Source organism: Helianthus annuus, chromosome 8 (assembly GCF_002127325.2).
Source record: "Helianthus annuus cultivar XRQ/B chromosome 8, HanXRQr2.0-SUNRISE, whole genome shotgun sequence".
In the NCBI taxonomy this organism is placed as follows: Eukaryota; Viridiplantae; Streptophyta; class Magnoliopsida; order Asterales; family Asteraceae; genus Helianthus; species Helianthus annuus.
This window is the reverse complement of record NC_035440.2, coordinates 63,614,690-63,758,868: the sequence shown is the minus strand read 5'-3', so window position 1 is coordinate 63,758,868 and position 144,179 is coordinate 63,614,690. Positions and strand designations below refer to the sequence as shown.

General features: G+C 36.9%; 5 protein-coding genes, 3 long non-coding RNA genes and 2 pseudogenes across 10 annotated transcripts; 7 read left to right on the top strand and 3 right to left on the bottom strand.

Annotated features, from left to right (window-relative positions):
• The first annotated feature begins 29,694 nt into the window (after positions 1-29,694).
• On the top strand, positions 29,695-30,964 carry LOC118481332. The gene is made up of 2 exons (XR_004865513.1): positions 29,695-29,868; positions 30,669-30,964. It is a non-coding gene; the product is annotated as an uncharacterized LOC118481332 (long non-coding RNA).
• Positions 30,965-40,595: 9,631 nt separating this feature from the next.
• On the bottom strand, positions 40,596-42,140 carry LOC110871152. The gene is made up of 5 exons (XM_022120080.2): positions 41,772-42,140; positions 41,651-41,683; positions 41,395-41,544; positions 41,274-41,327; positions 40,596-41,197 (listed from the first exon to the last, which is right to left on the bottom strand). Exons 1-5 carry the CDS (start codon positions 41,902-41,904, stop codon positions 40,692-40,694), a joined length of 876 nt encoding a protein of 291 aa, XP_021975772.1. The 5' UTR covers positions 41,905-42,140; the 3' UTR covers positions 40,596-40,691.
• Positions 42,141-46,393: 4,253 nt separating this feature from the next.
• Positions 46,394-46,918, top strand: LOC118480980 (secreted RxLR effector protein 161-like). The gene has a single exon (XM_035976014.1). The coding sequence runs from the start codon at positions 46,394-46,396 to the stop codon at positions 46,916-46,918; it is 525 nt and encodes a 174-aa protein (XP_035831907.1).
• A 25,577-nt stretch (positions 46,919-72,495) lies between these two features.
• LOC110872954 lies at positions 72,496-72,918 on the top strand. Its single transcript, XR_002554802.2, has 2 exons — positions 72,496-72,682; positions 72,767-72,918. It is a non-coding gene; the product is annotated as an uncharacterized LOC110872954 (long non-coding RNA).
• Positions 72,919-73,472: 554 nt separating this feature from the next.
• On the top strand, positions 73,473-74,837 carry LOC110872953 (annotated as a pseudogene).
• Positions 74,838-84,170: 9,333 nt separating this feature from the next.
• LOC110872952 lies at positions 84,171-84,496 on the top strand. Its single transcript, XR_002554801.2, has 2 exons — positions 84,171-84,260; positions 84,345-84,496. It is a non-coding gene; the product is annotated as an uncharacterized LOC110872952 (long non-coding RNA).
• A 554-nt stretch (positions 84,497-85,050) lies between these two features.
• LOC110872951 lies at positions 85,051-86,415 on the top strand (annotated as a pseudogene).
• A 2,777-nt stretch (positions 86,416-89,192) lies between these two features.
• LOC110870072 lies at positions 89,193-91,110 on the bottom strand. Its single transcript, XM_035976788.1, has 5 exons — positions 90,784-91,110; positions 90,650-90,682; positions 90,020-90,163; positions 89,893-89,946; positions 89,193-89,788 (listed from the first exon to the last, which is right to left on the bottom strand). Exons 1-5 carry the CDS (start codon positions 91,007-91,009, stop codon positions 89,337-89,339), a joined length of 909 nt encoding a protein of 302 aa, XP_035832681.1. The 5' UTR covers positions 91,010-91,110; the 3' UTR covers positions 89,193-89,336.
• Positions 91,111-96,244: 5,134 nt separating this feature from the next.
• Positions 96,245-103,412, bottom strand: LOC110871151. 2 transcript variants are annotated; one of them, XM_022120079.2, is made up of 7 exons: positions 103,061-103,352; positions 98,117-98,582; positions 97,908-98,034; positions 97,494-97,829; positions 97,223-97,408; positions 96,960-97,124; positions 96,245-96,591 (listed from the first exon to the last, which is right to left on the bottom strand). In XM_022120079.2, exons 4-7 carry the CDS (start codon positions 97,827-97,829, stop codon positions 96,409-96,411), a joined length of 870 nt encoding a protein of 289 aa, XP_021975771.1. In that variant the 5' UTR covers positions 97,908-98,034; positions 98,117-98,582; positions 103,061-103,352; the 3' UTR covers positions 96,245-96,408. The 2 variants fall into 2 exon arrangements, 1 of the variants encoding a protein (XP_021975771.1); XR_004865512.1 differs by lacking the exons at positions 96,245-96,591; positions 96,960-97,124; positions 97,223-97,408; positions 97,494-97,829 and adding exons at positions 98,748-99,505; positions 99,584-100,131 and having other exon boundaries at positions 103,061-103,412.
• On the top strand, positions 100,524-102,957 carry LOC110872950 (uncharacterized protein At5g41620). 2 transcript variants are annotated; one of them, XR_002554799.2, is made up of 4 exons: positions 100,524-100,696; positions 100,802-100,962; positions 101,710-102,636; positions 102,729-102,957. XR_002554799.2 is itself a non-coding variant. In XM_022121856.2 (3 exons), exons 2-3 carry the CDS (start codon positions 100,894-100,896, stop codon positions 102,391-102,393), a joined length of 753 nt encoding a protein of 250 aa, XP_021977548.1. In that variant the 5' UTR covers positions 100,524-100,696; positions 100,802-100,893; the 3' UTR covers positions 102,394-102,702. The 2 variants fall into 2 exon arrangements, 1 of the variants encoding a protein (XP_021977548.1); XM_022121856.2 differs by lacking the exon at positions 102,729-102,957 and having other exon boundaries at positions 101,710-102,702.
• Positions 103,413-144,179: the final 40,767 nt, after the last annotated feature.

The following is a 144,179-nucleotide window of genomic DNA, read 5'->3' as shown; positions in this document are numbered from 1 at the left end:
TTTCATAATAGGCCCAAGTGTGTAAGTGTATTCTCCTAAGGCGTTGTGCGGCCCAGTTTAAACCCATGCCCAAAGGAGGTGTATGGCGAGTTGAAGGTGCATGGGTTGATTAGTGCATAAGTTGATTACATTTATACAACCCAACAGTTTGGACCTATAGAGTCATCATCTAATACCCGGTAATCTTCCTAGATCATCAACATAATGAGTCACATAATTCTAGGCCCAATCAAGCTAACCGTATAGCCCACTATTGCATAACTCAACCCAATTCATCAAACAGTTTCATGTTCAGGTAATCAAACGCACGACAATCACTGAAAGGACCTAGTGCAAGACTTTCAAAAGTACGAGTTGTTACATCATCCCCAACTTGAAAGAAATTTCGTCCCGAAATTTGATAAGCAGCTAGGAGAGGAGTGAAGCGATATATCAGGTTGTTGTGGGTTTTCCTCGGGCGCCACATCATCCCCAAGTTGAAAGAAATTTCGTCCCGAAATTCACCAATGATACTAGAAGTTGATACTACCGTTTGAACAACTGAGGATGCTAGTGCTTACTCCAAGCATTGCGTTCCCACGTGAACTCCAGTCCACGTCTTGTGTTCCAACGTACTCTCACGAACCTTACTTCCTCGTCTATGCCTTTGATTGGCTTCTCGACAACTGCAACTTGTCTAATAAAGATATCACAAATGTTTCATCGAACACTACCTTAAATTTGAGACATAAATGACATCGCGTACGTTATCCAATTCGTCGGGTAACTCAAGTTTGTAGGTTACGCTTCCGATTCTTCCCCAACTGTTGGATGGTCCTTCGTGACGTCAGTTAAACTCGCCTGGCTTCCCAAGCATTCCACACCCTCCCAGGGTGAGACTTTCAACACGATACGATCGCCTACAACGATCTTCCAGCGTTTCCCAAGTTTATTAGCTTTCCTGACGATCACGCGTTGCCGCCAATCAGCTCCCGATCCAAACAACCTGCCCCAGAGTTCCGAGTACCAGTCCTGGACCAGTAATTAAGTTGTCAACCATCTCAGTCTAATAAGAAGGTTGGTATAATTGTCTATGTAATGCCTCAATAGAGCTATCCGGTTACCAAATGATAACTGCCGCAGTAGTACTCAACCATAGATAAGAGTCCTTCAAATTTGCACTAAAGCCAGTCGCACACATGCTCGCAACATATCTTCAGGTGCCAGGAGGGTTCGTTCTCTATGATTGTTTGTCCAGCGGCGATAAGCAATGCTCTGGTTCTGACGTGAGCCAAGGGTGTTGTGTATTGCCTGACATAAGTCATGCATAGATCAAATTCAGGGTTAACAGGAGTTGGCACCTCGTGCCCAAATAGTCGCCTCCCTCAAAGGAATGTTCACAAGTTGTGAAGACTTGTCAATTTACAAGGGTGTACTGGTTACATGAGACAGTCACGATCACCCAGATGATATTGCTTCAGTTTCGGGTTGTAAGTAGACTAGCGACAAGATCCATGACAGTCTGTTCTCATTCTCATATGGGTGTTTCTGGTTGCTGATACTCCATCTTGTCTTTCCCACAAGACAAACATCATTCACGCACATTACCAGGTGGGCCTTCACGCTCGATTACCAGTGCAAGATCTATGGATCCTAATATCTCTCATCAAAACTCGAACAACCAGAATATCAAGGCTGGTGTGCCTTGCTCAACACGAGTTCCCTAAAGTTGCCGTATAACGAGACCGACATTCGTTCCATGAGGTAGTGAATATCGTCCGTCCTGCCAACGGTTGCTTCTCCATGCCCCGCATGGGTTTAACTTGAAAATCCTCTTCCTTCAGTTCTCTAGTTTGAACGGAGTGAGTCTGATAAGGTAAGTTAGGGTCGATAGTGAGCTGCAAAGCTCGTGTACGTTCAGGGCTCACAGTCGTAATCATTCAAAAGTTCTATCCAGCGATGCTATTACATGTTTAGCTCTTCCGAAACAAAGGTACAAGGGAGGCCCTTGTGATTGGTCTAGGTAATGCATTTGGTACCGCCCAAGTAATGCCTCCAACGTAAATCCAAAGACCATAGTTTCCATTGCAGGTTGTGATTCGTGCAACTCTTCATGTAATTCCACTACATAAACCATCACTTTCTCGTGTTATATCTGCGTGTAACTGGGACTCTGATTCGAATAATCATGGTATACCACCAGATAACCCGTACCCTCAGGTAAAGACGATGCTCAGTGCATTGTAGAGTTTAAAATTCAGAAACTGAAAAGACGTTCTCTTGTTTCGTCTCCTAAGAGTTCACAGCAACCCGCTGTGCCGAAGAGGTTTAAGCTGCGTATTCTTCGAAAATTCCGCGATGAATCTGCGTTAGCACCTAGTGAAACCAAGAAATTGCTGTATCCCTGAAAGAATCTTTGATGCCAACTGGTTTCTAACAGAATGGATCTTAGTGAGATTCACATGTATCCCACTTCGTTAATTACATGACCAAATATGTACCCCTCAAATCCCGGAGTTACGCTTAACAAGACTTTGCGTGCAGTGGCTCCTCACTCGGGAGCTCTAAGATGAGATACAAATACCGCCCATGGTGTTCCTTTCTCCTAGAAATGATTCAAAGCGTCATCAAAACGCGGTCAATTCATGTGATCCGTAAAGCTGCGGATGTGTTGATTACCCCAAAGGTGATGGAAGACAAAGTCGTATGGCCGTACTGCGTTTGATATGCCGCTTTAGGAATATTATCTCCGTGGACTTCCATCTGATGATAGTTCACTCGTTAGTAATCCCCCTAATAGGAGCTTGACCCTCGCCGTTGGTCGACAGGTTGTCGATACATGGTCGAGGCAAACAGTTCTTGTCTGTCACCTTGTTGAATTCTCGATAATACATATGAGTAGACTTATCTTCATGGATATAACTGGGACTCCCCAAAGAGAAAAGCTAGGTCCAACAAAACTCATGTTTAACAGTTCCTGTAGTTGATTAGACAGCTCTTGCAACCCTCCTGGTGCAAGACGGTAAGAGTACAAGTAATCAGGACTGCCTCTAACGTGAGATCAAACTGAGATTCCACTAAACAGTTGTGGGAGTAAACCTGAAAATTCCTTGGGTAGTACACCGAGAGAAATCTCGAACGATTGGTGGATCCTCGATCCTCTTTTCCTTAGCTTCACGTCAGTAACAGTTGTTAACATAGCAGGGTAATCCCTCCGTAGACACTCCTGGCTTTCATTGCTGAAACGACACTAACTGTTGCGCCACTCTGACGCATTAGAACAGATAACAATCCTCCATTAAGGAGAGGGATACGCAAAATTTTCTCCTTACAAGGCACATCTGCGTGATTCCTGGATAACCAATCCACATACAAGCTACCATGTTGTTGCTATTCCTGGCATCGCCTACGCCAATCCTAAATGTCCTTCCATGAGCACCACTACCAATGTTGTTACGGTCACGCGAATTCCCAATACTGTCATTGTTCCCTTGGTTGTTAACATTTTGACTTAATAACAGTCAATCCTTGTCAAAGTCACCCTTGTTTCCATACGGCAGGCTACGATTTCGAGTACCTTGATGTCGCCGTGACTGTTGCCTCTAATGCCGTGGCTAGAAACGGAGCCCTACGATCTTTCACCAATAGGGTCCATCTTGTCACATTCCGTGCCACATCCGAAAGCGCTTCTCATTGTGCTGGCAGTTACCTATGCCACACTAAGGTTAGTTGTCATGGTCTATGTCCCGATTGATTCGTACAACTTGGCTCCCATAGGTCACTGACTAGGGTTAAAGATCCGATTGGCGTCAAATTGCCGATGTTCGTTGTTGGTAATCAGAGTCATCCAAATACTGAAGTCGGTAAAGTACCCATCCTTTTATCCACCGATGCTGCAAGTTATCCGAGTAAAACACGGTATGTTTCCAGAGTGTTGCAAAAGTGATCGCATTTCAGGGTCTAAGACGTGAATACACTGAGTTCTAGCAGATGGAGAGAAGTGAGAAAGGTATAGATCAACTCAAGGACGTTCGTGCAAGCACCTAACATTCTACACGGTTCGCTAGGCGTTCAGATTTGTGTTCAGGTAATACTCGATAGCATCGAGATTCGAAAGGATCCAGAGAGTAGTAAAAAGATCACGTTCGAGTAAAAGACAATCACTGTTATGGCCCCACATAGGTTTATTACATTTCTCATTGATTAAATAACAGAACAGAACCCCTTTTTCACCTGTTACGGCTCACTGGGACTCGCATGCACCCCACATTATTATTATGTGCGCACCCACAATAATATTGTGATTTGCATGCTCATCTCAGTTCCTCCTAACTCATGTCAAATGGTTCTTCAAACTTAAATGTCAAACGGAGGTTGTCAAGGTAATAAAATCACAGAAATCCAAAGACTATGGCATGATATTGTCCGCTTTGGCAGCCAGCACGCCCTCAGCGTCTGCCCCTCACGGTTTTAAAACGCATCGTGATGTAAGAAAGTAGCTCATGCAATCATACTATAGTGACGAGTGTGTTCGTATGTTGTGTCATAAGCAATTGTGTACTAATCATGTAATGTATGCAACAAGTGAGAAAGATGAACCTTGCAACCTGGAGCTGAGTGTCATGGTCGTATTCGCGTATTCAGAACTGTTCGGTTAAAGTCTGGTTTTATAAAAACGTTTTAAAACCAGTTCACTATAACCAGTGGCTCTGATACCAAACTGTCACACCCTCAAATTACCACCTAGGGAGTGTCCCTGTTAGGCGTGTGACCACTAGCAATGAGCCACTAATTACATTGAATCATAAGTTTAAAATAAAGTTCCTTCAATAATAATAATAAAAATCCCAATCATAAGTTATTCCAAAAACCACATGTTCAGCGGAAGCATCAATGTATCCTAAAGTAAATACTAATTAAACATGATAAATAAGTGTTTAACAAATGATCCCATCAGTATGACCATGACCACTCAAGCCGCTCCAAATAGCAAGTTCCACATCCAATAAATCTAACGACCTGCGAGCATATAACAAGTGTATCAGACAAAGCTGGCGAGTTCACAGTTTTAGAAAACGTTTGTTCCCAGTTGTATGTAAAACAGTTCATTAACCAATGCAAGTAATATTGTTAATATCTCATTTCCGAACAAGACGGCTCCTGAAATACATGACTGCCCTTCCCACGTACTCCTATCTAGTACTGGGCCCCGACTGGGTCATTAGTTCACATCCGTCCTATCTAGGAGCGGTGTGAGGGTGCCAAACCTAAGTAGCGCTACCAACTAATACCCGTTACCCTCCAGGTAACAATATAAGGGACTTACAAGAATGATAGGTGAGAATATTAACCAATATACCCGTTTTTACCCAAAAGACTTATCCCTCCACGGGATCCCCACTGACTGTCCCCAACCACTGGGACGCATGCTCGAATGTAGTGAACTCACCTTTGTTTTGCTCGGTAGAATTAATTACTCGTTTAACAAAGTTGTCGACCAAACCCTATGATAGTTACCAGTAAAAATCAGTTTCATTTGCACATAAAACACGTATTCTCTATACATACCACACTTGTAGCGTACACAAATTTCACATAACATCATACAAGTCACAATAGTAATTCAAGCGACACACTAGTTCATTATCATCATATATCCACAACTGAAGGATTTACTCTCATCCCCAAACCCCACCGTCCCATGTTCTAAACTTACCAATTCACAAAATAGAAATGTGCACCTAACATAATGGATCTTCAAATCAACAAATTGCATGCACACACACATACGGCTGGTAGGCCCGATTTCAAGAGGACTTCGGCCCATCCTTTCCTTGTTCCCTTTGACATCAGAAATTCACCATTTCATAATCCCATAATTCAACGAACTATTCAATTACCTATTTCCACAGTTTAATACCTTATGCTTATATATATACACATCGGCCCACTGAAGGTGCCAGCCAACTTTCATAGCTCAATACTTTTATTCTAATGCATATTAATAACTTGTATAAACTATTTGCCCATTACTTATGCACATGTATTATCAAGCATTAAATATCAAACTTACATGTGCCACTCACAACAGTTTCTCAATTAAAGCATTTGGCTAGTTCTGACACATATTCAGGAGTGCACATGGTCAATTAGATCAAATCACAATCTCATGATAGTTCACATCGTCATTGCTATTAATAAGACTAGTCGACCACTGTTATTATTTTCATGCCATCATTGGACCGATTTTTTTTATAGTGGAATACCAATTCATGCACATGATGCCTACATCTAACACATTTATGACCGATCACAGTTATCATGTGATGTCCAGTTATGTTTCAGTTTGATCAGATACTTATTCATTGATTAACCAGGAGCACTTAACATATTATATCCTAACAATTACTTATTCACTGACAATCACATGCAACTGTTAAACTATATTAACATCATATCCTACCCTCCGAAACAGGTTTGTGAACATCAACCCACCACACCCTATTGTGCAAAACCCTAATTATTAATATTAATATTTCTAACAATTATGAACTTAATGCGTACAAGATCATGAGTGGACCCTCACGTCTTTCTATTGACATGTACCATCAGTTTCATGAATATAATCCATACAAGAAATCAGGCACCTCATCATATCATTTAACACAAAAACCATACAATCAATCATATAAGAAATCCTGAATAATAGCATGGTAACTAACCGAGGAGGGATGAGTGTGCAAGGCGGCTAGAACGAGGGATAGATGGTGTCGTTCAATGGAGGCTGCGTGTGTGACAAGGCTGCCATCAAGGTGATGAAAGGAACTAGGGTTTAGATAATCTCATGTGTTATCCAAGTTATGGTAACACACACACCGAACCTGTATGTGTATGCGTTACCTTGTGAGTCGGGCCCATCACATGGGACTTCGTTTTGGGCCGAAGGTAAAGGCACAAGTGTGTGGATGCTTTGTGTGACCGAGTGACCCTGTTCAGATTGTGCACCCATGACAAGTGTGCAATCGTTCTATATGTGGCCCAGTTTAGTGTAAATGGTCCAACTTTCATAATAGGCCCAAGTGTGTAAGTGTATTCTCCTAAGGCGTTGTGCGGCCCAGTTTAAACCCGTGCCCAAAGGAGGTGTATGGCGAGTTGAAGGTGCATGGGTTGATTAGTGCATAAGTTGATTACATTTATACAACCCAACAGTTTGGACCTATAGAGTCATCATCTAATACCCGGTAATCTTCCTAGATCACCAACATACTGAGTCACATAATTCTAGGCCCAATCAAGTTAACCGTATAGCCCACTATTGCATAACTCAACCCAATTCATCAAACAGTTTCATGTTCAGGTAATCAAACGCACGACAATCACTGAAAGGACCTAGTGCAAGACTTTCAAAAGTACGAGTTGTTACATGTGATGTGTCGCTGCCCAAAGTGGTGGTCGGTCCACCGCCACTGAAGAGGGGTGTGGGTGGTGGTTGTGGCCAGAAAGAGGGGAACGAGGGGTGTTGGGGTTTTGCAGGTTTGTGTCTCTCAAATGAGAGAGATGAAAATGAATATGATTTTGAATTTTTAAGAAGAAAGATGTGTTGGTGCACTACGTCTGTCGACTACGTCTTGTATCGAGTCTAGTGTTGTATAGGATAGAACAGGGCACGAAATCCAAGAAACATGTGATAGGAGAGGGTTTCGCTCATGTGTACCTATAGGGTTTCGCTTATGTGTCAATGCCCTAGGTTCGCTCTTGTGTCAAGTGATAGGTTCGCTTATATGTCAAGAGACAGGTTCGCTCATATGGCATGTATGTAAGAGCGAAACCTGATCTCCAATAAATAGGTTGAATAAGCGAAATCACAGTAATAGTTGTAGGTGTTGTCTTCCGGTGAGCCACGAAGTGTTCTCGAAGTGTTGTCAGAGCTTGTAATTGCATTTGTGATCAATACAACAATAATTAAAGTGAATCCAGCTGAAATCGCACCAAAGCATTAGTTTCCGCCTCTTGTTTTGGATAGGAATTCTTCTGATCGACTCAATCAGGGCTGAAAACGATCCTACAAGTGGTATCAGAGCTCAGGAGGAAGAGTTCTTGCCATTTCAGCTGCATTTATTCTGATTTTCTACACTTTCTTCAAAATTTTAAATTTTTTTCACGGTAAAACCAACTCAAATTCACACACAGCACTCGTAATCATGTATTAAAAACCCTTGAAAGTTTCAAAACTAAAATCATCCTAAAACTTGGTATTTTTGGGGTTTCGCTCGTGTGGACTCGTGCAAAAAGTGACGTCATCAGCCTGATTTCGCTCATCTGATCAAGTTGGTTTCGCTCATTTGTACAACTTGATTTCGCTCATCTGATCACCTAATTTCGCTCATCTGTACAACTTGATTTCGCTCTTGTGACAATCAGGGTTTCGCTTTTAGTGACAATCAGGGTTTCGCTTTTAGTGACATTTAGGGTTTCGCTCCAAGGAACAAGCTTGATTTCGCTTCTGTGGAACTTCAGGATTTCGTTCCAAGGGTCAATTTTGCCTAAGCTTGGAAATTTGTGAACTTTGAACAATGGACACTGAATTCTATAATGCCTTTGCTAGCCCGATCACAATCACGCAAAATGCTTTACTTGAAAACGAATCCGGGACGTCTCAGAAGCCGCCTAAACTCATGGATATTGATGATTATAATGCGTGGTCTGAAAGGTTTGGAAATTGGGTTGAAGCTTATCATTTGGATGCGTGGGAACACACTGAGGAACCATATGTTAGACCCACAACAAATGGTGTGCAGTTAACAATTCAAGAAATGAGTACGGAAGATAAAAAGAAATATCGAGATGAGAAATTGATGGTGAGTCTGCTTCAGCAAGCGATAAAAGAAGATATTTTGATACTGCTTCAACATGATGGAACTGCTTATTCAATTTGGACAGAATTGGAAGCAAAATTTGTTGGAAGTGATGATATGCTCAAAAACAAAATGTCTCTCATGAAGAAAGAATTCGATTTATTCCGTGGTTTGAAATCTGAAAACACCAAGCAAATAATTGATAGATATTGTAACTTGGTGAGAAATATGACAAAACTTGGAATTAAGAAAGATACTGATGAATTGATTGAAAAACTTGCAGATGCGTTACCTCATGAAACTTGGGGAACGTTTCTGATGATGCTGAGATCCAACAGAAAAGATTATAAAAATATGACACTGGGAGACTTCATCAAACACCTGGAAGCTCAAGAGATGGAGCAGAGGAAGATAGCCAGGATGAAGAACTACGATGGATAACAGGATATCAGTTTGTACTACAAGAGTGGTGTTACTGGAACGACAAATCATTCTCCAAAAATTGAAACTGCTTTCAGTGTAAAAGATTCTTCTGAAAAGAAATCATCACAGGGATCAAGCAGCACAAGATTTTCATCTTTCGATCCAAACATTTCAGTAACAAAGAATGGAAGAAAACTTCAGTGCAATATTGTTCTAAGTCTTGAAAATGATCAAGATTATATTGAAGAGGTTGCTAAAAATCAAATGTCTTTGTTGGGAATGATTTTAGAATCCTATAGTAGTTTTGTGGCCGGAAAGATCGGTAATCCAATGCTCACGAAAGAGGATTACGATCAAGGAAATGGAATTGATGGACATTAAATGGTGCATGGCTAGCGTGTTGAGACGAGCTGAGAAGTTTAAACAAATTACGGGAAGAGATGATTTTCGTGATGCAAATGTTTCAACTTTAGGCTTTGATAAATCTAAAGTTACATGTTTTCGTTGCAGGGAAAAGGGGCATTTCAAGAGAGAGTGCAAAAATCGTGAAGCTAGTGGAGCCCAGAATCCTTTTGGTAACAACGATTATCATAAAAAGGCGATTTATCATCAAGTCACACCACCAGCACCGCATCAGGCACAAACTGCACATGTAAGAGATGTGATTGAAGGTTCAAAAAGAGCATGTCTAGTTAATCAGGGCAAATATGATAATTTTACTTGGGATAAATATCTTCCAACAAACAGCAAAGTGTGTTTGGCAGAACAAGATGATGAAAAGTTGGCTGAAGGTTTCTGTTGGGACAATTTTTGCCCAGATCAAGAACTTATGGCCAAAGAGATGTCCAAAAACACTTCAAATGTTAATGCTTTCATTGCAAATGCCTATGATTTGAAATGTGCCGAAAAATGCAGAAAAGTAATGGAAGCTGCTGAAGCAAGACGGAGAAAGCTTGAAGAAGAGGAAGAGAGGTTAAAAGCTGAAGCTGAAGCTGAGAAAAAGAGAAGAGCTGAATTTTTACGATCAAATAGAACAGTCAAGAATGTTCCTGAATTCGAAGTCAAAATTGATGCAGAACCTGTCAAAGTTCCTGAAAAGTGCATGAACTGTGATTCTTTAATCAAGCAGAATAATGAGTTGCTGCATAACATAAACAGATTGAAAGAATCCTATGATACAATGAACAGAGAAATCAACAAGTATACTGATTCAAACGGTGAACAAGTTGTGGCAATGAATACGCTGAAGAGAGCGTACTTAAGACAGCTTAAAGATGTCAACTTTCATATAAAGAAATGTGCTGATCTGGAGTTGAAGTTGGCAACACAAAAGATAGAAACTGAGAGAGTCAACAAGTTATTAGAAAGTTACTCATGTTCTACTTTTGTTGTTGACAGGATCTATCCGATCGTGGAGAAATTGAAGACGTTTGAAGAAGTGAAGACGTCCGAAGAAAAGAAATCCGTGACAAAAAAGGAAGATAAAGTGAAGACTTCTGGTAAGAAACCAAGTGTGGTCTACAATAGATGTCCGCCCCCGGTCGAAAATTGATATTCACCTCGAAATCCAAATTCCGAAAGAGTTGAAAAGGCAATAAACTTACAATGGGAGTCTGGGCCATCGGATAACTTGCCAGAAAATATTGATGTTACGTATACGTCGTCCGACACTGATCATGAGTCAAAGTTGATAAAAAGTGTGGTCGATCAGGTGTTAGAGAAAGATGACATAGAGGAGTCAAACATGGAGTCCAAACCCGAGTCAAAGTCTGAGTCCGATGCGTCAAAGCCAACAATCAAAAAAGACAAACGGGTTTATGACAAACAATTTTTGCTATCAAAATCTAATTTGAATGATGAATCATTCAAAGTGGCATATACTTTGAAAGATTCTGACAAATTATATTCTGATGAAGCTTTTGCAATAAGAAGTGTCAGATTTGAAATGATTCAAAAGGTTTTCAAAATAACAGAAATTAATATTTCTGAAATAAAAGATTTAAATCTTTCTAGAAAACCTAAACAATACACTTCAAGAGAACAACAAAGAATTAACAAGAAAATGGGTTACAATTGTGGTTATAGTTTCCAAAAGAAACCAAACCATAATTGTAATTTCAAAAAGAAAGGATTATGATTTAATCAACCAAAAAACTATAAAAATGAAAAAGTTTATAAACCAAAAACTGTGTTTGTTTCTGGAAAACAACAGAGGCTGAGAAAGAACAAGCATTCAGAAAGCAGACGAATCAGGAATTCCTTGCCAAGAAGCAAGAAGAACTGAAGAAGAATGCTGTTCCAAAGAAGATTGAAAAGAGAACCTGTTTTCAGTGCAAGATTGCTGGTCACATTGCTAAGGATTGCCCGAAGACATTCAAACCAAAACAGGAAGTCTCTGGTAAATTGAAAGAAAAAGTTATTGAGAAAACTGAACTTTCAACCCGAAAGTTTACAGGCTTTGAAAATTCAACCTTTGAGAAGGGAGAATGTTCAAAGAATGTTTTGAAGAGAAAAGAAGATGCGAAAATAAAAAATGGGTTGTGAAAGGTTCAGGTAATAATTCTGGTGATGAATCTGATTCCACAAAATCAGAGGAGCCACGTGTTGAGAAAAAGGTTGAAAAATCTGTTCCAACTATGAACGATGAAAATTTTCCACCGTTGCGTGCTGAAAATTTTATGAAGAAAGTTGGAAAAGTTGAAATTTTTAATCAATTTTATTTTGACAAGAAGAAATTTGATGTGGAAAAGACTTTCAACGGAAATGTGAAACACATTTTTGGCAAAATGGTAAATGGTAAGGCCAAAAGTGTCAAAGATTTTTATGCTTCTAAACGACGTGTTCACAAGTTTGTTGAAAGAAAAGATGAAGAAGAAAATGTTGTTACACCCAAGGAAGGTCAGGCTTGGGTGGATATATTTTTCAAAGAATAAAAACCTGACATGCCGGAGATTCCAAGTTGGTAATCGTGGATCATGAATCGGCATCTTTCTTAAGCTGTGTTTGAGAAGTTTTGCAGGACTTGCCGGAACTCCCAGGTTTGTAAGCGAGGAGTAGGAATCGACACCTTAAGAATTCAACCAAAAGATGGTAATTGGTTGAAAAACAGGTTTGAAATGCTTAATTGTTAAAACCTACAAGTGGTATGTATGATTGTTTTGCAAGTGGTTCAGATTGATCCTACAAGTGGTTAATCAAGGTCATTAAATTGAACTTGAGTTAACTATTATTCATAAAATTGAAAAACAAAGTGATGATTTGATCCCCAAACTTTACAAGTGGTAAAATCAACAAAACTTATTTTCCGGAAAAAAACATTCTGATTAAAACAAACTTGAGTGTTTTGAAATCATTATGGGAAAATAGTTTGTTGTGAGGGGGAGTTCTGATCCTTTAAGCCAAACGGATGGAAAATTGAGGCAATACGATATCAGTTGTCATATTTTGTACAGTTTGTTTTCATTTTCGTTAAATGTTTTTGAATTTTAGGGGGAGTAAGAATTTCAGAAAATCCAAAAACATTAGAAAAATTTGAAAAAGCCAAAAACATGATAAAACTGAAAAATGAGTTTTTGTTGCTTAAAAGAGGAAATGATAGTACATCAGTGGACTATCACAGCACGCTAAAGAATTGAAAAGTCAAAATGTGATAAACAATCTCACTGTGGATGTGTCAGTAGGTTTTTACACATTCAGTAAACTGCAACGAGATATAAACCTAAATTCAAACTTGCTTATTCTGTGGGTTAACAACTTCTTGGATGTATAGGTAACCCCTGAAATCTTGTTTGAAAGGTCCCTTATTCTGAGATACTAGGTCTTTATGCTCAGTGATATCTGGGGTATTATCCCGGGACTTCTGCTGTATGGAAATACTGACCTAGTCCCCGGATAATACTTTCCGCAAATGCTTGAAACATAGCATCGCCCTCAGCAAGCTGATGAAACAATAAAATTGATAGTCGCTGCTGTTGTAATCAAAAGATCCTCTAAAGGGGACACACCGAAAAGTCGATGCCGTCATCTCTCTGCGTATACGGAAGTATCGACCTGAGCTCTCACGGCCCTCGCACATAACCCCTTTACAGATATCATCTGTGGTATACTCACCTGTAAGACTGAATGTTGGGATCTGGATACGGGAGTATATTCAAGTGGCGGGACACACGAATAAGTTTAAGTAATTAAGACACTAATTGCCTATCTCGAAACAATTGAACTTTGTGTGAAAATTTAAGTGGACAAACATACTGACAATCTAGGTGAATTGTTTAGAACTTAAAATGTAATCAAGCTTAACGGTGTTGGTGATATGTTTCATAAACTGATATGATCCTCTTGCACGAACTCGCAAAAACATTGTTTGTAAATACTTCATTTCTGCATTTTCTTGATTCTACAAGTGGTGTCAGTTATTTTCTTTCAGAAAATCCAAAAAAGATTTTTAGTGTGTTTTAGCATAAATTTTTGAAAAATTCAAAAAGATTTTTGACAACTGGTGTTGAAAAGCTGATTTTCGAAGCTCCAAGTGCTAAACATGAAGAACAGGTTTGGGAGAGAGTATGTGAAGTTGTTAAGTTTGCTTGATAAGAGCTAAGGAAAGATCTTGAATGTAAAATCATTTCTGTAGTTTCTTGCAAAAGTTTCTAAAAAAATTTGAAAGTTTAATCTTTAAAAGAAACTTATGTGTGGGTAGAGATTGTGCATGTAAATTTGAGTCAGGTGATGATCCTGAACCAGATAAGAGCCTGATCATGATCTTAGAATGAAGCTGTGTTGGGATTGAACCCTATCAGAGGAACAGATAATGTAAAGCCAAAACCTGATCACAACAGTGGATTCACAGTAAGCAGATGTTTACTCTAAACTCTCCCCTTGATAGTGGTAATCTAACAGCTGATGGATCATTAAGTGCTGCTCAACTACAACAACTGATGAACCAAACTCTGATAATTATCTAACGACTGCTGAAGACAAACACTGTTGCTCTATCTACTGCTGTTTCCTAAGTACTGCTGAAGACTCAAGCACTGCCCTCTCAAAGACTGATCACCTTTGAAGAAAGCACTGAAGATTCAACACCTGTGCTCAGGCTACAACAGTGGAACGTGAAGCAGTAGTTATCCTTAGTTTTGTATTTTACTGATTATCAGATGTTGCATATCAGTAGTTTGTATAGAACAGTATTTATAGTTTGTTAGGTCGTTAGATGTCACTATCATGGTGACGTCAGCTGAGGTACATCAGTAGTTTGGTTTGCCTATAAATATGATAGTACTCTGTACTGTTATATTTTGATCGTCTTGAGTGAGTTCTTCTCCTCAATTCATCTTTTCATCTTGTGCAACCAACTCTGTAGTATCAGGTTGAGGGGGAGTTTAGATTGTAAGCTTGCACTGCAATCTTTTGCTTTTATGTAAATCTTTTGACTCTATGAAAAGCAATTGTTTATCAATCTATATCTTCCTTTGATTGTGTTTACACAATTTGCTACTCATTTCCGCTGCACTTATATCATTTCATATGTTCTGATTATTCATTTTAAGCAAACAAACACAATCATGACAGCCAAAGATCCTAACAATTGGTATTAGAGCCTGGACAGTCAAATTCGATCTAACAATCAATTTGACATAACAGTTCAGCTCAAAATTCATTGATACTAAGGTTGGTTGTATTCAGTTGAAAAACAGAGTAACGAGTGAATCATGGTCAAAATGGTTATTCAGATACTCTGTAAATCAACCAAGATGTCATATGACACACAAATCTCACACAACAAGTGTTATCATGCATATGTCACTCATAGTTTTCAGATCTGTAAAATATCTGATAAATTATGGGATCATTCGATGTTTTCAAAATTGATTTCAATTGTTGTTTTGATATTTGTGATGTTTTTCAAAAGGCACTAAAGTATGTACCTCAGATCAGCAAAACTTGTGTCCATCTAAAAACACTAGTATACTGCTGACAATAGAAAAGAGGGAAATAAAACTTTAGTCAAAATCCCTCATGTGCTCAAAGGCAGGTTGAGTACCTTCAAAAGGACCAAATCAACCTTGTCTGAAACACATTGAGAAAATAAGGTGTCAAAACTGTCCTAATCATAAGTAATGTGAGATCTGTAATAAAACATGCTCAAATATGGTCAGATCTCTCAAAACATTACTTCAAAGTGATTATGGACAAAGAATGTTCAAAATATAATCTCCTAATGAGTATTTCTGAACATATGAATAAAAAGGGTAAAAAGGGAAAAGGAAAATGAACAAATCTCAAAGTGTGGCTATCTCAAATCTTTTGAAATCAAACGAAAAGAGCATTAGCATAAAGCACTTTTGAGGTTAAAGTTAGGTCATCAGTGGTCATTATGCAACTGTGTGCATTCATCAATACAGGAATTGTTCTGGTAGCAATGGCATCTCCAGTGATGGTGCTTAAAAGGAATTTACAATCAATTGACAAGAAAATGACCTCAAACAGTGGTCAAAATAACTTGAGAATGATATGATCATGAATTTACTTGAAAAACTGTCGAATCCTTTTGATTATCTTCAAAACATCCTTTAATTTTTTTAAGGTGTTTTCTTCTTAATAAAAACCAGATATATTTTATTTTTCTAAAAATATATTTTGCTCTTTTACTCATTTTTGATAGTAAAAGTTCATCTCTGGTCAGGATGTAATTACCTTATTTTTGTGTGAAATTACTATCCCTAAATCTGGTCAAAAGGAAATGACACACATATCAAGGTCATGTTAAGCTCAAGTTTGGCAGTAATAGGTCAAAAATTGATTGCAAATTAATTCTGAATTACTGAGACACTCATGTTCTAGTTCAAGTAACTAGACGCAAAATGAGTTGTTTTAGTAGAAAAAGACCTCATCATCTGGGATGCTAAACCACTGTCTGAAGTATTAGACAGATGGCAAAACCTTGAACAAAATTTCTGAAGATAACTGCTGACAATTTAATCTTGATATTATACATCTAAAATGTGTTTTGTTAAGAATAGCATTTATGGTACTCAACAGATGATAGACAAGATATTGTGCTTTCACAAGAACAAATCATTTTCTACATCTGAACAAACAGATGCTAAAATTATTTGTCAAAAGTCAAAACACTGCTGCACAAACAGTTGTTAAACATATCCTCAATTGTTTTTATTCACTGTTGTATCTAAAATGCTGTTGTGCCTCAACATCTGCTCTCTAAAGTCTGTCCACTGCTAAGTGTCAACCTCTGTTCTTCAAAAACACTGATGTTTAAAATCATTGTTCCATCCACTGATGCATCCACTGTTTCATTTTATTACCGTTGTAACTACTGATGCTTGATCCATCAGTAGTTGTTAAAACAACTGTCCTCAATCATTTACCATTCCATCAGATGTTTGACACGTGGTCAGTTTTTAGCCTTCAGATCAAAATAACCGCTGCCACATCAGCAATCACTTTTTCCCTAAATAAAACCCTGATTAAATCCAAACAGAGGATTACACTGTCGAATTGAATTCCAAACATTCTCTTCACAAAGCAGTTTCCCTCTCATAACTCCAAAAATCTTCTTCGATCTTCTTCATCAAAAATGACGAAACCAAAATCGAAAACAAAATCAAAGCCATCATCTTCCTCCAAAACAGCAGAAGCCAATCAAATGGCCGCTGAAACACCGGAGATTCGCTACAAAGCTCCACACAACTATGTAGGTATACTCACAAAACCTACCGATAACCACACCTTCGACTCCATCCTTGACATCCTTTCTGCATTAAAGTACAAAACTTTGATAACCGCAGTCGCTCCCATTTACCTTGATACCCATAGAGAGTTCTGGAAAAATGCCACCCTTGAAAAACAAGGAGACATCATCGCCGCCATCAACTCCTCGATACAGGGTAAGAAGGTACAAATCTCTCCAAAATCCATCTCTAAAATCTTTAAACTCGATGATTTGAACGGAAAAACCTCATTTACTAAAGACGAGTTGATAAAGGATTTCATGAACAGGGGCTATGCAGAACAACCAAATAGGGATACCCTTCAAAAGGGTTACTTTCCTTCTGCACCAAGATTTTTATTCCACACACTACTCATGTGTGTGTCTAATAAAACAACGTCTTTTAATGAGATACCAACAAAAATCCAATGCCTGGGGTATGCAATTTTAAATGATAAAAACTATAATTACTCCCAGGAAATATTTGATGTTTTGGTAAAGAACGTTGATAATAAAGCATTTCTGCTCTTTCCAAGATTTCTAAGCTACTATTTTGAACAAAAATTTGTAGAGAAAGATGCAGAATTGCCCAAACAAGGTGTCTCATTCAAAATAAACTGTTTAACAACTGAAACAATTTCAAGAATGATGGCACCAATAAAATTAAAAACAAAGGAGCCTGAGCAGGTTTTAGAAACTGCCACTGATCCTCAGGTAACCTCTGCTGAGCCCACTGCTCCAGGTGATCAAAGTAGCACACCCACTGCTTTGAAACCAACACCTGCCACCAAAAAGACCAAAAGAAAAACATCCAGAAAACCCACCAAACCCACACCAAAGGCAACTCTGGAAGATGAGATCCCAGAGTCAATGCCAGTGACAACACAAAAGTCACAAGAAACCACTGCTGCTACTTCCTCACAGCACTTGGAAGAAAGATCTCAACCCCAGCCTAAAACTCCTACTGCATCCTCACAAAAGGATCAGGTTGTAAGCACAGGGACACCACAATATGAAGCTCTGGATCCACTCGGATCCATCTTCCACAGTCCTGATCCCAAGGACATGTCTCTTTCAACACCCATACCCTCACCAATCATATTGCCACAATCAATAATACCCCTGTTGCATGCAGTTGATATGGCACAGACACAAACCAGTTCCTCTCTATCACCCATTACTGAGAGTATACCTCCACAAGTGACTTGGTCTGATGCTCATACCTCTGCTACCCCAGCAACAGCTGAGGAGGTTACACCCCCTGAGTTACAAGTAACTCTCGGTGGTAGTTCAAGTGGAGCAGCAACTACAACTGATGGATCAACAGATCTTCAGTTGGACAGTTGTTACATTACTAAGACTCCCTTTGAGGCAATTTCTTCCATGGCAACATCGGTAACCACCAGTGAGTTATCTTTAACTGCTGGTAACATCAAAGGTTTATCGAGTGCTGAAGAAAGAAGTCCCCAGTACCAAGAAAAAGGGGCATCAATGGATGACTTTTGGGCCACAATTCCTAAGTCACACATTGATACAACCACTGCTGGTGGGGATTCAGATGATCCTGTTAATTCAGGTGATGATTCAAAATATAATGAATTGACGGCCAGAGTTGAAAACCTGGAATCTTCTGTTGCAGAGATAAAAGATATGGTGCAACATCTGTTAAAAGCTCAAAAAGCCCAATCATCTGCTCCTCCTGCTCAAGCATCTGCTCCACAAGCATTTGCTGTAAATGAGCTTTGGAATATCTTCCAACCCATGCTTGAAAAACAGCAACAGATGGCTGCCAGAAAGCATGCTATTCAAGTACAAATGCTGACCAACATGGTGGAATCAAGGTTCAAAGACACTCAAGCAGATATCAAGGCTATAAAAGCTAGCATACAAAAGACTGCTCAAAGTGAAAAAGGTCCATCTACCATCTTCTTCATGGATACACCCCTGGCAGATAATGCAAAAAAGGGGGAGAAAATTAAGTTGAGAAAGAAAGGTATAGAAGATGGGATGCACATTGAACCAGAGGAACCCAAAACCTCAAAAACTTCAACTCAAACAGCTGATACATCAGTAGTTACAAAAACTACTGTCAGTAGCCAAACAACTGCCATATCATCAACACACACACCTCCAACACACACCACCTCATCACACACCACCACAACTACTGTTCCACCACCACCACCTGTGTCCACAGCACAAAAACCTCCATCAAAACCAAAAACCACCAAATCATCATCATCTAAAATCATACCACCACTGCCTCCTGCCATAAAGCAGAAGACAGCAGATGTTACAACATCTGCTGTAATGACAACAGTGATTGACACACCAGTTGTTTCAACCACTGTTAGTCAATCACAATCACAAACCACTGCTATCCAATCTCAAACCACTGATCCACCCAAAACATCATCAGCCTCTCCTACATTAAAAAGGAGAAGGGTTTTCATTCCTGATGATGAGTCACCACCACCATCACCACCATCAAATATTATTTCACATTCTCCATCCCCTGCTCAAAAGCAAAAGACATCTGCTGACATATCAGCAGTTGTAATGACAACAGTGGATGAAACACCAGTTGTTTCAACCACTGTTGGTCAAAAATCCACCACTGATCTCATCATTCCAACACCACAACCTTCAAAGCTTCTCAAAAGAAAAAGAGAAACAGCACAGGCTACTAATGAAAGGTATGATCCTGTTGCGGCTAAGTATCCAATGGAATTAGAAGCTGTGAAAAATGAGATGAAACAGTTTTACACTGTAGATGATCCTACAAAAAGGAAATTTCCTTCTCTCATAGGTTTCATAATTCCAGAAAACATGAATGAATATCTTGAAACAAAAGCAAGACAAGCAAGGATAAGAGCCAAAGTTGAATGCAAGGATCAAGGTGATGAAGCCATTCTGGAAAGAAGGGAATTCCTGCTCAACAAAGTCAAACTAATAGCAGAATATGCAAATGAATTGAACAAAGAGGTGTCAAGTTTATTCCCTAAAACAGAACAACGAAATGAATTGAGAAAGGAATATCTTGCATACATAATGAAAGAAAAGTTCTATTCTGCTGAAGAAACAGAATTCAAAGACTGGCCAATCATTGCACTGAAACTGGAAGCTGACAGAATTGAAAAGATTAAACTTGATCCACGGAAGAAAAAGACAGCTCCAAATTGGAACAAATACAACAAATTCATAGCTGATCTTATTTCCGAGCATAAAAGAAAGAAGCAGGAGTTGGTGGATGGAAAAGTGGATACTGCGGATGCCATAGCAAAATGGTCAAAGCAGCAAATTGATGAAGCTTATGAAAGGCTTGAGAAGCAGAGGTTGAAAGCCTCTAACCCTCCTAAAAAGTCTGACTACAAAAAGCTGCAAGAGCAAGTCAAAATCTTTGAAACACAGATCAGCACAACAGAAGCTTTTGTCACTAAATTGAGAAAAGAAAAGAAGGAAATGTTGTCTGCTGGAGAATAAAAGAACAAAGAAGCTGATCAGATTGAAGAAGCTATGAAGAAAATAGCTTCAGATAAAGAAAGATTGGCAAAACTACAAGCCCTTGCCAAAAAGGTCAAAGTAGTAAGCCAAAAGTCATCAGCAGGTGTCACAAACAGTGAGCTGCTTGACAAAGAAGTTGAAGCAGACATAGCTGCAGCCAATAAGATTATTGAACAAGCATTCATATGAGTATCTGAAGCTCATGATGCTCTGCACTTCTTCTCTAGGCCAATCACTTCAAGTTCATCAGTAAATAAACCTCTCCTAAGAAACCCATTTGGTTTTAAAATACTAAAGTGGCTCTCTGATCAAAAGACCCATGTATTGACTCTGATCAGAACCAATGGAGAAGTGAGGCATATATCAAGGAATCAAGCACTAGGCCTAAGTGTTGAAGATCTACAAGATCTCCTTGAGCTTTTACTGTGCAGGGATGAGGATGATTCAAGTTCCAAAGAGTTTGAAGAAGAATTTAAAAGAAAAGCAAAGGAACTTCTGATGAAGAATAAAGATCCTGAATAAAGACAGGTTTTGGCATTATCTGTTCCAGGGGGAGATTGTTGGGATTGAACCCTATCAGAGGAACAAATAATGTAAAGCCAAAACCTGATCACAACAGTGGATTCACAATAAGCAGATGTTTACTCTAAACTCTCCCCTTGACAGTGGTAATCTAACAGCTGATGGATCATTAAGTGCTGCTCAACTACAACAACTGATGAACCAAACTCTGATAATTATCTAACGACTGCTGAAGACAAACACTGTTACTCTATCTACTGCTGTTTCCTAAGTACTGCTGAAGACTCAAGCACTGCCCTCTCAAAGACTGTTCACCTTTGAAGAAAGCACTGAAGATTCAACACCTGTGCTCAGGCTACAACAGTGGAACGTGAAGCAGTAGTTATCCTTAGTTTTGTATTTTACTGATTATCAGATGTTGCATATCACTAGTTTGTATAGAACAGTACTTATAGTTTGTTAGGTCGTTAGATGTCACTATCATGGTGACGTCAGCTGAGGTACATCAGTAGTTTGGTTTGCCTATAAATATGATAGTACTCTGTACTGTTATATTTTGATCGTCTTGAGTGAGTTCTTCTCCTCAATTCATGTTTTCATCTTGTGCAACCAACTCTGTAGTATCAGGCTGAGGGGGAGTTTAGATTGTAAGCTTGCACTGTAATCTTTTGCTTTTATATAAATCTTTTGACTCTATGAAAAGCAATTGTTTATCAATCTATATCTTCCTTTGATTGTGTTTACACAGTTTGCTACCCATTTCCGCTGCACTTATATCATTTCATATGTTCTGATTATTCATTTTAAGCAAACAAACACAATCATGACAGCCAAAGATCCTAACAAGCTGTGAATTCCAGACTACGATCCTAGCAGATTGAGAGGGGGAGTCTGAAGACACCGTGTCAACATCTGAGAGAGAGGAGTTTGTTAATGATGAAGATAGAGATTGAGGATTCTTGCAATGACAAATACTTCAGAGGAAGATCGAAGACTGATAAAGACTGTAGATTGACAATCGAAGACTCGACACTGAAGACTCCGTCAACATCCGAGGGGGAGTTTGTTGGTGCACTACGTCTGTCGACTACGTCTTGTATCGAGTCTAGTGTTGTATAGGATAGAACAGGGCACGAAATCCAAGAAACATGTGATAGGAGAGGGTTTCGCTCATGTGTACCTATAGGGTTTCGCTTTGTGTCAATGCCCTAGGTTCGCTCTTGTGTCAAGTGATAGGTTCGCTTATATGTCAAGAGACAGGTTCGCTCATATGGCATGTATGTATGAGCGAAACCCGATCTCCTATAAATAGGTTGAATAAGCGAAATCACAGTAATAGTTGTAGGTGTTGTCTTCCGGTGAGCCACGAAGTGCTGTCGAAGTGTTGTCAGAGCTTGTAATGGCATTTGTGATCAATACAACAACAATTAAAGTGAATCCAGCTGAAATCGCACCAAAGCATTAGTTTCCGCCTCTTGTTTTGGATAGGAATTCTTCTGATCGACTCAATCAGGGCCGAAAATGATCCTACAAGATGAAAGAGAAGAGAGAGGAGAGGGGAGAGAATCTCTGCTACCATTAATGAAGAGAGAGAGAGAGAGAGAGAGAGAGAAAGAGACTAGACATTTGGGAGTAAATGACCAAAACACCCTTTTTGTTGTTGTAATCTGATTGGTGGAGAGTGGTTCTCATGGTTCTTACAACTGAGGTGGTTTCTATTTTAGCGGTTCCCTATATATATAGTGTGTGTGTGAGGTTTATTGGGAAACACTAAAAAAGTGAGAAACTAGGGAACACTTTTAAAAATTTAACTTAACATGTTAATTTTTTTTTTAAATTCGATGCTTCTCCTTATAAATACTTGTAGAAGAAATTTTAATAAAAAAAGTCAAAAACGAAAAATATAAAAAAAAGTTAAAAAAAGCTATTTTTTTTACAAAAAAATATTTTTTTTTTATTTGGAATAGTTTCTAACCATTTTTATAAGGAAAAGCGCTGAAAATTTTTTCAAAAAAAAGTGATTTTTAACATGTTAATTTTATAAGATATATATTTTTAACTGTTTTTTAAACATTTTTTTATATTTTTTGTTTTTGATTTTTATTAAAAATGTTTCTACATAAATTTATAAGAAAAAAGCGTCGAAAAAAATTTCGAAAAAAATAATTTTTAACATGTTAAATATAATTTTTAAGAGTGTTGCCCGTTTTCTTACTTTTTTAGTGTTCCCAGTGAACTCTCCCATATATGTGTGTGTGTGTATATATAGGGCATGGTTCATGCGAGAACCACATTAATTGCGAGAACCGCAAGAACCTATGTGAACTCAACAAAATAAACCCACTACACCTAAAAAAACCTACCCCCCCCCCCAAAAAAAATACCTATGTCACACCCCAACCAATGGCGGAATCATCGGAGTGGGACGAAGAATGATTGCTCATGACACATAACACTAATTGTGACAATAGAATTAAAATAAATTGATTCATTCATAACAAAATGTTACAATACATGGAACTTGAAATACAACATGTTCAATACAAGAAAACAATACAACAAACAAGTAAGAAAGTTATACAACGTATTATAACCTAAAACGTCTACAGGTGTGTCTAGGCATCATCACTACTTCAGTTTCATAGCATCGTCATCATCAACCTGTAACATGTTAAAAAGTATCGTTCAATACAAATATGTATTGGCGAGTATACAGGTTTTCATACATAGCATAAAAAGATATGTTTTAAACAATTCCACATGACAATGGTATTGATACAAGATAAACAATAAATCGGCATGTGTTCGACTAATCAAACCAATGATGAAGCGTAATAAGCTCTTAACATAACCCAAAGTTTACAGGCGGTGCGTTAATCATATAGCGCTATATATGTCAAGGATAGGCTCGTACGAAGTTAATGATAAGTCTAACACAAAACGTATAACCCCAAGTTTAATGTATCAAGTATGCAAGCATGTATAAGAAATGTTTGTGCATTTATGAATAAAGTTTAAGTGTAAGTTTCATAGATAAACATGTTACACCCCAAAAAGGTGGTAAACGAAAAGGGGGTTCAAGTATACTCACTTGTTGCGAAGAAACGTTCCACGAGAATTACCACACGGGTATAAGAGGTTAATCCAAAAGTAGCAAATCACCCTAAAATAAAATAACCAAAATACTAAATGAATGGAACGATAAAAAAAATGAGACTAGTGATTCGAGTTCTTGATTGGAGGACTTTGGAAAAAATGCAATATTAAATATATAAGGTTGTTCTAATCTACAAGTATATATACTTACAATGATTTATAAATTTTGAAAAAAAAATAATTTTTATTAGTGATGATATTTAAAGTAGAAAGAAAAAAATAACAAAATGGTTATAAACAAACATGTATAATTTGAAATTTATCAATTCATAAGATCCATTTAAGTGGAGTGAATGATAATATTTATAAAATGTTTTTATTATATATAAACATGAACATACAATTTCTTGAATTGCTTGCATAAAGACTGTTCTCAATTTTAAAACATCAGGAAAGTCACGTAAAAGTCTTTCTTCTCCATGGAGCATATACTTTGAAAATTGGTTGATAGTGTTTTGGATACTTTCATTTTTTTAAGACCTTATATAACAACTGGTTTAAATATAAATGAATCATTAGTGCTAAATTAGTTGTATATGAAGAACGTACATAATATCTCCAAACATGCATTTTTTATAATATAAAATAAAAGTTATTGATAACTTTCATTTGTATATACAACTTTTAAAACAAAACTCAGTTTATAGATTTACAAATAAATCAAAATGAAAAGCATGTACTACCTATTCTATAATATATATTAAGGGTGGAGATACAATAGAAAGTTTATTTGGCTAGGAAGGATAGGAAGTGATCTTGACCATCCATTAAGTTAATCAAGGGCTAAGATTAAATCAGGAAAATTGAAAGGAAGAAAAGAGGCGCGTGAGTTTGTTCAAGGGCATTCTAGTCAATCCAAGCCAATAGTTTCTCTCTCCTCCAATTCCCCCCCATTTTTTAAACGCTAATAACTCTTTCATACGACATTATTTTTTTTATAAAAATTGCACAAAAAAACGAGCGTTTTTTTATCTTTAAAACGAGTATACTATTGCTATATTTAAAAAAAAAATTTAAACCCAGTTGCGTAAAACGCAATAGAAAAACCACCAATTACGTAAAACGCAATGAAAAAAAAACCTAAAAAATGACATTTTTCTAAAACGCAATGCACAAAAAACACAAAGAAATGACTTATTTGTAAAACGCAATGGCTAGAAAACACATAGAAATGTCTTATTTGTAAAACGCAATGGCCAGAAAACACATAAAAATGTGTTTTACCTAAAATGCAATGCACCAAAAACACATAGAAATTTCTTATTTGTAAAACGTAATGGCCAGAAAACACATAAAAATGTGTTTTACCTAAAACGCAATGCACCAAAAACACAAAGAAATGACTTATTTGTAAAACGCAATGGCCAGAATACACTTAAAATGTCTATTTTCTAAAACGCAATGGACTGAAAACACATAAAAAGTGTTTTACCTAAAACGCAATGCACCAAAAACACAAAGAAATGTCTTATATGTAAAACGCAATGATCAGAAAACACTTAAAAATGACTCATTTCTAAAACGCAATGGACACATAAAACTGTCTGTCATTGTGAACTGTCTGAATTGTCTACGAATTACTGTCTTCGAAATGAGCCAATTTCTGGAAAATTAATTTTTCTGATGCGTTTCAACCCCAGCCAGGGGCTCTGCCCCTTGGACCCCGCCAGGGGCTGCCGCCCCTGGGACCCCGCTATCGGGGGCTGCCGCCCCCGGACCCCCGCAAAGATCGTAAAACGCAATGACTAAATCAAAAACCCAGATCGTGAAAATGAAATTAAACAATTTCTTAGATAAGCCGATTTCTTCATCAATAGAAACACTTATCAACGCTCGAATCAAACGAATCGAGTGATTATCTCCAAAATCACCAGGAAAAACGAGATTTTTTTATGAAATTAAACTGGGTTTTCTTCAAAAAAAGCTGAAGAACACGTTGATCGGGTTCTGAATCATTGATTGGTGATGAAAATCGCACTATAATGTAGTGATTATTGAGATAGAAAGTGAAGAAATAGTTGAAGATGGTGGGTTTTGAAAATGTGGGTTTTTGAATTTACTGGGTTTTGAAAAAGGAAGAAGAAGTTGGATTGACTAAAATACCCTTTCTCTTTATTTTAAAATTTGCCACATGTCATAATCCTATGGCTTCCTATCCTTCCTAGCGAAAATTAACTTCCTATTTGATCTTTTCCCTATATATTAATTCCATATGTGTTCATCATCTCCATAACATACTTTCAGGTCATTGACAAGAAAACATGATTCATTCTAAGTGATTTGTTTTGGTGTGTTATTTGTGATCACGTCATAAGTATTTAAGAATAAGAAGATTACTAGTAACAACACATTCAAATCAACGGGTTCTAAAAGAAGACAGTAAAACACGGACTTCAGTTATTACTTGAATCGTCGATAGAGAAATCGAGTCAGTAAAGAAGGCTAGTCGACCGCTCACGGACTTTCCAAAACATGATTGCGAGATTGCCGCATGTGGAGACGGTACGAAGCGTATCTATTTAGACATTTCAAGTTTTTTCCAATATTAGTACTGAAAAAGGGTTGATTTTACGCCGTATTTGATATAATTTATATGTTGTATTTTAAGTACATCAATAAGTCGCTGCTGATACTTCCTATATATAAGTGCTCTTATTGTATTACTCATCGTAGTGTTATCCAAATCACTTTAGGATTTTAATTTTTGATGAAGCAAACTACCAATGCCAAATCCTTGTGGGATCTTTCTATATAAATAGCTAGATCCTTAAAGGATACTTAAAGTACTATTATAAATCTTTGATTGGATTTCTAAGGGTACTTCCGCAAGTCATTAATCAAATCTATGCTATGTGTTAAGTGGTGTTATAACATAGAATCTAGAGTGATATAGGATAACGAGATGGGTGTAATACGATAAGGGCATGGTGGATACGTCGCTTGTACTTCCTATATATAAGTGCTCTTGTCATAATACCCTTTGTAACGTTATCAAAAATCACTTGATGGTTCTGTGTTATAACGAGACAAAGTACAAGAGAAACAATGAACAAAATACACTTTTCAATAACATAAAAATTACTTGGTATTAATCATATTGCCATTTACAAAACATTTTTGTCACAAGTTTTATTATCAAAACAATGTATTGAGCTACTAAACTTTTTGCTATATATTGGCTTCAAAAATCTATTTTCATTTGACAACTCATGTAGTTGTCAAAGCATTGCAATATCAAACCTTTTTACCATTAATTTGGCCAACAAAACCTATGTCACTCACCAACTTTATTGTTAACCTTTTATTGTCACATATGTTTCAGGTGTTAACACGTGCGATGATTATTCAAGTATGCTACACATAGGAATGGACTCGGACCTTAGACTTCTTTAAATTAAAAACAATTACTTGTACTTTTTTGTGTTGTAAAACAATGTTAATATAATGAAACTTTAAGTACCATGTGTTGTGAGCAATTTGTAACGTGACTCCCCGACGATTCCGCCACGGATTGTTTTTACGCGGTCGGGGTGTTATAGCCCTGGTGGTTACAGCCTTGGGCTCTAGGGAAGCTTTGGCCCTTGGCCAGCTCCTTCTTGATGGATCGGGGAGAGATCATGCTATCGATATCGTCCAATTCAAATTGGAGGCTGATTTGTTGGCGGATCTTTGAGCACATGTTCCAAGGACAAACATATAAGTATTCTTGTTTCGTAAATTTTATTCAATATAAAATTACATTTTACAAATATACACAAATACTTACTTGACATTGTGTAGGATGTGGAGGTGTTCACTTCAGAATCCTTAATCCTTGGCCTGATGGTCCTAATAGTTGGGTCAATAGCCAAGAAAGCTGTAATCCTCTCTCCGGTTCTAGGAAGTTTGGCGAGACATGCATGCACACACGAAATACATGAGACACACGAAATATATGTGTGAACATGGTCTAGTTCGTGTAACATATAGCCTATATTTCGTGTCTGCTTCGTCTTGTTTCGTGGTGTTTCGAGCAATGTGGTTTTAGTTTCGTGTGTAAACCTTCTGTATCACATATAAATACAGCAGGATAGGATTGATTTACGAAGGGAGAGTGTTATCGGAGTGCATTGTATTAGTCGAATCTTGTACTGAAACTCTGTCTAAATCAATACACAGAATCGTTTAAACAGTGAATCTTATTGTGTATTACATTCTCTCGCTCGGTATGTGTCGTGGCTTGGATTCCGCACTCGTTACGGCATCTGAAAGAAGAAATCATGTTCGTCCGACGATCCGTATCGGGACCTACAATGATATCCATAACGGTTTGTGTTTGTTGTGAACACTGGTTTGGGGGCAATAGTAACATCAAGGTTTGGTTATACGACTCATGTTAGTTATAACCAGGAAACTCACCAACCCTTTTGGTTGACACTATTAAGCATCGTTTTTCAGGTAAGTTATCATGCCAAGAAACGACCCTTAGGAATGCTACTCTTGGGTGAACTATTACTTGTCTTTGTATTTGTTGAACGAAATTCAAACAAATTGATGTAACGGTGACTAGACAATTTTCTTTTGTGTGTGAATGAAATTTCAATGGATGTTCCAAGTTTCTCGTAAATAGTGACTAACTTATCCGAAAGGTCACACCTTTCCACTACAATGTAGGGTGTGATATTACATTTATTTCTGACTAATTAAGAGTTGTTACTTTAAGCCGTGTGGCTCCTTCTGTTATGGAGTTATGAGTTCACAACGTCCCTGGGTACAAGTATGGTACAAAGCTATAAGGAATATCTATGGAGATGGATTTTGGGTAGACCAACCTGTACCATCTCATGTGACTGACTTTGTGGTTGTCACCTCTGTTTAGCTTATGGGTAATTTGTGACACAATACTGTTACTTTTATTATATCTGATACTGTTGTTATTAGTATTGTTACTATTTGAGCTTATTTTTCCATGCTGAGCATTTGAATCATTCTGTAAAATTAATTTTCACACAGGTTCACATGTTACTTTGGGTGGGGTGAAGAGAGAAGAATAAACCATAGGATGCTATCTATGGATCTCCGTCACTTAACTAAAATAATATGTATTTTGGATTTTAGGCCGTGAATTACCTTTTAGTTTATAACCTACAACTTATAATCAAATAAATGTAACTATGCCTTATGTCCTTGTCTATCTTTGATATTGTGACACTTCAGCTTTAATTGGGTTTGGGTGTTACAAATCATCTATCCTATTCTAATAAATAAAGAGCTTGGGTTGCCAGGTGGCACCCATGACAATCCAGAAATTTGGAGGGAACGATTTATGGATTTTTCACATTTATTATTTAAGGAATCTATTGATTCTTTAATTGTAACTACATTTATATTCCGTAAATACATGTATGACTTTTGACTTTTCCTATTATTCATCTATTCACTTTCAGTTATTCACTTTCCGTTTCACAAGGTTTTTTTTGAACGGCCTTTTTAATTAGAGAGTTAGCAATCGTTATATAATACTTAAATTGAATCTCGCTCGCTTATCACTTTCGATTAACGTGTTCCTATTTTTCATGGTTTTGGGTTATAGATAGATTTCATATTTTAAATTCAAATCCCCCTTATTTTGCTTTCAATTCGCGCTAATGGAGCTATATATGTGATCGGTGTTATCTACTGCATACGGCTTCTCTCAATTGTGATTATCGGCTTAAATTTCAGGTTAGTGTTTTTGATTTTATTGTATTAGCCAATTTCAGTTCTTTTTTTAGTGATTTTAGGTTGCGATTGTTAGAATTTTTATTGTTATTTTTATCGTTTTGATCTGGTAGAATTTGAATCTTATGCTGATATGTTATTCTGATTGTATTGATTTATCATGAGGTTAGGGTTTAAATTAATAGCATCTTATTGTTAACTGTGTTATGGTTGTATCAATCTATCATGTTGTGTTTTTGTAAACCAAAACACGCAAACACCTTCAATGTTTTTATATATTTTTCAACTATTTACTACAGCTATATGCTACTAAATCATAAATCATATTGAAGGTGAAGGTTGTAATTATTTTACTACAACTATATTATATAGATATAGTGTTTTAAGTTGTGAGTTATATAGATTTCTCATGTTATTATGAATAATGTTGCGATCTTTATTTAATTAAGGCATGATCCTCGCCTCATAATCAAGTTGAAAATGTTACAGTTTTTTATTAACCGAGGCATGGTCCTGTTGTCATAATCAGGTTGAAAATGGCATTTACATGTTTTAACAAAAAGATTATAATTAAATTAATTCACATCAGCATGTTTACCAAAATTATCGTTAAGTTAATCTATTAACTTACTTTCTTTTAACACTAAATCTTTACGGTAGACTTAAATACATAAAATAGCAATCCGTGATGAAGTATATTCTAATATCAACACAATTGGTAAGTAAATTTGTGCTACTAATATATTTGTTATTTTTGTTCATAGCACTGTTTGACCGAAACAAATTTGTTTTATGTTTTTTAGATGTTATCGGCGAAGTTTTACAGTGTTTTGAAGTGGAGTACCATATGATAAACGGCATCCGAACAAAAAATGAACGTGGAAGTCAAAGATCTAGAGTGAGACATTGATGATTCAATTGAGAGCCGATATATTCTCGTAAAAACTCAAACAGGAAGCATTGGATAAAGATGGTAAAGTTACCAACAAAACAACAAGTGTTATATACAAAGAAGTCTTTCGAGATTTGTGAGTTATAGGTATATACTTTTACATTTCAATCTTATTGGTTTTTTAATAGAAGTTTTTATTTATGCCAATTTTGAGTTGTATCTAATCTCATAATTTTGTTTTACATTCCCATATTTTAATATTTTTAATTTTTTATTGTTATTGGTACGATCGTTTTGAAATTATGTTTGTTATTGGTATGAGTATTCAATTTGCGTTACAATTTTATTAATTTTATCGTTTTTATTGTTTAACCCGTGTAATACACGGGTTACTAACCTAGTGAAATAATATATATTAATGTAGACCAATATGGCAATATCTGTTTGAAAAATACCAGCTTTAAGGGAAAAAACAAATTGAAAACATTACTAAAAAGTTGAACCCTAAACATAGTCCTTAATGGGAGTGGTTTAACCACTTGGCGGTCGTAGGCAAGCTCAAGATTCAGGATACTTTTTCAAATGACACCATTAACCAGCCTTTACCTTCTGATCTTTTGCACCTCTATTCATTTGGAGCTCTCGCCGTTTCTTTGCAAGCTTTGTGAAGAGAAAACAGAAGATCAAAGCTAATGTTGCAGGATTGGTAGAGGAACGGTGTCAATTGATATCAAATTCACTAACAAAGGATGTTAGGTTAATCTTATATTCAAATATAAATGTTTATTGAAATTTATTGCATATTGGTATCAATCGGTCTTAAACAAAACCCACAGGACTAATCAATGAATGCAAAAGGCCAGGAAAGTTTCTTGAGTTTTTACAAAATTTATTGGCACATAAACAAACCTGTGGTAATTCAGAATTTAAGTGAATACTTACTATTAAGTTCATCAAGCCACCGCTTAATACAATCAAAATTAGAACACCGAGTGATGTCAAAAGTGCATCGAAGGCAAAGCGCTCTTTGATCGGTTGGTAGTGTTAATTTTACCGCATTTGGTTTCTCGAGCTTTCCAAATCTTGCCCCTTTTGTCCACTCCGTTGACCCATATTTTATGGACCAAATGGGTAAGGTTTGGAAAGCATGAGGGCTTAAATGCGATATAAAAATTATTTGGACGAAACTCGCAAGAAGACCAAATCATTACTTTATAAGAGGAGGAGGGGTGGTCACTAGTGATAGAAATCTATCACTCACACTATCTAATCAAGTCATGCCATTGTAAGATTAAATATATTACGTATTAATATTTAATCTATAGCCATCATAATCATTTACATTATAGAGATCAAAATATATTAGAACCTATTAAATAATTAGTTGGTAATTGTTGATGGACCATATTACCCTTATTAACTAATTAGGTTTCCTCCTGGGTGCATATATAAGGAGAATTATGTGGAGGTTTAAGGGTTACTCAGTTACACAATTACACCACCCAATTAGCCATAACATCATCACGTTGACCTCCTCTCCTAACCGATACCCTTTTCGGTTTCTAAGTCCCCATCATCAGTTAGCACCCTAAGGAGGAACCAGATCACCCTGACAAAGATGTCGAACTCCATGTCGTCTTCTCTCACTGGATTCTCCACTGCCCTGTCGGCCATAACAGGTATGTTTACTGTTTTCCTTCATGCACAAACAGAACTGAACCAACATGTGGTATCAGAGCATATGTTGATTAGTCAGTTCTGTTTTCGTATCCATAATTCTGGGATTCAAACTTGGAAAACGGATTTTTGTACCTTTAAAACTATCACAGCCGTTTTCGGGTCATGAAGATGGACTCGAAATCATTGTTTTTCGGAAAAAGATTAAGCATATGCTCATTCGAAATTAACTGGGTTTATGTTTTACAACGAAATCTGTTTAGAAGTCTTAAAATTCAGGTTTCGGGTTCCAGAATTCATGTTTAATTATTTAGGGTTCATCATGTTCTTAGTTAAAATTCGAAATATCCTATAAGTTTTGGATTATGATTTGAATTGTTATATGTTTTCCTGATTTTTGATCTATTTTTTCTAATAAGGATTTTCGAAATATGTTAATAAGATAAACAATTATGATTTTCGAAATTTTATGATAAAAATAGATCAATATTATAATAGGAAACTCTATCACAATTCATAAATTTCGAATTTTCAGTTGTTATAATCATAAACAACAACTGGATCGCACAAGATCAGATCACATAAGAGATGATCTGATCGCATAAGATAATCGCACAAGGCCTTACTGATCGCACAAGCTTACTTGGGCCTTACTGATCGCACAAGTTTACTTGGGCCTTACTGATCGCACAAGTTTACTTGGGCCTTACTGATCGCACAAGTTTATTTGGGCCTTACTGATCGCACAAGTTTACTTGGGCCTTATGGATCGCACAAGGCATAATGGATCGCACAAGTTTACTTGGGCCTTATGGATCGCACAAGGCATAATGGATCGCACAAGGCATAACGGATCGCACAAGGCATAACAGATCGCACAAGACTAAAATTTTTTTTCGGCGCTCCCGCCCCGAACCCCGGAGTTCGATCCGCGCTAACGGGTAGTTTGCTATTAAATAAATGGTTTTGTAATTTACTTAGTTAATTAATCAGAATCAGATAATGTTTTGCAAAACCAGAATAGCTTAACTTGAATGAGCTTTTGATATATCATTTCTGCCCAAAGCTGACTTGATACATCTACTTATCATTCAAGTATTACGAAAGCTATGTTAAGTGTGCATCATAAGCATGAATGTTTTAATATCTGGCCAAAGCTGATTTAATTCTTTCATAGATGGCATACTTAACAAGTGCATAACTAAAGTGATTGTTCCAATTTCTGGCCAAAGCTGATTTGTTACAACCATTTTGCACATATGCTTAAATGATTACACTTCTAGCCAAAGCTGTTTTGTTTTCGTTTAAGTAGAATTTTAACTAAGTCTATTATTTTGATGTTAGTAATAGACATTATCACAGCTTCATTATGTAAAATGGTCATTATTTATGCCTGCCTTAGTTTAACGTGCCCTTAGATCACATTAGGACTTCTTCCTTAGTATCATAACTTGCTCATCTTATTTCCACTATCAGCGCCCAATCAAGGGATTCCATCTTTGACTGGTGATAACTTTGCTGCATGGAAGGATGCTCTCATGCTTACGCTTGGGCTGCTGGATTTTGATTATGCTTTAAGGGAGAATAAGCCAGCGGACCTTACCACTTAGAGTACTGCTGCTGAGCAGATACTTCATGAAAAGTGGACTAGGTGTAACCGCATGTGTCTCATGTTTATGAAGCAGTCCATAAGCAACGCTATCAGGGGAGCTATTCCTGATTCTGAAGATGCAAAAACCTACTTGGCTTCTGTGGAGGCGCAGTTCAAGGGAACGTCTAAAGCACACGCTAGTACCCTTATTCTCAAGCTGGTAACTACTAAGTATAATGGGAGGAGCGGCATTCGCGAGCACATCATGATGATGAATGACATGGCCAATAAGCTGAAGGGGCTGGAAATGGAAATCAGTGATGGTTTCCTTGTTCATTTTATCATCACTTCGCTTCCTTCGTCTTTTGAAGCATTTAAGATCAACTACAACACTCAGAAGGAAAAATGGACGATGAGTGAGCTGGTCGCCATGTGTGTACAGGAGGAAGAGCGTATGAGGATGGATCGCCATACTGATGTTGCAAACTTCACTACCTCCAACTCTAAGAAGAGGAAGAACAATTATCAGAGGAAGGATGCTTCAAAAGTCCAAAGGCCTAATCCTAATCATAATACAAGTGCACCTTCCAGCTCTAAGAACTCCTTAGGCAGTATCCGCTGCAAGTTCTGTAAAAAGACAGGACACATGCAGAAGGAATGCCCTGACTTTAAGGAGTGGCTGGCTAAGAAAGGTAACAATTATTTTATGATACTTGAGTCCTATAATTTAAGTGTTCCTGCTAATTCTTGGTGGTTTGATTCTGGTTCTATGGTTCATGTTACCAATTCTACTCAAGGATTCCTTTCAATCCGGAAGCTGGAAAGAAACCAAAGAACGCTTAAGGTTGGGGATGATCGAGAATTAGAAGTGAAGGCCATTGGAACATTACAATTAGTTATGAAAACTGGTTTATGTATTAAACTTTATGATACCTTATATGTTCCTGAGGTAACTCGGAACCTTGTATCAGGACCAAAGTTAGACATGGACGGTTTTATTGTTTCCCATGGTCATCGCAAACTCTCTATCCATTATGATTTTGTTCTTTATGGTACTGGTTTTCTAGATGGTGGTCTCTATAGATTAGAACTAGAAGATAACTTTTCCAAATCTTTGTTGTCATATAATATTAATGAATCACTCACAAAGATGGAAGAGAAACGAGACTTAGAGACTTCATCCATGTTGTGGCATCAGCGTTTAGGCCACATTTCAAAAGAACGATTAAATCGTCTTGTAAAGGATGAAGTCTTACCTCCTCTTGATTTCTCTGATTTTGGAACATGTGTCAAATGTCTTAAAGGTAAAATGACATTAGCGAATAAGAAAGGTGCCACTTGGAGCTCTAATTTATTAGAACTCATTCATACTGACATTAGTGGTCCCTACCAAATCGCTGGCATAACAGGACATACTTCATTTATCACTTTTATTGATGATTATTCTCGTTACATGTATTTGTATCTTATTAAGGAGAAATCTGAATCTCTAACAACTTTTAAAGATTATAAGGCTGAAGTTGAAAAGCAATTAGATCGTCAGATTAAAGTTGTGAGATCAGATAGAGGCGGTGAATATTATGGACGACATACTGATGTGGGTCAAGCTCCTGGTCCATTTTATGAGTTTTGTAAGGGCCAGGGGATTGTCAACCAATACACCATGCCTGGTACACCTCAGCAGAACGGTGTCGCTGAAAGAAGAAACCGTACCCTTATGAACATGGTGCGCAATATGTTAGCCAACACTAATTTGCCATTATTCCTCTGGACTGAAGCGTTAAAAGCAGCTGTTCATATACTCAATAGAGTTCCTTCTAAGTCTGTCCCTAAAACTCCTTATGAACTTTGGATAGGAAGGAAACCGAGTCTTAAATATATGAAAGTATGGGGCTGCATTGCTGAAGCAAAACTTTACAATCCTTTCCTAAGGAAACTTGACCCTAAAACAGTTACCTGTTTCTTTATCGGGTATCCTGAGAACTCTAAGGGTTATCGTTTCTATTGTCCTTCCCTTGTCACCCGTATTGTTGAGACCAAGCATGCCGCGTTCCTGGAGGATTTCAAGGTCAGTGGGAGCAGTACCAACCCTTACGAAGAATTGCAAGAAGTACAAGACGCGGGGGGGAGAGACTCGTCGCTTACCATTACTCCGATTACTCCTCTTGTACCCAATGCAATTATTACACCTGAAGCTACTGCACCAACTCCAAATTCACCTCCACAATCAGAACCCATTATACCTCATGACGAAGGCACATCAAACGCTCATAACCAAGACAACGCTGTACCCGATAATCCACTCAGGAGGTCATCCAGGCAAAGAAGGCCTCCTAATTGGGATGATTATGTTACCTACCTGACTGAAATGGATCCCGGAAAGCTCAATGATCCTATCTCTTACAATGAAGCCATTAGCAGTGATCAGTCTTCTGAATGGAATAAAGCAATGATTGATGAGCTTGAATCCATGAAGAAAAATGACGTTTGGGATTTGGTAGAATTACCCAACGGAGTCAAACCCATAGGATGCAAATGGGTGTTCAAAACAAAACTGGATCCGAATGGGAACGTTGAACGCTACAAAGCGAGATTGGTTGCAAAGGGCTACACTCAGAAAGAGGGAACTGATTATCAAGAGACGTTTTCACCTGTCTCTCGTAAAGATTCATTAAGGATCGTCATGGCCCTAGTAGCTCATTTCGATTTAGAGCTGCATCAGATGGACGTTAAAACCGCTTTCCTTAACGGAGATTTGGACGAAGATGTTTACATGAAACAACCTGAAGGCTTTAAACCTGAGGGTCAGGAGCATCTAGTCTGTAAGTTGAAGAAATCCATTTACGGGTTAAAACAAGCATCACGTCAGGGGTACCTCAAGTTTGATGAAGTCATGAAGAGGCAAGGTTTTACGACGAATCAAGTGGATCAATGCACCTACCTCAAGATGAGTGGGAGTAACTTTACTAGTCCTTTACGTAGATGATATTCTATTGGCAAGTAATAGTTTAGACATGTTGCATGAGTCGAAGCGTTTACTATCGCATAGCTTCGACATGAAGGATCTCGGAGATGCTTCTTACGTCATTGGCATCGAAATTCACCGAGATAGACACAAAGGGATTTTAGGATTGTCCCAAAGGGCCTACATAGATCGTGTCCTTACACGATACAACATGCAACAGTGCAAACCCTCCTTCGCTCCAGTAGTTAAGGGAGATGTTTTCGGTTCATTCCAGTGTCCGACAACAGAGGTTGAGAAGGAGCAAATGAGCCAGATACCTTATGCGTCAGTAGTTGGGAGCTTGATGTATGCTCAAGTCTGTACTCGCCCAGATATCGCTTATATTGCTGGAATGCTAGGCCGTTATCAGACTAATCCTGGCTTAGATCACTGGAAAGCAGCTAAGAAGGTACTTCGATATCTGCAAGGGACGAAAGACTATAAACTGACTTATAGAAGAAGTGATCATTTAGAAGTGGTGGGCTATTCTGATTCTGACTTTGCCAAATGCAAAGATGACAAGAAATCCACTTCGGGCTATATCTTTATGTTAGCAGGCGGCCTTATCTCTTGGAAGAGTCATAAACAACAGTTGACCACAACTTCCACAATGATGGCAGAGTACATTGCTGTTTATAACGCAACCTGTCATGGAATGTTGCTTAGAAATCTGGTCACTGGACTCAAAATCGTTAATTCCATTTCTAGACCATTGAAGCTTTACTGTGATAATTCAGCTGCCGTTAGTTTCTCGAACAGTAACAGTTCGACTGGAGCTGGTTTATATCTCGATACGAAATATCTATTTGTACGTGAACGTGTTGAGGAAAATAATCTTTGTATCGAGTATATTAGTACTAAGGATATGCTTGCGGATCCGATGACTAAAGGTCTCTCTCCTAAGGTTTACGAAGAACATGTTCGGAATATGGGATTTAGTAAAGACCTTATTTGAGTATATTGTACTAGCTTATGTTTTATGATTAATGAAATTTCCTCAAGTTTGATTTTGTATGTCTGTTAGAATATGTTCAACCGGTATAATGGCATATAGACAAATAAAAGTTACAAATCAAACAAAGGGCTTACGTGTATTTTGATCATGACGATTAGGTTTTAAATTAAGGCTATAGTATGATTAATGGGGGTCCTGAGTCGCATAATGATTCAACGACTGTATTTTTCTGCTATATTACTTGTTTAAGGCTAAAATGAGTGTTAACTCCTGATCAGGCTTATCTAATACTCATAGTAAATGATTACTCGGCTAAGTGGGAGAATGTAAGATTAAATATATTACGTATTAATATTTAATCTATAGCCATCATAATCATTTACATTATAGAGATCAAAATATATTAGAACCTATTAAATAATTAGTTGGTAATTGTTGATGGACCATATTACCCTTATTAACTAATTAGGTTTCCTCCTGGGTGCATATATAAGGAGAATTATGTGGAGGTTTAAGGGTTACTCAGTTACACAATTACACCACCCCATTAGCCATAACATCATCACGTTGACCTCCTCTCCTAACCGATACCCTTTTCGGTTTCTAAGTCCCCATCATCAGTTAGCACCCTAAGGAGGAACCAGATCACCCTGACAAAAATGTCGAACTCCATGTCGTCTTCTCTCACTGGATTCTCCACTGCCCTGTCGGCCATAACAGGTATGTTTACTGTTTTCCTTCATGCACAAACAGAACTGAACCAGCAACCATGTCATCACCCAATATTCTATCACTAGTGATAGAAATGTAGGGGGGGTGGTATCACTAGTGATGGAATTCTATCACTCCCAAATTTTTTTAATTTTCATTTTAAATTTATTTTAGTGGGCTGACACACTTCAGTAATTGGACCGATACACTATCTTTGACTGAAATGAATTTCTAATAGAGTAAACTGCCATTTTAGTCCCTGAGTTTTGTCTAAATTTGTCATTTTAGTCCAAACAGTTTTTTTTTTGCCTCTGGGTCCCTAACTTTTCCCTTTTGTTGCCATTTTGATCACATACACTAACTCTATCCAAAAACTCCATCTTTAACCAGGGGTATTTTGGGGATTTTCGTTTTAAATGTTTTCAATTGCCATTTTGATCCAATTTCAAAAAATCAAAAAAATTCCAAAAAATTCCAAAAAATTCTAAAAAATAATAAGAATTCTAAAAAATCATAAAAATTCAAAAAAATTCTAAAAAAAAATACAAAAAATCCGTTTCGGCGCGAACCGTTTCGAACCCGAACCGTTTCGAGCTGAACCGTTTCGACCCGTACCATTTCGACCCGAACCGTTTCGACCCGTACCGTTTCGATCCGAACCGTTTCGAGCCGAACCGTTTCGACCCGTACCGTTTCGATGCGAACCGTTTCGAGCTGAACCGTTTCGAACCGAACCGTTTCGAGCTGAACCGTTTTGACGCGAACCGTTTCGACTCATACCGTTTCGAACCGAACCTTTTCGAGCCGAACCGTTTCGAGCCGAACCGTTTCGACCCGTACCGTTTCGAGGCATGGTTCGACCCGTACCGTTTCGACCCGTACCGTTTCGAGGCACGGTTCGCGTCGAAACGATTCAGCTCGAAACGGTTCGGGTCGAAACGGTACGGGTCGAAACGGTTCGCGTCGAAACGGTTCGGGTCGAAACGGTCCGCGTCAAAACGGTTCGGCTCGAAACGGTTCGGCTCGAAACGGTTCGGCTCGAAACGGTTTGCGTCGAAACGGTACGGGTCGAAACGGTTCGGGTCGAAACGGTTCGGGTCGAAACGGTACGGGTCGAAACGGTTCGGGTCGAAACGGTACGGGTCGAAACGGTTCCGCTCGAAACGGTTCGGGTTCGAAACGGTTCAGTTCGAAACGGTTCGGGTTCGAAACGGTTCGCGCCGAAACGGATTTTTTGTATTTTTTTTAGACTTTTTTAGAATTTTTATGATTTTTTAGAATTTTTATTATTTTTTAGATTTTTTTGGAATTTTTTTTGATTTTTTGGAATTTTTTTGATTTTTTGGAATTGGATCAAAATGGCAAATTGAAAATATTTAAAACGAAAATCCCCAAAATACCCCTGGTTAAAGATGGAGTTTTTGGATGGAGTTAGTGTATGTGATTAAAATGGCAACAAAAGGGAAAAGTCAGGGACCCAGAGGCAAAAAAAAAAACTATTTGGACTAAAATGGCAAATTTGAAAAAAACTCAGGGACTAAAATGGCAATTTACTCTTTCTAATATTATACTAGCCGACAACAATTTTGATATTAAAATGTGATTGGACCAAAACAAATAATGGGCTGACAACAATTTTGATATTAAAATGTGATTGGACCAAAACAAATAATGGGCTGACACAAGATGCTTTGATGAAATAATATGATTGGGCCGATCAATTGAATGAATCAACAACCGTCCAATTTTTCAAACTTTCAACGCGTGATGGATTCAACGCGTTGAAATTATAACGCGTTATATCATGGGCGGCGACGGTGTTCGTGACGGGATCACGCGTTATGGGTAGTCCATAACGGACCACCCCGCCTGCTCTAAGTAGGGTTAGAAGGTGTTTGAGTTGGCGTGGAAAATAGAAGGTATAAAAAATTATTACTATGGACATAGACAGAGAAATCACTACTATAGACGTAGAAACATAAAGGAGTCTGTTGAATCAATCATAAATCCGATTAAGTTTCACTTGCATACAACTTGGTCTCTCAACCTCTTCATGTACTTCCGGATATGAGATTCTCAGTTCACCACTCTCGATGATTTCAGCAGTCGCCTGCTTAAGATCATATTCTTCATAGTACAGCCTTGTTCTAGCTACGACGTCACCAATCGCCTGCTGAACACCAATTTTTTTATATAGCCGCCTTATCATATCCTTTTCCTCTTTCTCCATTTCTTCACCATATATAGGTGCAGATGTCAGTTTACCGGTTACCATCAGCATATTACCCACAATAATAACCACCAGGGTTTCTTTTTCCATATCAGACACATTCACAAACACATGAAACAAGCCTGGTTCCGACTTAAATCTGAATCTGCTATACTTATACTCCCACTCAGCCATACATTCATCAGCAATGGTGTTTATCATCTTAGGAAATGTAATTTGTAACTTTGTCTTTGAAATGGTCTCACAAGAGTTCGCGTCTCCCACAAAGAGAACTGATAAACACTCAGAACAAACCACATTAACCACAACACAACCAACAAAAACAAAATAAAATGTTTATGTGCGAACCTTTTAAAACTTCAGGATTATTGGCTAAATAGCATAAGAGCAAGTCCATCAGATCTGCAAAAAACAAACAGGTAAATTAATTAAAAAAAAAGGAAACAAGAAAAATCATAAGAAACGGTACCTTTCCGGCTGAAATTCTCTAACAATTTTAACAAACAATTTCTAGCCGATTGAGATTCAGCTGACTTTTCAGGTTTTGATGGTAACTGAGACTCCAGTTCTGGACCAGAAACACAAAGCCTCGCTAATAGACTCGTATATCTAGAATAGGCTAAAACGGAAAAAAAAAAAAAAAAAAAAAAAAAAAGAAGGATAAGTAACCATATTATAACTAGGTCAGAATACATCGACCACACTGATCAACTGAATCTCATTACCATGGACATCAGCAGCGACCCAAGCAAACAGATCTGGATGTTTTGACAACAAAACAAAACTAAAATTACTACCTATCATGGGTACACAAATGGTTGAATGAAACACGGAAATCGAACGAACCTTCATAAGCTTTATTAGCTGAGGATGAAATGGTTTTCTTAAGGGTGAAATATACTGGAGATTTAGGCAATAACGATTGAGATTTTGAGGATGTCAAAATAATTTGTTTTCCAGCTTTCAGTAAAAACGCCATTTATGATGGTTTCTTTGAGAAAGAGACTGCTACGAAGAAGACGACCAGAGTTTCATCTTTCGAAGCGCAAATTGCGTAGTAAGATAGGCTTCCATGACGCAAGGTTAGTTAACACATTTGATCTATGTATAATTTATGTAAAACGAGGTTTATCATCCAAACGAAATTCAAAATTCAAATAAAACCTTATAAATTTGTTATGAGTTGATATAATGTTCTTCCACTTAATTGTGTACACCGATAGGAAATACCCCATAAAAAATATAATAACTAAGGGTGTACGGGGCACTATGCGGGGTGGGATGCGGTGACTCAAGTCCCCGAGCGGGAACATCGCCGCCATCACCGCGGGGACCGAAATCGGTGAGCAAGATCGGTGTGTATTCACCGATGAGGGGATCGAGGTTAAACGGCTATATAGCCGTTATACATTAAAAAAAAATTCTAACCCCTATAAATACTACCTCTTTAATCATTTTATTTTTCAAACCCAAAACAACTCTCACCCATTCATATCATCTAATTTTTTAACCAAACTTTAAAAAAAATGGATTCCAAGTTCCCGTTTTTTCTCCCCTACCCGACTTTCCCGACGATGAAGATTCATCGTCAAGCGATGGTAGTTTAATTTTCTTCCAAAATCTCATCCAAAGCGGAGCTACTAGACACGACATCGTCTGGTAAAAAAAACATTGTCCGCCGAGATCGTGTGGGAGGCCACGAAACACTCATGGCCGATTATTTTGTCGAAAATCCAAAATTTAATGCCGCTATTTTTCGTCAGAGGTTCCGTATGTCCAAGTCTTTGTTCCTAAAAATTGTTAGTGACGTGGAAGTGAACAACGAGTGGTTTCAAGAGGGCTTGGACGGGATAATGAAGAAAAGTTTCACGCCGTTGCAAAAGGTTACTTCTGCGATTAAACAACTTGCAACCGGTAACCCACCAGACGAAAACGACGAGTATTTGAATATGGCTGAAAGGACCTCTCGTGAGTGCCTTGAATATTTCTGCGAGACGGTCTGTAAAATGTATGGCGGTGAATTTTACGTAGACCAACGAGCCACGACGTTGCGCTATTGTATCAGGCTCATGAGTAGAGACATCACCTACCTGGTATGTTGGGTAGTCTGGATTGTACACACTTCGTCTGGAGAATGTGCCCCACAGAATTGTGTGGACAATATATGAGAGGCGATCATCAATACCCGACAATTATGTTAGAGGTGGTGGCGTCTCATGATTTGTGGGTTTGGCATGCTTTTTGTGGCCCGGCGGGTTCACAAAACGACATCAACGTGCTCCAACAATCTCCGTTATTTCTTACTCAACGAAACGGAACGACGCCAAATTGTCCATTTCAGGTGAACGACCACTTATAATTAAAATTATATAAATAAATATTTAAACTGAAATTTTAATGATTTTTGTTAGTTTTGGTTAGTTAAACTAACTCAGTTAGTGAAAACGCAGTTGAATCAGCTAACTGGGTTAATTTTATCAAAGGGCAGCACTAACTGAGTTAGAAAACTCAGTTAGTGACTAACCCAGTTAGTCAGACTAACTGTTAGTAAAAAAGGGGGTCTCCTGGGTGAGAACCGGCCCTTGTGCGGTTCGAACCCGGGTCTCTCGCCTCACAAACACACGCACTAACCACTCGGCCGGGCATGCCACATCCGACCTATATCCGAATTAAATTGTATTTAACATCACATTAAATACGCGGAATTTGAATTTAACCGCCCAAACCATCCGTCTTCTCCGACTGTTGACATGGTGACCGGAAAAGTCGACCCTTCGTGTCTGAAACCGATGTCTTGCTTCTTTATAATCACGACCAAGCCTCAACAATCGGTTCTTTCACCCCCGATCCCCGAAGCAAGCCGTAACCGACTCGCGTCTTCGTCCACGTCTTCGCCGGAATCCTACACCACCACCGGAGCCACCACGTGTTCGTCGACCAACTGTCGATTCCGGTACCAAATCTCGTTCTTTTTCTGATTCGTTGATATTTTCAGTTTTTCTGCAATTATTATTATTATTATTATTATTATTATTATTATTATTATTATTAATATCATGTTTATTATTATTAAATTTAATTACTAATCTAAATTATTGATAATCAGGTTTATTTATTAATATTAATCAAATATATAAAATAATTCCGAATAATTATTAATTGTATAAATCAGATTTATTTATATAAAAAAATCAGAATTTTTCTTTAACTAATCAGGAATATTATTAATATTATTAATCAGATATATCAATAATATTATTATTATTGTTAATAATCAGGATTTTATTTAATATTATTATCAGAATTGTTTATATAAATATCAGAATTTTTATTTTATAATCAGGATTATTATACTTATTAATCAGAAATATTATTAATATTAATAATCAGATTTATAAATAATTTTAAACCAGATGTTTATAACAGGAAATTTATTTCCTATTTCTTTTTAATAACCAGAATTCTACAACAAAATAATCAGATTAATTTTTTTTTATTTTCAGAATTTTTATAAAATCAGAATTAATTGACAGAATTATTATTTAAATTATTATTTAAATCCGAATTATTATTCTTTATTTATTCAGATTTATTATTTTATATAATCAGATTTATTATTTTATCTAAATCAAAATTATCATATAATAAACAGATTTTCTATTTTATGTAGATTAGAATTATTATTATTTATATATAATAATCAGATTTATTGTTTTAAATCAGAATTATTAATCTATATTATTAATATTAATAATAATCAGAATTATTACTTTATATATATCAGAATTATTATTTTTAAATACATAATAATCAGGAATTTTTATTTATATAATCCAGAATTTTAATAATAATATTTATAATACTTTGGTAAAATCAGAAATATTATTTTAATAGTATATAAAAATCAGTATTTATTTTTACTCACTTATTTATAAATAAATTGACATGTATTTCATTAAATACAAAATATAAAAAAATGAGACATATGATTATTATTTTAGAAATGTTAATATTATTTTATAAGTGCCTTGTTATTTAAATAATCTCTAAATTCCCAATATTTAACAATCCTCAAAATTAATAAGGTAAATCTCTTGTGCACATTCTCTTGGGCAATCCCTTGATTCTTAATCTTTTCCAAGAAAAACGCAACGCAACCTAAGGTGAGTATACATGACCCATTTTCTATTTTATCACATTTTGGGTGCTGTATGCATTTCTATATCAAACACACTATGTTAAACATTTTTGCACTATCAATCCACATTTCATGTGAATCTATTTGACTCATGTTAATCACGTTATGCTACTGTTAAACATTTATGACTGTGTGTTCATTAACTTTGCAAGCCTCCCCTAACAATGGCAGCGCTGTAGGTTGAGAAACGCCCCTCCCATAATATTATGGGTATTGTTAGGTTTATTCTATGTTACTCATTTACCACCCTTCTAGGGTTAGGCTATGTTAATTGCGTTAAACTTTGGTTTGAACACATAGATATCATCGTTACGAGTATAACTGTTAATATGAAATCATGTAGTCACGTGGATTTGAGCATGTTAAACTATTTCAAACATATTATACTATATTCAAACTTGTATACTCGCCAACATGTTTTGTTGACTTTATTTTAAATGCATACTGCAGGATGAGGAAGTCAAGATTTGAAGAAATGAATAGGATGGCCTAGAAACCCACTTTTGAAATAAACTATGTTTAATGTTTGTTATTTCCTTTTATGACAATGTATGAAACTTTGCAATTTTAATAAATGAAATTTAATTATATTGTCACATGTAGTGTTATGATGTTTTGAGCAATTTGTTCGTCTCATCCCGATGTTTCCGCCATCGGTTGGGATGTGACAGTCTGACACTTTCTCTCCTCATTAATTGTAATTCGCAATTACAATTAATGCGCCTGTAGTACTTTGGGCATGCCCCCGTGGTGAGCAATAGAAGCTTCTACAGGTTTGTCTTTTCTGCTGCTTCTTGGTCATGGCCCCGTGCTCGCTGAGCACGGGGCGTGTTCAGTCTTCTGCCTTCTCTGTTTTGCTTGGGAGGATGCTGTCGAGGGGTCGGGCAATCCACTTTTGTTCCTTTTCTTGTATTTATGTTAGATTTAGCTGCCTTTTTGCTTCTTTTGTTAATTTGAGCTCATTTAATCCTGAAAATACAAAAGGAAGACAAAAACACACTTTTTCCAACATTAGTACTTAAAAAGGGTTAGTTTTATGCCTCATTTAATGTAATTTATATGATGCATTTTACACACATCACTTATCATTCGGAGTGATGATAATATGATCAAATCAACTCAAGACATGTTGAAAGCGAGGTTTGACATGAAAGACATGGGCCTAGCGGATGTGATTCTTGGAGTAAAAATCACTAGAACCCAAAATGGTCTTGTATTGAGTCAATCTCACTCCGTAGACAAGATCCTTGGGAAATTCAAGTCTGACGATATGACTATAGCTCAAACTCCAACTGATAACACCCAACGTCTACGGAAAAATCGAGGCGAGAGTGTTGCTCAGTTAGAGTACTCAAGGATCATTGGTAGTCTCATGTATCTAAGTACATGTCCTAGACCTGACTTAGCATATGCTGTGAGTAGGCTAAGTAGATACACCAGTAATCCAAGTTCGGATCATTGGAAAGCTATCACAAGAGTGCTTAGATACATAAGATACATAAGAGATTACGGATTACACTATAACCGTGATCCAGCGGTGATCGAAGGATACACTGATGCGAACTGGATATCGGATATAAAAGATCACAGATCGACAAGTGGATATGTGTTTACACTTGCGGGAGCGGCTATAGCTTGGAAGTCATCTAAGCAAACTGTTATAGCTAGATCCACGATGGAATCTGAGTTTGTCGCTTTGGATAAAAGCGGGGAAGAGGCAGAATGGTTACGTCAATTTGTGGAAGATAGTCAAAGATGGCCAAAGCCTTTTGTCGGCGCTTTGCATACATTGTGACAATCAATCGGTGATTGTTAGAGCTCAAAGCTCAATGTACATTGGCAGATCAAGGCACATTCGATGTAGACACAACACGGTACGACAACTAATCTCAACGAGTGTTATCTCAATTGACTATGTTAGGTCAAAGGAGAACATTGCAGACCCGTTAACAAAAGGCTTAAGCAGAGATTTAGTTTATAAGTCGTCAAGAGGAATGGGAGTAAAGCCCATAGAAAAAGGGAATATGAGGGAAACCTAACCTAGTTGACTGGAGACCCCAAGATCTAGGTCCAATAGGACAACTTAATCTTAAACCCAAAGGGAGACACTGTGGGGGGTGCCCCAAAATTAATAAAGGGAGTTATATACTTCCTAGTCCATTCCAATCAGTGACATGGAGGAAGGTTAAGTATGTTGAGGTTAAGGATCTGAGTAAATCTAAATTAACCATGAAGCTTTTAATGATTCAAAGGAATCACCTATGTTAGAGAGAAGTAGGGTTGCTTCGAATGGATTTATGGGGATGCGCAAATCCTAGAGCTCTCGCAGAACCAAGAAAGTGTTCCGTGACCTTAAATGGACACAACCATGAGGACTTGACTAAACCAGGGAGAGTATTGTGTGAATGTATATGGTACAAAAATGGAGGATTGTTCAAAGACACGGCGTCTACAAGACCCTAGGAGGCTAAGTATACTTCACAAAAAAAGGTTCAAAGGCTACACCTACATATCTTGTAATACTTAACTGTTGAATGTGTATCGTTGAAACTTGATAGATCGATTTCTATTCATGTAGGGGATTGTTAGATATTTTGTGAAAATAGCAACTTTCACATATAGAAAATGTATTTTTCCTATTTTCGGACTAGAAATAAATATAAGAAACTGAGGGGTTTTATATATTTATTTGTGGGTTTGTGTTCTATGTTGGAAGAGCTTCGCAATGAACTCAACCGCATCCAAAACGGAGCTAAGATGAATGAGATATCGATGCTCAAAGTTTGGTGTTTGAAACATTGAATGTTGAAATAATGGGAAAGTGGCACCTTGTCCCACATAGGAGGAGAGATCAAACTTAAATTGGTATTTAAGTGGGAACACTCCATGCTTATTGTTTCATGGAAGCACACACTAGTGTACTCGTGAAGGGTACGGAGCACCCTAACTTGCACACGTGCACGCGCGTGGCGTGGGCGATGGGCGCACTTTGTACTTTGCACTCTGCATGCTCGCGGCTCGCAACGCCGCGGGCCGGTTAAGAGTCACCTTTGTATTTTTGACCGCATGGGTGTGGGGAAGCACAGGGGGTGCAAGGACCAAGGGGCAGGTTAACCTTGGCTGATGACCCAGGTGGGTCTGCGCTAGGGCTGGCATAACAGGTTAACCCAATTTGTTAAGACACGAACACGATAAGACACGAATCCGAAACACGTAAACACGAAACGACACGAAATCTTACCTAGCCAGATTTTTGAAACACGAACACGAACCTGTTAAATAACAGGTTACACGAAACAACCTGTTAAGAAACGAAAAAATTACCAACATATAATACGACATGTTTAAGACACGAACACGACCTGTTAAGACACGAACACGACCTGTTTAAGACACGAACACGACCGAATTGGGGAAGCTATGAACCGGATTGGGAATGGTGGTGTTTGTGGGAGAGATTTTAAAATTAGGGTTTGGATTGTTGAAAAAGAACCACGTGTGTTTGTGTATAATTCATCCTAGGTCCCACAACTAATTACCCCATGTCCACACCCACATATAATATTTTTTTAATTTTTAACTATTAACATGTACTTAACGCGTCTTAACAGGTTAACGGGTTATAACCTGTTTAGACATGAAACCTGTTAAGGTCTTATCGTGTCGACCTGTTTTAGACACGAAACATGTTAAGGTCAAACATGAAACATGATAACTTTATGTAGGTTCTTGTTGATTTATCGTGTTCATGTCAGAATTGCCAGCCCTAGTTTGCGCGCAGTGGCGCATGACGTGGTAGGCGAGCGCACCGGTGCATGGAGCATGACCAGACTGGTCTATGCACTGGTGCGTGGACGCAGCGCACCAAAGTGAGCCAATATGGCGCGACTGTGTGGCGTGATCGTATAGGTTCACTAGTGACGTGGTGCACGCACGCATGAGTGCTGCAGACCTGTGTGCGCATGAAAGTGAGCCAAAATGGCGCACGTGCAACAAAGTGCCTATCTCGCACGCGCGTGCTCTGAAGCTTCCAGACTTTAATGACAGAGCATTTTCATTTCAACTTTTGAAACATACGAGTCAACGATTTTGACTGAGCATTAAATGATGAATTAAAGTGCATTGAAGACGTTTGATGCAATTAAATTCTTCCTTTTAATTCATTTTTCGGTTTCATCCAAACTTGTAGTATAAATATGGAGAAAGCCATCTACAGAAGACACACCGATAACACCAACAACGAATGCTATCAATTCTCTGCAGATTTCTGTTCTTGTTCTTTCTAGTTTCGGGGTACACCTTCGGGTTTTTCGTCAGATTTAGGACCTAGATTTAAGTCCAACACCAATGTTATACTAAATCCCAAGTGGGAAAACAAGGATATTCATTAATGTCTTCCGGAAAAAATACTAGCTCTAAAAGTGTCCGATTTGGACCATAACTAACACTTTGTCCGCAAAATTCAACACTTACTAGTTTATACAATATTTAGAAATGATATTTAACGTCATAAAAACCATAAAAAGTATCGGGAATATTATCAAAGTACATAAGCACTTCATACCATACAAACTTCATAACTTAACATCTTAATGACCCGTTAACGAATCTACGACCGACCAAGTATCCGAACTACAACTAGACATATTATATGAACTACTTGACATTATTTCGGTGTCATGACGCTAGTTGAGGCCGTTAAACATCTCGAAACACTTAGAAGCCCCTATATACAATTACCACCTGACTAAATCACTTGATTCCTAACTAAATTCTTAACTACCATTCAACCCTAGCTAATACCCCCCCCCCTCCCTCAATTGACGGTCAAAACATGGGGCCCGCATGTCCCCATGTTGTCTCATGTTAAGAATAATGGCATGGTGGTTATTAGGAATATTTAGTGGATGAAAGATTTGCAAGGAGTTGTAACACCACCTTATCCCCAACATTTCTCACAACTTCCCAACACTAGATTCAAAACACCATCTTCCTCCTCTCTTCTCTCTACCTACGTCCACAACCACCTCCATATTTTGTTCACCTTACAACCATTTCAAGCTTACACAAAGGTGTCTCAAAGCAATCTAAGAAGGTGTCAAACACTAGAAGATCAAGGACCTCACTAATGAGCTTTTATCCATCACTTTTCTTCTTCATCTTCATACTTGTTGATACCTAGCCTTGTGCTAGTTGTAAGTCTCCTAAATCACTCATTTTACTTCTTGTAGTATGTAGATTTCATATGTACAAGTTAGACCATCAAGAACCTTCACTTTAAAAAGATGAACAAAGTAATATAATCTAAAGAAAGTAAATATTTTTTAGAGTTAATTGCTCGGATGGTCCCTGTGGTTTCAAGTTTTTTCACGTTTAGTCCCCACCTTTTGAAAATAGCAGGTATGCTCCCTATGATTTATCATTTTGTTACTCGGATAGTCCCTGAGTAAATGTCAGTTCGTTTGGAAATAACATGTACGCTCCCTATGGTTTGTCATTTTGTTACTTGGATAGTCCCCAGAGTAAATGTTGGGGGACTATCCGAGTAACAAAATAACAAACCATAGGGAGCATACATGTTATTTTCAAAAGGTAGGGACTAAACGTGAAAAAACTTGAAACCACAGGGACCATCCGAGCAATTAACTCTATTTTTTATGTTGTTTTGAAGTTGTCTAGTTGCTAGATTGTGTTGATGATGAAATGTGTTACATGTACACTTGGTAGATTATGTTTAAAGAAAAATCTAGCAAGTATACAAACGAATCTTAAAAATATTATTTTTAAGAAATATAATTTTGGGAGACATAAAAATCATAAGAAATGATTTTAGTCGCCAAATACAAAATAACATGGGTATTTATACGTAAATACATGTATACTTATCTAAGTATACACTTAGTGAAAATATAATATATTCAAAGTATTCATACAAGTATATTTATACTAAAATAATATTGGAAATATTATTTAACATAATTATACATCTACTTTGACTTGGTCAAAGCTACACAAAGACAAGAATACATAAAATATTATAAGTATACATATACAAGAACAAGTTAAAAATATATTATTTTTAACATCCATCGAACTTGGATTATTTATATATTTACTTGGATATATATATATATATATATATATATATAGGTAGAGGATCCTGTAAAAAGTGCTCAAAGTGTGAGAAGTGTAAGAAGTGTATTATAACACTATATATAATACTATATAACACCATATAAACACCGTATAACAATATGTAACAACATATAATACTATATAACACTATGTAACACTATATATCATTATATAACAAATATAACACTATACATCTATCATAGACATGTTATCAGACAACCTATAGTGTTATATTTGTTATATAATGATATATAGTGTTACATAGTGTTATATGGTATTATATGGTGTTACATATTGTTATACGGTGTTTATATGGTGTTATATAGTATTATATATAGTGTTATAATACACTTCTTACACTTCTCACACTTTAGGCCCTTTTTACACTATCCTTACCCTATATATATATATATATATATATATACATACACTTGGAAGGTGATCCAAGATCATATTAAACAAGAAAATATATTCTAAGAAGATATAATATATCCAATAACGTCGTTAACGAGACAAACGTGTGAGACCCAACTACAAGGGGCTCGGCCATACACATGTCGTGGACACGTATATAACACTCGTGCGAGGCACGAGGTCACAAGAGGGCTATGCACGTTCATACAGCTCACAAATATACAAAAATATATATTTTGGGAAATATATATTAAGAATGTAGAAATTTATCCATCTAAAACATAGTTCAATAAACAATAATCCCATACAACTTCATACAAGTCCTAATACACATTCAAGATGGATGACTTATACATAGTTATCAAAAGCCTAAGCGGCTAACGAATTTAGGATAGTTGTAGGTTGTCTCACAAACGAGGAAAACGCATTTGATTTCTAGCAGCTTACGCACGGACGCATTCAGTGAGTTCATGTCCCCCGTTTTATACACTTTCTAGTTTTTTTTTTAACTTTCGGGGGAGATACATGTACAAGTGGTATGATAATCTAGGAAATGAAAAAACTTAGATCATGTACGAATAGGGTTGTTCTTAAGCACCATTAATCACATTTAGACCGAGGAACGGAAGGGGTGTAGATCTACTGGGTTTTGGCATGCCCCACTGATGGTCCATGGGACCCACATGGAAGAGTGCTTTTGTGTCCCAGTTGAAGGTAATCGACACCAAATTCGTCAAGGGTTGGATTGCTTCCTATGTCGTCACACATATTAATGTCTTAGCTAAACTTTAATGATCAACAATTTTGTTGGTGCACTTACGTCTGTCGACTACGTCTTACATCGAGTCTTAGAGTTAGATAGTTTAGATATGGCACGAAATCCTAGAAACTTGAGATTGTATAGGTTCGCTTATGTGTCACAAGTTAGGTTCGCTTATGTGTTAAAGTTAAATTAGGTTCGCTTATATGTCAGGTTGTAGATCCGCTTATATGGCACTGATATAGGTTCGCTTATACGGTCATGTCCGTATAAGCGGAACCTGGTGGCTATATATAGTGGACATTCAAGCGAACCTAAACACATAGTTGAGGTGTTTTCTTCCGGTGAGCCACGAAGTGCTGCCGAAGTGCTGTCAAAACGTGTACTCGTGTTATTGATTAATACAACAGCAATATTAAAGTGAATGTGACTGAAATAGCACCAAATCATTAGTTTCCGCCTCTTGATTTGGATAGGAATTCTTCTGATCGACTCAAACAGGGCCGAACACGATCCTACAATTGGTATCAGAGCTCAGGAGGAGGAGTTCTTGCCATTTTAGCTGCATTTCATCTATTTTTCTTCACTTTCTTCAAATTTTAAAATTTTTTCACGGTAAAATCAGCTCAAAATCACACACTACACTCGGAATCATGTATTAGTAAACCCTTGAAGTTTTCAGATCTAAAATCGACCTAGAAAGTAGGATTTTAAGGGGTTCGCTTATTCGAACTTGTGTAAAAGGTGACATCAGCAAACTCGTTCGCTTCAAAGTACAGGGTTGGTTCGCTTTTGTGGACATCATTTGAGTAGGTTCGCTCGAAATTATCAGACTGGTCCGCTTCAGTTTTACCAAATTTGTAGTTCCGCTTGAAAGATCCGCTTCAAGGGACAATAAGTTCGCTTCAGTGACATCTAAGTCTGATAGTTCCGCTTCAAGGTTCCTGTAACACTCTGGTTACTATTTAACGGTTTTTTTTATATATAAATACCAACAATTAGATGTGTAATTAAGTTTACACATACTATGAAAATACGAGTTTATTAAAACTTTTACAAATCATAAGTTATTCAACATAAGTGATCGAATTTGTCGTTTAAAAATTTACGACGAGGAAATGTGCGGAAGCATGTATCTTTATCGTGTTCGGTCCTTCGATGAGCTTGATCGTCTTCCGGCATCCAAAAAGAACCTACATTTCATCAACATGAAATGCTTTAGTCATACGGGAATTGTAATAGGTCTAAACAAATCCGGTAATAATAATGGAAGGAAAAAGAATCCCAACGTTAAACTTTTGATCTCAAAACATGAATTTCCAACTAGCCTCCACCGTAACTTACGGTGGCACCGTAAGTTACGGTGGCCCCTGGTGTGACATGCCCCTACCGTAAATCAGTAGGGGGCTGCCGTAAAGCCTTCAGCTCCACCGTAACTTACGGTGGCACCGTAAGTTACGGTGGCCCCTGCATTCCAGCTTTCCTATTTTGCCGTTTATTTGCACAAAAACTTTCGTATCTTTCAAACCGCTTATCCCATCTTCACCTACGGTCAAAACCATGTAAATAATTAGTTTTGACACTTTAATAATCGAGTATAAACAAGTTCCGTGCTTAACGTAACAAAACAAGAAATCATTTTTGTTTTGTTTTCAGCCCTTCACCCGGCCGTGTCAAAAAGTCACCCGGCCGTGTCAGTTAACATATATTTTTCACAGCCCAGCCACCCGGCCGTGTCAAAAAGTCACCCGCCCGTGTCAACTCTGCACGTCTATTTTTCATTAGTTCTTACGGAAATGGACATAACTCTCTCGTTTTTAATCCGTTTTACACGATTCTTTTTTCCTACGCGTCCGTAATTTAATTCTCCATCATATGGAGTTAAAATCCGACATCCGGATTAACAAAAATTTAAGACTTTTAAGTCTTCGGCTTATTACCATTTTTACCAAATTTTGACCCGTTCGCGATTTTATCACACAAACATGTTTACTTGATCCATAAACTCATGGAATCATAATTTCAATATTTCCTATCAAATAATTCATAGATCATGGGTTTCTTACTTAGTTAGAACCCGTTTACGTTCAAGTGCTTATTTTGACCCGTTAAGGTATTTAAGCACTTTAAAGCTTAAAGTCGCTTTCATTCATTCCTAGCGTTATATACAACATTCTTATCAAGTAATCTTCCACCACAACTATAATTGTGGTGGACTTAAAAAGATGATCTATATAATCCGAGTTTTTCTCGTCCGATTGCTAATTTATGGCAAAGACTCATATAGAGTTATTTGACCGAAAGTTTACCTCTTTCGCTTCTTGCACTTATCTCAATTATTTATTTGATCATAAAACTCGTTTCAAAACTACCTTTAAAGGTTGTTTATTCGAATTAGCCAAGTAGGGCGTTTTAGTCAATTTTAGTCATTCTTTTACGACAAAGGACTATTAGTGCTTGTTTGAACCCCAAATCCGACCTTTTAACCATATTCTTGTTTAGAAACCAATATGTTTCTAAAACACCTTAATCATAACTCAACTTATTCGGTTTACCTAAAGGATAACCGGATATCTTATTTTAACCTCGTCTAACTATTATAAAACTCCAAGCTCTACATGATGAGTTGTATTATTATACATACCTGGCTCGGATCAATATATTGACCCGTTTCAATACATTTCCTTAGTGGCTGCTAAGCGATAGCGATGGAAGCATCCATGTGCTATTTATTTCCTAAAATCATGCATCTTGACAACCCATTAGTCGATATTGTCAAAGGGTGATAATTTCACCTTTTGACCCGTTTGGCCGAATTGACCGATTATATTAGCGAGATGATATTTATTACCACCTCGTAAATATATATATGACTCGCTCCGATTTACATCGTGCGGTCACTTGCTTATAATTCCATTTCTTAACACTTTTTAGCCTACTATGGCTTACGTCATAAATTATCTTTTTCGTAATACGACAAAAGGATATTATGAAATATATGACTAGTGTAAGATATACTTACCTCGTGTCCGAACTATGCTTTTTCCTTTCCTTCTTGATTCGTTTGACCCGCTCCCTCATCAAGCTTCCACCTAGCTTGTTACGCGTCAAACTATCATCATTGTTTTCAAGGTGGTTAGTTTAATCACAATTTAATACGATTATTCCACCTTACGCATTTCATACCAAAGATTACCATTTATCGCATTATGGGTCAGTTTGACTTTTCGAAAGTCAAACATCCCTTAATATGCACATTCATGTTCCTTAGCTAGTTTAGGCATTTTCAATTTACCCGGTGGGCGTTCCTTTAAGCTATCGTTCTAACGAGTCTTTTAACTCGAGTTCATGCTATTGTTAACACTAAGTTAGCCTAGTTCTTGATTATCGAAGACACTATATTTCTTTATCTCATAAAATCCACGGGTTTTCCCTCTATAAGTGAAACCCGTTTTGTCATGTTATCAGGCATTTATCCAAACCAAGTTCTATCTATAAACTAGTAGATACCCAATTTCACTTAGGCATTACATCGAACACCTTATGGGTATATTCTATAAATAATTCATTGACAAGCTCATGACTTGTCATATAACCCGAATTTTTTTTCATCATTCAAACTATTTAACACATATATTTGCCTTTAAAGTTCTGAAATAACTTTGCATATGTCAAATTACACTAGAACAACCCAAAATTTCCTAGTGTTTATCAATTCTACTTAACCCACTAGTCACCTACAATGGTGACCATGGTTTTTACTAGAATTTAGCACATGAATTCAGTTTTCACTAGAATAGTATTCACAATTCTAGTGTTTATCTAGTCTCTACAAACTCAATAATCATCTACTATGGTGATCAAAATTGCTAGAATCATCACACTAAATTTCAACAAGAATTCATCTAGGGTTTTATCCCTAAACATCATATTACTTCTAATTTCATCCATGCATCAAGAAATCAAGCTGAAATTTTCATTTTTCACATTTAACCTAGAATTCAATATGCAACAAAATACCACAATTTTGCATACCTTTTGATCCCCGCAACGAGATGATCACTAATTCATGCTTGAAACTTGATTTGGAGCAGATTAGAGGCTTCAATTTGTGAATTTTGGGAGATTTGGGGTTTGATGGAGAAACCTGGTCGCCCCCTGTGTTTAACATCGACCAGACACACACTAAGTGTGTGTTTGGTGTGGTTTATTTTTGTTTTAATCATACAACTTTCACAATTGCCCCTTTTTAGTCCCTCATGTTTTTATTTTGATCAAATGAAACTATAATTCATTATTTATTTAGTCACATGTTACTAACTAGGTTAATTACTCCTAGTTACTTTAACGGGTTCGGGAAGTTATAACCCGTTATGTTTTAAGTCCAGTTAATTTGGCCTTTTTATATACTTTGTTTTCTCAAAGTATTTATTCTTCTTTTTAACTAATATTAGGTTTATTTATTTGAGTCCTAATATTTACCGGGTTAGTATTTACCACTAACGGTATTTTACCCGTTTTTACTATTAACGTGGTTTGATTACCAAACCCGTTTTCGGGATGTTACAGTTCCGCTTTTACAAACAAATTGTAGGTCCGCTCATCTGGTCCGCTTCAGTAAACTTAATAGTTCCGCTTGAACGAACAATTTTAGTTCCGCTTGTCTGGTCTGCTTTTGTGACAACATTGGAGTTTCGTTTTAGTAACATTGAAGGTTCGCTTATAGTGACTGCTAAGTGTTTCGCTTATTTGAACAGTTTGCCTAATCTTGAAAATTTTTGTGAACTTTAGACAATTGAACAATGGACACTGAATTCTATAACGCTTTTGCTAGCCCGATCTCAATTACTCAGAATGCTTTGATTGACAATGAAACCGGAACGTCTCAGAAACCGCCTAAACTCATGGATATTGATGATTATAACGTGTGGTCTGAACGTTTTGGAAATTGGGTCGAGGCTTATCACCTAGATGCGTGGGAACACACTGAGGAACAATATGTTAGGCCCACAAGAAACAACGTTACAAATGGTGTGTCGTTAACACTTAGAGAAATGAGTTCGGAAGACAAAAAGAAATATCGAGATGAGAAACTCATGGTGAGTCTGCTTCAGCAAGCTATAAAAGAAGATATCTTGATACTGCTTCAACATGATGGAACTGCGTATTCAATTTGGACAGAATTGGAAGCAAAGTTTATTGGAAGTGATGATATGCTCAAGAATAAGATGTCTCTCATGAAAAAAGAATTTGACTTAATCGATATTGTAACTTGGTGAGAAATATGTCAAAACTTGGAATTAAGAAAGATACTGACGAATTGGTTGAAAAACTTGCAGATGCGCTACCACATGAAACATGGGGAACGTTTCTGATGATGCTGAGATCCAACCGAAAAGATTACAAGAATATGACACTAGGAGATTTCATCAAACACCTGGAAGCTCAAGAGATGGAGCAGAGGAAGATTGCTAGGATGAAGAATTACGATGGAGAACAGGATATCAGCTTGTACTACAAGAGTGGTGCTACTGGATCAACAAATTATTCTCCAAAAGTTGAAACTGCCTACAGCGCAAAAGATTTTTCTGAAAAGAAATCATCCCAGGGATCAAGCAGCACAAGATTTTCAACATTCGATCCAAACATTTCTGTAACAAAGAATGGAAGAAAACTTCAGTGCAATATTGTTCTTAGTATTGAAAATGATCAAGATTACACTGAAGAGATTGCTAAAAATCAAATGTCTTTGTTGGGAATGGTTCTTGAGTCTTATAGTAGTTTTGTGGCCAGAAAGATCGGTAATCCAATGCTCACGAAAGAGGATTACGATCAAATTGATGCCGAAGAGATGGAATTAATGGACATCAAATGGTGCATGGCTAGTGTGATGCGACGAGCTGAAAAGTTTAAACAAATTACGGGAAGAGATGATTTCCGTGATGCAAATGTTTCAACTTTAGGCTTTGATAAATCTAAAGTTACGTGTTTTCGTTGCAGGGAAAAGGGGCATTTTAAGAGAGAGTGCAAAAACCGTGAAGCTACTGGCGCCCAAAATCCTTTTGGAAACAACGATTATCACAAAAAGGCGATTTATCATCAAGTCACGTCACCAGCATAGCATCAGGCACAAACTGCTCACGGGAGAGATGTTATTGATAAAAGAGCATGTCTAAGCAAATATGAAAATTTCTCATGGGATAAATATATTCCAAAAGACAGTAAAGTGTGTTTGGCAGAGCAAGATGATGAAAAGTTGGCTGAAGGTTTCAATTGGGATGATTTTTGCCCAGATAAAGATGTCATGGCCAAAGAGATGCCCAACAACCTTTTCAATGCTCATGCTTTCATTGCTAATGCTTATGATTTGAAATGTGCAGAAAGAAACAGAAGAGTCATAGAAGCTGCTGAAGCAAGACGGAGAAAGCTTGAAGAAGAGGAAGAAGAGGAAGAGCGATTAAAAGCTGAAGCTAAAGCCAGAAAAAGAGAAGAGCTGAGTTTTTGCAACCAAACAGAAATGTCAAAGAGGTTCCAGAATTTGAAGTTAAAGTGGATGCTGAACAAGTCAAAGTTCCAGAAAAGTGCATGAACTGTGACTCGTTAATCAAACAGAACAATGAGCTGTTGCACAACATAAACAATTTGAAAGAATCGTATGATACAATGAACAGAGAAATCAACAAGTATACTGATTCGAATGGTGAACAAGCTGTGGCTATGAATACGTTGAAGATAGCGTACCTGAGACAGCTTGATGATGCAAATTTCCATATAAAGAAATGTGCCGATCTGGAGTTGGAGTTAGCTATACAAAAGATAGAAACTGAGAAAGTTAAAAAGCTATTAGAAAGCTACTCATGTTCTTCTTTTGTTGTTGACAGGATTTATCCAGTGGTGGAGAACTTGAAGACGTTTGAAGAAATGAAGACGTCAGAAGAAGAGAAATCTGTGACAAAAGATGAAGTTAAAATGAAGACTTCTGGTAAGAAATCAAGTGTGGTCTACAACAGATGTCCGCCCCCGGTCGAAAATGGATTTTCACCTCGAAATCCAAATTCCGAAAGAGTCAATAAAGCAATCAATTTACAATGGGAGTCTGGGCCGTCGGATAACTTGCCAGAAAGTATTGATGTCAGGTACACGTCATCTGACACTGATCATGAGTCAAAGTTGATAAAAAGTGTGGTCGATCAAGTGTTGGATAAAGATGACAGTGAGGAGTCAAATCCGGAGTCCAAACCAGAGTTAAAGTTTGTGTCTGATTCGTCAAAGCCGACAAATAAAAAGGACAAATGGGTTTATGATAAAGAGTTTTTACTTTCAAAATCTAATTTGAATGATGAATCGGTCAAAGTGGCATATACTTTGAAAGGTTCTGACAAATTATATTCTGATGAGAGTTTTCCAATAAGAAGTGTCAGATTTGAAATGATTCAAAAGGTTTTCAAAATAACAGAAATTAGTATTTCTGAAATAAAAGATTTAAATCTTTTCGGAAAACCTAAACAATACACTTCAAGAGATCAACAAAGAATCAACAAGAAAATGGGTTACAATTATGGTTATAGTTTCCAAAAGAAACCAAACCATAATCTTAATTTCAGAAAGAAAGGAGTAGGTTTTGTTCCACCGAAAAACTATAAAATGAAAAATTTCAAAAACCAAAAACGATATTTGTTTCAGGGAAAACGACAGAAGCTGAGAAAGAAAATTCATTCAGAAACCAGACAAATCAGGAATTCCTTGCTAAAAAGAAAGATGAGCTGAAGAAGAATGATGTTCCAGAGAAGATTGAAAAGAGAATCTGTTTTCAATGCAAGACTGTTGGTCATGTTGCTAGGAATTGTCCGAAGACATTCAAACCAAAATAGGAAGTCTCTGATAAAATGAAAGAGAAAGTTGTTGAGATTACTGAACTGAAAACCCGAAAGTTTACAGGCTTTGAAAATTCAACTTTTGAAAAAGGAGAATGTTCAAAGAATGTTTTAAAAAGAAAAGAAAATTTGAAAAATCAAAAATGGGTTGTGAAAGGTTTAGGTAACAGTTCTGGTGATGAATCTGATTCCACAAAATCAGAGGAGCCACGTGTTGAGAAAAAGATTGAAAGAAAAGTTCCAACTATGAACGATGAAAATTTTCCACCGTTGCGTGCTGAAAATTTTATGAAGAAAGTTGGAAAAGTTGATATTTCAAATTAATTTTATTCTGAAAAGAAGAAATTTGATGTTGAAAAGACTTTTAACGGAAATGTGAAACATATTTTTGGCAAAATGGTCAATGGTAAGGCCAAAGGTGTTCAAGAATTTTATGCTGCCAAAAGAGGGGTTCACAATTCCGTTAAAAGTAAAGATGAAGAAGTTGTTACACCCAAGGAAGGTCAGGCTTGGGTGGATATATTTTTCAAGGAGTAAAAACCTGACTTGCCGGAGATCCCAAGTTGGTAATCGTGGATCATGAATCGGCATCCTTCTTAATCTATGTTTGAGGTTTTGCAGGACTTGCCGGAACTCCCAAGTTTGTAAGTGTGGAGTAGGAATCGGCACCTTGAGAATTCAACCAATAGATGGTAATTGGTTAGAAAACAGGTTTGAAATGCTTAACGATTCATTCTACAAGTAGTTAATCAAGGTCATTAAATTGAACTTGAGTTAACTATTATTCACAAGATTGGTAAACAATGTGATGATTTGAACCCCAAGTTTACAAGTGGTAAAAACAACTAAACTTATTTTCCGGAAAAACCATTTTGATTAATACAAACTTGAGTGTTTTCAAATCATTATGGGAAAATAGTTTGTTGTGAGGGGGAGTTCTGATTGTTTAAGCCAAACGGATGGAAAATTGACGCGTTTCGATTTCAGTTGTCATGTTCTGTACAGTTGTGTTTTCAATTTTCATTAGATGTGTTTGAATTTTAGGGGGAGTAAGTTTTTTTTTTAGAAAATCCAAAAACATCAGAAAATTTGAAAAAGTAAAAAACATGATAAAATTTAAAATGAGGTTTGTTGCGAAAAAGAGGAAATGATAGTACATGAGTGGACTATCACAACATGCTAAAGAATTGGAAAGTTTAAAAGTGATAAACAATCTTACTGCGGATGTGTCAGTAGGTTTTTGTACACTTAGTAAATTGAAACAACATATAAACCTAAGCAAGTTAGAATGAAGCTTAATTCGTGGGTAACTATTCTTGGATATATGGGTAACCCCCGAAATCTTGTTTGAAAGGTCCCATATTCTGAGATACTAGGTCTTTATGCTCAGTGATATCTGGGGTATTATTCCGGGAAGTACTGACCTAGTCCCCGCATAATACTTTCTGCAAAAAGCTTTGAAATATAAGCTCACCCTCAGCATTTGATTAAACAATAAAATTGATAATCTTTGCTGTTGTAACAAAAGATCCTCTAAAGGGGACCCACCAAAAGTCGAAGCCGTCGTCTCTCTGCATATACGGAAGTATCGACCTGAGCTCTCACGGCCCTCGCACATAACCCCTTAACAGATATCATTTGTGGTATACTCACCTGTAAGATTGAATATTTGGGATCTGGATACGGGAGTATATTCAAGTGGAGTGATACACAATTAAGTTTTAGTTTCTAAAACATTAATATCGTATCTCGAATCAATTGAAGTCTGTGTGAAAATTTAAGTGGACAAACATACTGACAATCTAGGTAAATTGTTTAGAGCTTAGAATGTTTAAAGCTTAACGGTGTTGGTGATATGTTTCATATAACTGATATGATCCTCTTTGCACGAACTCACAAAAATATTGTTTGTAAATAGTTCATTTCTGCATTTACTTTCTTTCAGAAAATCCAAAAAGATTTTTGGTGTGTTTTAGCATAAATTTTAAAAAAAATCAAAAGGATTTTCGACGACTGGTATTGAAAAGCAGATTTTCGAAGTTCTAAGTGCTAAACATGAAGAACAGGTTTGGGAGAGAGTATGTGATGTTGTTAAGTTTGCTTGAAAAGAGCCAGTAATCGATCCTGAATGCAAAATCATTATTTCTGTAGCTTATCAACAAAGTTTCTAAAATTGTTGAAAAGATTTAATCTTTAAAGAAACTTATGTTTGGGTAGAGATTGTGTAGGTGAACATTTGCCAGGTAATGATTCTGAGAGAGAATGGAGTCAGGTATCTTGAACCTGATGAAAGCCTGTGCTCGATCTGAGAATGAAGCTGTGAATTCCAGACTACGATCCCAGCTGATTGAGAGGGGGAGTCTGAAGACACCGTATCAACATCCGAGAGAGAGGAGTTTATTGATGATGAAGAACAAGAACGAGGATTCTTGTAGTGACAAATACTTCAAAGAAAGATTGAAGACTGATAAAGACTGTATATTGGCATTTGAGAAGACTCGAAGACTTCGTCAATATCCGAGGGGGAGTTTGTTGGTGCACTTACGTCTGTCGACTACGTCTTACATCGAGTCGTAGAGTTGGATAGTTTAGATATGGCACGAAATCCTAGAAACTTGAGATTGTATAGGTTCGCTTATGTGTCACAAGTTAGGTTCGCTTATATGTCAAAGTTAAATTAGGTTCGCTTATATGTCAGGTTGTAGATCCGCTTATATGGCACTGATATAGGTTCGCTTATACGGTCATGTCCGTATAAGCAGAACCTGGTGGCTATATATGGTGGACATTCAAGCGAACCTAAACACATAGTTGAGGTGTTTTCTTCCGGTGAGCCACGAAGTGCTGCCGAAGTGCTGTCAAAACGTGTACTCATGTTATTGATTAATACAACAGCAATATTAAAGTGAATGTGACTGAAATAGCACCAAATCATTAGTTTCCGCCTCTTGATTTGGATAGGAATTCTTCTGATCGACTCAAACAGGGCCGAACACGATCCTACAAATTTCATTAACGCTTTAACATACCGGATTTTTATACAAATGCATCTCACGTTTTTAAGATTCATCTGATACAACTAAAACACATGAATTCACCAACTTTTGTTGACATTTTTAAACTTGCATGTATTTCAGGCATTTAGTGGACTATGCGGGGATTTCATGTCAAGAAAGAAAGAGTCGTAACTCCATACCAACTTTTGGAGGATTTGCTCATTATATACCGCCTCCTTGGGGTGATATAGTGATCAAAACTTTAAACTTTAAAACTTGCATTTTGATGTATAACATTTTGGAAACTTATTTTCATTTGAAGGGTTGTAGCAATATACTTAACCTTATGTTGAGATTTAAAACTATTCTGAGGTTTAACCACCTGATTTGTACTTCTTAGAAGTGATGTTATAATAGGAGAATATATATAAAAAGCAAGGTGCATAACTAACATTAGAATATCAAGATAAATATTGTTACACATAGACAGATTCAACAAAACTCGAAGATGAAGTGAACCGGATTCGTAGGTTTAGAGAGAGAATGGTGATCTCAAATCAACTTGGATCTTTGTATATGGATCTCAAAATCAAGCGTTTATTGACATCAAAACCTAGACTTTTTAACCATCCAAGGATAGACAAATAAAGAGGAGATGGAAATGAGGTCTAGAGCTTTTGATGTTGAAGCTAAACCATCTATCATTTTGATCGGAGGAGTTATATTCGGAAAACGTCCATCTTATTGAACACAGATAGAATGAAATGGAAGTAGATTAGTTTTCAAATACAATGGGGGGAATTCAAAATTTGAAAAGAGGATACCAAGGTTTTTGAAAATTTGAATTTGTAGTTGCCTAAATCCCGCTCATTTGAAATGTCGAGAAACCCTAATAAGACATTGTACCAATGAAACTTTCAATATTTTTGTGCATTGTACAACATGCTTCAGAGTCTTGCACCTTTTAAAAAGTTACAAATGACCAATCCTGCATCTCCAATATGCACATTATATATAATATAAATTTATAGGGTAAAGCATTATACGTTTTAAATTTTAAAAATTGTTTCTCACTTAATTTTTTGCCACCATTTTTCGTAGAAGATTTGCTGTAAATCTATATCAACATGTGACGGAAAACTAATTCTAAAGTGAGTTAAACTCATGTTAATAAATAGTATATATATCTAGTCATTTTTAGTTTGTCAAATAATATTTGTACAAAATTGAAATATTCACATAGGTTTTGTAGTTTTATAATATAATTAATATTTAGTCATTGAATCTATGCTATAATACATTTTATAGTTTCTACACTATGATACATTTTATAGTTTATAGTATATAATCAAATACAAATATGATAGGATTATTCGATATAAGTAGAACCAGTAAATTTATTCTTAAAAGGATTACATAAGTTTATTGATTTACTTATTCTACTTCTTTGCAATGATCACTTGTACACTAAGGTATCATCTACTTGTATATTTTAATTCGCACATTAATATTGAACACGACAAACATCGAAACGTCGACAAAAATGAGCAAGTCATCATGGTACCTTCCAATGTTTTTATAACGTCATAGTTTAAAAGATATGACGATAATACATAAAAGAATTATAGTGCAGGAGGGAAGGTGTAAGCATTACCTAATTATCCATAATTTTGTTAAAATTCAAGGATTTAAGTGTAATAAGATGGGGGGATAAAATATAATTAGTGTTTAAAAGACCAATTTACCCTCATTAGGGGTATATCTTTAAATTAAAAGGCAAAAAGTTCTTATTTTTTCATATCTTTAAATGCCCTTCACTCATAGTTTATAATATAGTATAGGACAAAACTTGTTATCAACATAAAAGACAAAACTTGTAATTTACTATAAATTATAATTTAACAATAATAAGTTAATATTTTGATGAAAATTATATTTTTTAAGTAAAAAATAATATGAGCAATCATTTTTTTACACCTGATAATACAATGATTAAATAATTTTAGTAAGGAGAACACTAAATAATACAATAACTAATGTTATGATTAATCAAACACGTTTATGTACTCGTTATGTGACTTTTGTTATTTGCCATTAACGTCTTACCTTGTTGAATACGAGGTGCGTATAGTGTCTCCCATTCTTTAGATTCGGGAGTTCCGTATAGACTCCAAAGTCCATTCGGTGGAGGCATTGGACAATCACTGGTTAACTTAAGGAGGATGAAGTGGTTCGTTTTGACAAAAGCAATCGACATGGTGGTATGGTCATGGTAAATCGTTGGACCATCAAACATGGGGAAGTATGTTTGATTACAACCATTACTGAAATGTTGGATTAACACACTGAATTTTTTAGCAGCCAACAATCCAGCATACGACAGTTGCATCCACATTCGATATGGTGCAAGTGCCACTTCCAGATGATCTATTGAGTTATATATTTCATTGTAATGTTTTTATAAAAGCGGAGTTAGTTCAGGATATGTAAACCACGACTATCAATCGTATGCCCGTAGATGAGTTGATTGCCTGGTGGCCCACCATCGGTGACGGTCCATACACCAGGGTCGAGGAGGTCCGATCCTTGGAGATTCGTGACTCGTTATGTATGTAATGGGTATTTTGTTTAAGTTCTTATAGGCTTCTGACCCGTCCTATACTTAGCCCGACCTTTCCATGCCGCAATTTTCTCAGTCGGTTCCTCTGTTCGACCTTTCCATGCAGGTTTTATTTTATTTTCTACGAGAAATTTAATGTTATGTAATGAGTATTTGGTTAATTTTTTTATTCGCTCCCGGCATGTCCTGTACGCGTCACAACCCGTCACCCTTTACTAGGCGTGAACTTTACGGAGGAGTAGCTCGCGGAGTCTGACGAGGATTGATTACGATAGTGGTTCTTGTTGTTTTTATGTGATGCAGTACTGTGCGAACAATTTATTTTTATGTTTTGATGTATGAACAATTTACCATTTATGCTTTTATGTATGAACAATTTAATTTTCAATATTTGTAACATTTTTTTTAGTTTGGATATGTTTGTTTTGATAAGTTATAATGTATGGATATGTTTAGTTTGTTTGGATTGCTTAATTTCAATACGTTTTTTTATAAAATATATAACAAAAAAAAACCAAGATCATTTTATAACAAAAAACCTACTTAATTTAAAAAAACCTCCAAAAAGATGCTAAGAACTATATGTTGCTCTTTAAAAAACTCCTCTAGGGAGCGTATGGCCTTATACGATTCCTCTAGTCTCTCAATCATTGGCCGATTAATGTCTAAAAAGTCTCTACTTGAACTACACCTATAGGAAACGTATAGCTCAATAAGCTTGGACCTAGAGGAACCGTATTGCCCTATACGATTTCTATAGGGTTTCGGGATGTACAGACAAAATTGGGGGGGGGGTGTGGATAACCAAAGCCTAGTAATTTTAAGTAGAACAAGGTTTTTTTTCAGTCGCGCGTTGCGGCCAAACAGAGCAAACGATAATGTAAAACAAACGTTATTTGAAAAATGTAGAATGTTGTTTAGAAAGCCAAACCGTTAAAATCTGTTCAGTTTATCATCGTATCATTTTACGATAGAAAATAAATACTTTATTTTTGAATATAACAAAACTTATATTAATCGAGGGTAAAAAGTAAGCTCAAGTATACTTCAGTTTTTTTTTTTAAAAATTAACGAACATAATTTATTAAAGGAATATCAAATTAATTGATAACGTAAAGGTAAATTTAAAAAAAGAAGAAAATATTATGGAAAACAAAATAAATTATAAAGAAAATATGGTTTTAGAAAAGAAAAAATAAAAATACGTTAAAAGCTAAAAGTAAATAGAAAAAATTAAAATATATTAAAAGTTAAAAATAAATATTAAAAAATATATTAATATAATAAAATATTAAAAAATTATATATTATTTTAAAATTTGAAATTACTATTATTATCCTTGGAAAACTATATATACTAGTTATAGTAGGCCACAAACAAAATAAGTCTGCAAATTCCTACAGATGCTCCCCATTGTGAAGTATTTACATTCTTTTCAACATGAAATACCAAGTATAATAAGCTTTGGATAGGAAATGACAAATAACTAGGCCACAAACAAAATAACTTTGCAAATTCCTACAGATGCTCCCCATTGTGAAGTATTTACATTCTTTTCAACATGAAATACCAAGTATAATAAGCTTTGGATAGGAAATGACAAAGGCAATTAGAAGGAGGGACTAAACTGGGAAATGCCACCGACATTTCATAATAAGATAGACGAGATTTTAGCCCATGTTGCGCGTTGCGGCGACAACATCACGTTTGTTACTTCGTTACATGTGATACAATGATGATATTAACATGTGGTGCTCACACGTGATGTGATGTGTTTTTTACTTTGTTATACACGTTACATAGTAACACTAACTTGGTTAGAAATAAATAAAAAAATATATATAAATTCTGCAATTTAATTTTGTTTTGTTTTAGTTAAAGCAATGGTAGGTAACTAATTAAATAAAAAGTAATTGGTAAAGGAGCAAATGCTTTATTTTTTTACAGTTTATTAATTAATGTCATAAGTGGAATATTTCTAAAAAAATTAATTTGTTTTGTTTTAGTTAAAGCAATGTTAAGTAACTAATTAGATAAAACGTAATTCCCTCTGTATTAATTTACAACTAGATTATTAGACCCGTGTACTATACGGGTTTAAGAATATAACTTTATAAATTATTTAAATTTATATTCTCTTCAAAAATTTACATAAGTGATTTTTTTACCATAGATGACGCAATAATTTGTCATGTGTAAAAACCGATTCTTTGACAAACACACCAACTTTACTTAGAAATTGTTCTATACTTTTATTTATCGTCATGACAAAACATAAAGCGAGAGAAAACTTTCTTCTTTTCAATTTAAATGGAATCCTTCTATTTCGCGGTATTAAACGAAATCTAGGGATAAACGTTCAAGTGCAAGTATTAGTTCCGGATAATATGAGCGTCTCAATAACCTGGTCACCCAGTGATAGAATCTGTAGTCGAGTTCCATTACATAAACCATTCTTTCGATCAATATTTCTTGATAACGTCACTGGAACACTAGACTTTGGTAATTATCAATGGTTTGGCAAGCCTATAAATGTAACTTCATTTAAGACATCTGGTGAGTATAGACTTGCTTCAAAATTATTATGAAGATATTCTATCCTTAAACCCGTTTATTACACGAGTCTAATAACATTAAAAATGTTTTCAAAGTACGGAAGTAAACCGGTTTTCAAATATCGGATTAACCCATTCTTTACCATTTTTATTATTATAATATAAAATTATAATTTATTTAATAGATGTTTTAAACATATAGTATAAGAATCATTTTAAAGAATAAGAAGATATTATCACATTGACATTATTTGAAATTGTTTATTATAAGCAGAGTTACTAATAATTGACTATATATTTTAGATAAGTCAAAAGTAAATAATCATTATCTAAGTATTTGTTAGTATTAAGTTGTTAAGGATTTTTTTTATTGTTTTGTATTAATTAATTAATTAATAATAATAGTAGTAGTAAATTGAATGAAAGAATGCCATATGACATTAAGTTGCTCTTGTTTTAGTATAAGAATGCCATGTGGCATTAATCATACTTTTTTTATTAGTATTAGATTTTTCTTTCCTTCACTACACTACTGTTCAATTTTGTACAATATTTTATTGCACAAGTTCACTTTTGTACAATCTAATATTGCACAAATATTACCATATTCATTGCACTTACTTTTTTCTCACTCAACAGATTTCCTATCACTATGCTTTCTTCTCTCTCCACTATTAGAAAACTAGGTAATTGCGACCAAAATTTGCGACCTACATAAAGTGGTCGCAAAATTAGCGACCGGTTTGCGATCAAAATCAAAATAGTCGCAAAATTAAAGACCAACTCAGATTTGGTCGCAAAACGATCGCAAATTTTGCAAGAAAATAAAAACGCAAAAGTTCCAACCGTTTAAAGCGATCGCAAATACGAGAAATATATAGAAAGACAAAAGTTGCGACCTTCTAAAGCAGTCGCAAATAGAGAGAACAAAAAAAAAAGTTGCGACCTATTAAAGCGGTCGCAGATACGAGAAATATAAAAAAATTGCGACAAGTTTAGACGGTCGCAAATACTAGAAATATATCAAAAGTTGCAACCGTGTAAAGCGGTCGCAAATATGAAAATTAATTTTGTGTTTAACATGTTAAATTTGGATTTCATCACAAGTAAGAAGGGGTCTCGGGGGCAATATGGGAATTTTTTGTCTCAGGGACAAATAAGAAGGACCCCACCCCAACTCCTTTATCAGCATCTCTAACAACCGCTCCACCACCGCCTCTTCCGTTCTAGCCATCAACAACTGCTCCACCACTAGGGCTGTAAACGAACCGAACGAACACGAACGAGGCCTTGTTCGTGTTCGTTCGTTAAGGAAATAAATGTGTTCACGAACGGTTCATGAACACTTACCGAACGAGATTTTATGTTCGTGTTCGTTCATTAAGGAAATGAGCATGTTCACGAACGGTTCACGAACACAAGCGAACACAAATAAATTTGGCGAACGCGATGAAGGATAAAGGTGGATGGCCCAGAGAGTAGCACTAGAGCTTGAATCCCTTATTGTGGAACGGAGGTAGATCATATTCGTCGGAGAAAAAAAAAGGGAAATGGTGCATAAACAAGGTCAAAGAGGGTTTACTAGTTTAATGTTAAGGTAAGGATATAAATAAAAGTTTAATAGTATAAAAAGTATAGATAAAATATATGAAAGTATAAAAATATTTAATTAAAACATGAACATACGAACATAAACGAACGCGAATGAACGAATGTTCACGAACACCTTACCGAACGTTCACGAACACAATTGAACGAACGAGACCTTTGTTCATGTTCGTTCATTTAACTAATCGATAACGGATTTTATTGTTCATGTTCCTTTGTTTATTAAACGAACGAACATAAACGAACTTCCTGCCGAACGATTCACAAACTGTTCGCTGAACGTTCGGTTTGTGTACAGCCCTATCGACCACCACTTGATTTAATGGCATCTCCTTCAACTTTTCTTAGAACACACTCTAGCGAGACGCCTCTCTCTCTCTCTCCTCTTTCTCTCTCTTCATGCTACTAAAAAAAGGCACTTGCCACCAAATTCTGCTACCAAAATGAACGGTAAGAAATTAAGTAATAATTTCTCACGTGAATCGTATATGGTTATTTTTGGTGGCAAATTGATGGCAAAAGTACTAAATCATGAAAAGTAAAAAGGTATTAATCGAATAGCTGATTAAACCCTCACACTCAGAACTCCACCAGACTCCCCATCCTCGTCCCCTCACACCGCTTTCTCCACCGGCAATGATCAACCTCATCTCCACCGGACGCGACATCTCCACCGCTCTCTCCACCGGCAATGATCAATGATCGGAAAATGTTGAAGCTTTCGAGCTCGAACATCTCCACCGGAAAACGATTTTGCAAATGAAACATACTGATCGGAAAACAGTGACGCAGAACTCCGACGGTTTCCACAAGGTCTGACTTGATTCTATTAATTTCAAGGTATGATTCTCGATTCTATCAATTTCATCTTCTCTTGTACCAGTCAAGGTCGAATTCGACCTCGGTTCTTGTTAATTTGATTACTGATTCGATCAATTAGGGTTTGCTAAAATTAATTCTCTAAAAAACTATTTATGTGTGCAATTTGGAAGCAATTGTTTCTATCTCACTGATAATTTCAACTATTTGTCTCCAACTATCACTGTTTAGGTTCTTCTTAAACCCTAGTTAATTCATATTTCCATTCAGTTTGAATTCCATGAGCAGCAACTTTACTTAATTGTTTGTTTTTTGGTTTTTAGATATTGAATGTCAATTTATTTCAAAAGAAATCAACAGGAGACAACAAGGTAATTTGTTATTTGTCTTTCTAGGGCTAGTGTTTGGGGATTTTGAAGGAATCGATTTGAAATCTGATCTATTGGGAGTTTGATGAACTTTTGTACTGGAACGTGTTGATTTTGATTAGTGATGAATTTTGAAACATTTGGAGTTTACAATCATATTCTTAGTGAATTAGCCATTAGGAAGATATTTTCAATCATATGATTGAAAGTTGAAATATGAAGTTTCTGGCTTCTAAGAGTATTTGGTCAACTAGGAGATAGTAAATCACTGTTAGTCAACTCATGGAAGTATATGCAACTGGTATCATTCACTATAGTCTATAGGTTTATGCAAAATCTATATATGAAGTTTTGAAATGTGAAAAATGTAGATTTAGATTATAGATTGCTAGAATTATTACTTTGTTGTTAGTTTTGATGACTGAGGAATGCAAGGTCAATGACCAGAAGTGCTCTCATGCTGAAGTTAGCTAGTTTAGTCAAAGGCTTGAAGCAGTTTTAGGGGGAAACTTGCTTGTTAAATCCAAAGGTTTTGTTTGTGTACATATACGAGTCATAAAAGTTGAAATGCTTTGATACAACTACTGTACAGTTGTGACCCAAGCTGGACTGTTTGTGTACAATCATTTACATGAAGATCCATCCAGAGAATACTTGATTTCAATGGATTATGAGTGGCATATGAGCTCATGATTGTCATCTGTCAATGGATTGGATTGGCCTTGCAATGGCACATGCCTCAAAAGGGAAGCTTTTCTATGCTTTTCTTTTTCTTTTTTTAACAACCTATAGATTGTTGAAGATTGCTCAAGTTATTATAACTGCTTGGCTGTTTGCTTTTAGTTTTGTTAGAATTCTTTTCATGGTTATGACATTTGGTGTATCACCTGCACTATTTCATGATCCGCTAATGGATCTTATGGTGGGTCGAACCCACCATTCTCTTTTTCTGTTTAGACAATGATCAAATTCCTAGAATTATATGTGTACATTTGTATGAATTTTAGCATTCAGCGTGGTTTTAAAAAGCAAAACGGGGTTTCAGTTTCTGCGGGTTCGATCGAGGTGGATGCGGTGACGGGCGGAGCTGAAGGAGAACGGGTTCAGGAGCACGCGGGGGACGAAGCTGGTGTGCACGATCGGACCAGCAGATATTGTTTCACTTTTTTTAAAGTTAATAAACCAAACACATCTACCACACTTTTTACTATGCATTGATCGGGCGATGATCGGAGCTAAAAACGATGTCGTTTATGTATGATATGTTTGTTTTGCAGTCGTTTCCGAGGGCCGTCTGGTTGGACGGAAGTGGGAGGCAGCTGATCCAATGGCCTGTGGAGGAGATTTGATGATAATTTATTTTCATCCATCTGGAACATGCAGGAGAGTATCTTGCTTCTGGTGCTGTTGGTACGAGTTATTAAGTTGATTTGGTGATAATTTATTTTCATTAATAGAGAGACAAATACACGGTTTAAACTCTTATAGATGTAGGTGGTGAGCTGATAATATGGAAGCAGAACAAAATACTGACTCTGGTCAAGTATGGAAGGTCCTCAAGACACTATCGTACGGCCTTTCGTTTCTAACATATAACATATATGTTGATATTGATATGTAAGCAATATACTATCAGATAAGCACTATGTTCAATTGGAAATGAGAATATTTTAGGTTAGTGATTGAATCTTATGGTCAGTGGGGGTGCCCCGAGAGTGCTCGGGATTGATTTTGTGTGATGCTTAGCTGGTGAGCCAATCCTGACTAACAAGACTTGTGCTGCTGCCGAGATCTTCAGCAATCAGAAGTCGAAGAGGTTCCATGGCTAAGTTATGCCCGGTCAGGTTATTTAGTCCCGTTTTGATCCGAACCCTACTCTCCTTTTCCCATTTGTAACCATATAAAACTCCACTTTGTTGGTACACAGTGGGAATTTCAAGTTGGGCCCTGTTATAGCCTGTAGGCATCTTCGTATGTGATGAACTATGTGGCTTGTTACATTCTTGTGGTATTTGCAGGCGATGAACTGTTTGTTTTTGTTTTCTCGATACATACTGTGGTTAAGAATCTTGAAATTCTAACATCGAGCTTTTGTTTTGTTCTGAGGATTACCTAGGTTGCTGGAGTGGTAGTTTCATGTGACCTTAAGCTGATCCCGGTCAGTTATGTTTTAATTTTTTTAGTTTTAATCATGTTAACTATGTATGTATCGCGTATTAAAGATGAAATCTTGAACAGGGCGACTCGAACGGGGCTGGTGCTCAATGTTACTGGGGCTGGTGCTCATTGTAACTACAGGTAAATGCTCAAAAAATCGTCATCTTTCTACACAATTATATTGACAATTTTGTTACTTCTTTTTTCTTTAAATAAACAAAAGGACTATTTGTCAAATCTTTTAAATAAATCTAACACTTTGGGGATAAAGCTACCACTTTAAAAGAGCATGCCACTTTAGTTTTGTATCAACATTCAACAACGCCAACATTCCACATATCATGCAACCAACTATTTGGGTTCGGGTCAAATTCGGGTCCATATACTATGAGATCAATATTAGTTCTCAAGCTACATTTGGTAATTAATTTATTCTTTTTTGAATATGGATTTTTTATGTTTTTTTTTTTAATTTTGGTTTTGTGTGATGCAGGGGAATTGAAGAAGATGTTATCGGGGCCGACAGGACTACACCATGAGGATCAGAAACTGATGTACAAAGATAAAGAAAGGGGCTCCAAAACGTATCTGGATGTTGTCGGTGTGAAGGATCGGTTGAAAATGGTGTTGGTGGAAGACCCGATTAGCCAAGAAAAGAGGTATATCGAGATGCGAAAGAATGCGCAGATGGAGAAAGCCACTAAATTAATATCCGATTAGCTTGGAAGTCGATAAACTTGCTGGCCAGGTACATCGTTACAAGAATCATAATTCTTATTCTTAGAAGAGTTTATTATCATTGTGTGTCTCTGATTTGAATATTAGGATAGTTATTAATGTTTTATCATTGTTATTAGTTGGTTAGCTTTATCTTTTTCGTTGCAATATGCCTTTATAAAAAGATCTAGTTTTCGCCTTTTTTGTATTGTCATTTTGTTCTCCCTTCCATTTTTTTGGTTATCAGTTAAGACACTAATGTTTGTGAATTTAAATGCGGGTAGGTATCTGCGCTTGAATCGGTTATCTCAAAAGGAGGGAAAGTAGCGGAGAAGACATTGTTAAATCTGATCGAGTTATTGATGAACCAACTACTTAAATTGGATGGAATTACCGCGGATGGAGATGTAAAACTACAGAGAAAAATGCAGGTATGTTTGTCACTTAAAGTTTTAGCATACTTAGTAACATGATTATGTTAACGTTGTTCTATCGATATTTTTAGGTGAAAAGGGTTCAGAAGTACGTGGAAACGCTTGATGTGTTAAAGATTAAGAACTCAACCGCAGGGACCAATGAGAATGGGGATGCGAAACAAGTCCAGGAGCCGCCGGCTTCACAGCGCCAAGAGCATATAATTTCAAACGAACATATGAATGCCGTCTCACCAAATCAACATGACCAGTTATGAAAAAAAAAAGAATATAGAGATGGAGAATCAGATGTGTTTTTTTTTTTTTTTTGCTGCTGACCTGTTGTTAATTAGAATTGGAATAAAATTAAAATTCAATCTCTTTGATGAATGGGATGCTTAGTTCAGATTTTAATGACTCTATTACGCTGTAATGTTATATAGAATATGTTTGCTGCTGTTAAAATAGAAAATGGCTTATAATTAATAAAAGTTGCGACCGCAAAAACGGTCGCAGTTTTTCAAAAAGGCAAGCAGTTGCAAAATGGTCGCAATTTGTAAAAGGCATGCGGTCGGAAAACGATCGCAGCTTGTAAAAGGTAGGCGGTCGGAATACGGTCGCATCAAGACCGTCACAACCAAAGTCCCACAAAACCAAGAGCAGTCGCAATATTTGTGACCATTATCAAAGTCGCAAAACCCGAGTCGCAAAAGATAGCAGCAGTCGCAAGTTAGTCGGAGTAGAGCAATTGCGACGGGTGATTTTCCGATCGCAGTTCCGGTCGGAAAACAGTCGCAGCAGGGCAATTGCGACTGGTTTGCGACCAAAATTGCCGTCGGAAAAACCTAGTTTCTAGTAGTGCTCCCTCTGCCTCTATGTCTTCAATCTTCTCTACACCTGTAACCGAATCCAACGATAGTGTGGCTGTACATTGTGTTGACTGTCCATACATCTCCCCTAATAGCGATGGTGGTACATTGTGGTGACTGTTGGTTTTCAGGCACCGCCCTCCCTCTCGAGTCACAACCTAAATCTTGATTTGAGAAAAGGAGACGCGCTAGGGTTTAGGCGGGAGGCGGTGCTTCCGATCTAGCGAAGGTGGAACAAGACCAGATAGCTCTTCCATTAGCTGTGGCGGACGACGAGTGGTTGTCGATAGTCAGATCAGTGTTGCACTGTTGTGGTAGTGGTGGCTTGGTGCTGATGGCGTGGTTGTCAGCCGATGGTGGTGGCGGAGAGTGGTGGTTGTGTTGTGTGGCTGTGATGACTAGATGACTTTATTGGTTGGAATAGAATTTCCATTGGCCATTCAACCAAAAAACAGTAAAGAGTTACTTTCAAATTTCAAGTCTCATCTTCCTTTTTCTCAATACTACTTTACTTTCAAATTTCAAGTCTCATCTTCCTTTTTCTCAATACTACTTTTCTTTTGTTATAGGAAGTAAATAAATAATATTTTTATACTGAGTATGTGGTAATTCAAATCTGTGGGTGTAAATGTCAAGAAACTATTAATAATGAAATGCAGGTACATAAAGTTCTTCATGAATGATAATCATGAGAGAGTTTGATGTTGAATACAACAAAATGTAGTTATTCGCAGTTAAAAAACACATTTACTTCCAAGATTCACCATACTTGAATCTTTAATATTTTTAAAATTCCATTTTTGCGTTTGCAAGTGAAAACGTCGCAAAGCGTGTGTGCGGCTCAACGTTTTTACATATTCTTTTGTTCGGTTTACCGGTACTGCCGCAACGCGCGGGTCTTAAACACTCGTTGGTAAAGGAGCACATGCTTTATTTTTTTTACATAATAAGATAGATATAATATATAATATAATGGCTGTTTTAGGAAAGGACCCAAGATAGAAAGGTTGCAATCATAAAGATCGAGAGAAACCTAAAAGACTAAAAATAGCTTAATTTATGAATAAGGTTAACATTCAGAGAAGTGATTTAATTCGTTTATTTTTGGTCTCTATCCCTTCAAAGTGTTTCAAGGTCAATGTGTTCAAATTGAAAACAAAAAATATCACCGCTTACATCTCACTCCCGTTCTTCGTCAAGATTTAACCTGCAACGATAATTTTTCTCAAAATAGTTTTCAGGTTTATAGTTGATTAAAAATGTAAATAATAATTAGAATAAGGGAAAATTCCACTAAAATGTAATAAAGTTTGTCAAGTGTCTCAATTAAGTTATCCAAACTTTTTGTTGTCTCTCTAAAGTCATTAAACTTTAATTTTGTATTCTAATACTGTGTAATTACCATGTCATCATCAGGTTACCTGTTTTTCTTTTATTTCTTATTTCTGGAAAGTTTGTCAAGTGTCTCAATTAAGTCATCCAAACTTTTTTTTTTGTCTCTCTAAAGTCATTATTAAACTTTAATTTTGTATTCTAATACTGTGTAATTAGTAGGTCATCATCAGGTTACTTTTATGTTTTTCTTTTATTTCTTATTTTCTTTTTAATGCTTATGTGGATATTATTTATATTAGCTGGAATTTATAAAATAAAGGAAAATTGGTATTTAATAAACCAACCTTTAACCAGTTGGTAAATAATAATCCAGCCTACAGAATTGGTATATAATAATCCTACCTATCAACATGTTGGTACTCAATGAACTTCCGTTAATTTTTTTTAACTGAAGTTAGTTTTTAAGTTTTATTTATTACACAAACAGTCCCTGTAGTTGTAATATACTAGTTTTAACTATTTTATAAACAAAAAAACCTCAACCTTATCCATTTTACACCTATTATAACCTACCGATGTTTCATTCCTCCCAAAACCCTAGAGGATATGAACAGCGGCAACGACGACCTTCAACCTTTGATGATCAGATTCGCGATTCGTCGGGTACGATTGCTTCTTTCGTTTTTGTTTCATAGCAATGATGTATATTGTTTCGACGACGATCCGGAGACGACCTATATCGATTCGTTTTCGTTTCATAGCTTCTTTCGTTTTTGTTTCGTAGCTTCTTTCGTTTTTCTTTAATAGCAATGATATATACTGTTTTGATCAAATTTAATTCTAAAATATTAATATGCTAAATAACAACAGCTAAACATTTTGACAGGGTTGGAACTCTTAACACAAGTTCGCTGCGAAATTTTAGAGCACGAATGAAGCACCATGCAGTCTTTGAAATAAATTATTACACATGACAAAGGAATCAATCATCCATCTGCTTAAGTTTCAGCTGCATACACATGGGTCTCTTCACTGCTTCTCCATATACAATAGGATAAGAGATCCTCAATTCACCTTCCTCCGTGATCTCAGCAGTCGCCTGATTAAAATCATAATTTCTATCGCACAGCTTTATTATATCCTTTTCCACTTGGCCATATCTAGATGGAGTTATATTAATGTATGGATATGTTTAGTTTATTTGGATTGCTTAATTTCAATACGTTTTTTTATAAAATATATAACAAAAAAAAACCAAGATCATTTTATAACAAAAAACCTACTTAATTTAAAAAAACCTCCAAAAAGATGCTAAGAACTATATGTTGCTCTTTAAAAAACTCCTCTAGGGAGCGTATGGCCTTATACGATTCCTCTAGTCTCTCAATCATTGGCCGATTAATGTCTAAAAAGTCTCTACTTGAACTACACCTATAGGAAACGTATAGCTCAATAAGCTTGGACCTAGAGGAACCGTATTGCCCTATACGATTTCTATAGGGTTTCGGGATGTACAGACAAAATTGGGGGGGGGGGTGGATAACCAAAGCCTAGTAATTTTAAGTAGAACAAGGTTTTTTTTCGGTCGCGCGTTGCGGCCAAACAGAGCAAACGATAATGTAAAACAAACGTTATTTGAAAAATGTAGAATGTTGTTTAGAAAGCCAAACCGTTAAAATCTGTTCAGTTTATCATCGTATCATTTTACGATAGAAAATAAATACTTTATTTTTGAATATAACAAAACTTATATTAATCGAGGGTAAAAAGTAAGCTCAAGTATACTTCAGTTTTTTTTTAAAAAATTAACGAACATAATTTATTAAAGAAATATCAAATTAATTGATAACGTAAAGGTAAATTTAAAAAAAGAAGAAAATATTATGGAAAACAAAATAAATTATAAAGAAAATATGGTTTTAGAAAAGAAAAAATAAAAATACGTTAAAAGCTAAAAGTAAATAGAAAAAATTAAAATATATTAAAAGTTAAAAATAAATATTAAAAAATATATTAATATAATAAAATATTAAAAAATTATATATTATTTTAAAATTGAAATTACTATTATTATCCTTGGAAAACTATATATACTAGTTATAGTAGGCCACAAACAAAATAAGTCTGCAAATTCCTACAGATGCTCCCCATTGTGAAGTATTTACATTCTTTTCAACATGAAATACCAAGTATAATAAGCTTTGGATAGGAAATGACAAATAACTAGGCCACAAACAAAATAACTCTGCAAATTCCTACAGATGCTCCCCATTGTGAAGTATTTACATTCTTTTCAACATGAAATACCAAGTATAATAAGCTTTGGATAGGAAATGACAAAGGCAATTAGAAGGAGGGACTAAACTGGGAAATGCCACCGACATTTCATAATAAGATAGACGAGATTTTAGCCCATGTTGCGCGTTGCGGCGACAACATCACGTTTGTTACTTCGTTACATGTGATACAATGATGATATTAACATGTGGTGCTCACACGTGATGTGATGTGTTTTTTACTTTGTTATACACGTTACATAGTAACACTAACTTGGTTAGAAATAAATAAAAAAATATATATAAATTCTGCAATTTAATTTTGTTTTGTTTTAGTTAAAGCAATGGTAGGTAACTAATTAAATAAAAAATAATTGGTAAAGGAGCAAATGCTTTATTTTTTTACAGTTTATTAATTAATGTCATGAGTGGAATATTTCTAAAAAAATTAATTTGTTTTGTTTTAGTTAAAGCAATGTTAAGTAACTAATTAGATAAAACGTAATTCCCTCTATATTAATTTACAACTAGATTATTAGACCCGTGTACTATACGGGTTTAAGAATATAACTTTATAAATTATTTAAATTTATATTCTCTTCAAAAATTTACATAAGTGATTTTTTTACCATAGATGACGCAATAATTTGTCATGTGTAAAAACCGATTCTTTGACAAACACACCAACTTTACTTAGAAATTGTTCTATACTTTTATTTATCGTCATGACAAAACATAAAGCGAGAGAAAACTTTCTTCTTTTCAATTTAAATGGAATCCTTCTATTTCGCGGTATTAAACGAAATCTAGGGATAAACGTTCAAGTGCAAGTATTAGTTCCGGATAATATGAGCGTCTCAATAACCTGGTCACCCAGTGATAGAATCTGTAGTCGAGTTCCATTACATAAACCATTCTTTCGATCAATATTTCTTGATAACGTCACTGGAACACTAGACTTTGGTAATTATCAATGGTTTGGCAAGCCTATAAATGTAACTTCATTTAAGACATCTGGTTAGTATAGACTTGCTTCAAAATTATTATGAAGATATTCTATCCTTAAACCCGTTTATTACACGAGTCTAATAACATTAAAAATGTTTTCAAAGTACGGAAGTAAACCGGTTTTCAAATATCGGATTAACCCATTCTTTACCATTTTTATTATTATAATATAAAATTATAATTTATTTAATAGATGTTTTAAACATATAGTATAAGAATCATTTTAAAGAATAAGAAGATATTATCACATTGACATTATTTGAAATTGTTTATTATAAGCAGAGTTACTAATAATTGACTATATATTTTAGATAAGTCAAAAGTAAATAATCATTATCTAAGTATTTGTTAGTATTAAGTTGTTAAGGATTTTTTTTATTGTTTTGTATTAATTAATTAATTAATAATAATAGTAGTAGTAAATTGAATGAAAGAATGCCATATGACATTAAGTTGCTCTTGTTTTAGTATAAGAATGCCATGTGGCATTAATCATACTTTTTTTATTAGTATTAGATTTTTCTTTCCTTCACTACACTACTGTTCAATTTTGTACAATATTTTATTGCACAAGTTCACTTTTGTACAATCTAATATTGCACAAATATTACCATATTCATTGCACTTACTTTTTTCTCACTCAACAGATTTCCTATCACTATGCTTTCTTCTCTCTCCACTATTAGAAAACTAGGTAATTGCGACCAAAATTTGCGACCTACATAAAGTGGTCGCAAAATTAGCGACCGGTTTGCGATCAAAATCAAAATAGTCGCAAAATTAAAGACCAACTCAGATTTGGTCGCAAAACGATCGCAAATTTTGCAAGAAAATAAAAACGTAAAAGTTCCAACCGTTTAAAGCGATCGCAAATACGAGAAATATATAGAAAGACAAAAGTTGCGACCTTCTAAAGCAGTCGCAAATAGAGAGAACAAAAAAAAAAGTTGCGACCTATTAAAGCGGTCGCAGATACGAGAAATATAAAAAAATTGCGACAAGTTTAGACGGTCGCAAATACTAGAAATATATCAAAAGTTGCAACCGTGTAAAGCGGTCGCAAATATGAAAATTAATTTTGTGTTTAACATGTTAAATTTGGATTTCATCACAAGTAAGAAGGGGTCTCGGGGGCAATATGGGAATTTTTTGTCTCAGGGACAAATAAGAAGGACCCCACCCCAACTCCTTTATCAGCATCTCTAACAACCGTTCCACCACCGCCTCTTCCGTTCTAGCCATCAACAACTGCTCCACCACTAGGGCTGTAAATGAACCGAACGAACACGAACGAGGCCTTGTTCGTGTTCGTTCGTTAAGGAAATAAATGTGTTCACGAACGGTTCATGAACACTTACCGAACGAGATTTTATGTTCGTGTTCGTTCATTAAGGAAATGAGCATGTTCACGAACGGTTCACGAACACAAGCGAACACAAATAAATTTGGCGAACGCGATGAAGGATAAAGGTGGATGGCCCAGAGAGTAGCACTAGAGCTTGAATCCCTTATTGTGGAACGGAGGTAGATCATATTCGTCGGAGAAAAAAAAAGGGAAATGGTGCATAAACAAGGTCAAAGAGGGTTTACTAGTTTAATGTTAAGGTAAGGATATAAATAAAAGTTTAATAGTATAAAAAGTATAGATAAAATATATGAAAGTATAAAAATATTTAATTAAAACACGAACATACGAACATAAACGAACGCAAATGAACGAATGTTCACGAACACCTTACCGAACGTTCACGAACACAATTGAACGAACGAGACCTTTGTTCATGTTCGTTCATTTAACTAATCGATAACGGATTTTATTGTTCATGTTCCTTTGTTTATTAAACGAACGAACATAAACGAACTTCCTGCCGAACGATTCACAAACTGTTCGCTGAACGTTCGGTTTGTTTACAGCCCTATCCACCACCACTTGATTTAATGGCATCTCCTTCAACTTTTCTTAGAACACACTCTAGCGAGACGCCTCTCTCTCTCTCTCCTCTTTCTCTCTCTTCATGCTACTAAAAAAAGGCACTTGCCACCAAATTCTGCTACCAAAATGAACGGTAAGAAATTAAGTAATAATTTCTCACGTGAATCGTATATGGTTATTTTTGGTGGCAAATTGATGGCAAAAGTACTAAATCATGAAAAGTAAAAAGGTATTAATCGAATAGCTGATTAAACCCTCACACTCAGAACTCCACCAGACTCCCCATCCTCGTCCCCTCACACCGCTTTCTCCACCGGCAATGATCAACCTCATCTCCACCGGACGCGACATCTCCACCGCTCTCTCCACCGGCAATGATCAATGATCGGAAAATGTTGAAGCTTTCGAGCTCGAACATCTCCACCGGAAAACGATTTTGCAAATGAAACATACTGATCGGAAAACAGTGACGCAGAACTCTGACGGTTTCCACAAGGTCTGACTCGATTCTATTAATTTCAAGGTATGATTCTCGATTCTATCAATTTCATCTTCTCTTGTACCAGTCAAGGTCGAATTCGACCTCGGTTCTTGTTAATTTGATTACTGATTCGATCAATTAGGGTTTGCTAAAATTAATTCTCTAAAAAACTATTTATGTGTGCAATTTGGAAGCAATTGTTTCTATCTCACTGATAATTTCAACTATTTGTCTCCAACTATCACTGTTTAGGTTCTTCCTAAACCCTAGTTAATTCATATTTCCATTCAGTTTGAATTCCATGAGCAGCAACTTTACTTAATTGTTTGTTTTTTGGTTTTTAGATATTGAATGTCAATTTATTTCAAAAGAAATCAACAGGAGACAACAAGGTAATTTGTTATTTGTCTTTCTAGGGCTAGTGTTTGGGGATTTTGAAGGAATCGATTTGAAATCTGATCTGTTGGGAGTTTGATGAACTTTTGTACTGGAACGTGTTGATTTTGATTAGTGATGAATTTTGAAACATTTGGAGTTTACAATCATATTCTTAGTGAATTAGCCATTAGGAAGATATTTTCAATCATATGATTGAAAGTTGAAATATGAAGTTTCTGGCTTCTAAGAGTATTTGGTCAACTAGGAGATAGTAAATCACTGTTAGTCAACTCATGGAAGTATATGCAACTGGTATCATTCACTATAGTCTATAGGTTTATGCAAAATCTATATATGAAGTTTTGAAATGTGAAAAATGTAGATTTAGATTATAGATTGCTAGAATTATTACTTTGTTGTTAGTTTTGATGACTGAGGAATGCAAGGTCAATGACCAGAAGTGCTCTCATGCTGAAGTTAGCTAGTTTAGTCAAAGGCTTGAAGCAGTTTTAGGGGGAAACTTGCTTGTTAAATCCAAAGGTTTTGTTTGTGTACATATACGAGTCATAAAAGTTGAAATGCTTTGATACAACTACTGTACAGTTGTGACCCAAGCTGGACTGTTTGTGTACAATCATTTACATGAAGATCCATCCAGAGAATACTTGATTTCAATGGATTATGAGTGGCATATGAGCTCATGATTGTCATCTGTCAATGGATTGGATTGGCCTTGCAATGGCACATGCCTCAAAAGGGAAGCTTTTCTATGCTTTTCTTTTTCTTTTTTTAACAACCTATAGATTGTTGAAGATTGCTCAAGTTATTATAACTGCTTGGCTGTTTGCTTTTAGTTTTGTTAGAATTCTTTTCATGGTTATGACATTTGGTGTATCACCTGCACTATTTCATGATCCGCTAATGGATCTTATGGTGGGTCGAACCCACCATTCTCTTTTTCTGTTTAGACAATGATCAAATTCCTAGAATTATATGTGTACATTTGTATGAATTTTAGCATTCAGCGTGGTTTTAAAAAGCAAAACGGGGTTTCAGTTTCTGCGGGTTCGATCGAGGTGGATGCGGTGACGGGCGGAGCTGAAGGAGAACGGGTTCAGGAGCACGCGGGGGACGAAGCTGGTGTGCACGATCGGACCAGCAGATATTGTTTCACTTTTTTTAAAGTTAATAAACCAAACACATCTACCACACTTTTTACTATGCATTGATCGGGCGATGATCGGAGCTAAAAACGATGTCGTTTATGTATGATATGTTTGTTTTGCAGTCGTTTCCGAGGGCCGTCTGGTTGGACGGAAGTGGGAGGCAGATGATCCAATGGCCTGTGGAGGAGATTTGATGATAATTTATTTTCATCCATCTGGAACATGCAGGAGAGTATCTTGCTTCTGGTGCTGTTGGTACGAGTTATTAAGTTGATTTGGTGATAATTTATTTTCATTAATAGAGAGACAAATACACGGTTTAAACTCTTATAAATGTAGGTGGTGAGCTGATAATATGGAAGCAGAACAAAATACTGACTCTGGTCAAGTATGGAAGGTCCTCAAGACACTATCGTACGGCCTTTCGTTTCTAACATATAACATATATGTTGATATTGATATGTAAGCAATATACTATCAGATAAGCACTATGTTCAATTGGAAATGAGAATATTTTAGGTTAGTGATTGAATCTTATGGTCAGTGGGGGTGCCCCGAGAGTGCTCGGGATTGATTTTGTGTGATGCTTAGCTGGTGAGCCATTCCTGACTAACAAGACTTGTGCTGCTGCCGAGATCTTCAGCAATCAGAAGTCGAAGAGGTTCCATGGCTAAGTTATGCCCGGTCAGGTTATTTAGTCCCGTTTTGATCCGAACCCGACTCTCCTTTTCCCATTTGTAACCATATAAAACTCCACTTTGTTGGTACACAGTGGGAATTTCAAGTTGGGCCCTGTTATAGCCTGTAGGCATCTTCGTATGTGATGAACTATGTGGCTTGTTACATTCTTGTGGTATTTGCAGGCGATGAACTGTTTGTTTTTGTTTTCTCGATACATACTGTGGTTAAGAATCTTGAAATTCTAACATCGAGCTTTTGTTTTGTTCTGAGGATTACCTAGGTTGCTGGAGTGGTAGTTTCATGTGACCTTAAGCTGATCCCGGTCAGTTATGTTTTAATTTTTTTAGTTTTAATCATGTTAACTATGTATGTATCGCGTATTAAAGATGAAATCTTGAACAGGGCGACTCGAACGGGGCTGGTGCTCAATGTTACTGGGGCTGGTGCTCATTGTAACTACAGGTAAATGCTCAAAAAATCGTCATCTTTCTACACAATTATATTGACAATTTTGTTACTTCTTTTTTCTTTAAATAAACAAAAGGACTATTTGTCAAATCTTTTAAATAAATCTAACACTTTGGGGATAAAGCTACCACTTTAAAAGAGCATGCCACTTTAGTTTTGTATCAACATTCAACAACGCCAACATTCCACATATCATGCAACCAACTATTTGGGTTCGGGTCAAATTCGGGTCCATATACTATGAGATCAATATTAGTTCTCAAGCTACATTTGGTAATTAATTTATTCTTTTTTGAATATGGATTTTTTATGTTTTTTTTTTTAATTTTGGTTTTGTGTGATGCAGGGGAATTGAAGAAGATGTTATCGGGGCCGACAGGACTACACCATGAGGATCAGAAACTGATGTACAAAGATAAAGAAAGGGGCTCCAAAACGTATCTGGATGTTGTCGGTGTGAAGGATCGGTTGAAAATGGTGTTGGTGGAAGACCCGATTAGCCAAGAAAAGAGGTATATCGAGATGCGAAAGAATGCGCAGATGGAGAAAGCCGCTAAATTAATATCCGATTAGCTTGGAAGTCGATAAACTTGCTGGCCAGGTACATCGTTACAAGAATCATAATTCTTATTCTTAGAAGAGTTTATTATCATTGTGTGTCTCTGATTTGAATATTAGGATAGTTATTAATGTTTTATCATTGTTATTAGTTGGTTAGCTTTATCTTTTTCGTTGCAATATGCCTTTATAAAAAGATCTAGTTTTCGCCTTTTTTGTATTGTCATTTTGTTCTCCCTTCCATTTTTTTGGTTATCAGTTAAGACACTAATGTTTGTGAATTTAAATGCGGGTAGGTATCTGCGCTTGAATCGGTTATCTCAAAAGGAGGGAAAGTAGCGGAGAAGACATTGTTAAATCTGATCGAGTTATTGATGAACCAACTACTTAAATTGGATGGAATTACCGCGGATGGAGATGTAAAACTACAGAGAAAAATGCAGGTATGTTTGTCACTTAAAGTTTTAGCATACTTAGTAACATGATTATGTTAACGTTGTTCTATCGATATTTTTAGGTGAAAAGGGTTCAGAAGTACGTGGAAACGCTTGATGTGTTAAAGATTAAGAACTCAACCGCAGGGACCAATGAGAATGGGGATGCGAAACAAGTCCAGGAGCCGCCGGCTTCACAGCGCCAAGAGCATATAATTTCAAACGGACATATGAATGCCGTCTCACCAAATCAACATGACCAGTTATGAAAAAAAAAAAAGAATATAGAGATGGAGAATCAGATGTGTTTTTTTTTTTTTTTTTTTTTTTTTGCTGCTGACCTGTTGTTAATTAGAATTGGAATAAAATTAAAATTCAATCTCTTTGATGAATGGGATGCTTAGTTCAGATTTTAATGACTCTATTACGCTGTAATGTTATATAGAATATGTTTGCTGCTGTTAAAATAGAAAATGGCTTATAATTAATAAAAGTTGCGACCGCAAAAACGGTCGCAGTTTTTCAAAAAGGCAAGCAGTTGCAAAATTGTCGCAATTTGTAAAAGGCATGCGGTCGGAAAACGATCGCAGCTTGTAAAAGGTAGGCGGTCGGAATACGGTCGCATCAAGACCGTCACAACCAAAGTCCCACAAAACCAAGAGCAGTCGCAATATTTGTGACCATTATCAAAGTCGCAAAACCCGAGTCGCAAAAGATAGCAGCAGTCGCAAGTTAGTCGGAGTAGAGCAATTGCGACGGGTGATTTTCCGATCGCAGTTCCGGTCGGAAAACAGTCGCAGCAGGGCAATTGCGACTGGTTTGCGACCAAAATTGCCGTCGGAAAAACCTAGTTTTCTAGTAGTGCTCCCTCTGCCTCTATGTCTTCAATCTTCTCTACACCTGTAACCGAATCCAACGATAGTGTGGCTGTACATTGTGTTGACTGTCCATACATCTCCCCTAATAGCGATGGTGGTACATTGTGGTGACTGTTGGTTTTCAGGCACCGCCCTCCCTCTCGAGTCACAACCTAAATCTTGATTTGAGAAAAGGAGACGCGCTAGGGTTTAGGCGGGAGGCGGTGCTTCCGATCTAGCGAAGGTGGAACAAGACCAGATAGCTCTTCCATTAGCTGTGGCGGACGACGAGTGGTTGTCGATAGTCAGATCAGTGTTGCACTGTTGTGGTAGTGGTGGCTTGGTGCTGATGGCGTGGTTGTCAGCCGATGGTGGTGGCGGAGAGTGGTGGTTGTGTTGTGTGGCTGTGATGACTAGATGACTTTATTGGTTGGAATAGAATTTCCATTGGCCATTCAACCAAAAAACAGTAAAGAGTTACTTTCAAATTTCAAGTCTCATCTTCCTTTTTCTCAATACTACTTTACTTTCAAATTTCAAGTCTCATCTTCCTTTTTCTGAATACTACTTTTCTTTTGTTATAGGAAGTAAATAAATAATATTTTTATACTGAGTATGTGGTAATTCAAATCTGTGGGTGTAAATGTCAAGAAACTATTAATAATGAAATGCAGGTACATAAAGTTCTTCATGAATCATAATCATGAGAGAGTTTGATGTTGAATACAACAAAATGTAGTTATTCGCAGTTAAAAAACACATTTACTTCCAAGATTCACCATACTTGAATCTTTAATATTTTTAAAATTCCATTTTTGCGTTTGCAAGTGAAAACGTCGCAAAGCGTGTGTGCGGCTCAACGTTTTTACATATTCTTTTGTTCGGTTTACCGGTACTGCCGCAACGCGCGGGTCTTAAACACTCGTTGGTAAAGGAGCACATGCTTTATTTTTTTTACATAATAAGATAGATATAATATATAATATAATGGCTGTTTTAGGAAAGGACCCAAGATAGAAAGGTTGCAATCATAAAGATCGAGAGAAACCTAAAAGACTAAAAATAGCTTAATTTATGAATAAGGTTAACATTCAGAGAAGTGATTTAATTCGTTTATTTTTGGTCTCTATCCCTTCAAAGTGTTTCAAGGTCAATGTGTTCAAATTGAAAACAAAAAATATCACCGCTTACATCTCACTCCCGTTCTTCGTCAAGATTTAACCTGCAACGATAATTTTTCTCAAAATAGTTTTCAGGTTTATAGTTGATTAAAAATGTAAATAATAATTAGAATAAGGGAAAATTCCACTAAAATGTAATAAAGTTTGTCAAGTGTCTCAATTAAGTCATCCAAACTTTTTGTTGTCTCTCTAAAGTCATTAAACTTTAATTTTGTATTCTAATACTGTGTAATTACCATGTCATCATCAGGTTACCTGTTTTTCTTTTATTTCTTATTTCTGGAAAGTTTGTCAAGTGTCTCAATTAAGTCATCCAAACTTTTTTTTTTTGTCTCTCTAAAGTCATTATTAAACTTTAATTTTGTATTCTAATACTGTGTAATTAGTAGGTCATCATCAGGTTACTTTTATGTTTTTCTTTTATTTCTTATTTTCTTTTTAATGCTTATGTGGATATTATTTATATTAGCTGGAATTTATAAAATAAAGGAAAATTGGTATTTAATAAACCAATCTTTAACCAGTTGGTAAATAATAATCCAGCCTACAGAATTGGTATATAATAATCCTACCTATCAACATGTTGGTACTCAATGAACTTCCGTTAATTTTTTTTAACTGAAGTTAGTTTTTAAGTTTTATTTATTACACAAACAGTCCCTGTAGTTGTAATATACTAGTTTTAACTATTTTATAAACAAAAAAACCTCAACCTTATCCATTTTACACCTATTATAACCTACCGATGTTTCATTCCTCCCAAAACCCTAGAGGATATGAACAGCGGCAACGACGACCTTCAACCTTTGATGATCAGATTCGCGATTCGTCGGGTACGATTGCTTCTTTCGTTTTTGTTTCATAGCAATGATGTATATTGTTTCGACGACGATCCGGAGACGACCTATATCGATTCGTTTTCGTTTCATAGCTTCTTTCGTTTTTGTTTCGTAGCTTCTTTCGTTTTTCTTTAATAGCAATGATATATACTGTTTTGATCAAATTTAATTCTAAAATATTAATATGCTAAATAACAACAGCTAAACATTTTGACAGGGTTGGAACTCTTAACACAAGTTCGCTGCGAAATTTTAGAGCACGAATGAAGCACCATGTGGTCTTTGAAATAAATTATTACACATGACAAAGGAATCAATCATCCATCTGCTTAAGTTTCAGCTGCATACACATGGGTCTCTTCACTGCTTCTCCATATACAATAGGATAAGAGATCCTCAATTCACCTTCCTCCGTGATCTCAGCAGTCGCCTGATTAAAATCATAATTTCTATCGCACAGCTTTATTATATCCTTTTCCACTTGGCCATATCTAGATGGAGTTACCACCTTACCGATTACCACCACTGAATTATCACAAATGAAAACCTTCAGGGTTTCTTTTCCCAGATCAGACACATTCACAAGAAGACCTGCGTGACTGAAGTCTGAATTTATCTTAAGCGCGATCAATCTATTTTGTTTTTTCTCTGCATAATGTTGAGCTTCATATTCATCCGCAATGGTGGCAATCATCTTAGGAAATGAAATATGTATGTTCTCCATCGTAATGCGCTCAATGGAGTTGGGTCCTCCCCGAAAGAGAACTGATACACAAAGAGAACAACCCTTTAAGAGAGCATTAACAACAACTACTATTACATTACATTACATTACAACAACAACAAAGAACAACTGGTTATGTACAAACCCTTTAGAATTTCAGGATTATTCTCCAAAAAACATGAAAGCATGTTCTTCAGATCTGCAAAATCAAACAAAATACCTAAGCAAATTACTTAAAAAGACGAGAGAAGAATAATCTTATCGTACAAAACCTTTTTTGTCCAGATTCTCCAACATACTCAACATACAGTCCCTTGCTAATTGGGATTCAGCTGAGCTTTGAGTTTCTGATGCTAACCGGGACTCCAGCTTGGGATCCTTACTCAATAGCGCCCTCGCTACATACCAAGACTTGGCTGAAACAATAAGAATAACTAAGGTACCATAAACGGAATTTCAATCACCAACCTTTTAAACTAATAATTGCAGGTTAACAATCGGAAATTTTTGGAAGTCGGTTGTTTATCGCAAAAAATATTAATTTTTTTTCACTCTGGTTTCGATCCGGTTGGGTCACATAATAATCTAATAATTATTCTATCAGATAATTAACTAATAAAGTAAAAGTTTTAACAACAAATTTCATAGCTGAAAATTGCTGTACAAATATTTTGAATTTCTAAGTGGCTGAAAATTGTAGTACTTGTAAGCATTTTCTGAACAATGTTCTACATATATCCACTTCGCTACATCTTTGAATGAACTCAAGGAGAATCTGACAAAGTTTTATTTCAGTTCGCTAACGAGGCAAGGGAAGCCAAGTAACTCTTGATTGAGTTCACTCCTTTGACAGTAAAAAAAATAGAGCGTACTAAACGATAATATCACATTGATGACCATACCATTAACATCAGTGGCGGCCCAAGCAAACAGAGCTGAAGATTTTGAAAACAAAACAAATATACTATTACTACATATCATAAGTAGAAAAAAAATAATGCGTAGACAATTAAATGATAAAGGGAATTAAGAGAACCGTCATAAGTTTTCTTCACGGAAGACGAAAAGATTTTCTCCATACGAGGAGAGAAATGATCCATACTAGCAGAAGACCTCGTATTGATGTTGGCAAAATAGGCGTACATAAGTTCACGATGGTATGACACCGGGTCCCAAATTTGTTTAAGACGATTAAAAAAACCGGAATATTTTGATAACAGTTTAGATTTTGATAGTTTCCCGAGAATTTCATACAGACCCATTATCAATGTCTCTTTGAGGAACAGAATAACAGCCACGAAGAAGACAAACAAGTGACTATTTCGAGATAGCAATCGGGCCAGGGCTGGTAGATAAAAGTGGCTTCAACTTTCGAATTGGTTAGTTTGAATATAAAAGCGGCTTCAACTCTTATAGATAAAAGAGGCTCAACTTTCGAAATAAATCTTAAAGATCAATTAGCACCTTAAATTACTCATGGTCAGTTTGCATATGAACCGAACCCTAAATTTGATGAATGAACATGATTCTATGGATACCTATATATTATTAGTAGGTTATAACCTTGTGTATTACACGGGTTAAATAAATAAATTTTATATACTAAATAATAAAACAATATATCTTTAAAAACCTCATTTATTGGACGGGTTGAATAAATATGATTTTTTATGTTAAATAATAAAAGGTTATATCTATAAGAACCATATTGTACGGGTTGAATAAATGTAGTTTTATACACCAAATAAAAAGTTATATCTTTAAATTAAAACCACGTGTATTACACGGGTTGAATAAATGTAATACTGTTTACCAAATAATAAAAAAATACATCTTTATAAATATGCGCATTACACGGTTTGAATAAGTGTAATTTTCTGTACTAAATAATAAAAAAATATATATATCCTTAAAAAACCCGTGTATTGTACGAATTCAATAAATCTACTTTTATATATCAAATAATAAAAAGTTATATCTAAAAAACCTCATGTATTACATGGGTCGAGTAAATGTAATTTTGTATAGTAAAAATAAAAATATTTAATATATTAATACAAAGTTTGGTTTTCGTGATAAAAATAGATTATTCTATTATTGCAAAATTTGTTAACGAAGTCTCAATAAATTTAACCTTTTATTTAAAACTCTGTATATGTATAAATGATAAATAATATTAGGTGTTCGTCTAATCGATAGTTCAAATGCTTTCATGTTTGTAAACTTGACAAACATCACACGTTTTGTTCATACATGACAAAAAAAAAAAGAAAAAATTGGATATCAGACACGCGTCTTAAAAATATCATTTCTAATTGTAAATCTTAGTTATTAACTATTTGATTTTTTATTTACTTAACCTGTGTAATACACGAAGTTATTATAAAATAATAAAAGAAAGGTATTCTATTAATAATTAATAACTTTAAGAGAAACACGTCTCTTAATGTATTTGTAACAAATATGTGACACAAAATAAAATAACGCACCCAAGTTCTAAACATATATTTAGCACATTAATTTTGTTATAAAAAAACTAAATAATAATTATCCATAAGATATTAAACTAATAATATTTACTAGATGGGTTATCTATGATTATTTATAAGAGATTAAATTAAATTAATAATTATCTATAAGAGATGGCCTAATATGATGACAAGTGTCTCAAAAGTGGTTTCTTTTATTATATAGTATAGATTATTACTAGATTAGAACCTCGTGTAATACACGGGTTGAATAAATGTAATTTTATATACCAAATAAAAAAAATTAAAATCTCGTTTATTACACGGATTTAATAAATTTAATTTTATATACCAAATAATAAAACAATATATCTTTAAAAATCTCGTTCATTATATGGGTTGAATAAATGTAACTTTAGATATAAAATAATAAAAAAGTTGAGTAAATTACAAGTTTTGTCCTTTATGTTTGTACCAAATTGAAGACGGTGTCCTTTACCTTTAAATTTGACGAGTTTTGTCCTTAACGTTTCAAAATCCTACACGTTATATCCTTTAGCACTAACCTAGTTAGATTTTTTTGGTTAAATCAGATAACATAAGGGTATTTTAGTCTTTTTACCTAATTATTTAAAAATGTTAAATAAAATATATCAAAATTAAACATTAAAAGTTAATCTCTCTTTCCACGTTCACTCCACCCCCCTCTCTCATCAGTCCACCGGTCTCTCCCACATCAGTCCTCCACCGCCACCATCAACCACCACCCCCACCATCAACCACTACCACCAACCCCACCTGCTCCCACCAACCACCACCTCCTGTTCACCATCTGCTCTCATCTAGATCCACCACCACCTGCACCTACTAACCCCACATCCTGGTCACTTAATAACCAAATTCTCACGAACAAAACGGAGATCATGACTAATAAATAACAAGCTAAAACTAATTAAGTCAAAATGTCAAATTGTGATAAAAATGAGCATGGTTGTAAAACAAGGTTTCCAAGGCCGAGTACTCCCCGAGTAGTCGCTACAAGCCAGGCTGCCGAGGCGACTTTCTTTGACTCCGCCTAATTACTCGGAGTCGGTCAAACACGGTCAACCTCAGCCAGAATTGGATCTAGTAGGTTAACTCGGGCCTAGTTTGACTTAAATAATAATATAACATAATTTCTATACCTATCATATTAAAGAATGAATATCATTTTCACGTATTTTGTTATAAATATTAGTAAATTTGTGTTATCTGACATATATTTAATCTCCAAAAAGTAATTTCTTTATAATTTAACATGTCCGAGTACTCCCCGAGTACTCTCCGCGTATACCGAGTACTCTCAACTCCCCGGTCGACCGACTAGGGAGCGCCTAACGACTTTTGCAACCATGAAAATGAGTAATGAAAACAATAATCAAATTTACTGTATCATGTGGCCAAGGTCAAACAAATCTATGAAGAATTACATAACCACAAACCGTCAATCTGTATCTAGAATACTAAATTTTAACATCAACAACAACATATGAATCTATAAGCATCATATTAATACACTTCATCACAAACCAAAACCTAACAACTATACGGTAACTTAATAACCTAACAACCACCTTTAGCAGCAGTGGAAGTAGCGGAATTTGAGTAACGACAGGACGAGTAGAGTTAAGCAACAGTACCGCGGCGGCGAGTCTGATCGCTGACGGATGGATCGGTGGTCCAATCTTGGACAACATCGGCGGTGGCGGAGGAGAAGGAAGTGGCTTCACGGCGGAGAAGTGGTGGCGATTTTTCAGAATTTGAGGCCATCGATGAGGTTATGGTTCTCGCTGTAACCGTCGTAGTTGGTCAGTACTGTGATGAAAGCAAAGGATGAATCTGTGATGAATTGGGGGTGTTATTAAGGTTTGGGGAGGGGAAATGACTATTCTACCCTCGTGTGCTACGCATGTGACATAACTTAATAGAAAATTCTAACTAGGTTAGTGCTAAAGAACATAACGTGCAAGATTTTGAAACATTAAGGACAAAACTCGTCAAATTTAAAGGTAAAGGACACCGCTTGCAATTTGGTACAAACATAAAGGACAAAACTTGTAATTTACTCAAAAAGTTATATCTTTAAGAACAACGTGTATTGTATGGGTTAAGTAAATTTAATTTTATATATTAAATAATGTTGATGCATAATGTCTATCGCCTATGTCATCAGTCCATGTCGTGTCAAATATATGTAATAGATTGAAAAGATAAGGTTAATATGTGTTATGGTCCAGTTCGCACGAACTGATGCTGAATGGTCAGGTCGCACGAACTGGAGGTGCCAGTTCATGCGAAGTGGTGTTGTTATCCCGTGCGAACTGGACAGCCTATAAATAGGCATGTTATGTTTTTCATTTGTAACTTTCCAGAGAATCTTGCCACGAAGTGCTGACGAATTCTCTCCGTACGAAAACGTTTATAATCAATGGAAAACATGTTTAAAGTGACTTTCTACTCTTCTACTCCTATGGATACCTATATATATTATTAGTAGGTTATATCCTCGTGTATTACACGGGTTAAATAAATAAATTTTATATACTAAATAATAAAACAATATATCTTTAAAAACCTTATTTATTGGACGGGTTGAATAAATATGATTTTTATGTTAAATAATAAAAGGTTATATCTATAAGAACCATATTGTGCGGGTTGAATAAATGTAGTTTTATATACCAAATAAAAAGTTATATCTTTAAAACCACGTGTATTACCCGGGTTGAATAAATATAATATTGTTTACCAAATAATAAAAAAATACATCTTTATAAATATGCGCATTACACGGTTTGAATAAGTGTAATTTTCTGTACTAAATAATAAAAAAATATATATATCCTTAAAAAACCCGTGTATTGTACGAATTCAATAAATCTACTTTTATATATCAAATAATAAAAAGTTATATCTAAAAAACCTCATGTATTACATGGGTCGAGTAAATGTAATTTTGTATAGTGAAAATAAAAATATTTAATATATTAATAGAAAGTTTGGTTTTGGTGATAAAAATAGATTATTCTATTATTGCAAAATTTGTTAACGAAGCCTCAATAAATTTTAACCTTTTATTTAAAACTCTGTATATGTATAAATGATAAATAATATTAGGTGGTCTTCTAATCGATAGTTCAAATGCTTTCATATTTGTAAACTTGACAAACATCACACGTTTTGTCACTACTAGAAAAAAGGGTATTTGCTATGAAATATTCGGTCACAAAACGGTAGCAATTTCCTTGTTGTCACCATTTTGCCACCGAAAATGCGGTGACAAAAACATCCGTGTCAATTGCCCTAATGCCACCAAATAGTGACCATTTTAATATTTTGCTACCAAATTTTTGCCACCACAAAACTGGTCAAAATTATTTGCCACCGCTACATGTTTGTTACGCTCCACCTTGTTTTGCTACCGTGTTGTGACGAGTTTTTTGCCACCGCTTTGATACCATTTAGCCACCGTTATTGCCACCATTTCTACCATGTTGTGACGAGTTTTTTGCCACCGCTTTGATACCATTTAGCCACCGATATTGCCACCATTTTTGCCACCTATGTTGTGACGAGTTTTTTTGCCACCGCTTTGATACCATTTAGCCACTGATATTCCCACCATTTTGCCACCGTTTTTTTGTACCAGATACCATTTAGCTACCATTTAGCCACCGGTATTCCCACCATTTTGCCACCGTTTTTTTGTACCAGATACCATTTAGCTACCATTTAGCCACCGGTATTTCCACCATTTTGCCAGAGTTTTTTAGATAATAGCTACCATTTAACCACCATTTAATACCATTTAGTCACCATTTTTGACACCATGCACCATTTAGCGACACGATTTAGCCACCATTTAATACCATTTAGCCACCATTTTTTGACACCACCATTTATTTGCTACGGAGTTGTTTGGTGGATTTTGATTCAGATTTCTCCCTGCTATTTCATCCAAATTACATATCAATAAAACTCCAAAATATATATAAAAAGTCTAATAAAATAACAAAATCCCAAAGTTATATAAAACATCTCTGTTTCAAAAGCATATAAAACATTCTAATAAAAATACCAACTAAAACATAAAACAACCAAAAGTATCCTAATATGATAAAACATCATAACATTCGAAACCAAGTGTTTATAGCCTATTTTCGAACTGTAGCCGTTAACATAGCTTCAATTTGTGACATCCTCTCGAGCAGAGCATCTTTATCCGCTTTATCTTTCTCTTTTTCAGCCAACAACGTTGCAATAATTCCATCTAACCTTTCTTTTTCTTCATCATTAGTCTTAACGAGCTCCTTGATAACTAAGTTCAACTTTTCAATCTACAAAACAACCAACGAATAGAATCAAGAAGTCAGAACTAACAAAAGTAATAACGGGTCAAGTTGGTTGCAAAGAAAACATAATACAATTGTGAGCTACATTTTAAATGTTTACATATTTAGAAGGAAATTATACCTAATTTCACAAGCAAATTTTTGTATGAAACAACCCGTATAGAAAGTGTAATCAAACCAATATGAAATTCCTCAATATGAATGTCAACCCCAACGATAAAAAAACAAACATCGCAAACCAAACAAACAGAAATGCACAAAAATTACTAATGTATGTGATTCCACTTATGCCAAAGAGCAAACAATTTTATTTATATTTCGAAAAACTATTAGTCTAAAAGGATTAAACATACCTCAGGGTCTTCTCTGTTATGTACACACGGGTCACTAACATTGCCTAACCCGTACACTTTTCCTTTATTCATGCCCGCAGCTCGTGACCATAAGTCTTCATCAAATTTTGGATGTTTAATGCGTTCTTTCCCGTACTTTTCCACAAGAAAACCATCATATTTAACCTAACGGGATAAACACATAATTATATTATTCAAATCTCATTTTAATAAACTTCTGTTTTTGAAATATGTTGTTTGGATTTACTAATCAATCAACTTACCCAAGTCTCCTCTGCCCTATCATCAACCCATACAATATTTTCTTCTTGAGTGTTCCCTTCCGAATCAACATCCAAAAGTAGTGAACTACTACAACTTAGATCTTTATCCAATGGTCGACTTCCTTTCCTGCAGCGTGATTGCTTCCACGCTTCATGAACTGACAGTTCACGCCCAAGTATCTTAGCCTATAAATGTGGAATTTAGAAGTTAATAAAAATGATATTTACATGATATATATATATATATAAGAGGGAAATTAACAATTTTTACCGCTTTTCTTTTCATGCTCGCATAGGATTCAGATCCTAGTGTATGTTTGCCTCCAGTTGCCCTACCTCTAATTTCTTTGTTTCTTATAGACTTTGCTTTCCACTTAGGTGTGTTCCAGTGGTCAAGCATTTGTTTCCATATCTCAGATCTTATCCATGCTGGTTTAAAGTCAATAAGATCGGTCATATCCTCTCCAACATTTTTACCTTTTTCTTTCGCTGTAGCTTTAGCATCATTTCGTACGTTCCGCAACAAATTAGGGAATTTACCAGCAATGCACTTCTCCCAGCACCTATGAATTCGTGCATTCCATTTATCCTCCCACTGGAAATGCATCTATGAAGAAAAAACTTTAAATAAACGTACAAAAAGTTCCAACCAGTTAAATAATAAGAATGGTCTAAGTACACACACCTGGAATCGCTCAAATAACCGTGTCTTGTGCTCATTAGGAACATGTCTCCAGCTCTCTCATGGACCGGACCACAAACTTATTAAATTTGATAAAATAACCCGGGTAGCAGTCCCTTGATTACTAAATCTACAAAATGAAAGCAATGAATACAAAACCATATTAGTAACATTTTTTTATGTACATAAAGAAACAATATATGTGTACTTACTCTCCATCTACAACCCAAATCCATTCGCGATTGATTGGTTCAGGTACTTGGACGTGGGAAGCGCTTCCCCGCCTCGTGGTAGCAACATGAATAGCAGAGTCATCATCATCAGCACTACTCTCAGTGGGGGAATTCATCACATGAAAATCAGACTCGTCATCAGCGTCACCAACACCTCGAACACCATATTGAACACCACCTTGCCCAACACCTCGATCACCCACTTGACCACTACTTTGACTGTTACCTATACCACTACGTCGCCCAACAACTCGATTATTCGTTTGACCACCACCTCGCATATAAACTCGACCACCACAACGCCAAGTCCCTTGATTACCAGCTACACCGCTACCTTGACTACTACCTCGTCCAACACCTCGTCCACCAGCTTGACCATCATCTTGACCAAAACCTCGACCACCAGCTGGAACACTACCTCGACCCATAGTGCGTGCCATGATATCTACAACAAAAGAAACCATAAATATTTAGACTAAAGTTAACACAAACTAGTTACAATCACTTTTAATGTAGACAACTAATTAGCAACAAAAACATTATTTTTAAAAGAAAATGAATTATGCATAATTCTAAATAAAAACCTAACCCTTATATATAATAATCGAACCTGACACTTGATTCTTCATTTTCAAAAATTTCATTGTTAAATTGAACTTCTTCATCATTATCGTTAAAACCCTCGTCAACTAAATGTGGGGCTTCAAACTCAACTTCATCATCATTATCATCGTTGACATCTTCCACTTCTTCTAACCTTCCATTCTCATGTACATAAGAAATGGGGAAAAGATCCTCCGTAACCGTGCATTCTACCCTTTCATTCTCTTGAAAGAAATGTTCCACGTCCGCATCATCATCGTCCTCCACTTCGCTAACATCTTGGTCGAGTTGGTAAACTCCCCTTGGGGTCGTCTTTACAACAGTTAACCAGCCATTTAGTACTTTTGCTTTTGAAGGATATGATGTATAATACACTTGTTGCGCTTGTGATGCTAAGATAAAGGGGTCGTCAATGCATCCTATTGCCGTGGGTTTAACATCAACCATATGAGTTTTGGGGTCTACCCTTACCCCCTTTACAGGATCAAACCAAGTACATCTAAACAAAACAACCACACAACGCCCAATGGTGCTATGATATTCCAACTCTAGGATCTCATCTAATAATCCATAGTAGTCATTTTCATTTTCGTTGTACGTGGCTCCTTTGACACAAACACCACAATTTTGTGTGACTCGGCCATCATAAGCTGTTTGTGTGTGAAACTTATAACCATTGACAAAATAACCCTTGTGAGATTTGACATATGTAAGTGGCCCTTGGGCTATGTCTCTTAGATGTTCCTTATTTGGAACATTCATAACCTACATTTATAAAACTGTGTTATTAGGGTCTTTAATGCTATAACATTAATATAACAAAAGGTTAGTCAAAATGCTTACATGCTCTTGCAACCACTTAGCAAATTCCTTCTCTTTCATTTTATCAAGGGTTGCTTCATCATAGTGTGGGAATGCATTAACCATTGAAATGTTATAGTTATAAGCTGCAATGGACACATTAAAAAGTGATTTCCATGTCAAGAAACTCGTGGCAGCTTGTAACTTTGAACAATTTGTAGCCTTCTCCCCCTCCCACAGAGGTTCGTCAGCGGCTTGTAACATGTCATAAAAGCTTTTTGCTTCTGGATTTGGTACATCTCCTTCCAAAGTATTTGAAGTATAACCGCATGCATACATGTTATCTAACACCATGCGTCTGTAGGCATCATCATTATCATCAACTTCCATTGTAGTAGAAAATTGTCCAACGTCGCAGATGGAACTTTCGCCATGTTCACTCCATTTTTCGTAACGTAGCATGAAACCTTCCTTATATAGGTGTTTTTGAACAGTGGCTCTGTCTCTATAACTTATATTTTGACATTTATAACAAGGACATTTTATCTCAAGTATTGTCTCACCATGCATATTGACCATCTTATCAACAACTGCATCATGAGAAAACGCAAAGTCCAAAAACAAATCCACATTGTCACAATATTCAGGATTAAGATATCCGTCACTATCAGTCTTTTCATACATCCACTTTCGATAGCTAAACCAGGCCATTACTAATCAAATAAGTGCACCTAAAATTCAAAGTCATCATAAACATGTAATCAAATAACCTGGTTGGATGGGTAAACTTAAAACTAGTTAACATGTGTATATCAATATGTGTGTATGACTCTAATGAAACAATAAATTTTTTTATGTTAATAAAAGTGTAAGCTAGTGGGTTTGTTTATTTAATGACAATTTATGAAGGTTGAGGGGCTAAATAGACACTTTAGAAACTTGTTTTTGTTGGAAAAATTCCATTTGAGCCACGTAGCTTTTACTCAAATCTATAGACTAAAGAAAAAAGCACACACAGTATGTGTTCTTCGATAAGAGAAGCTAAGGAAAGGCTCAATGAAGATCATCAAATTATAGCCCTAGATTTAAAGAAAACAACCTCTTCTCATCTTATTATCTTCGTTAGTGACAGGAATTCCTAAATCTTCATTTTTGGTAAGCATCACTTAGCCTAACTTTATGTTTTGTATAATCCCCAATTTCCTAGTTGTCTTTAAAATGAGTAATTAATTTTTTATTACTGTTAATCATTATCAAAAGTGGGAGATCTGATAAGGAGCATAAACGATTTGGGCATTTCAGTGGTTCAGAAATCGGATTTTTCATCTTCCTTCCCTTCTGCACACTTATAAATGCCAATTCTCCTTATTTTTGGATTTTTCATCTTCCTTCCCTTCCACACACTTTGCATCAATCCTCAGGTAATCACTTCGCTTCCTCTCAATTTTAGTCGTTTGATATCATCTTTCTTTTCAAATTTAGGTGCTATGTTTATAGTTGTTAAAAGTAAATGGATTCACCTAAATTTAGGTGTTATGCTTAATTTCGTCCTTTGAGATAACTGCTTCAGGTGTCATAAACCAAAATAAGAGGTCACAAAACACAATTGATTCAAATAAATTTATGTTGGTTGGGTATTATTATTAATTTAGAAGTTGATTTTACAAAAATCAACGCACTCTCTTTATATGTGATGTTCAAGTATTTACAAAAAATGCAAAGAGTTAAATGCCATTTTAGTCCCTGTGGTTTGGGTCATTTTGCAAGTTTAGTCTAAAGGTTTCATTTTTAACCTGTGGGTCCAAAAAGGTTTCACAGTTGCCATTTTAGTCCACTGGGTTAACTTCATCCATTTTTTCTGTTAACGAGAAGGCCAATTCGGTCATTTTATATGGCTGAATTGCCCTTTTAGTTAACAAAATTACATACAAATGACCAAATTGGCCTTCTCGTTAACAGAAAAAATGGATGAAGTTAACCCAGTGGACTAAAATGGCAACTGTAAAACCTTTTTGGACCCACAGGTTAAAAATGAAACCTTTGGACTAAACTTGCAAAATGGCTCAAACCACAGGGACTAAAATGGCATTTAACTCAAATGCAAATAAAAACCTTTTGAATTGTATTTGAACTATCATTTGTTTGAAAATTGGATAATTTTATCATAGGTAGCACCTTACAACCCTGCTGTTACTCCTACAAGTTCTATCGAGTTTAGAGGAGGAAACGATGAGACGGGCTATAGTCTCAAAACATCAATTGAGCTGCTCAAAGTTTTGAACAGAATCTGGAGCCTCGAAGAATTACACGCAGCTAACATAACCCTGGTTCGGGATTTGAAACGCGAACTAGAACTGGCCCGTTCAAAGATCAAAGAACTGGCCCGTGACCGCCACGAGATGGAACACTTGATGAGGCAACTAACCAAAGATAAACAAGGTCATGCCACTGCCGCTATTCAATCTGTCCGGGACGAGCTTGAAGACGAAAGGAAATTACGAAAATGGTCAGAGGCACTTCACCGGAAACCGGCGCAGGAGCTTTACGAGACGAAAACGAACCTCGTGAATCCTATAAAAGACTTGGAAAAAGAGTGGAGATCCAGGGTACTTTTGGAAGATCTATGTGACGAGTTTGCATGGGGGATAAAAAACTATGAACACGAATTGCACTCGTTGAAGCATGTAAATCCTGATAAAGGTAACGGTTCAAGCTATAGATCGACCCGAGATGGAATGATTCTTCATATATCAGAATCTTGGCTAGACGAACGAATGCAAATGAAACAAGACACGACATCAACAAAGGAATCCATAGTTGAAAAGTTAAGCTCGGAACTTTTGTCGGGTTGAAACGGTTCCGGGTTGGTTCGGGTTGAGTATGGGTCAAAGGTGTACGAACCGATCACCGAGTTGCTTTCAAAGGATAATCCCGCCAAATACAGACGCACAAGAGTGAAAGATGTCATATAAGATGTGTTTTAGGAATGATAGACGTTTGTAAAACCGAAACTATAGTTCACTACAGCGTACACAATAGTTATATCATGTTTCATATGGCACATGCTGAAAAAAGATGGTTGTATTGTTATCCAGGTATGAGCAGTTTGTACAGGATGATGGGAAGCTTTTGGAGGTAATCAAAATGCTTATCTTTTCTTGTTTTTGTTGTTTTTTTTTTCTTTCAGGAAGGCAGCAACGATTACAAACCGCTAGACATAAACCGCTAGACACGGAAAGATGCACTCATTCCACAAAAAGTACATATTAATTAGAGACAAAGAGGGGCGTTCTAAAACTCACCACAACACCACGTAAAACCAAAGACAAAGTAAAGAGATGCATAGATATGTTCCTAGACAACGAATACTACTAGGTATTCCATGTTTATTATTGGAATAATAACTTTATTATTTTCTTCAAGCCTCCCATATCATTGATAACAACAATCGAAAACATAAGAACAAATTAAAGTGATGAAATTGCTAAAGAAGGAAATTAAGTCAAGAATCAAACGTACCTTTCGTCCGTCCGTCACCGGCGAACGATTAATCAGAACTTCAACTTAGAGATGATTCTTCACCGGGCGAATGATTAATTAGAACTTTGGGAGATGATAATGGACAAGTAATGGTGTAGTGGAGGGATTCTGTAATTGTGAGGAATACCTCAATTCTGTAATACGGCAATTGCTATCTGTACTCCAAAAATTATGGAAACATAAACCCTAAATGATCTGCCTATTTTTTTCCTTTTAGCCCGCCTATTTTTTTCCTTTTAGCCCGCTAATATTTTTTATCAATATTGTGACTGCAAAATACGGTGGCAAAGATAGCGGTCCCAAATCAATCGTAAACCCACCAACGTTTTCATTTTTTTATTTATTTGCCACCATTTTGTGACCTTACCATATCATTAGACATTTTTTTTATTTCAATTGGGGATTTCCCATTGAATAGCGACCGTAATTATAGTCAATAACAGATTTTGCTACTAATAAGAGATCGGTCAAAAAATGGTCACAAATTTTGAAACCAATTTTTTTGGTCACAAATTCTGGTGGCAATTGCTCAATTTTCTAGTAGTGTGTTCATACATGACAAAAAAAAAAATTGGATATCAGAAACGCGTCTTAAAAATATCATTTCTAATTGTAAATCTTAGTTATTAACTATTTGATTTTTTATTTACTTAACCTGTGTAATACACGAAGTTATTATAAAATAATAAAAGAAAGGTATTCTATTAATAATTAATAACTTTAAGAGAAACACGTCTCTTAATGTATTTGTAACAAATATGTGACAAAAAATAAAATAACGCACCCAAGTTCTAAACATATATTTAGCACATTAATTTTGTTATAAAAAAACTAAATAATAATTATCCATAAGATATTAAACTAATAATATTTAGTAGATGAGTTATCTATGATATAAGATATTAACTAAAAATAATAATTATTTATAAGAGATTAAATTAAATTAATAATTATCTATAAGAGATGGCCTAATATGATGACAATTGTCCCAAAAGTGTTTTCTTTTATTATAAAGTATAGATTATTACTAGGTTAGAATCTCGTGTAATACACGGGTTGAATAAATGTAATTTTATATACCAAATAAAAAAAATTAAAATCTCGTTTATTACACGGATTTAATAAATTTCATTTTATATACCAAATAATAAAACAATATATCTTTAAAAATCTCGTTCATTATATGGGTTGAATAAATGTAACTTTAGATATAAAATAATAAAAAAGTTGAGTAAATAACAAGTTTTGTCCTTTATGTTTGTACCAAATTGAAGACGGTGTCCTTTACCTTTAAATTTGACGAGTTTTGTCCTTAACGTTTCAAAATCCTACACGTTATATCCTTTAGCACTAACCTAGTTAGATTTTTTTGGTTAAATCAGATAACATAAGGGTATTTTAGTCTTTTTACCTAATTATTTAAAAATGTTAAATAAAATATATCAAAATTAAATATTAAAAGTTAATCTCTCTTTCCACGTTCACTCCACCCCCCTCTCTCATCAGTCCATCGGTCTCTCCCACATCAGTCCTCCACCGCCACCATCAACCACCACCCCCACCATCAACCACTATCACCAACCCCACCTGCTCCCACCAACCACCACCTCCTGTTCACCATCTGCTCTCATCTAGATCCACCACCACCTGCACCTGCTAACCCCACATTCTGGTCACTTAATAACCAAATTCGCACGAACAAAACGGAGATCATGACTAATAAATAACAAGCTAAAACTAATTAAGTCAAAATGTTAAATTGTGATAAAAATGAGTAATGAAAACAATAATCAAATTTACTGTATCATGTGGTCAAGGTCAAACAAATCTATGAAGAATTACATAACCACAAACCGTCAATCTGTATCTAGAATACTAAATTTTAACATCAACAACAGCATATGAATCTATAAGCATCATATTAATACACTTCAACACAAATCAAAACCTAACAACTATACAGTAACTTAATAACCTAACAACCACCTTTAGCAGCAGTGGAAGCAGCGGAATTTGAGTAACGACAGGACGAGTAGAGTTAAGCAACAGTACCGCGGCGGCGAGTCTGATCGCTGACGGACGGATCGGTGGTCCAATCTTGGACAACATCGGTGGTGGCGGAGGAGAAGGAAGTGGCTTCACGGCGGAGAAGTGGTGGCGATTTTTCAGAATTTGAGGCCATCGATGAGGTTATGGTTCTCGCTGTAACCGCCGTAGTTGGTCAGTACTGTGATGAAAGCAAAGGATGAATCTGTGATGAATTGGGGGTGTTATTAAGGTTTGGGGAGGGGAAATGACTATTCTACCCTCGTGTGCTACGCATGTGACATAACTTAATAGAAAATTCTAACTAGGTTAGTGCTAAAGAACATAACGTGCAAGATTTTGAAACGTTAAGGACAAAACTCGTCAAATTTAAAGGTAAAGGACACCGCTTGCAATTTGGTACAAACATAAAGGACAAAACTTGTAATTTACTCAAAACGTTATATCTTTAAGAACAACGTGTATTGTATGGGTTAAGTAAATTTAATTTTATATATTAAATAATGTTGATGCATAATGTCTATCGCCTATGTCATCAGTCCATGTCGTGTCAAATATATGTAATAGATTGAAAAGATAAGGTTTATATGTGTTATGGTCCAATTCGCACGAACTGATGCTGAATGGTCAGGTCGCACGAACTGGAGGTGCCAGTTCATGCGAAGTGGTGTTGTTATCCCGTGCGAACTGGACAGCCTATAAATAGGCATGTTATGTTTTTCATTTGTAACTTTCCAGAGAATCTTGCCACGAAGTGCTGACGAATTCTCTCCGTACGAAAACGTTTATAATCAGTGGAAAACATGTTTAAAGTGACTTTCTACTCTTCTACTCCTATTCTAACACTGATTGACGGTTTCTAGTCTGCTTCCGCCTTTCTAGAGACCAGATTTGACTCAGATTGACTCGTATTGGCCGAATCCTCGATCCTACAAGTGGTTTCAGAGCCCAGGATGAGTCAAATCAGTTGATCTCAATTTTGTTTTGAATGGTTTAGAACCTCATACTTCTACTCTTTCTTGGATTTTCAGACGAATTCACAGACAAAACAGACTGAATTTTGGATATTGTGTGTAAAACATCATTTTAAACAACCGTACAAAGTTTCAGACCATAAATCGAACTAAAACTGATCCAAAATTGTCAAAAATATCAGATCGTGTGAATTTGTGTCAGATCGTTTGAAATTTGTGTTCAGTTCGCACGAATTGAACCAAGTCATTTGAAAATCTTGTCCAGCTCGCACGAATTGGACCAGATCGCGTGAAAAGTTCAAACAGTCTGACCAGCTCGCACGAATTGAGTATTCAGATCGTGTGAGTTCATCAGCTCGCACGAACTGAGAATTTGATTAACTGATTTTTGTCACTTCACACGAGTTAGAATGTCCAGGTCGTTTGAAACTGTCTAGTTCGTTTGAGATCCAGTTCGTTTGAAAGTCCAGATCATTTGGAAGTACTAGGTCGCTTGAAAGTATAATTTTTCAAAACATTTTTCAAAGTATAAAATGGACAACCAAGAGTTTTATAATGCGTTTTTCGGAGGAGGTATGACGGTTCAAACTCCAGCAAGTATAGCCGAGAATGTGAATATCGAGAACGAACTAGGAACCATGCAAAAACCACCGAAACTGTCACACCCCGATATTTCCACGTATTACCGGTGGGCCTGGTGGGGAGTATCGTGACGTAGTTGATATCATCATAGTCAAACAACACAATGTAATGCACAGCGGAAGTAAAAGATAATTATATTACAAACCGAATGAAAATATCAAAGTATTACAACCGGTATGTAAAGGATCCACAGGCGGATCAATTAAAAGAAAAAAAAACTGTTCAACAGACTTTAGGCATCTAGAACTAGCAAGATTCCCTATTAACGCCCTGAGCTCCCAGCCAATTATGTACAGTACCTGTCGCTTAACCTTTTTGGAAAATACGTCAGTTTACACTAGTAAATACAATTTAACTGACTCATTTTGAAAATGTTTAGGAAAATTGATTTGAATGCACAAGGCACAAAAATTCGTTTATAACTTGGGACAATTTTATTAATAAAAATCCTGTATCCGATTTACATGTTTGTCCAACATTTAGGGCCGGTGATTATACAAACCGATCGAGATTAATAGACACACCACAAATATAATCTCACAAGAAGACACCCTTACGAGTGAGTATATCTTTTACATACGCAACAGGAGGTGTTCTGCCTACACCATGTGCTTACGTTGTGGCCATTCACTTTTTAAATGAGCCAAGGACATCCAGGACACGGTCATTAACCCCCAATGTTATTTGTTATCAAGCAATATAGATTAAAACGAGATTATGCAATTTAATCATCTCCGATTAAAAGGTTTCTACACCCGACCAAGCGGTATTTTTATAATACCGTGTCCCAAGCCCGTATAAGGGAAAATAAGTTAAAAGTATTTACCTAAGCTAGCAATGCAATTTATACTCAGCCGTATATTCTAATCAGCAAGCACAAATACTTCTATTGGGGCTCTCAATCTGGAACGAAGGTTTTATTAACCTATTAGATTCCTAACGGGTCTTATTTAAGTTGAAACTTAGACCGGTTAGTTTTAAGGAAGGGTTTACGGTTCAAAACGCAAGATTAAGCGCAGACCAGATTAGAATGTGATTTAGACCCAAAAAGTTTGGATACTTGTATAATATGGGCAAAATAAACACATTCTGGATTTTGAAGTGAAAATGATAAGGTTTGACCTGTTTCGGTTATTTTATGCAAACTAGTTACATAAACCGATCCGAACGCGAAACATGCGTAACGGGTAACCATAAGAGTCATGAACATGTTCCACAAGTTAATATGCCTTAATTATGTTGTGATATCAGTAGGATATCTTCCATTATGGCCAAAACGAATTCAAAACCAATTTATGCCCCGTAGGGGTATTTTGGTCATTTTTAATATTATAAAAGAGATTAAATAGTAATCTGAGGTTCTGGTCTAAAATAATCAGTGAAAGTATTTATTTTATCAAGTTACATCAGTAAGATATATCACATATGTGAAATTTATCATTTATGGCCAAACTATGCACCGTAGGGGCATTTTGGTTATTTCACATATGCTTTAAGGGTAAATTTTTGAAATCTGAGTTAAAAAATTTTATTTACTTTTAAAGTATAAAAATTTATTCATAACATCAGTAGGTATCAAGCTTTAGGTGCCCAATATGGTTTTAAACCATACTTATGCGCCTAAATCGCATAAAAGTCGGTATTTGACTATATTTGGGTTAATTAAAGAAATCTGAGATTTTGATCAGCCTTTACCGTTTAAAATAACTTATTTAACATATAAAATCAGTAGAAAAAGGTTTGGTATGTAAAGGATGTGTAAAACTCATTTTATTAGCAAAAAGGGCATTATCGTCAATTACCGAGTCTATGCGATAACTCTATGTTATGATCAGATTAAAATTTTATAAAATTTCCAAAAATCCCTAAATATTATATTATATCAGTAGGTAAAAGGTTTGATGACAAAATTTGAGTTTAAATAGGCTTTATGCCGAAAATGTCATTTTATTAATAAAAACTTTCAATTTACGCTAATGTGCATAACTCCCATTTTAGACGACGAACTGATGTGAAATTTTATGGACATGTTTATAAATTAGTAATAAAGGTTTTAGTCCTTTCACATTTTCAAAAATCTTGTTTTAATATCAAAAGGGCATAATAGTCAACTTTAAGCATATAACGGAAACACGCAATGAGCTAGGATTACTATGGAACCAAGTTGTATAACCTCAGAGGGTTATACTAACCTATAACATGGTCCTAAAGGAATCCTAAAACATATCTAAACTAAGCTAATTCGGGTCAGAACTGAAAGTCAAAGAAAAAGTCAACTTTTTAGACTTTCGGTTCCAAACCGAGTCTAAACTCAGAATTTGTCGGATTGAACATGCTTAGACATGTTCTTGCATTAATTACCGAGTTATATAAATGTTAAAACAGGTTTCATAGTTTCTATGTTGCTAATTATGAATTTTATTGGTAAAATAGCTTCCTGTTGACTTTTTAATATCAAGTTTGACCCGACATTTGACCAAGTTAGGTTGCTAATCAGTAGGTGCCCTCTTAGGGGTTTATTACCTACATAATGACCAACTTATAGCTACTTCTAATTAGACTAACTACTAGACCAATAGTGATTAATCACTAAGTCAAACCTTAATTACGATAAGGTTGACTTTTGGTCATTAAACTAATTAAACTGAAATTAGGAGGTTAAGGACACTTACAAATAGGGCTGTAAACGAACCGAATGAACACGAACAAGGCTTTGTTCGTGTTCGTTCGTTAAGGAAATAAATGTGTTCACGAACGGTTCATGAACACTTACCGAACGAGATTTTATGTTCGTGTTCTTCATTAAGGAAATGAGCGTGTTCGCGAACGGTTCACGAACACAAACGAACACAAATAAATTTGGCGAACACGGCGAAAGATAAAGATAGATGGCCTAGAGAGTAGCACTCGAACTTGAATCCCTTATTGTGGAACGAAGGTCGATCGTATCCGCCAATGTAAATAATGAGAAATGAAAGAGAAATGATGCATAACAAGGTGAAAGTGGGTTTCCTAGTTTAATTGTTAGGGTAATAAAATAAATAAAAGTTTAATAATATTAAAAGTACAAATAAAATATAAGAAAGTACAAAGATCTTCAATTAAAACACAAACATACGAACATAAACGAACGCAAATCAACGAATGTTCACGAACACGTTCACGAACACCTTACGAACGTTCACGAACACAATCTAACGAACGAGACCTCTGTTCATGTTCGTTCATTTAACTAACCGAACAAAATTTCTTGTTCATGTTCGTTCGTTTATTAAACGAACGAACATAAACGAACTTCCCGCCGAACGGTTCACGAACTGTTCGCTGAACGTTCAGTTCGTTTACAGCCCTACTTACAAATGGTCCTTAGTACTGAAAAGAACTCCAACGAAGTTCCAAAAGCTGAGGATTCCTCCAGAAATGAGAAGATAGCAAGATGGGATAAAATGAGCCATTTTTGAATGAAGAGAGCACTCCTATTTATAGGTTTTGGATGTGAATTAGATCATGACAAGTGTTAGGAGAGACATCTAGGATCATTACAGGTGTAATACCATTTTTAGAAACCATCAAATGATCCATAGGATTGAATATGTGAGACAAAAGGCAAAACCAAGGCTGTTTTTCTGATTTCTGGAGCTGGCACTTGTATACGGACCGTAAAGGTCAGGGTATACGGTCCGTAAGGACCAATACAACACACACATACTTTCATTTGTTGACAGTTTTGGCCCCTGTACTTCCAAATGCCATTTCCGACACATCTAAGGCCCGTGAAACCATTTTTAAGGCTCCACAATGATTCCTAAGCATAGGGAACATGAAAAATGCTCAAAAATATGCCGGATGTCGGTTCATTTGGTCGTACGGTCACGTTGTTCGGCTAATTACGACGAAACACGGACGAACGCGAAAAACGAACCGAATTACGCGACGAATGGAATTTTATCAAGCCATTCACTAAAATAAAATATTTTAATGATTAAATAAATTTTTGGATGTCCGGATATATTCAGAACGTAAGATATGCGCGGAAATGCAAACTTGTGCACTTTTTGACGCTTTTAGTCCCTGTTGATCAAATAAGTTTATTTTTGCGCATCAAACACCTCAAAGCCTATTTATAAGCTATGTAAAGGATATTTGGGGCATGTTTAACTTATGATCATATTCCGGAAGGTTCGATACTACACGAATCGATCGACTTTTGTAGTTTGACGCAAATAGTCCCTCTAATGCGCAAACTTGCGCATATCATCGTTTAATAGTATTGATGCCTTATCTAATCCATATTAGGTATTTATGAGAGTATTATAAAGCATCATAATGCTTCGGGTTCGATAAAAGGTCATTCAGAGGTATAATTAAACATATTGACACTTTTAACCCCTTATATTTACAAAGTTGCGCGTAACGTCACTTAAAGGCATAAAAGCCTTGGACAGCCAACGATTAGCATTCCCGAGAGTATAATCAAATATCATGAAGCTCTCGGTTTGTTAAAAGGTCACTCAGAGGTAAGAATTAACATGTTGACGCTTTTAACCCTTTATTGCGCAAACTTTCAATTAATTACGCAAACGTCTACACTCGATCAACAAGAGGCTCATTTGTGAATACAAAACCATAAAAGGTTATTTAGAAGCTTATTTTAGGTATGTTAATACTTCCAGTTCTTTCATAATCAGTGTTTTTTTTTCGATTTTTTGAAAAATTAGTCCCTTAAATTTCAAGGTTTGACTTTATTAGGGTTTATTACACCTGTCAATACATTATTGGACGTGATTTTAGGAGGTGTTACATCCTCACCCCCTTAAAAGAAATCTTGACCTCGAGATTTGCTAAAGTAAAGGAAGTACTTTCTGTCTTATATTGGACTGAATCTTCCCCAGTACATTTGGGCCTCTAAGGCACCCCAGTTGACCTCTATAATAGGTACATGTATCCTTTTGGAGCTTCTTAACCTGCCGATCCTTAATCGATACGGGTTTCTTGTCCAATCATAAAGTTTCATTAATCTGCCTATCATTACGTGATAATGTGTTTCGACTTATTGGCGAAACATATCCTTAAATCATTAGTGTGGGTCACATTGCGAGCTCCACTAAGCTCCTTATATAGGTTTTAGCTTATAGGCTATTGACCTTTGTTGCATTCGATTTCTGAATGTTCCTATATATCCAGGACTTAACTTACCCTGAGAAATTTAAAATTTAGCACACCCTTCTTAGGGCGATACTTTCGATTGAACCTTATTCCTTATTAAGGACTTAAGAAGGTTGCGACTTTTATCAATCCTCAATTTTCTGCCGATTACTGGTAATTTTTTAGATGATTTTGAATTCGAATGATCTTATTTGTTGTTTCCAATACAATTTTCAGATTCTGATAATTGGACTTACCAATCTATTGTTCTAACAATAGTTGTTTAACATTCCATCTATACAAGGTCCCCAAAGGAGCAGCCTTGATACTTACATAATAATTGTTATAGCGAAACTTATTTTATGGAGAGATGGTTATTCCAACCACTGCGTAAAACTAATCTTAAGGAATAGCTAATCCTTACAGTTAATCGAACAAATCGACGATCCTGGGCAGTTGATGGCGATTCTTAATCGTTGCCTAAATAGGGTTGTGGTAATCAATGCATAAGCAAATGAACCGTCTTTCTTATTTAACAATATCAAACTCTCAGAATATTGAGTTAGGCTATATGAACCTATATTTTAAAACTTACTTAATCAGGGTTTCGATGATTCCATAATCAACATGGAGTTTTTACAACAATCCAGCCCAAAGCGGGATGTTAATCTTAACTCTACTTGACTCTAAGGAGGTATACAGGGTAATCTGTGGAGAAGATGATCAAGACACACGGAGATTACAGAGATTTTCCAAATCTCATGCTCTAGTTCATTTATCTGTGCCTGAGTCAGATAAGTGGCACATTTATATTACGAGTCTACAGATTTCTTAATCAGAGACACTTACTTGGACAATTCCATTCTGGATATCTTCTTTGAATACCATTAGTTGACTTTAGTACCATATGATCGTTGGAATATCTTTGTGGTTCCATGCATTAAACCTCCATACTGATCAGGCATAGAAGTAATCTATGGAACGTATTAAGATATACCAGCCATCATATGGCGCTTTTTGTCATACCATCTGGTATTCTTAATCGATAGAGATCAAAAGATATCAATTACATATTCTGACGTACTTCATCTGGAGAGAGGGTGTATCAGAATTTTATGACTGAAGATTTCTGACAGGAACAGAAGAAATGGTTCCTATGATTTTTGTTTGTAAGTTTTACCTTACACTTAATATCTATGGTTCTTATGGAAGATTTTAAAAGCTTGTTATACTTATAGTTTATGAAGGATTTATTTGTGCCCGAACCAAAACAAAACTCTTAGCATTTACATTACTGATAAATGTTAAGGAATGTACCTGATGCCTTTTTTTATGAACTAGCTCAGGCATTTTAGGCACTTTCATTCTTAGGCTTTCTATTCTGAGCCGCCTTTCCTTAAACAGATTTAGGGCATGTAGTCTTGATGTGGCCTTTCTCATTACAGTCGAACGTTTTATGTCCTTGCAGTCCAACGTTTTATGTCCCTTAGACTTGCAGATCCCACAATGTAGAGGTTGAGACTCAAATCTGCATTTCCCGTAATGGCGCTTCTTGCAGGTCTTACATACAGGTTTCTGGTTGGATTCATGCTTACCCTTTTTTCTTAGAATTCTGAGAATTATCTTCCTTCTTTTTCCTTTTTAGTTCATCCTTTGCATTAGAGGCATGAACGAGATCCTTCTCGTGAGTAAGGATGTGTGGTTTCTGATGGGATTTGGAGCCAGTAGCGTTACGCTCTTTGAACTTTTTCACAGCCTTCTTCATAGCTTTTCCAACAGCTGCGTCAATCATAGCTTGGAGAATATCCTTGTCAATTTTGAGGTTCACAATTGTAGCATCCCTAGCATGCGTCGCATCATCAATGGCGCGATTGACTGTTGTCTTATCCGCATTTGTCATACTCAAGATTTGGTTCTTATCACCAAATGAATCAATTTCTTAGTTGCAACCCAACAACTGCTATTCATCACCCTGATGGCCTTAGCATATACTAACCATGGTATCATTAAACCATGCAGGCCAATATAGTACTAACATTCTTAATGAACGTTATTTAAAAATATACATCAATATTACTTAGCCTAGGTCACAAAAGACCATCAATGGCATTTAAGGTTTAGACGTAGTCCATCACCTTTTTGACAGGGGATCAAAATATCACATTTGTCTTTATTATAATGATGAATTTGGATAGCTTGAAAGCTTGCCATAAGGATATCAGAAAAGAGTGATTCCTAGTAGATATAAAATATCTATCTAAGATTTGTTGGAGCATTCTCTAAAGTATCATCGGCCAATTTCTATCTCGCGTTATATGACCGGAGTCCAAATCAGGCGGAGACAACAGTTTACAACACTTATTGCTCATTATAGACTTATCTGTGCCATTATCAAATAAATTTCTACATAAACCTCTTAATAAGGAAATGTACGTGCTATAATGTCATCAGTCTGCACCATCTCCTGGGCGTTCCTCTGAAAGACTCACGCATTTGTTTTCCTGGCCTCTCCAGGCTTCTTTATAAGTTTTGGGCAGTTGGTTTTGATGTGCCCTTCCTCGTTACAATTGTAACATGTCGCGTTCTTCAACTCCTTGCAATCTAAAGTCTTGTGACCCTTGGTCTTGCAAATTCCACATAATTTAGCACGTGGGTCAATTGTACATTTCCCAGAATGTTGCTTCCTGCAGTTACTGCATGTGGGTCTGTTATTAGACTGACTCGAGTTTTTCCTAAACTCAGAATCTTTCTTGTTCTTAAAATTTCCCTTTTTCTTCTTGTCAGATCGATGAGAGTTCTCCTCTTTTCTTTCCCTTTTTCCCTCGCTAGAAGCCTTAACAGACTTATTTCAGATTGCATCTAAGGTGAGAGATAAGGATAAGTCCACCACGGACCTATATGTGGTAGGCCTAGATGCTTTAACATTTCCCTTTATCTCTGGTGCTAGGCCTCCAATAAAACGCGTTATGCATTTAGGTTCAGGGGTGACTAAATAAGGAACTAGGCGGGACATAGTGACCAACTTATAGCTACTTCTAATTAGACTAACTACTAGACCATTAGTGATTAATCACTAAGTCAAACCTTAATTACGATAAGGTTGACTTTTGGTCATTAAACTAATTAAACTGAAATTAGGAGGTTAAGGACACTTACAAATGGTCCTTACTACTGAAAAGAACTCCAAGGAAGTTCCAAAAGCTCAGGATTCATCCAAAAATGAGAAGATAGCAAGATGGGATGAAATGAGCCATTTTTGAATAAAGAGAACACTTCTATTTATAGGTTTTGGATGTGAATTAGATCATGACAAGTGTTAGGAGAGACATCTAGGATCATTACATGTGTAATACCATTTGTAGAAACCATCAAATGATCCATAGGATTGAATATGTGAGTCAAAAGGCAAAACCAAGGCTGGTAATAATACTGAAGTCGAAAAGGATTATATCTTTAATAAGCAAGCAATTGAGGATTTTATTGCGGCTAAAAAGATAAGAGACGAGACCAACATATCCACTTTTTTTGAATGATAAAAGAATATGTTATCGATGCAATGAAATTGGTCATATGGCCAAACAATGTGTCAAAAAGATGATAAAACCAGTTTTCAATATACCAAAACCAAAAATTTCAAAAGATGTTAAGGGAAAATCACCTATGGTATCCCCCGTGCGTATTCTTAAACGCGGTGAATCATTGAAGTCAGAGGACAAACCAAAATCAACTTTTGAGATTGGTGAATCTCCAAAATCACAAAAGTCTTCAAAGGTTTATCCTAAAACGAAGACTTTTCAAAGTCAAACATGGGTGGAGAAACCTAAACATTCTTGTGAGGAAAAGAAAATGGAAGAGGTTTTAAAAACTGAACCAAAAATCTGTGCAACCACTGATGAGAAAATTGAATTTGAGTTGGATAAGTTGATTAAAGAATTCCCACCTATCAAGGAAGGATCTCTAAAATAAAACACCAGAATCCGATGTTCCAATTGTTGTTTTTAACATTCCGAAAGTTGACAAAGTAGCTCATGATATTGTCTTTGGTGTACCAAATGTTGAAAAATCTTGGGCATCATTGTTTAAGTAAATGTCTTTTGATGTGTGCAGGGGCTTCCAAGGTTTATCATTTCTAAATGGATAATGGATAGCGGCGCCTCTCGGCACATGACAGGAATGTTAGCACTGCTATACAACGTCAAATCAATCAATGGAGGTTATGTCGGGTTTGCTGGAACTCAAGGTGGAAGAATTGTCGGTGAAGGAATACTTACTAACGGAGTCATATCTTTCGATAAAGTGAACTACATTGCTGAGTTAGAAAACAATCTATTGAGCATCTCTCAGATTTGTGACAAGTCGTTTACTGTGCATTTTACAAAAAATGAATGTCTGATTCTTAAACGAGGGTTTAAGATACCTGAAGAAATGGTGTTGATACGTGCTCCTCGTGAAAACGATCTCTACATACTAGACATGAGTGTTGCATCAACAAATAATAAAAAGGTACAATGTTTTGTGAGTAAGACGAAGGCGACTGAAAAAGAATCCATCATGTGGCATCGTAAAATGGGGCATATTCGTGTGAGGAAGATGAACTTTAGTTCATAATGATCTTGTTGAAGGTGTTAATTTGAAAAGCTTCCATCTTAACGATGACTGTATTGAATGCAAGAAAGGGAAGCTGATGAAGAAATCACACCCGAAAAAGCTATTGAACTCTATCAGATTACCACTCGAAAGACTCCATATGGATCTTTTCGGACCGGTAAATGTGAAAAGCATAAGTGGAAATCTATATTGTTTAGTTTTTACTGACGACTTTACAAGATTTTCCTGGGTGATGTTTCTAGAGAGAAAAGACGAAACGTTTGATTCTTTGATGAGACTATTAAAAAAGATGGAGAATGTTTACAAACTGCCGATCAGACGTATTGGAAGCGATAATGGCACATAATTCAAGAACAACCGTATGCTTGAATTCTGCAACGATAAAGGAATTCTTCATGAGTTTAGCGCACCGTATACTCCTCAACAAAACGGTGTCGCAGAACGGAAAAATCGTACGTTGATCGAAACAGCTCGTACCATGTTAGCAGATTCGAAATTACCGGTATATTTTTGGAGTGAAGCGGTTGCCACGACATGTTACACGCTCAATCGGGTTTTTACAGTGAAGAAGTACAAGAAAACTTGTTTTGAATTACTTCATCTTTACAAACCGAATCTGAAATTCTTAGAACCATTTGGATCACCATGCACTTTCATTGATCCAGACGGTAAATTTGGTGCAAAAGATAATGAAGGTTTTTTTGAAGGATATGCTAGTCCGTTGAAGAGAGTTGTTGTTCCGAGTTTGGGGAAGATCACACAAGTTCAACATGTTGACTGTCAAAAGTTATTGCTCCGAATCAACTTCCCGGAAACAGGTTGCTATTTGATTACGATAATCTCTGGGAGTCATTCCATTTTCCGACAGAGCCGAATGAGGAGGAATTGGCATTCTTATACCAACAACAGCGGTCTTTTTCACAAGAACAAGAGCCGAGACCGTTGGTAGTTTCCTCGCCCACCGTAGGTTCAAATGATCATGAGGCTGGTCCAAGTGAAACTGCACATGATCCCCCAGAAGAAACAGCTCCAATATTTGACCAATTTGATGACTCAGAATCGGAAACCGAACCGATTTATGACGAGGAACCAAATATTGCGACTTCAAATGCTGTTGATCACACGGGTGATCAGAATATAACAAATTTGCAATCAGAAGTGAGTGTACCGGATACAGTCATGCCAAGAACGTTATCTTACCATCCGTCAGAACAAATCATTGGTGACCTTCAAAGCAGCGTGAAAACCCGCGAACAAATAAACAAACGGCTTATATGTTTTTATTCTTCTGTAGCACCTTTACAAGTAGACTTCTCATTAAAATGTTTTATCTCGCAGGTAGAGCCAAGAACATATAAAGAAGCATTGATTGAAGAGAGTTGGGTTGTTGGTGCACTACATCTGTTGATTTCGTCTAGGATCATGTCTTTTATTATATTGTATAGATTAGGGCACAAAATACGAGAAAACATGAGTTTGTATGAGATTTATGGCCTAGGTTCGCTTTTAGGGTCAAAGGAAGGGAGGTTCGCTTATATGGTCATATGAGAGGTTCGCTCATATGAACATATGCCTCATAAGTGAACCCACAGCCCTATAAATAGGTGTCTTTTGAGCGATTCTGTAACGATTATCTTGAATTCCACGCCGAAGCTCTGCCGGTGTGACGTTTGAACTGTAATCTTTGTCAAATCAATAGAACAATCAGTTAGAGTAAAGGACAAGCTATTTCTACCTTTGCTTCTTATAATTCCGCATCTGAAACACAGGAGATTACCTCTGAATGACTCGTTTGGGTCAGTATTCGATCTTACAATTAGTATCAGAGCCTAGGAGGAGGTTCTCTACAGAATATAGCTGTATTTCGACATTTCTTCTTACTTCTACACCTTCTTTTCTTGATTCGGAGAGATTTCACGGTCAAAATTGGTTCAAACTTTCTCAGATTGTGCACAATAGGTTTAAGACAAACCCTGGAAAGTTTCATGCAAAAATATGGACTAAAAATGGATCAAACTGTCTTCGAAATGAGATCCGCTTATTTGATCACCTGAGAGATTCGCTTATCTGGTTGTTTCTGGTTCGCTCATCTGAACAAACTTGTAGCTGGTTCGCTCCAAAATCTTTCATAGATCCGCTCAAAAGTATCATCAGGTTCGCTCATTAGTCAGTTGTCAGGAGATCCGCACATCAGATCCGCTCCAAAGGTATTTTGTAGATTCGCTCAAAGGAAAAAGTCTGGTCCGCTTATTAGTTCACTCAGATCCACTCCAAAGAGATTGTGAGGTCCGCTCCATTGTTCATCAAACAGATTCGCTTTTAAGACAGCTGGTGGTTCGCTTATTTGATCTGTTTGGTTCGCTTATTTGTGATATTTCTTGAAAAACGTGTTAAGTCATTATGGATTCCGAGTTTTACAACGCTTTTGCAACACCGTCTACTCCAGCCGCGATTGCTCAGGCAATGAACTCAGAAAATGAGACGGGAACTACTCAAAAGCCCCCGAGATTGATGAGTATAGAGGAATATTATGGGTGGAAAGATCGGTTTGAAAACTGGGTTCAGGCAAATCACCTCAGATCGTGGGAGTGTATATTGAAGAAGTATACGTTGCCTCGAACAGATTTGCAAGTTATCAAAGAGATATCTGAATTCACTGATCAAGAACGAGCGATGTACAAAGCGGAAAAGATGATGATTAGTTTGTTGTAGCAGGCGATCAAAGAAGATATATTCATTCTACTTCAGCATGACAAAACTGCAAAATCAATCTGGGATGCACTTAAAGTCAAGTTTGAAGGTAGTGAGAATATGGTTAAAAGCAAGAAGGCGTTGCTAAAGAAAGAATTTGATATGTTTAGCAGCTTACCGGGAGAGGATACAAAGAAGCTAACTGAGAGATATTGTCACTTAGTACGATCGATGTCAATGTTGAGCATTAAGAAAGATCGTGAGGAGTGGGTGGATAAGTTGGCTGATGCGTTACCTCAGAAAGAGTGGGGAACTTATTTGATGATTTTGAAGAATACGGGTGTGTACGAGGGCTGACAATTTCACAGTTTATTGAGAAAATTGAAAGTCAGGATCTTGAACAACAAAAAATCGCAAGGATGAATAATCCCAGTGGTCAACAGGATGTGAAGATGTACTATAAAGGTAGTATTCCAGTTACTGAATCAGAGAGAAGTCCGAAAATCCAGACGGCATTTAGTGCTGGTGATTCATCTGATAAAGCTGATCAGAGTTCAAACAATAGTAGCAGCGGGTTTTCATCATTTCCGAGTGTGAATCCGATAGAGACTAACACAAGTTTTCAGTCTCAGAATACAAAAACAGGAAATGGATATGTGATTCAATGCAACATAGCTCTCAACCTTCCAGAAGGTCAAAGCTTCTCTGAAGACACTGCGAAAGATCACATGGCACTTCTGGGTTCTGTTCTATTATCCTATGAAGGTTTGGTTGCTGGTCGGATTGGAAATCCTATGCTAACCAAAGAGGATTACGATCAAATAGACGCGAAGAAATGGAACTTATGGATATCAAATGGTGTCTTGCAAGTGTTCTTCGACGGGCTGAAAAGTTCAAAACCATTACCGGGAGAAATGACTTTCTTGATGCTCATGTATCTACTTTAGGTTTTGATAAATCTAAAGTTACTTGTTTTCGATGCAGGGAGAAAGGCCATTTCAAGCGGGAGTGCAAGGGAAGAGAAGCTAGCAGAGCGCAGAATCCATTTGGGAAAGATGATTACTACCGCAAAGCTATCTATCAACAAGTTGGTCAATCTCAAGAACCACAGACAGCTCATGGGAGGAAGATTGAAGATCCCAAGAGAGCATGTTTGGTAGATTTCAGCTGGAGTGATTACATATCATCTGAAGGCAAAGCACCACGCATTATCGATCAAGATGATTGTTGGTGCACTACATCTGCTGATTACGTCTTGTATCGAGTCAATGTCTTAGAACGTTAGATCTGGGCTTGAAATACGAGAAATAGTCAAAATGTATAGGTTTTAGGTTAGTGGATCGCTCATTAGGCCCATTAGGGTTTGGACCGCTCGAGTGGACATGTTTGGACCGCTCGAACGGCAAAGCAGTTTCTGGGCCGCTGATATGACATGGTTGGACCGCTTTTGTGTCATCATGTTGGACCGCTTATTGGAACAGCCCAATAAGCGGTTCCAGAAGCCCAATTGGCGGTTCCAGATGTCTATAAATAGTCCGATGAGCGATCTCAATTGGAACGAAGGGTAGAAATCGTGCCGAGGTTCTGCTGGTGCGAGATTTGATCTGTAAACGTTTGAAATCAATAAACAAGTAGTTAAAAGTGATTTGCCTGCTGTTTCTACCTTAGTTTCTTGTTATTCCGCACCTGAAACCAAGGAGAAAGCCTCTGAACGACTTGTTCGGGTCATCACACGATCCTACAATTGGTATCAGAGCTCAGGAGGAGGTTCTCTGCAGAAATCAGCTGGTTTTCGTCATTTTTTCTTACTTCTACACCTTTCTTTTTCTGATTCGGGAAGATTTCACGGTCGAAATTCGTTCAAAATCTCAGGGATTGTGCAAAATAGTACCGTGACAAATCCTGGAAAGTTTCAGATCAAAATTAAAAGTTTAACTGGGTGAAATGTGGATTTGATTATGGACCGCTCGATCGGACTACTCTGAAATCGCTTATCCGGACCAAATCAAGGATCACTCTTCTGGTCGGACCGCTTATTTGACGTATTTGGATCGCTTATTCGGACCACTTGAACCGCTTATTAGACATTGTTCTGGATCGCTTTTTAGATCAATCCTGAACCGCTTATTTGTACGTATTCAGGGTCGCTTATTTGGTCGATTGCATCGCTCATCTGGACAACTTCTCGAACCGCTCATCTGGACGAACTTGGTTCGCTTATTCGTCACAGTGTTTGAAAAACGTGTTATCGAATCATGGATTTAAATCTCGTTAACAGGACTCAAGAAACACTTGATAGAATAATAATATTAAAGAATGATTTTGATTCATTTTCAGGTTTTCTAGGAGAGAGTACAAGAAGTGTCATTGAGAGATACAAACATCTTGTTCGTTCAATGTCTAATTTGAATCTTACAAAAGAACCAAAGGAGTGGGTTGAAAAATTTATCAGTGCGTTACCGAAAGAAGAATGGGAAGATTATGTCCTGAACTTGAAAAGTTCTAGAGAATTTTCTCAACTGACAATTACTCCACTCATTAAAAGAATTGAAGAACAGATGGAGATCAAAGATAAGAAAAAGAAAGAAAAGATTGTAAAAGTCAAAGAATCTGGGAAGAATGAATCGTCAAGGTCTGCTTCAGTATGTTCAGAGTGTCATAACTTCAAGACAGTCAATGACAAACTTGTGAAGGATGCAGAAAGTTTGACATCTGAAGTCAAAAAGTTGAAACACGAGAAGCATACTGCTGAAAAACAGATTCTTATAGTTCAGAGTATTTGTGAGAAGCTGAAAGCTGAAAATGTTAAACTGTTGGATAGTGTGAACAGTTTGACATTAGAGAACAAAGGTTTGAAAGAAAATGAAAAGGTTTTTAAAAACAAACAGAAATCATCTGAAAATGAAGATTTCTGGATAAAATTGGAAAACAAAAACCTAAAAGCGAATGAATCAAAATTTCAGGAACAGATAAAAGTTTTGATGGATGAAAAATCTGTTCTTGAAAATTTGAAGATTGAGAATGAGAAAACTATCAAGTCTCATTTTGGGAGAATATCTCAGCTTGAAAATGAAGCTGAGAATTCGAGGAACAAAATTGATGAACTTGAGAAGAAATTGAAAGGTTTTGTGACTAAATCTGACAGTTTGAATTTTCCCTGTCCAAAACCAATCAATTCTATACCGATAAGTGAAGAGATTGAAGATTGTGATGAAAAAACTGATGATGAAAATGAAGAATTTTATTCAGCAGATGAATCTGAGAAAAAATCTGATGCTGAAATTAAGAAAAAAGAGAAATTTTTGAAATTAAAAGAAAAATTTCAGAAAACTGTTTTACAATCGACTGAAAAGGGAGAATGCTCTAAGCAGAGACCTGTAAAGAAGATTGTAAAACAGAAACAAAAGATTAAAAATGAAGAAAAAATCTCATCAGTTCAATCATCCAATCACAATCAAAAATCAATAGATTTAAGAATTAAAAATTCAAAAATTGCTGGGTGCAGGACAGATCATAGTGCTTCAAAGTCAAATTCAGCAAAGATGAGGAAGGAATATCACCAAGCCAAACAATGCTTTGATCTGAGCATTTGGACTAAAAATGGTGATAGGTACGATAACAGAATGTGTTATAGTTGTGGATATCACGGACACATTGCTGTTAACTGCCGATATTGGAGATATGAGACCAGGAAGTGCTATAACTGCAACATCAAAGGTCATATTGCCCGAGATTGCCCGAGGAGATCAATGGGAAGATCAAGGGTTATGTCTCAGAAAGTGGCAAGAATTCCAGTCAAGGTCAAGCCCGAAGAACTAAAAGTTCGAGAACCAAAAGTTCAACAACCGAAAGTTCTAGAGACGAAAGTTAAACTTTCTCAGGGGCAGAAAGACCGACTGAGGAAGAAGAGGAAGAAAGCGAGAGAATATCTCGAGAAGATTTTGTCCTCGGGTTCACCGGACACAATGAATAAAAGTTCTGATGAATCAACTCCCTCAGTTGCAACAACAAGCAAAAAGAATTCATCAGATACAAATCTGAGGACAAAAGAGGAAAAGAAGAAGAAGGAAAAGGTCGGCGATGAATCTGACAGATCAAAGTCGGACAAGCCACCTTCAGGCAATGATTCTGGTATGGTAAAACCAGAGGAGCCATTGGTTGAGGTAAAAGTTGAGAATTCTAGTTTAGCAATGGATGATGCAAATTTTCCACCATTGTTGAGCAAGAATTCAAAATCACCCAAGGTCAGTCAGGCTTGGGTGAAATTGTTTAAATAGAAAAACCTGACTTGCCGGAGATCCCAAGATGGTATCGTGGATCATGAATCGGCACATTTCTTGAGAAATTTCACTTTGGTGATTTTTCGCCTCATAAGTGGTAAATCAGGGACATTAATTTGTACTTGATTTTCTACTGATGGTTTATGATCAAACTGGAAATGTTAAATCTTTAAAAGGTTTGAAGAAAACAAGATGATGAGATAACCCCGAACCTACAAATAGTTGGAACACAAACTAATTTTCCGGAAAAACCATTTTGATTGAAACAAACTTAAGTGTTTTGAAATCATTATGGGAAAATAGTTTGTTGTGAGGGGGAGTTCTGATTGTTTTTGCACGAGAATGGTGAATTGAGGTGATTCACATAATGTTGTCATATTTTTGTATAGTTTGTTTTTCAATTTTTCTTCAGAAAATCAAAATTGAAACATATTTTGATTTTAGGGGGAGTATTAAAATTTTGAAAAAATTTAAAAAAATTGAAAAATGAAAATGAGTTTTGTTGCAAAAAGAGGAGATGATAGTACATCGGTGGACTATCACAGCGTGCTAGAGATTTGTAAAGACAAAATTGTTTTTAAACAAGTCTTACTAATGATGTGTCAGTAGGCTTCACACAGTTAGTAAATTGTATTCGAGATATAAACATAAAATCAAAACTTACTTATTTTGTGGGGAACACTACTTGGATATATAGGTAACCCCTGAAATCTCGTTTGAAAGGTTTCTTATTCTGGAATACTAGGTTCTTGTACTCAAATGATGTCTGGGGTATTATTCCGAGACTTCTGCTGAACGGTGGTTCTGACCTAGTCCCTGGCTAATACTTTCTTCATATGCTTGAAACATAGCATAAAGCCCTCATCTGATTAGACAATAAAATTGATGATCAGTTGTTGTAGCTGAAAAGATCCTCTAAAGGGGACCCACTGCTAAGTCGAAGCTGATATCTCTCTGCTGAACGGAAGTTCTGACCTGAGATCCCTCAGTTCTCGCATTTTTCCCCTAATTTATATACAGATATCATTTGTAGTTATACTTACCTGTAGATCAGAATATTGGGATCTGGATACGGGAGTATATTCAAGAGGTGGGACACTCAAATAAGTTTAAGTTCTAAAACATTAAATACGTATCTTGAATCAATTGAAAATTTGTGTAGAGGTTTAAGTGGACAACAATACTGACAATCAGAAGTAAATTTGTTTTTAACATTTGCTGATTAATCAAGATCAACGGTGTTGGTGATATGTCTCAAAAACCGATATGATCCTCTTGCACAATCTCTCAAAAATAGTGTTCATTTCTGTATTGTTCAAAATTCAAAAATCCAAAAATATTGTTTGTTTGTTAGATATTTGAAAACTACAAAAAGATTTTCGACAACAGAGTGTGAAGAACTGATATTTGACATTTCAAGTGCTAAACATGTTGAACTTGTGGTTTGAGAGAGAGTGTTAAATTGTGAAGATTTGAAATGCAAAATTGGTTCATTAACTTGATGACTAAGTTGTATGGTAACCTACAGTTTGATCTTCATAATTTTTCTTATATGATTTGCTGATTCATTAAGTTGAATTGCAAATTGTATTAGTTTGTAATAGTATGGTTGAGTTTTGCAGGTTTCTGATCCTGTTGCTACGAATAGCCAGGAGACACATCAGAACCAGAGGTGAGCTTAAACAGAGAAAGCCAGGAGTTGATTTCAAAGGTGATAACGATTTCCAGACAGAGATCTCAGCATGATGATAGGGGGAGTCTGATGAAAGTTAGAGCCAGAGAATGATCCAGGCATATGATTCCAGGAAGGAATTCCTGAAGAAGATATTATTCCAGGCTGAGTTCCTGAAGAATGACCAAGAGAGAGTAAAGCCCGAAGACTGATCAAGACTGAAGAATTGAAGACAGCATTGTTGTGACTCGATAGTCGACTCCATCAACATCTGAGGGGGAGTCTGTTGGTGCACTACATCTGCTGATTACGTCTTGTATCGAGTCAATGTCTTAGAACGTTAGATCTGGGCTTGAAATACGAGAAATAGTCAAAATGTATAGGTTTTAGGTTAGTGGATCGCTCATTAGGCCCATTAGGGTTTGGACCGCTCGAGTGGACATGTTTGGACCGCTCGAACGGCAAAGCAGTTTCTGGGCCGCTGATATGACATGGTTGGACCGCTTTTGTGTCATCATGTTGGACCGCTTATTGGAACATCCCAATAAGCGGTTCCAGAAGCCCAATTGGCGGTTCCAGATGTCTATAAATAGTCCGATGAGCGATCTCAATTGGAACGAAGGGTAGAAATCGTGCCGAGGTTCTGCTGGTGCGAGATTTGATCTGTAAACGTTTGAAATCAATAAACAAGTAGTTAAAAGTGATTTGCCTGCTGTTTCTACCTTAGTTTCTTGTTATTCCGCACCTGAAACCAAGGAGAAAGCCTCTGAACGACTTGTTCGGGTCATCACACGATCCTACAATGATGAGAAACTACCAGAAGGTTTTAGTTGGGATATGTTTGTGGATGAGAAGGGAGAGTTTAAAGCTTTCATTGCCAAGATCGTCCGAGAGCCAGATCTGTTTGCTACTTGGATGAAATCGATTGGGGTGAATGTGTCTAGTGAGGATAAAAAGTTTGTTGCGTCTGATGGAAATTCAGAAAGTACCGATGAACTTTCAGAAAGATCTGGAGAAATTTCAGAGGGTTCAGATGAGAGTTTATCGAGTTCTGATGAGAGTGTACATAATGAGGTTGTTTCAGAAAAGGCAGTTGTATTTGATAAAACACCGTCTGATTCTGGTGTATCAGATGATGATTCTGAAAAATCGGTTCAATTTGATCAATCACCAGATCACAGTAGCAGTGATGAGGAGGAGGAGAAACATATAAATGTTGCTAGATCTCATCTTTCTCCTGAAAGTTTTCATTTCTATTTTGCAGATCGCATGGAGAAACTGAAGGAGAAAAGAGCTGCTAAAGAACAAGAAAAGAAATCTGAAGGTGATGTTCAAAATGATGAAAATGTTGCTGAGAAGATTACAGAGGTTAAGGAAGAAGAAGAAAAAGTGATTGAAGCTGAAAAGGTGATTCATGTTGTTAAGACAATCGAAGTTGAGAAGATTGTCGAAGTCGTCAAGCCTTGTGAAAAGTGCTTGGAAGCCTGCAAGGGTTGTACAACAAAAGACAACATTATTGCTGAGTACGAGAAGAAGAAGGAGCAGTTACTGTTCAACCTCAACTACGTGAAAGAATCGTACGATGTCTTGAACAAAACAGTAACTGGTCTTCAAAAGACAAACTCAGAAAGAGAACAAGCACTGACGATGATGAATGCGGTCATGATGTCTAAGCAGAAAGCGATAAACTTCTACATTGAAGAGAGTGCTAAGTGGAAGAAAGAGTTGGAAATGGAAATGATTGAGAATGAGAGAATTAGATGTTTGTTACAAAGTTATTCTAGTTCTGATTATCTCATTGATCGTATTTACCCAACTGTTGCAGGTATGGAAGCTTTTCAGGATGAGAAGCCGAAAGAAAAGAAAGACTGTGGTAAGAAATCGACTGTTAGTTATAACAAGTGTCCGCCTCCGATTTGGGATGGGTATTCTCCTAGGAAACCAAACGAGGAGCAACTTGAGAAAGCAGTCAATATAAAGCTTAAAACCGACACAACTGACGTTTTACCAGACAACATTGATGTCACGTTTACCTCGTTCGATACTGATCATGAGTCTGAGTTAATCAAAAAGGTGGTCGATCAGGTGTTGGATACTGATGTGGAGTCTGAGTCGAAATCTAAGTTTGGAAAATCAAACTCGTCAGTCAACAGGGAAAATTCGTCGGTCAAACGGTCTTATAGTAAAGAATTTTTGTTATCAAAGGCTTATTTGAATGATGAAACATTCGAAGTTGTTTATACTTTGAATGGTTCTGACAAATTATATTACAACAAAGAGTTTCCCATAATGAGTATTAAAATAGAATTGGTTAACAAAACTTTCAAACTAATAGAAATTAATATTCCTGAATTAAAAGTGTTGAAAAGTTTTGAAAAACCTAAAAAATATACTTCTAGATTTCAACAACGTTTAAATAAGAAAAAATGTTACAATTCTGGTTCTGGTTTTCAAAAGAAACCTAACCAAAATCGTAGCTACAAAAAGAAAGATTCAGGTTATGTTCCACCAGAAAATCATAAAAATGAGAAAAATTCTAAAACAAAAACTGAATTTGTGTCAGGTGGAAGCTCTGAAGATGAACAGAAGAAACCATTCTGGAGACAATCAAATCAAGAGTTTCTTGCTTAGAGAAGAAGGAATGGTACTGGAGTATTTCATCCGAGAGAAACTCGAACCTGTTTCAAATGCAATGAAGCTGGTCACATTGCATGGAATTGCCCCAAAAATATCAAAACAAAACAGGGAGTTTCTCAGAAATTGAAAAAAAAAGTTGTTGATATTGAACCACCAACTGAAAAACTTAAAGTTTTTGAAAATTCAACTTTTGAGGTTGGTGAGTGTTCAACAAAGAAGAGGTATGAAAAGAAAGGAAAAGAAAATCAAATGTGGATTGCTAAGAAGGGTGATGTGAACGTTGATGATGAATCTGGTTCCACAAAGCCAGATGAGCCACATGTTGAGGAGAAAATTTTAGTAAATGATGATGATTTTCCATAGCTGAAATTTGAGGAAATTAAAAAGAAAGTTGGTAAAACAGAAATTTCAAATCAGTTTTACAATGAAGAAAAGGATTTTGATGTCGAGAAAACATTCAACGGGAATGTTAAAAAGATTTTTGGAAAAATGTTGAGTGGGAGAGCTAAGGGGGTAAAAGATTTTTACGCACCTAAAAAGGCAACATACAACCCTACTGCTCAAGAGCTGAAAGCCATCAAGTCTGAGAAGAGTTGGATGGAAGTTTGCTTCCCATGATAGTCGAAGGACTATGCCGGAGATCCCAAGTTTATATTGTGGATCAGGAATCGGCATCATTCTAGTGTTTGAAAAGTTTGTTTGAAATATTTTGAATAGTGTTTGAATGTTTACAGGTGAAAGGACTATGCCGGAGCTCCCAGGTTGGTAAGAGTGGAGCATGAATCGGCATCTTTTTTTAAGTTTTATTCGGTAACGTCAATCATACAAACGGTAAAGTGATTGGTGTATTTCCTACAATTGGTACAGAAGTTTCTGAACTAAAAATGGTAAATCAAGGACATTAAGTTGTACTTGTATTTTCCTACATCTGATTGGAAGATAAGATGATGAACCACATCCCTGAACATTTGTTTAATAAATCTACAAGTGGTAAAATCAATCAAACTCATTTTCCGGAAAAACCATTTTGATTAAAACAAACTTAAGTGTTTTGAAATCTAAATGGGAAAATGGTTTGTGATAGGGGGAGTTCTGATTGTTTATGCCGAGTGAATTGAGAATTGATGTGATTTGATGTCAGTTGTCAAGTTTCTGTACAATTTGTTTTACTTTTCATGTTTCTAGTTGGTCAAGAGTCTAGAAGTTTTCAAATTTTCTTTGAAATGTTTTTGCATTTTTGGGGGAGTAGGGAAATTTCAGAAAATCCAAAAACATTTGAAAAATTTGAAAAGGCCAAAAACATGATAAAAATAAAAACTGAGTTTCATTGTGAAAAGAGGAAATGATAGTACATCAGTGGACTATCACAGCACACTAAAGAATTGGAAAGTTTAAAAGTGATAAACAATCTTACTGCGGGTGTGTCAGTAGTTTTTCGCACATCTAGTAAATTGAAACGAGATATAAACCTAATTCAAACTTGCTTGATTCGTGGGTAACTATTCTTGGATATATGGGTAACCCCCGAAATCTTGTTTGAAAGGTCCCGTATTCTGAGATACTAGGTCTTTATACTCAGTGATATCTGGGGTATTATCCCGGGACTTCTGCTGAATGGAAGTTCTGACCTAGTCCCCGGATAATACTTTCTGCAAATGCTTGAAAAAGCGTAGCCCTCAGCAAATCGATGAAACAATAAAATTGATAGTCATTGCTGTTGTAAAAAAGATCCTCTAAAGGGGACCCACCGAAAGTCGAGCCGTCATCTCTCTGCTGAACGGAAGTTCTGACCTGAGCTCTCACGGTTTCGCATTTACCCCTTTACAGATATCAGCTGTGGTATACTCACCTGTAAGACTGAATATTTGGGATCTGGATACGGGAGTATATTCGAGTGGAGTGATACACAATTAAGTTTAAGCTTCTAAAACATTAATATCGTATCTCGAATCGATTGAAATATGTGTGAAAATTTCAGTGGACCGATATACTGACAATCTAGGCGAATTGTTTAAAACTTAAAATGCAATCAAGCTTAACGGTGTTTGTGACATGTCTCATAAACTGATATGATCCTCTTACACGACTTCACAAAAATATTGTATGTAAATATTGTCTTTACTGCATTTCATGTCTCTTTATTATAGAAAAATACAAAAAGATTTTCAATGTGTTTTAGCATAATTTTTTTTGAAAAACTCAAAAAGATTTTCGACAACTGATATTGAAAAGCTGATTTTCAAAATTCCGTGTAATAAACATGATGAGCAATATTTGAGGGGGAGTGTTTGAGTGAGATTAAATGTTTTTCTTAATCTAATCTTCCTAAGTGGTTCATCACAGAGAAAGAGAATTAAGGGAGAGTGTTAGTTGGTGCATATGAGAGGGAGTCAAGTGTTGGTACATATCAAATTGATAGAATTTGAAAATTTATTTCTGGGTTAAGAATGTGCAGGAAAGCCAGGTTTCAATCTTGGATCTGAAGATAGAGCGTCAGGTTTCAATTTCTGAAGACCTCTGTTGGAGCCAGGTTGATCAATCCTGAAATCCTGAATTTGTGAAGGCCAAACAAAGTCCTAAAGATGTTACTGAAGAACAAGAGAATGCTAGTAAATCGAGAGGGGGAGTCCGAAGATAGAGAGAAAGAAAAGCCCAAAGACTGATCTAGACTGAAGATGTGAAGACACAGTTTTGTAGTCGACTCCATCAACATCTGAGGGGGAGTCTGTTGGTGCACCACATCTGTTGATTTCGTCTAGGATCATGTATATTATTATATTGTATAGATTAGGGCACAAAATACGAGAAAACATGAGTTTGTATGAGATTTATGGCCTAGGTTCGCTTTTAGGGTCAAAGGAAGGGAGGTTCGCTTATATGGTCATATGAGAGGTTCACTCATACGAACATATGCCTCATAAGCGAACCCACAGCCCTATAAATAGGTGTCTTTTGAGCGATTCTGTAACGATTATCTTGAATTCCACGTTGAAGCTCTGCCGGTGTGACGTTTGAACTGTAATCTTTGTCAAATCAATAGAACAATCAGTTAGAGTAAAGGACAAGCTATTTCTACCTTTGTTTCTTATAATTCCGCATCTGAAACACAGGAGATTACCTCTGAACGACTCGTTTGGGTCAGTATTCGATCTTACATGGGTAAATGGAATGCAAGAGGAGCTACAACAATTTGAAAAACTTGGAGTGTGGAGGTTGGTTGATCTCCCGGAAGATCATAAGTTGATCAAGACCAAGTGTGTGACAACTCGACCTTTCGACTTTCACTTTCGCATTAAATGCACATTGACTTTGACCGTTGACTTTGACTGATTAGTCGTTTGACTTGTTGGACTTGTAATGTACACGTTGTGGTAAATGAAGGTGTTTTGTGATTGCATGATTATGTGTTCGATTGTATAACTTGAAATCTGTTTGATAAACTTAAACTGTTAAAACTTGAACAACCCGACGAAACACAAGTGTGTTTCGCCAAGCGCAACTCGACAAATCAGGGAGTGATTCGCCAAGATGTAGCTCAACGAAACAGTCTGTTCCGCCGGCCCAGTTTCGCCGAAAGCCCACTTAGGGCCCAATACACTGTTTTGCGTATAATAACGTGAAACGATTTCAGTTTCACACTTTTATGCAATCAGTAAACCCTAGAGACTTTCTCCAACCTTGTGTGTGATGGCAACTGTGTGTGTTTCCGAGACCCTTTAGCGATTAACTCATCATTCAAGAGTCCACTCGTTACATTCGTATTGCTCGTTTAACTCTCGGTTAGTTGTTACTAGCACTTAATTGCCTATGATTTGCTAGTGAGTACCATGATAGCCTGTGATTACACAACTTGTATGATTAGGGTTTAGTGATTGATGATTAATGTTCATGATATTAACAACTTGCTTGGTGTTTAATCGGAATGGTTGATATTGTCAAATCGATTAGAATGTTGTTAGTGAGATCTGAATGTCGACGGCATGCTAATAGGGTTCGATAATGTGATATACTATGTTAATCGGCTTGGTATACGCGTAAACTAAGAATCATGATGGGTGTTAGTATTTCGATTGCATAATGATTAGATGATGATCCTATGATTGCTGTACGATTGCTGTTTGATTCTGTGTGTGATGTTGACGGTGATTAGGGTTCTGTGATTGATTACATGATTTCTGTAACTGACATGTTAACGTAACTGCTGCCTTGGCGAAATAGGATGTTTGATGAATTGGAAGTCTTAACGAAACAAGAAAGTGTTTCGCCAAGGATGTCGACGAAATAGAGTTTGTGTTTCGCCAAGGAGTAGTTGACGAAACAGAATATGTTTCGCCAACTTGGATAATTTGCACAGTAAACTGATTTAATTCTATTAATTGTTAACTGAGATATTTAACTATAGTTAAGTGATGTGCATGACTTATACGATATTGAATACATGTTTAGTACTTCTAGGATTGCCCATACGTGCACAACTTGGATATAAACTGATTATGAATACGTGCGTACTTTAGGACGTGATTGATTAATTGCAAGCACATACTTAGCATACCGAGCAAACCAAGGTGAGTTCACACAGCCAAGGCATGGGGTTCCCGGGTGGGAATGGGATTTGATGAATTATTGCGTATACTTAGATGGTAGAACCTAACGATAAGATACGACTAGACTAGTAACACTTATTGAACTGATCTTCGCACACCTGTCAAGGGTTGGCCGCGATATTATGACTGACTTCGCACACCTGCCTTAGGAAGGCCGCGAACTAAATTTACTAATCTTCGCACACCTGCCTGGTAGGCCGCGATACAAATAAACCTAGTCTAGAATACTTAGGAGAAACGTCCCCTAATATCTTCGCATACCTGCCTGGGAGGCCGCGATGGAAACTAATACGATTCATGACATAACGAATGAACATACTGCTACTCACACTATACTATTACTGAACTATTAACTGTGAACTCGTTCAACTAGTTGTTGACTCTCTGCTGCATGCCTTGCAGGACCTTAGGTACTTTTGGAGCTTGCACTAGGAAGGAGCAGGTCGTTGTGGAGCATGGATCGTGGATGCTATGTTAAAACATTTAAACAATCAAACTTAATATTACTTTGGGTTTACATCTACATACTTGGATTTTCATTATTACGCTTCCGCTATTGATACTATGTTTGGTATAGAACATCAATTGTATTGAATTGGGTTTTACGAACTATCTTATTGATATTATGCCATGTTCAATATGATTGATGGCTTGATCCTGGTCATGTCACGCCTCCAAGCGGTGGTACTCCGCAGTGTGGGATTTTGGGGGTGTGACAGATTGGTATCAGAGCCATTGGTTATAGAGAACTTGGTTTTAATATGGGAAAAAGTTTTTATTAAAACCAGACTATAACCAGAACAGTGCTCTCAATGATCCACAACGACGCTTCGCTCCACGTGCAAGACTCGACATCCTAGGTAATAAGGTTTATGTTTATTACCTGCTTGCTAGAACTACATAGAACTTTGCTCATAGTATGCTAGATTACATTGCTTACTATACGTCGTTACATGAGAACACCTATGTGCTTACACTCTTCTGTCATCGCCCTATTCGCGAACCTCTCTAACTCATGTTGCAATTGCTATGAAGATCATGTCTGGATGTGTGAACATGACTCAAGCTGTGACAACTCGAGTTTCTGATTTTCACTTTCGCACTTGATGCGTGTTGACTTTGACTGTTTAGTTGTTTGTATTGTGAATTGGAAGTTGTACGTGTTGTGTTTTAATGAAACGATTGTCATTTGGCCTATATGTGATTACTTGCTGTGGTAGAAAATAATGTTAGGATTATTATTAAAACACTTAGTCTAGATCGGAACATGTCATACAGTTCGAAGGATTCGAAGGACCACGAAGGATGACCTTCGATTCGAAGACCTCGAAACATATCCTTCGAGCACGAAACATATCCTTCGAGCACGAAACATATCCTTCGATATGTTTCGGCCCAGTCTTTCCAATGGGCTTGGCCCATTACTGTGATACGTATATATGGGAGTGCATGTAAACTGATGGTTATTTTCTAAGAAAAACCCTAGTTCCTTTGTGTGTGTGCGACGGCAAAGCAGACTTAGTCCCTGTTCGAAGGATTTTATTTCCGCAACCCCGATTTCCGGTTAGTGTGTGATGTTGTTTATGATGTATGATTTCATGATTGATCAATGGTCTTGCAATATGTTGTTTATATGTTGTCATGAATCGGATAAGCTAGGTTTAGCAAATATAATTGGATTGAATAGTCATGATTACTAGGATGTTGTTGTTGATCGGTTAGCAAATCGGTCAAACTTGTTTGATTAATCGGCCGGATTGTTTGTATACGAATTGGATATGTATGTTAATCAGGTTGATAATCGGCTAAATATGGTAATCGGACATGTTCATGTAATCGACACCTATGTGTAAGTTGGATAGTTTAAATAATCTTGTTATTCAGATTAGGGTTCTTGATAAACATGGGAATTATGCTTGTTTGATCTGGTTGATGTTAACTGATTTGTGATATTGGTGTTAATTGATAATCACAGCAAAACTTGGAAACTTGTAACGTAACTGATATCCATCGAAAGATATCAGTTACTCGAAACATGGTAGTAACCGAAAGATACCGAAAGATACTAGATGTTCGAAACATAGTGTTGACCGAAGGATAGCAATGACCGAATGATAACATTAAGTTCGAAACATAACATTCTGTTCGAAAGATAGCTATGATACCTGTTAGTCGAAAGATCTCTAATGTGTCGAAAGATGACCATGAATTGAATGATAGCTGATGTTCTACTGTGAAATAATACGTGTTGTGTCGATATGCAAACTGACTGTTATGTGAACATTAAATTGCATGCGTATCGTTGTGAACATGAACTGATTTGTTATACGTGCATACGATAGGACGTGAATAAATTACTTGTGAGTGCATAACCTAGCATACCGAGCAAACCAAGGTGAGTTCACACAGCCAAGGCATGGGTTCCCAGGGTGGGAATGGGTTGGATGATTACTTGTGCATACTTTGATACTGTAACGAACGATTAAACTGTTGATGCTTACGAACTACTCAACTGCCTTCGCACCCACCCTGGTCGGTAAAGACTATGGTCGCGAACGAACTGATAAATTGCCTTCGCACACACCCTGGTCGGTAAGGACTATGGTCGCGAACTAACGAACATAATCTTCGCACACATGCCTGTGAGGCCGCGATGGAATTGATACGATACGAAACTTAATTGAACAAACGCACTATTACCCAAACTAAACTATAAACTGTGAACTCGCTCAACTAGTTTGTTGATTATCTGCTGCATGCCTTGCAGGACCTTAGGTACTTATGGAGCTTGCACTGGAGGAGCGGGACGTTGTGGGCAGTGGATTATGAACGCTATGTTTAAACATTTCGAATAATTGAACTTATGGTTTACTTGGGTTATTTACTTATGCTTCCGCTACTGATACTATGTTTGTTTTGAAACATCAATTGTATTGAATGAGGTTTTACGAACTACTTTATTTATGTTATGCTATGTTCAATATGATTGGTGGCTTGATCCTGGTCAGTCACGCTCCCAAGCGGTGATACTCCGCAGGTGGATTTTGGGGGTGTGACAGATTGGTATCAGAGCCATTGGTTATAAAGAACTTGGTTTTAATATGGAAAAACGTTTTTATTAAAACCAGACTATAACCAGAACAGTGCTCTCAACGATCCACAACGACGCTTCGCTCCACGTGCAAGACTCAACTTCTTAGGTAATAAGGTTTATGTTTATTGCCTACATGCTAGAATTTGCTTAGAACTTCGCTCGTAGTATGCCTACATTACTTTGCTCACAACTTGTCATTGCATGAGAATACTTATGTGCTTACACTCTTCTGTCATCGCACTATTCGCGAACCTTTCTCACTTATGTTGCCTTTGATGTGAAGATCAATGGCCGCACGAATTACCATGACTCAAGCCCAGCTAGAGGCTCTCGTTGCTGCGGCAGTTGCAGCCGCCCAAGCAGGTAGTACACCCTGCAGTATAGACACTAGGATCTTTAGATCCTACATTAATTCTCGTACTTAACTTTGCCCTATTCGTACACAATAGGTCAACCCGCTCAGCAACAACCTGGGTGCACATTCAAGAATTTCATGGACTGTCGCCCTAGCTCGTTCAGTGGCACGGAGGGGGCAGTTGGACTCCTCCACTGGTTTGAAAAGCTCGAGTCGGTTTTTGAAATGTGTGAATGCCCTGAGGCTCGCAGGGTGAAGTTCGCCACTGGCACACTTGAAGGGATTGCGCTCACTTGGTGGAACGCACAAGTGCAGATCTTAGGGTTGGCAGCTGCTAACGCCACACCCTGGAATGAATTCAAAGAACTGATCAAGCGGGAATACTGCACTAGAGAAGACATTCACAAGTTGGAGGATGAGTTGTATAATTTGAAAATGGTTGGTTCGGAGATCGAAGCTTACACCAAGAGATCGAATGAGTTGGCTGTGTTATGTCCAACTATGGTGGACCCTCCTTACAAGCGTATCGAGTTGTATCTCAAAGGTTTGGTGCCAGAAATACAGAGCCACGTTACCTCGGCTAACCTCAACAATATCCAGGAAATACAGCGTCTCGCTCACCGCATCACCGATCAGGCAGTGGATCAGAATAAACTGCCGAAGCGTGTCGGCGCTACTGCTACAGCTGTTACTACAGTCACTCCCACTGCTGCTACTTCTGCCACACCCAGCGAGAATAAAAGAAAGTGGGACGGGGATTCCAGCAGGGGATCAGCGTCTGTTCAGTCCCAAACTCAGCAACGTCGCACCAACGATTACCAGAGTCCGAGTCAGCAGTCATCGGGCAGTCAGGGACATAGTGGTTATAAGGGAAATCACCCGTGGTGTAACAGGTGCAACAAACACCACAGTGGAAGATGTCGCAGGAGTCAATGTCAAAGATGCCACAAGATGGGCCATGAGGCCAAAGATTGTAGAAGCGCGCGACCAGTGAATCAGAACCAGCAACTTCCACCGCCAGCTCCACAGAATCAGCAGCAGCAGCCACAGCGTGGAAACCGGGGGTGTTTCCAGTGTGGGGCTGAAGGTCACTACAAACGCGATTGCCCTCAGTTGAACCAGAATCGCAATAACAACAACAACCAGGGCAACGGGAATAACAACAATCAGGGTAATGGTAACAACAACAACGGCAATGAAGCTCGAGGTCGTGCTTTTGTGTTGGGTCGAGGAGATGCAGTGAATGATCCCAATGTGGTTATGGGTAAGTTTCTTCTCGACGATATTTATGTTACTGTTTTATTTGATTCGGGTGCTGATACAAGTTATATGTCACTGAAAATGGGTAAATTATTAAAACGTACACCAACACCCCTAGACACTAAACACGTCGTAGAACTAGCAAATGGTAAAAGTGTAGAAGCCGCTCATGTAGTCAAGGGTTGTAGCATTGTTTTAGCGGGTCAGACTTTCTCGATTGATCTCATACCCATAGTTTTGGGTAGTTTCGACGTCGTCATCGGTATGGATTGGTTATCCCAACATCATGCGGAGATCTTATGCAAAGAAAAAGTTATTCGTATTCCTCGCTCCAGTCAGGAACCTCTCGAAGTACAAGGTGACAAGAGTGGTGCTGTGGTTGGCATCATCTCTTACTTAAAGGCGCAGAAATGTTTACGAAAGGGACATACCGCCATTCTGGCACTTGTCACTGACGCATCAGCAAAGGAAAAGAAGCTGGAGGATATACCAGTTGTGCGTGATTTTCCTCAAGTGTTTCCTGAAGATTTACCTGGTTTACCTCCTCATCGTCAAGTTGAGTTTCAGATTGAATTAGCTCCAGGAGCAGCACCAATAGCCCGCGCACCGTATCGTTTAGCTCCAACCGAACTGGAAGAACTGTCGAAGCAGCTGCAAGAGCTCTTGGAAAAGGGCTTTATTCGTCCAAGCTCTTCGCCTTGGGGAGCTCCAGTGTTATTTGTGAAGAAGAAAGACGGTACGTTCAGAATGTGTATAGACTACCGTGAACTCAACAAGGTGACAGTGAAGAACCGTTATCCTCTTCCGCGCATCGACGACTTATTCGACCAGTTGCAAGGGTCGTGTTACTATTCCAAGATTGATTTAAGGTCAGGGTATCATCAGCTGAGAGTCCGGGATGAGGACGTCTCCAAAACCGCTTTCAGAACTCGCTACGGTCATTACGAGTTCCTTGTCATGCCATTCGGGCTTACAAACGCACCTGCAGTCTTCATGGATCTTATGAACAGGGTGTGCAAACCCTATCTCGACAAGTTTGTTATCGTTTTCATCGACGACATTTTGATTTACTCCAAGAGTCAGGAGGAGCACGAGCAGCACTTACGCCTTATCTTGGAACTTCTTCGAAAGGAGCAACTGTATGCAAAGTTTTCAAAATGCGACTTCTGGCTTCGTGAAGTCCACTTCTTAGGCCATGTGGTGAACAAGGATGGGATTCATGTCGATCCATCCAAGGTTGATTCGATCAGAAACTGGCCAGCACCACGTACACCAACAGAAATACGCCAATTCTTGGGTTTGGCGGGTTACTACAGGCGATTTATTAAAGACTTCTCCAAGATCGCGCAACCACTCACTATGCTTACACAGAAAGGTGTCGTTTACAGATGGGGTAATACTCAAGAGACCGCTTTTCAGTACTTAAAGGATAGGCTTTGCAGCGCACCTATTCTTTCATTGCCAGAGGGCACGGATGACTTCGTGGTTTATTGTGACGCATCAATACAGGGTCTGGGTTGCGTATTGATGCAGCGGGATAAAGTGATAGCCTACGCTTCTCGGCAACTCAAGGTTCATGAACGGAACTACACGACGCACGATTTAGAGCTGGGAGCTGTTGTTTTCGCGCTTAAGATATGGCGACACTACCTGTACGGTACCAGGTGCACGATTTACACCGATCACAGGAGTCTCGAGCATATTCTTAGGCAAAAGGATTTGAATATGCGTCAACGAAGATGGGTTGAACTTCTGAACGACTACGAATGCGCCATCAAGTATCATCCAGGCAAGGCCAATGTTGTGGCTGATGCCCTCAGCCGGAAAGACACTCTACCTAAGCGCGTGCGAGCGCTACAGCTTACCATTCAGTCCAGTCTTCCTGCACAGATACGAGCTGCTCAGTTAGAAGCACTGAAACCCGAAAACGTCAAGGCTGAAGCCTTGCGCGGTTCGAGGCAGCAAATGGAACAAAAGGAAGACGGCGCCTACTATGTAACGGGGCGTATTTGGGTCCCACTTTATGGCGGCTTACGCGAACTTGTGATGGATGAAGCGCACAAGTCTCGCTACTCGGTACATCCAGGGTCGGATAAGATGTACCACGATATCAGAACAACTTATTGGTGGCCAAACATGAAAGCTCTTATCGCAACTTACGTCGGCAAGTGTTTAACTTGTGCAAGGGTTAAAATCGAGTACCAGAAACCATCAGGCCTGCTTCAGCAGCCTAAGATACCGCAATGGAAATGGGAAGAAATCTCCATGGATTTTGTTACGGGCTTACCTAGATCCCAGCGTGGGAATGACACTATTTGGGTGATCGTTGATCGGCTCACAAAGTCTGCTCACTTCTTGGCTATCAAAGAAACGGATAAGTTTTCTACCCTAGCAGACATCTACATGAAAGAAGTTGTTTCGAGGCACGGAGTGCCCACTTCTATTATTTCGGATCGCGATGCACGATTCACGTCAGAGCTTTGGCAAGCGATGCACAAATCTTTCGGCTCACGATTAGACATGAGCACAGCGTATCATCCTCAGACGGATGGGCAGTCTGAGCGAACTATTCAAACTCTAGAAGACATGCTTCGAGCGTGTGTTATCGATTTCGGCAACGGCTGGGAAAAGCACCTCCCTTTGGTGGAGTTCTCGTACAATAACAGTTACCATACCAGCATTCAAGCCGCTCCATTTGAGGCATTGTACGGACGTAAATGCCGGTCACCTCTCTGTTGGGCAGAGGTGGGGGATAGTCAAATTACGGGTCCAGAGATTGTAGTGGACGCCACAGAAAAGATAGCACAGATACGACAACGCATGGCGGCAGCACGCGACCGTCAGAAAGCCTACGCGGACAAGCGTAGAAAACCATTGGAATTTGAGGTCGGGGACCGGGTTTTATTGAAAGTTTCACCCTGGAAGGGTGTGGTACGTTTTGGCAAACGGGGCAAACTAAATCCGCGGTACGTCGGACCATTCGAAATTACAGAAAAGATTGGCAAGGTAGCCTACAAGTTGAACCTACCAGCTGAACTCGGTGCAGTTCACAATGTATTCCACGTGTCGAATCTGAAGAAATGCCTATCAGATGAAAACCTCATCATTCCTTTTAAGGAACTCACTATCGACGAGCGGTTGCAGTTCGTCGAGGAACCAGTTGAAATCACGGACCGGGATGTTAAGGTCCTCAAACACAAGAGAATCCCTCTTGTTCGAGTTCGTTGGAACTCCCAGCGTGGTCCAGAGTATACCTGGGAACGCGAAGACCAGATAAAAGAAAAGTATCCCCACTTATTCGAAACCAATGCATCCACTTCTGAGGCTGAAGCTACTACTACTGAATTTCGGGACGAAATTCCAAATCAACGGGGGGATGATGTGACACCCCAGGAAAACCAGTGAACAACGTAACTTACCCAGCTTCCTCAGTGAGTGCGTACCAAATTTCGGGACGAAATTTCTTTTAAGTTGGGGATAATGTGACAACTCGAGTTTCTGATTTTCACTTTCGCACTTGATGCGTGTTGACTTTGACTGTTTAGTTGTTTGTATTGTGAATTGGAAGTTGTACGTGTTGTGTTTTAATGAAACGATTGTCATTTGGCCTATATGTGATTACTTGCTGTGGTAGAAAATAATGTTAGGATTATTATTAAAACACTTAGTCTAGATCGGAACATGTCATACAGTTCGAAGGATTCGAAGGACCACGAAGGATGACCTTCGATTCGAAGACCTCGAAACATATCCTTCGAGCACGAAACATATCCTTCGAGCACGAAACATATCCTTCGATATGTTTCGGCCCAGTCTTTCCAATGGGCTTGGCCCATTACTGTGATACGTATATATGGGAGTGCATGTAAACTGATGGTTATTTTCTAAGAAAAACCCTAGTTCCTTTGTGTGTGTGCGACGGCAAAGCAGACTTAGTCCCTGTTCGAAGGATTTTATTTCCGCAACCCCGATTTCCGGTTAGTGTGTGATGTTGTTTATGATGTATGATTTCATGATTGATCAATGGTCTTGCAATATGTTGTTTATATGTTGTCATGAATCGGATAAGCTAGGTTTAGCAAATATAATTGGATTGAATAGTCATGATTACTAGGATGTTGTTGTTGATCGGTTAGCAAATCGGTCAAACTTGTTTGATTAATCGGCCGGATTGTTTGTATACGAATTGGATATGTATGTTAATCAGGTTGATAATCGGCTAAATATGGTAATCGGACATGTTCATGTAATCGACACCTATGTGTAAGTTGGATAGTTTAAATAATCTTGTTATTCAGATTAGGGTTCTTGATAAACATGGGAATTATGCTTGTTTGATCTGGTTGATGTTAACTGATTTGTGATATTGGTGTTAATTGATAATCACAGCAAAACTTGGAAACTTGTAACGTAACTGATATCCATCGAAAGATATCAGTTACTCGAAACATGGTAGTAACCGAAAGATACCGAAAGATACTAGATGTTCGAAACATAGTGTTGACCGAAGGATAGCAATGACCGAATGATAACATTAAGTTCGAAACATAACATTCTGTTCGAAAGATAGCTATGATACCTGTTAGTCGAAAGATCTCTAATGTGTCGAAAGATGACCATGAATTGAATGATAGCTGATGTTCTACTGTGAAATAATACGTGTTGTGTCGATATGCAAACTGACTGTTATGTGAACATTAAATTGCATGCGTATCGTTGTGAACATGAACTGATTTGTTATACGTGCATACGATAGGACGTGAATAAATTACTTGTGAGTGCATAACCTAGCATACCGAGCAAACCAAGGTGAGTTCACACAGCCAAGGCATGGGTTCCCAGGGTGGGAATGGGTTGGATGATTACTTGTGCATACTTTGATACTGTAACGAACGATTAAACTGTTGATGCTTACGAACTACTCAACTGCCTTCGCACCCACCCTGGTCGGTAAAGACTATGGTCGCGAACGAACTGATAAATTGCCTTCGCACACACCCTGGTCGGTAAGGACTATGGTCGCGAACTAACGAACATAATCTTCGCACACATGCCTGTGAGGCCGCGATGGAATTGATACGATACGAAACTTAATTGAACAAACGCACTATTACCCAAACTAAACTATAAACTGTGAACTCGCTCAACTAGTTTGTTGATTATCTGCTGCATGCCTTGCAGGACCTTAGGTACTTATGGAGCTTGCACTGGAGGAGCGGGACGTTGTGGGCAGTGGATTATGAACGCTATGTTTAAACATTTCGAATAATTGAACTTATGGTTTACTTGGGTTATTTACTTATGCTTCCGCTACTGATACTATGTTTGTTTTGAAACATCAATTGTATTGAATGAGGTTTTACGAACTACTTTATTTATGTTATGCTATGTTCAATATGATTGGTGGCTTGATCCTGGTCAGTCACGCTCCCAAGCGGTGATACTCCGCAGGTGGATTTTGGGGGTGTGACACAAGCCCAGTTGACGGCTTTCGTTAATGAACAAGTTGCTACGGCACTTGCAGCTGCTCAAGCAGGTAGTATACCCTGCAGTATAGACTCACACTAGGATCTTTAGATCCTACATTAACTCTCGTATTTAACTTTGTCCTATTCGTACACAATAGGTCAACACACGCAGCAACCTGTCTGCACTTTCAAGAACTTCATGGACTGTCGTCCAAGTACTTTCAGTGGCACCGAGGGGGCAGTGGGACTCCTCCATTGGTTTGAGAAGCTAGAATCATTGTTTGAAATGTGCGAATGCCCAGAGGCTCGCAGGGTGAAGTATGCCACCGGCACTCTCGAAGGAATTGCGCTAACATGGTGGAACGCGCAAGTGCAGATCCTAGGGTTGGCGGCTGCTAATGCCACACCTTGGGAGGATTTCAAGGAATTGATTAAACGTGAGTACTGCACACGGGACGACATTCACGAGTTGGAGGATGAGCTTTACCACTTGAAGATGACGGGGTCAGAGATTGAGGCTTACACGAAACGGTCAAACGAACTGGCCATCTTGTGTCCAATGATGGTGGACCCTCCAGTTAAGCGCATTGAGTTGTATCTCAAGGGGCTTGCGCCAGAGATTCAGAGCCACGTGACGTCGGCTAACCTCAACAATATCCAAGACATTCAGCGTCTTGCTCACCGACTCACCGATCAGGCAGTGGAGCAGAACAAGCTGCCAAAACGCATCAGTGCTACCACTACTACTACTCCAGCTACTACTTCTGCCACACCTAGCGAGAACAAAAGAAAGTGGGATGGGGATTCCAGCAAGGGATCAGTTTCTGTTCAATCCCAAACACAGCAGCGCCGCACCAACGACTACCAGAGTCCGAATCAACAATCATCAGGGAGTCAGGGGCAGGGTGGATATCGGGGAATTCACCCATGGTGTAGTAGGTGCAACAAACACCACAGTGGAAGATGTCGCAGGGAACGTTGTCAAAGATGCCTCAAGCCGGGTCATGAGGCTAAGGATTATAGAAGCTCGCGGCCAGCCAATCAGAACCAGCAACTCCCACCGCCAGCTCCACAGAACCAGCAGCAGCAGCCACAGCGTGGAAACCGGGGATGTTTCCAGTGTGGGGCTGAAGGTCACTTCAAACGCGATTGCCCTCAATTGAACCAGAACCAGAATCGCAACAACAATAACCAGGGCAACGGGAACAACAACAACGGCAATGAAGCTAGGGGTCGTGCCTTTGTGCTGGGTCGGGGCGACGCAGTGAATGATCCCAATGTGGTTATGGGTAAGTTTCTTCTCGACGATATTTATGTTACTGCCTTATTTGATTCGGGTGCTGATACAAGTTATATGTCCATGAAAATGAGTAAATTGTTAAAACGAACACCAACACCCCTAAACACCAAACACGTCGTAGAGTTAGCAAATGGTAAAAGTGTAGAAGCCGCACATGTAATCAAGGGTTGTAGCATTGTTCTAGCTGGTCAGACCTTCTCGATTGACCTTATACCCATAGTTTTGGGAAGTTTCGACGTCGTCATCGGTATGGACTGGTTATCCCAACATCACGCAGAGATTTTATGCAAGGAAAAGATCATCCGTATTCCTCGCCCTAGTC

What these genes read in the sequence shown, in the direction of transcription:
- LOC110871152 (XM_022120080.2), bottom strand. Translation starts at nt 41,904, where the DNA reads ATGGCGTTTTTACTGAAAGCTGGAAAACAAATTATTTTGACATCCTCA. An exon ending in AGAGAATTTCAGCCGGAAAG is followed by an intron (nt 41,328 to 41,394) that starts GTACCGTTTCTT and finishes TGTTTTTTGCAG; the next exon opens with ATCTGATGGACTTGCTCTTA. An exon ending in TAATCCTGAAGTTTTAAAAG is followed by an intron (nt 41,198 to 41,273) that starts GTTCGCACATAA and finishes AGTGTTTATCAG; the next exon opens with TTCTCTTTGTGGGAGACGCG.
- LOC118480980 (XM_035976014.1), top strand. Translation starts at nt 46,394, where the DNA reads ATGACTATAGCTCAAACTCCAACTGATAACACCCAACGTCTACGGAAA.
- LOC110870072 (XM_035976788.1), bottom strand. Translation starts at nt 91,009, where the DNA reads ATGGGTCTGTATGAAATTCTCGGGAAACTATCAAAATCTAAACTGTTA. An exon ending in CGTGAAGAAAACTTATGACG is followed by an intron (nt 90,683 to 90,783) that starts GTTCTCTTAATT and finishes CAAAATCTTCAG; the next exon opens with CTCTGTTTGCTTGGGCCGCC. An exon ending in GGAGAATCTGGACAAAAAAG is followed by an intron (nt 89,947 to 90,019) that starts GTTTTGTACGAT and finishes TTGATTTTGCAG; the next exon opens with ATCTGAAGAACATGCTTTCA.
- LOC110871151 (XM_022120079.2), bottom strand. Translation starts at nt 97,829, where the DNA reads ATGCATTTCCAGTGGGAGGATAAATGGAATGCACGAATTCATAGGTGC. An exon ending in CGAGCATGAAAAGAAAAGCG is followed by an intron (nt 97,409 to 97,493) that starts GTAAAAATTGTT and finishes CCACATTTATAG; the next exon opens with GCTAAGATACTTGGGCGTGA. An exon ending in ATAGGGCAGAGGAGACTTGG is followed by an intron (nt 97,125 to 97,222) that starts GTAAGTTGATTG and finishes TTATCCCGTTAG; the next exon opens with GTTAAATATGATGGTTTTCT.
- LOC110872950 (XM_022121856.2), top strand. Translation starts at nt 100,894, where the DNA reads ATGCCAATTCTCCTTATTTTTGGATTTTTCATCTTCCTTCCCTTCCAC. An exon ending in CACTTTGCATCAATCCTCAG is followed by an intron (nt 100,963 to 101,709) that starts GTAATCACTTCG and finishes ATTTTATCATAG; the next exon opens with GTAGCACCTTACAACCCTGC.